This window comes from Sander vitreus, chromosome 10 (genome assembly GCF_031162955.1).
Source record: "Sander vitreus isolate 19-12246 chromosome 10, sanVit1, whole genome shotgun sequence".
Classification (NCBI taxonomy): domain Eukaryota; kingdom Metazoa; phylum Chordata; class Actinopteri; order Perciformes; family Percidae; genus Sander; species Sander vitreus.
The window spans coordinates 9,438,679-9,582,857 of record NC_135864.1 but is presented as its reverse complement, the minus strand read 5'-3'; the positions used below and the strand labels follow the sequence as shown (position 1 = coordinate 9,582,857).

Sequence of the window (144,179 nt, the reverse complement as noted above, 5' to 3'; positions counted from 1 at the left end):
GTAAAATAGCTCACAAACTTAATAAATAAGTAACCAACTGTAACACAAATTGCATTGCATTTGCTGCATTTATTATTTTACATATTTAGCATTGGTGAAAAAAATTAATATTTTTTCAACATGGCTGAATGATCCTTGCTTATTCCGACTAAACTGTCCAGTAAATGGATAAATGGATATTTTCTATGTAGTTTGTAGGGGTGTCACGTTTGAAAAAAAATCGATCAAAATGAGCTTTCAGTTTTAATTATTGTAATCAGTAATTCAAAATCAGAGTAAGTAGGCTTACCTGAGATGACGGAGAAACAACAGAACTGGGAAATCCACCTGCTTTCCTGAATTCACTGGTGTGACATTTTGCCTTTCCTGTGAGTTCTGTAAACCAAAGACAAATGGTATAGGACTTAATAGTGTATCAGGTGCCCCTTTCGTTAACTCATGGTGCATTCATGTGCTTCTCATCATTGTGATATTAATGAGTGTTTTTGAATCGATAACTGAATTGAATTGTGAACTTAAAATCGAAAGTCAACTCGAATCGTAGATTTGGAGAATCGTGATGCCCTTAATATTTTGTCATTTATTCAGAATGTTTTTAGTTCCATTCAGCTTTATTCAGTTTAAAAAATAAAGTTATCTGGAAAATAAAAAAAAAAATGAAAACATAATGCACCTGGATCTTAGCTCCCATTTCTGTAATTTGGCTTTTGACTTTGTTGGCATTAGATCCTACCTTTTCATATATTCATGTAGCTCTGAAGTTATGTGGACACAGACTTTACTTCACTGTTAAGCGCTGGGGAAAACACCCAGTGAGAGACAGTGAAGGAGAAAGATGAATCTGCAGAAAAATGCATGGAAATCATGTTTAATATTTTTGCTAATAACACACAATAATTGCTTTAAGGTAATCATGTAAAGAGCTATAATTCATATTCATAATCATGCTAATTATTCAGTTACTATTCCATAGTTAGTTGCAGAGTCTACCTCTGAGGATGTGATATAACATGATCAAAATGGTGTGCTTTGACATTTTCTTCTTTTTCAGTTATAATTAGCAAACATTATTTAGATAATTTGACATATGAGAATATTCAGCTTTCATGCTTTTGTCTACCTGCACATTAGTTTGAATTTGCTCTCTACTGCTGTAATTTAACACAGCCCTAAAATATTTTGGGATGTTTGTTTTTTTGTTACTAATGTTTATATATGTAAATATATTTGTAAAACATTACAGCAGTTCACATACAAAAGCTTCTGCTCCGAGTCTAAATTTCTTGGGACGCCACTGTTGACTTCCCCATTTAGTATTCATTTATCTGATGCTCCCTTCATTTGAATACTAGGTGCCAAGTGCAGTTCCTCTGTTCATGAATAACTCATGCTTTACCCAGGGGTTTTTGTCTAATCTTAGACATTTAAGGGGAACACAGAGATACAAATGGAATATGTGGATTCAGTCTAATTCAAATGAGCAAGCCTCATTCCTTTATCTCGACAGTTTCAAAGCTAAATTAAATTTACAGCTTGTAACCACAACTAGTTTTCTTTAACACAGGACTGAAAACAGAACCAACCAGTTCATTATTTGTCCTTAAATCACTGGACACTGTGGAGTTGCATTCCCCTTTGATTTCAGCCAGATTTCAAACCATACAGTACTTTATTATTAACTTAACGTTTTTAGACAGGTAATCCATCACTCTCAAATCTCTCAAAGTGTCCTTTAATGAAAAAAACTAATATTTTGCTTTTTCTTGCATCTACATCAGCATGCAAACTTTGTCAAAAAATTTAAGGTGACAAAGTGTTCACTGAGATAGAGTACCTAGCTTAGAAAAATGTGGGTGTTTGGAAGTTCATTTTCATACTGTTTATGAATTGAAACCAATGGTTTCCCAGAAGTTATCAATATCAACCTTTGATTCGGACAATAGTCAGCAAAAATTATGCTTATTTTTTATTTGTAGTAAAAGAACTACAAATAGGCAATGCCAACAGTATGATCCTTTAGACTGCTACATCATAGCATTTACAAGCCACTGTAACGGAAAACTACTGTACTAATGGTTTCTGCTCTTGCTGACTGTAAGGTGCTGTCACCATCTCCTTAGTCTCATATTGCCAGACCTTCCTCCACAGCGCTGCGGAGGAGGGTCTGGCTAGTCCACACAGCCTTCCGGGATGGGAGAAAAACATGCTCCACTTTATTTCTTTAAACCAATCACAATCGTCTCGGGATGCGCTAAGCGCCGGATGGAGCCACGGTGCCGCTGCAAAATAGCCTCGGGAAGGAACTTGTTTTGGTAAAAACGTGTGTACGTTCAAAGGTTTAGAAATCTCAGATTGGACAGATAGTCTAGCTAGCTGTCTGGATTTACCCTGCAGAGATCTGAGAAGCAGTTAACCACAGTCCTCATAAATCAACCGGAGTTTAAAATGCCAACACACAGAAAGCGGAAGGTGACAGACATCCGGCCGAAATGAGGGACATACGGCAGAATTTCCAGCGGCACCGGACCAATCTCGGAAATAAAACGTTGTCAATATAGACTACCATCTCCTCTATACAGGCAGTGGTCTCCCTTTGTCTGCATCCATCTGGGCCTCTTCTTGCTTCATCTCACAGGTTAAGCAGCGAAATCCATGAATCCAACACACATCTGAGGCGTCCTGTGGCTGTGGCTTGGCTGCAAGTCTTCCAAACGGGTGCAGCTGTCCTGGCAGGATGCCTGAAGTTAAGCTCTGATCTGACGACACAAGAGGCCTTTCTCTCTGCAGTTGGTTCCTTTAGCTTCTGCTCACACGACATGACACAGTGCTGCTCATTGTCCATGAGGAAATTCAGTCTGAAAAGGTCAGAAGTTGTTTGGTATATAGAAACAGTAGAGCGCATGTCAAACATAATAGTCTGCAACAGTTAAAGGGACACAGACGAGTTAGCATCCGTGCACTTGTTGTATAGTCATCTTTGCATCATATAAAAAAGCAATCATTTCCAAAATGCAGACAAAAACTACATTTTCAAACTGTTTTCTATTCTATTATTAATAAAGTAACACAAAATACTAGCTCCACATGCACAATTCTGCACGTTTCCAAAGTTTTCATTGATTGAAGTCAGATGTGACGAGAGATATAGAACACAGTAATTTACTAAATTGTTTTCTTACACACTTTGCACTTTTATATATATATATATATTGCATTGCATATATATATATATATATATATCATATATATATATATATATATATATATATTGCATATATATATATATATGTATATATATAATATAATCTTCTCACAGTCTCATCACAATGGGGGTGTAAAAATATAATTTTGAATGCAAACAGAGTGTGTTCAGATGTTGCACCAGCACATTTTAATCTGTGACATACCTGGATGTGATCTTCATTATGTGGATAAATCTAATCGTTAAACTAGTTTCATGTATTTGTTCGGCAACCTCTTTTGACTTGTTCTTTTCTAGAAAATGAGCGCATTACTAGCAGGAGGATGAAAATCATTAAAACCTTTTCACAGACCTTCAGCTTATTTACAGAATACATTTCGCACAAATCTGTCACAGATTCTTCCTCTAATTCATACTATGTGAACTTGCTCATTACAGATCACCAGAAGCTCTCTTTTGCAGATGATATAGTTACACTTCCCTGCTTTAAAAGAATGTCTGTTATGGAGACGTATTACGTCTCGCGCACGCACAGAACATACTCTCAAGTCGGTGTCGCTTCGGTGTGTTCCGAGGCACTTTTTTGACCAACTCGGGGAGGCAGTCAGTCCGACTGCCTTTTCTGCTGACGGTCGGCCGTCGGGTTGGTGTGTACGAGCCTTAATACGACAGAAAGAAATGTTTTATGAAATCAGAATTTTCCAAAAAATGTTAAAAAGAGAAGTTACACCAGAAGTGACACTAATAAAAGCATACCAATGGTCCAGCACAAACTGCATAAAAAAAATAAAAAAGTGGGATAGAAAAGCAGCAGGTATCCTGCAATAACAAAGATTACTAACTACTAACAGACACTATCAATTGAAGTTGATCCTGACAATCCTGTGTAAATTGAATTGAATTGAATTGAATTAAAATTACTTTCATAATCCCCGACCACAGGTCTTTGTCAAACAACTGCTTCAACAGTGACCACAAAACACTTACAGGCAATTATAAAAAACTAAAAAACTAAAATTAAAACACAAAATACCTCCAAACCTGGAGTTTGCACCCTTGCACCCCCAATGTGTTGCATTATACTGCAGTCAGGAAAAAAGGGAAATACTACTCATTTGTGTTTCTTGAAGTGACATTTACATTGCCAGTTATGTATAATCCCCATGGCCATTTAAACGTCTTTAAATGCATCGCTGACAATGAGAAAATAGTCCATCTTTTCTCTTTTCCTGAAAAAAATTCTGCAGATCCATGGCTTTTTACTTTGCAGTAAATCCTTCTTAAAACAGATGCCCTGAAACACACAAACACAGAAACACACATTTGCTGTGTTGAATAAATACCCTCTTCAGATAAATACTTAGTGGCTTGGATGCAGGTGCAGATTATATAGGGCTCAGGTTAAACCTCGAAACATCCTGGCAGACGTTCTGCATCTTTAAAATAGCATGTTCCCATAAATTCTTGGACCAAACCACTTTAATAAAATGTGAGGGGGAACTCATTTTAAAGCCATCTGATCTCATAATTCATCCTCTAATGAATGAATTGCTCCATCCTGATAAAAACCCATAGATGAGATCAGTTGGTTTTACACTGCAGCATGCGTAACTTGACACGGATGAATTTAACTGCTCCTCATGAATCACTTTACCGTGCACCGATCTTGTTGAATATTACAATGGACTGCTCTGCCTGGATGCTCAGCACTCCCACAGATTGGAAGCATACACAATTGTGCTATTAAACATCAAGGCCTTTGCATTTAGTTAGTTAGAGGAGGACAGCCATCTAAATATTTAATATAGAGCTATAAATTAACTACAGCACCCAATTTGAAGAGGACAAGCCGAGTGCATAATGCTTTGGACAAAACTGCTGTACAGATACAGTTTTTAGTACTGAACTGGTTGAGAATTGTTGCACATTGTTGAGTTTGTTTCAGAGCTTTAGAACAGTAACATCCTGGTGCTGCAAGTTTCTATCTCACTTATCTTCTCTTCTCAAAGAAAAAAAAAAAAGGCACAGGCTGCATGCAGAGTGGCACCGGTGCGGAGAAAGCCTATTCGACACGGCATCACGTTTTCTAAACTGGAAGGGCTCCTTGGAGGAAAAATGTTTGGTCAGACCTGGGAAACTTTTCTTCGTGAAAACAGGATTTTCACTGACTAAAAGAAAATGTAATAAAAAGTATTACTTTTGTCACAGTTTTTTTTTTTTTTTTAAACTGATTATAATATTCTTTTCCTTTTTTATAAAGTGTTTTATTGGTTGGTTTTAACCTGTATAATCATCAGACCGCTCATTCTTGTTGCCCTGTTGGACCTATTTTTGAGCGAATGAGAAGCTGTTCACTGTGATCACCAGTACAAGATGGAAATGCTGATTTTGCTCTGCTGTTCCAGGTTGACCGACTACACGTGTGTGAGTCTCGTCTCAGCATTTGAGCTGTCATCACAGCTTGGCATCAGCTGCTAAGAAAACAAATGTATTCATAACTTTGTGAAAGTCCATGATTTTCTTAATGCTGGCACAAATAATGAATGAGATACTTTGAATTTCAAAGTGGTCGTATGAAATGTTGTGAGCACAATGTTTTTAAATGCAAATAAATGTGTGTGGAAAAAACGAGAGCGAAACATGCTCTTCCACCACAAATGATTAGGAGAAAAATAGAACCAGTCATCGCTTTGACACTGAAATGGCACAGTGGAAAATGTAAGTGTGGAGGTACAAGGGGCATGTGAAGAGACATTTACTTTGAACTATAGCAGCGGAGGTTAAATGTCAGTGTGTGATTAGCTCTGTCACCTCACATCCAGCAGGTTTCATGTTCTCTGTGTGGGCTTCCTCCCTCAGTCTTAAGACATACAAGTTGAGTGAAATGGAGACACACAAATTGCCTGTGGGTGTGAAATGTGTTTGTCTGTCGCTGTGTGTTACCCCTGATGATAGAGTGGTGACACGTCTGCGGTCTGACTTTCATTCAATGCATCATGAAATAGACGTTTTAGAAAATGGATGGATAGATTGGGGGTTAAATTTGAACTCTTAACAATGTGACGTCAATTTTACAAAGTGTTTATTGAATCACAGTGGTGGAAAGTAACTAAATACATTTACTCAAGTACTGCACCGATTTTACACATCAAAGTTTGTCTAAAGGTATTGGGGAAATACCAAAAAAATATGTGAAAAAGTCTTTTGTGGTTCTAGAGAGATTGCCTGGCCAAATGGTCAGCGGTCGAGTTGCATTTTGGGTCCTCCAAACCGTACATCACACATGTCGTTTGTTCCTACACTCTAATGGCCCTGACACACCAACCTGATTTTCGGCCGTCGGACAGTCTGGCGAGGTCAGTGACTCAAGTCTGTTCGGTGTATTCTGTGCCGCCGTCAGCTGGAGGAGCCGTCGGCCTTCATGTTGGCCGACCTGACTTGCTGGGTCGGAAGGCGGGCAGTCGGACTCAATGACCAATCTGATTGGTGGAGTGCTAACCCGGAAATGACGAGCGGGATGAGCCTGACAAACGCCTCTCAAAATCTGACGAATATCTTTTAAACTGACCTTTGTCGATCTGAAATGAAGACAGATTCAGCAACTGTATGGCCTATTTCTCGCTTAAAATGTTTTCAGAAACACATTTCGGTTAACGATCTTCGTAAAATATGAGAACGTGTTCCGGGAGCAGCCAGACCCACGTGACACGTTCGTCCAATCAGCTGCCGGTTTTCATTTTTTGGGCGACAATACAGATTAGCGCCACCTGCTGTTATGGAGACGTATTAAGTCTCGCGCAGGCACAGAGCGTACTCTCAAGTCGGTGTCGCTTCAGTGTGTTCCGAGGCACTTTTTTGACCAACTCAGGGAGGCAGTCAGTCCAACTGCCTTTTCTGACGGTCGGCCGTCGGGTTGGTGTTTTACGAGCCTTAATACGACAGAAAGAAATGTTTTATAAATTAGCATTTTCATCCTCATAAATGAATGTAACAATCACGGTTTTAAACACGTTGTTAAAATTATGAAACGGTCGCAGTTTGGTTAGGTTTAGGAACAAAAACTACTTGGTTATGTTTAGGAAACAAAAGTACTTAGTTAAAATATCGTGGTTTGGGTTAAAATCAGTACATTTGTTACATTACTTCACTTGCGTAGGTAGCCTACATGGCTGAGAACCTGACATAGTTTGTTTCCTACATTAAGTTAAGATGACTTCCAGTCTACTTTTATTTTCAAACTGGACAAGAACACCATGTCTCTTGAGTGAAAGTCTTGTGTTTGTAACGGAGGATTTCTAGATTATTGTACTCGTACTTAAGTAACAAACTGAATGCTGCTTATTTAATTAAACTACATTTGTCCAGCCAAAACAAAAACTGAACCAACAATATTTAAATTAGGTTTCATAGTATGTAGATGAATGTGTGTTTTATAAGACCAAATGTGTCACAGCAGTGAAACCTAAAGCTCTGTTTCTCTGTGTATTAGTTGCACACTGCAATTTCTGATTAAAATAATTGGCAATTAAAGGGATTTTGATTCAAAATTGTTTGGGGACAAGCCAAGCATTTGAACCAACTTCAAGAGAGCACTTAACAACATATTATAGTTATTATAGTTATAGTGCAAATCCGGTGCTGCAATACTGACCATGCAAAAACAATTCAAGGCAGCAGGGACTAAAGACAATGAAGGGCACCTTCGCCTCTTAATTCTCTAAGTTAAGAATTAAAGTTGTAGGGTTTTATTGATATGCTACCTAACAGATGGTTTTTTTTACAGAAAAATAAAACGAATGTTAGAAGTGCATTTGGTTAATGGCAGGCAGGTGGGGCAGATTGTTTTCACAAGACTTATTGTTATTGTTTTACATTTAATCTGACTTTTACCCACACACCCAAGAGTGTTTCCTGCTGGAAGAAGAAACTGATCACTGCAGTTTACAGTTGGTATGGTCTCCTGTAAGATTTACTGTTCAGAAAATGCTTCTGTTAATAGGAAGTGAGCAGAAAAATGAGAAAACTCAAATGAGCTGCTGATTATGCATCACTAAGTAAACAGAACAATAGACAGTTAAACTGCTGTGCACAGTGCTTGCGTTGCAAAAAAAAGAGTAATTTCAAATTCAGATTGTATTATGGATACATGAGATTGTATTACTGTATTATGGACTTTTCTATCACCATTTTTTATAATCAAGATACGTTCCAAGATTGTCTTTATATTTTCAAAAATGTAAACTGAAAATGAAGACCAGCAACTGCACCATGATGATCATCTAGTAGTCTATAGTTGTAGTTTGTAGCTCTGGTTCTAGTAGTACCAATTATGCTATCAGTCTCAATATAATAATGGTAGTTCAGTAATCTTTGTATATGTGTGTAATCTCCAATGAAACAGTCTATTAACAAATGCACATATATTTTTTATCTTGACCATTCAACAGTCCAACATTTGTAAATGTAAATTATCTCTGAAAAACCTTTTTTAAACACAGTCAAATGTCATCAAATGCAAAACATGAAGGATCAAATTCAGGTGTGTATTGTTCAAGATTTTGCTTTTGTTACAAGACCTGTGTCTGCTGCAAAATTTATAGTCAAAAGAGGTGGATATTCAAATTTAGGTTTTGTGACAAATGAGTTCAAGTGGCTGAAACGAGTACCAAAAAGGTGACAACAACTGACAACAAAATGAATTTTGGGTGGATTCTCACTTATCTTTGTGTCTGCCAGGACAGTTCGGTTTGCTCCTTTATGTCAGGCAAGCAAAAGTAATCAAAGGAGAGTATACATGAAAGAAAGGTGTTGTGACTATATCATTTATATGGAATAATTTGACCAGAGGGTTATGATAAAAAGGGCTCGACGCACATCATGTACCAAAAAGAAAGAAAAGCATGAGGACGTGGCCCTTGTCTTCACTTTTGTTTGCTTTATCCTCCTCTACCAGCGTGACAAATCCATCGCTGAGAGAAGAGAGTTGATGCTGTCAGAGACCTTGAAAACTAGGCAACAGTCCTGGCAGTATGACGAGCCGTGAAGCAAGCTGTGCTGCTTGGTTCAGCTCACAATGCAGTAACCACTGGCCCTGACGCATCAACAAATGAAGACAGATTGCTTATGATGACACAAGTCGAGTTTAATTCGCTATTTTGCCAAAAGGGGTAAGGGCTGAGGGAGAGAGAGGATTCGTGAGCGTTGGAAGTGAACTCAATATATAACAAAGCCCAGAGGTGTGGCTTTGATCTTCTCTTGCTGAGAGTTGTGACATTCCCTGTTCCAGTGTATCTGAACTCAGGTGGCTCCTTCACACACAATAGCACAGGGAAATAACTTCATCTCACAGACTAAATAAGGAGCTCTTGAAGTCCCTCTAGAATCTGGAAAAGCAAGAAGATGAAACAACCAGATGAAATTGGATTATTCTTCCCTGATGTTGTATTCATTTTACATAAAAAAAAAAGAAAGGAAAAAGAGTTGTGTGCTGCTGACTGAGACCTGCGTGCATTGTAAATCTCTTATCTCTCTCTCAGCACAGGTGAGGTCAGCTCGTTTTCGGTGCAATCAATTCAAAATGTTAGCAGAAATTCTGGTTTATTTTCCACAGTTGGAACATTCAGTTTCATATATTTGTCAGCGGGTTGGATATATGTCAGGCTGGGGTTCCTGTCACCCTGCAAACTACACAACTACTACTTCCTGCAGAGCATGCTTTTGTCAACTAGCCTGATTCCTGATCTATAGTAGCCTCACTACATGTTTCACAAGACCAATAGCTCTCAGCAAGTAACTCATTTTTACATTTACATTTTCCATCATTTTAACTCTTCTGTAATCTTCATATTCTGTGAGCACCTCATGTCCTTCGGGTCAAAAATGACCTGGCCTAGCTTTTCCATGATGATAAATCATCTTCATTGAATTTTAAATACATCTATTTTGTATGAAGATACAGTCAGTCACACATCAACAACATGTGTTTTTTATCATCCATATAGACGGTGTTTGAGTGCTACAGGAGCCTCAAAGCCTGCACTACCAGGCTCAGTTTCTTCCCCCAAGCTGGCACCCATCTGAACCTGGCCACCTGCTAAACTTTACTTAGATCCCTCTCCTCTGCCCCTTTCTCCTCCTGTTACTGCACTTAACTATGCCATTTGCACAATCGCTTTAATATATACTACGTCAACGTCTACAATATAATTCATAATAATTCTAAGCCTGTAAATAATGTTGATGTTAATAAAATGTCTTTTAATCTACTGTGTATGTGCACTGTTTGTTGGAGTATCGAGACTACGACCTACATTTCGTTACATATGTGACTGCACATTGTCTCAGTGAACTGAACTACGGTGAAACCATAGTCTCCAGCTCAACCATTGTGCTCCTATGCTTCTGGATGATTGCTCGCCTGTCACTCAGAGGACCCTGTTGCTAGTCTAAGGGAAGGCTTGTCTTCTCTGTTCTGGCCCCACAGTGGTTGAATGAACTCCACATTGAAGTCAGAACAGCAGAGTCACTGCCGTTCTACTGCTGCAGGCTGAAAACCCATCTTTTCAGAAACAACACCTACACACTTTTCTTGCACTTAGTAACATCTTACTTCCTTAAAAACTGTGAGACAAATTCTAGCTCTTGTTCCTTTCATTGTAACAGCATATCCTAAACAAATGCAATGTAATTTGATTGCCAATGGCAAAGTGAAATGAGGACTCCTTTAACTCCTTATTATAAAAGGTTTAAAATACTCCTATATATGTTAACCATTACATTTGTGTGCAAAATGACACTAATATAGAGAAATGATAACAGAAGTGAGTTTGCTGACACAATCAATTGTAAAGAGGTAGATCTTTAATTATGTTGTGGCAGACTCTACTAATGATATCACAATACCAGATCCACTTTAGCAGTTATAAGTTATAGCAGTAAGCCGTGATTTCAAATATCCCAAGGCATATTGAATGTAAGGGATGAGAAAAGTGCTAAAAGGAAGGATAACCGGATTGCAGCCGATCATGAAGGCCATATAATGTGTGGGAGGGGGATGGAGTGCAAAGAGAAGCTGTTGATGACATATGTGTTAATTTAAGGTTGTGATGTCTTGGAGATCTCTGTTTGGTTTAACTGTGTGCTGTGTTGCTAATGATCAATACCTGAAGGGAGCACAGTAGGGAGTGGGAACTTGAATGGACAGTCTATGTGACAGAGAGCGAGCAAAAGGGTTTAGGAAGGGGAATACATGTAATGCAGAGGACAAAATTGCCAGGATATGGAGGAGGAAGATATACTTCATGCTAAGATTGTGTTGCCAACGTCTCCATCTGCTGATACTTGGACATATAGAAAGTGGCTTAGACTGAGGTGTGTTCAAACTGAATGCAAAGTGCCTTGTGTTATTACAGTATGGCTGTGTTTATTTTTCCCAAAACCTAATGGTACTGCATGTGTAGATGTTAGCTGTAGCTAGCTAGCTACCTGTGCAGTGTATCATTCATAAATTGGCCTCATAAGGTGTCGGTATAACCAAAAACGTTTTGCCTAAGTTGCAGCATTTGAAACTCACACGGATGCGTCTTTGCCTTAATTTGCGCCACCAAGATCAAATACATGCATAACTATTATATTTTATAATCTAAACTTTTCTTATTATTTTCTTCATGAGTTTTGCTCAAACAAATGTTCCAAATTGATTTCGCACACCCTCTTAATTGGACAAATTTGTCGTAAATTGCTCGTTGGAATGAATGCCACTTGTTATTACTGCCTAGATTATTACTATCAATTACGCTCCAAACATTTCCGTCACAAAAGTTTCACACAAGAGTAAGAAAAGAAGAACTTTACACCGCAAATCTTGAATTCCTGCAGACAATACTTGTCATAACTAAAGTCATAATTGTACATTTACCAACAATGTGTCATTAGACCTGCTCCAAACAAATGAAGAGAGAATGGTTTGACATGCCGTTAAATGCTAAAAAACGTGTCCTACATGTGAAGTTGATGATTCATTTTAGATGCCGCCCCCCACTCGCTGATTTCAATTTACTCGGTCTGGTGTTCCTGAGAATACAAAATATCAGCTTATGTGATATCATGAAACATTAAACATGGGCTTTTTAAGGCCACTTTTAAATTACTTTGATTCCACAGAGAGTGTCTGTCTGACTCCATGTTCTAATTAAATCACTGTGCAGGTATTCAGTGCATGATATGCCTCTCAGCTGGAGCAAATGCACCATAAGAACTAAAGCAAGACCAATTATTTATACTGTACCTTCCTGTGGAAAACCTCAGTAGAAAAAATTCTTATGTGACATTTAAGTATTATGAGGATGAATGTGAGGGATTGTTTCTGGAGGGCTGAACCTCGAAAGACGCACTTCAGCACGCCTGCCCACACATACGATCTCAGCTGCTCTGCTTCAGCCGTGACTTTTTATTCACATTGTTTAATAAATCATCAAAATATACTGCTTGTGACAAAATGCTTAATATAAAATTCATACTTGGGGATGATGGTGCCACTTCAACAGAATAAGCAGAATAAATAATTATTTTATTTCACCTAGAGGAAATATTGCTTCCACTTCTGGAGGGGAGGAATGTAAAACTTTCTGTCTCTTTGCTCCAATTTATGGGTCCATTCGTCATTAAACAATTACATAGACAAAAAATTCAATTTCCCTCCTCTCATTTCTTCTTTCATGACCGTGTTTCCCAGAAAGGGCAAAAACATAATTACAGAATGCAGCAACACGCTAACAAAGAAATATCGACTGTTGGCTCACAGGAGAACAGTGAAGGGGTTTTTGTTGCTAATGATGTTTTCTCCTCCATTATCCTGGAGATGTTTTTGACTGCTGGCTTGCAGTGTGAGAGAGGTTTATATTTGAAAAGAAGGTAACAACTTTTTTTCCAATCCCATAAATCTATCTTTGTTTTGTGAACAAAGACAAAAGAAGCTGTCTTAACTTGCAGATCAACAAAGATGTGATGTGCAGGAGGCACAAAGCGCGTGTGGATGCCTTTTAACATGTGCCAAAGAATCAGAGCATTGTGTTGTTATCTTTCACCAAAAGCCTTTTTTCATTTTATGTTAATGAATGTTTGAATGTGTGTAGAAGATGCATAGCAGCCAGTGTTGGGCAAGTTACTTTTAAAAAGTAATTAGTTACAGTTACTAGTTACTTCTTCCAAAAAGTAACTAAATTAGTAACTAGTTACTTCAGAAAGTAACTATTGCATTACTTTCAAGTACATTTTTAAATGCTCAAATGTGACCCCACCTCCACCCCTCTTTAACGGAACTCAAAATACATGTGCATGTTCATTATTATTAACAGAAACAATTTACACAAATCTAAACTATTGTAATGTTGCTGTGGGACAAAGTGAGACTAGCCTCCAATCAAATGCCATGTATGTAGATATTATGTTTATATAGTGGATCGATACAAATAACTAGGCCTGTCAAACGATTACATTTTCTTAATCGTGATTAATCGGTGAATTTCTATAGTTAATCACAATTAATCGCATGTTTTATCACATTATTACAATTCTATTATTTTGCATTTCAGAACTGTTTTTAAGTACATATTAACAATGTAAAGCAATTCTTACCAGTGTATCTTGATTGAGAATCAAATGAATGCAAAGAAAGTGACTTAATATTAATTATATATTTAATGTAGTCACACATTTGAATTTAGAGTCAATATTAGGGTTGGGTATTGTTTGGTTTGGATACCGGTGCTAGAGCGGTACGTTTAAAATGGTACCGGTGCCTTAACGGTGCCTGAACGGTGCCTGAACCGATACTTTTTAAGAAAGTAAAAAAAACAGAAGGGTACGAAACAGTTGGCAACATTAAAGAATGGCTTGTTTATTGCTAAGGCCATATCGTCAAAATTAAATGCTTAATAATAATGTAATCACTATAACAATAACTTATTTCACTAGTAAATAGCTGTTGAATTACAAAAACAACCACCAGATGGGAAAACGGCATTTAACAACAACTTTGAATGCACCACGAAGCTGTAAATTACCAGTTTCATTGAATGCACCGTCTGTGTTTTTCCAACAACGGCAGCTGCAGACTGCTACATCCCAGTGTCGGAATCCTCTACAGTGAAATACAGTCAAACTTTACACCATTTAGCGTTAGCTGTCAGCATTTTAACCGTGTTTGATCCAACTACTAGCTAGCGGTAGGCTAATGTTAGCTGCTGTCGAGTATAGTGTTAACTAGCGTCATGTGCAGCGATGTTTCTGTTGCCTGTAACGTCTGTTTCAGAGCATCAGAGAGAAGTGCAGGCATATCAGTGGCACCAGAATGACGCACCGAAATCCGCGTTGCCCGTGAAGTCCCGTTTTGCTGCTGCAGGATGTGTTACGAGGAAGTACAGCAAAATAGTAGCCTGTTAGGCACGACGCAAAGCCGAGTGAAGTGAAAATAAATTAATAAATGGCGGCATGCAATTAATACGATTAAAAAAAATTAATGCATTATGCTCGGCCCTTAATCGCATCGCGATTAACGCGTTAATGCTGACAGCCTTACAAATAACACAATAGATGTTTTGGAAATTTTTATATTTATTGCCCCTCAAAAGGCCACAACTGGGCAAAATTAAATTAAAATTAAAATTAAATTATGCTTGTTAAGCACTATACCAAAAATAAATTACACTCTTTGTAGTGCAAACGGATCGGTTCTTTATGGAGGCATTTGCCAGTTCATTACAAAATAGTAGTTCATTGTGTGCCTGCAGCCAGTGGGACATACTGTAGGAGAACATTTGCACACATTTGAGAAAACACGGTACAGATAGTTATTTAAAGTTTGAGTAAGTTTGAATTACTTGACACCGACGTGGATAGGCACTTTTGCCCAGGGCATAATGTGCATTTCACGATGAATGTGCAATTCTTTAATTTCTTGGAGGGAAAAGTAATGGCTATACTTCCATTTAGAGAAGGCTACTTTTGGATTATTTGGGCTCGCCATACCTGTCTCTCGTTGACTGACTCGCTTGTGTTCGTTGTGTGTCCGACTATGCGTTCTTTCGAACACCTGCCCAACACTACCTCTGATTGGCTTGCCTCAATCGTCAGCATTTATGCACTTGTCTAGTGCACTGTCCACTAACTAAAAAGAGATCTAGTTGGTCTGATGAAAAAAACAGCTTCAATTATAGTGACACGCCGCATTTTTTGGCAGTAATGGTAACAACGTTGTTAAGATGGGAAGAGTAATCAATTAGATTACTCGTTACTGAAAAAAGTAACGCCGTTAGTAACGCCGTTATTTATAACGTTGTTATTCCCATCACTGATAGCAGCACATGCATGTCTTCCAGTTTTGCAGCCAGCCACAATTTTTGGACGTTGGGTTGGAACTAAAGCCGGCTCACATGGGAGCTCATTTAGCAGACCAGCCTGTCACCGGGGAGCGTATGAAAGCTAAACCTAATGAAAGCACACACAGCCAAAACCTGCCGGCTAACATCTGCCCCAGTCTTTTAGCTCAAACCGGCTCCACTCACTCATCAAAGCAAAACCACACAGCTCCCATTTTTCTCACTTGAGTCGCAGGTCTACATGATCTTTTATGTGCTGCATGGGCTCAGTGGCCTGTAGGGCTTAGGAATCTATCAAAAATGTGGTGTGTAATTCAAAACTAAAGGGATCTCAGTGAGCAAATGTGGATTTTTATTTTACATTCCTGGGAGTTGTTTGCAGACATTACACAGATTACAGATATACATAAGCCATCCTCATCTAAAGCTTTTATATGAGCTTATTCATTGATTCACAGCCATCTACCATGTTCATGTGATTTTGTGTGTATGTTTGTGTGTGTGTGGGGGGGGGGGGGGTTGCACTTTGTTTGTTTTGTATCCTTACAGCATCTTAAAAGATTTATTTAGAGGTACTGAAGAAAGCTTCTCTATTCACAAGACTACTACTACTACTACTGCTACTACTGCTGCTTTAAGTCTATGGTTCACTCAATCCATTTACCACATTAGTTCAGAGTCAAATATCTAAAAACTAATTGGATGTACTGCGATGACATTTTTAGGTCGGACTGGCACAATATGTGGTACAGACATTTATCAAGTCCCACCAGCAGTTTTGTATTGTTGTTACCTCATAAAATAACTCCCCAACAACTGGATGGATTGGCATAACATTTTGGACAGACATTTATGTTTCCCTCAGGATGAACTATAAACTCATCAGGTCAATATTTTAATTTGTTCTATAGTTTGTTTTATCCCCAAATACCTGCAAAACTAGTAGCATTCTCATCAACCTCAGCTATGCTTGTCTTGTCTGCAGACACTGAACCCCAAGTTGCTCCCCGGATGCTGTATGTGGCTGTCCGCTGCTCCTAATGCTTAGGATGGGTTAATTGCAGGGATAGAATTACACTACATCGTACTGTACAATTGTATGTGACGAATAATAGTTTCTTCTTCTGTAACTTAGGGACCGTTCGGTATTTATGGAATGGACCACCGGAGGAAAATAGGGGAGGGTCGTGTCTTTTTATTCTTTGCTGAGGGGAGGGTCATCCAACATTTTTCAGTCCAGAGGGGGTCACCCAACTTTTGTATTCATGAAACAGCAACATTTCAAAGTGGCTTGTTTGGTGCATATTTTTCCATGTAGCTCCATGTAGCTCTCTCAGTCTCTGCCCTCCTTCGCTACCAGATGGGTCTGACCCATGAGTTTGCTGTGGGGCAGGGCATAGACATATGGGGCAGGGGGAGCTGCCCCCCTGGTGGCTGAAACGGATAATTGCATTGTTTAAAAAATTAGTGGAATAATTCTGGCGTGATCAGATATTTTATAAATATCTTAAATAACACAAAACAACTAAATAGTGGTAGGTAATACATCATATTTCATATACTGCTTTAGTAAAAAAAAATATTATCTGGCTGACGATGGGAGCAGCAGGACGCAAAAAACCGAAAATGACTGTTATACTATGTCTGGACATCTTACCGTGCCAAGGTTGCAATAAAGGTTTCCTAAATGCCACATTTGATGTCAGCTTACTAATTGATTGCAGGTTTTGTGTAGATTTGGACTTTTATACGTTTATTCCACTTCGTTTAAACGGCGAAGTGGAGAAAGCCCAGTGACGAGTCCATAGCAACCAGTTTGTGTGAATGTTACCCAGAGTGCCTTGCTGAATGGTCTCAATATTTTATTGTTTTATTTCATGTGAATACTAGTTTACTAGAGGAGTAACTTAGTATTTGAAGTAATGCAGTAATGCAGGAATTGTGCATTTAGTTTCCATGCTTATTTTGTTTCCACAACGTTAGTGAGTAAATCTACTGAAATGGCCACCACACCATAACAGTGGAGTGTGATGCATCAGATCAGAATGCAGAGGTTTAGTCTTGTATGTATTCAAATAAAAAATACAATGGAAATCATATATATTATGATAATGATATATATTTGCCAAAAACCAGTATAGCACATATTGATAAATTGTTGAGGGAGGGTCATGCCTTTTTTCCAAATCATTTTGGAGGGTCATAGAAATTTTTTTACTGGCGAGGGGAGGGTCATGTCTTTTTTGGATAAAGGTCCCAAAACTCCTCCGGTGGCCCCTTAAATAAATAACGAGCAGTCATTTAGTGATTTAGCAAACGTTAGCATGTTAACACTCTGAACTAAGATAGTTAGCATAGTTTAATCAACATAGTAAAACATCAAAGTTGGCATGTTGGCGCTGTCATAAGAACTAGTGCAGTGCCCGTTGAAAATGTGCCTGTTTGGAACGGGCCGATTGCTTGGCCTGTGGTATTGCTGCTTGTAGAATTCATCAAAACCAAATTCTACCCCAAAATTACTTACAGAAGGACCCCAAACCACTTCATATGCAAGTCCCCAGTATACCCTACTACTAATTTACTGATTTACCTGACAGAGAACGTTCAAAATGTAAAATGTAATCACAAAATATCACAATGAAAATGTGGAGTAATGTGGTCGGCCCAAAAAATTATCTTTAAAAAAAGAAAATATGGAGTAATCAGACATTAGCCTCATGGACTCATGGCAGTGCGCTACCCACTTGACCCGTTATGAGAGCTAAACGGCACATACTGTATCTGCGTTAATCAACCACCAGAACCGGACTGTGTGTGTGTGTGTGTGCGCACAGAGAGAGAGAGAGAGAGAGAGACGATGTTGTCTTGTGTCGTATGATCGTTAACAAATTTAACATTTCAGCAGAGGTGTTAATTTCCATACAGGTTTAGTGGCTTGACGGTTAACAGTGAAGAAGGGGATTTGATTCGCGGGGGTATTTTGGCGACGGTAATGTTATTAGTTAGCAGTAGACTTAATTAACCCGGGTTAAGTCTGATGAATAGTGTTGTGTCTGCCCGGTTCAGCTCGGAGATTTTCTCACATTGCACAGCGCTGTGAAGGAATAATCTGAAGCGCCTTTTTTTCGACAACCTTATTCCATACAACATTCGCGATGAGGTGTATTTCACATTTTAGCAGCCAAAGCTCTGCTGCTTTCTTCAACCCTGTCTGTTTCTGGTCCTACGCTCTGCTCAGTCAGAGAGGGGGAGTGGCCAGCGGCTAGGGCAACAGCCAATGTGTGCTTCTTTTACCAATATATATTTAATGATATCTTTTGCATTTCTAATATCAACAACGTCAAACTTGACACTGCACTTACTCGTGCCCGTAGCAAGACAACTGTCAAGTTTGAAATCCATCGGACTAACGGTTCGAGAGACATGCGCATAACACACAGACAGACAGACGTTCCTGCAATTTATAGATAGATGTTAGCATGCTGACGTTAGCAATTAGCTCAAAGCCCTGCAGACTCAAATTACAGCCTCACAATGGCTACTGTATCTTAGTTCTCTTCATCTTAGTTGAATTTCATACTTACAGTATATTGTCATGTATGATTTTTGTGGCATTTAGTTTAAAAACAAAAACAAAATCACAACATACTATACTAGTGGTTCCCAAACTGGGGAGCTTTGCCCCTACTGTTCAGAAAATGTTGAAACATTGTAACTTTGATGACTTACCACAAAGCTAGTCTCGCATTTGTCAAGGCACAATCCACCTATTGGTTTGCCAGGCTGAGGTGGGTGTGGCTTGCCTGCGTCACAGCAGCTTTTTTACAAAAGCGGAACTTAAAGAACAGACCTTTTTCCCCATCAAGTTGTGTTAATGTTATTTGTCCGCATCTTAACTGTCTACAAATGAACTGTCACGGGAGCATTGAGGCTGATCAGCGCCGGACTAAGGGCTGAGCTGGTTCGAAAGCCGGAGCGAAGAGGCAGCAGAGCCAAGCGGCAGCGGAGCCAAGGGGCAGGTTGGTTTTACATCTACTCGCACATGTGCGACCTTCAAATTTGACATTTTTTATTTCATGTTGAAAAACGAGGAGGGAGCGAGTCTGCCAGAGTTGGCCAATGTGTGTGAGAGTTGGAGGGTCCGTGAGTGATTAGTAAACTGCGTGGGTAACGTCATCGACACTCGTGTGTCACGCTTTCGTGGAGTCACACCTCAGTCAGAAGAGGCCGTGGCGAAAAAAGAACACACTTTCTGAGAGGAATGTATGAGGGAGTTAACATGGCTTAGATTTAGCAAAAACATCTACTGCACTAGGCCGAGGCAACTGGCACCACACAGTTTAACTAACTACAAGGGTTGGCCGTCAGAGTCTTCCAGTGTCCCACAGGGGGATGTGCTCTGCGGGCCGCCTGCACATGATGTAAAACCGCGAGGCAGGGCACAGAGCACAGAGGCAAAGTGCAGCAGAGGTATACGTCATCACTATTTCTTGCTTTGGTGGCGCCTTGAAAGGTCAACGGTAACGAGTGTGTAGCTCTGTAGATTCAAATGCACGGCAGCCAAACTTTGGAAGACCCTAGACAGGTAACGATAATATCAAGTATTCCCAGAGTTGTGGTTATGCCTGCGGTGACACATTGCCAGACCTATTTCCACAGTGTGTCAGCTCTGGAGTAAGGTCTTGCTACATCACACATACATTCTGGGAAAGAAAAAAAAACACTCTGGGTTGTTTGCATTTCTTTTAACCAGTCACAATAGTATTGGGTGGTGCTAAGCTCCGGACGCAGCATCGGTGCCTCTGCAAAGTAGTCTCGGGAAGGAACTTGTTTTGGTGGAACATTTGCACAAAGAGCGGTGAGCTCTGGAATGGCTAATTCCCACAATAAAAAATGCCACATAAAATATAATTTGTTTTTGTTTACATCATACAGTAATTTTAGCTATTTAAATAAGCTGGATACATGGTTAAATGTAATTTGCTCTTACCAGTGTATCGCAATATGTACTTTGTCCACAGCAATTCCCACCAATCAGTCACCGTTGGCATTTGCAGCATGGCTCTCCATCTATCGTTGCCGCCGAATATTTCTTGTGATCTGTATATAATGGAGAACTGGCCAGCAGCATTTCTTTCTTTCGTGTCTTTATCTTGCCCTGCGTAATAAGCTTTTTCTATAACTGGTGTGCAAACATGCTAGGACGTCCCTGTTAGATAGTAAATGCCATAAACATGTTCTTTGTGACTCTTTACAACCATTTGCCAAAAGAACCAAGCAGGCCTGCATTATTGCACAATCCATATTTTTGTCAAAACTTGCCATTCCCAGCATTTAGCTTGGTAGCTTGGAGAGTGTTGTTGTTGTTGTTTCCTGTAACAAATGGATTTTGAGAACGATAACACAGATAGCAGAAGGGGAGGGGCAAAGCCTGACATCTGTGGCAATGTGGCAATGTATCCTGGCAATGTACTGTTGTGCCAGACTACCACAAAGCTAACATAAAATGAGATTGATCATTCAATCAGTCAATCAATCTTATGTGTGGGGCCTGGCAAAAGAAAGTTTGGAAACCACTGATACATACTTTAATTTGAAATACATAGGAACATTATGTTGCAAAAATGCTTTGAGCATCTATGTTGATGTTTTGGTGGTCACTTCAGTCACAATGGCTTCTTCTATGAAGGCAGAAGAAAACGAAAGTAGCTATTAGTGGTTATTAAAGGAATTTACAAAAGCTTTGAAGTAATTGTAATTACTGAAGTGTAAATTATGTATTCCATTGATTTATGGTGATATGTCTTTTTCTGTGCAGCTTGAGCCAATAATTGTTCTATTTCAGTGAATACTGCATTAGTCACTTTAGGCTGGAGACTCTCATCTGTTTTGCAAAATTATCCTCACTAATTAGTCTGAAAATAAAGAGTAGACAGATCAGTCAATAACTGATAAGAGGGGGACAAACAGCCACACAGTGCTAACAGCTTTAAACATGCAATCCAAAAGCACCAGTCCAATCAAAATGCAATCAATTAGTATAAAGAGGTCTGCATAACAAAAAGATTATTCTGAATAGCACCATGGAAACGAAATTCACACAAACTAAAAAAATCCTACAGCTTTTGTACACACTTTGTACCCAGAATAATATCAGTCTATTCCAGCTGTCAGATTTCTTTTGAAACATAACTAGGATACTATAAAAGTGTGTTGGCGTTGGTGATGTAAAATGTTACTGCAAATGATTGTCTTGTTGTTGATCTTTGGTAAGTGTGCATGTAAACACAATCAGTTTGTTTTCCTATAAAGAAAAGTTTTTCAAATCATTAAAGATGAAAGGCTGCGATTTAAACAGAATCTATACAGTGCAGAATATTTCTTTTAGTGCTATTTGGGAAATATAATGTACCCTTTTTATATGAGTGCAACCAAAGACCTCATTACACAAGAAATGAGTTACTTTTTAGGGGCCTCATTTGTAGGAGAAATGCCCAGTCTTTCTCACAACACATTTTTCATGTAATTTGACGAAATGAACGCTCTGGACGTGGGCAGCGCTGACCTACAAAGTTAACCTTGTTTCTTTTGTATTTTTGGAGGAGATATAACATTTGGTGCTCTGAGTCTCTGAAGCAGCCCAGGGGACTGCAGGCTCAGAAACCAAATATACTCTGTGGCTCTTAATGAGACTGCACAAATGAGGGACAGCACAAGAGATGCATGCTTTGGAAAGAAAATGTGAAAAAGAAGCCAATAATTTCTGATGTATCATACACTTAGATTCAGTTGTTAACAAAAATCAATTACTGTGTATTATCACTACAGTCATTTAGCAAGTATTTCTTAATGCATGTATAACACCATATCTTTGGATCATAATTCGTTAATCAGCAGTTGATGCAGAGAAGTTAAAATACATTTCAACTTAGTGGGTGCACAATTCCCCCTGCATCACTAATTCAATACCAGAAACAGGGATGCAGGTAATGAAGGTGTGTATCAGCAGGAGGCCAAGATTATGCATATTTAAAAAAATATTCTTATGTGGTAATTGCTCAGAGAAAATTTCCATAAACCTCAGAGAATTATGCTTTATCCTTATTTCTGTAAAATAAAAAGAACACAGCAGAAGAAGTGCTTCTTCTCACTGTATCATCAGGATTTTAGCAAAAGTTAAATAATCAAAAGCTAAATATTGTTTAATTTTGGGGTCCAGTTTCTATAAACATGTATCTCTTTTGTACACACTGAAAATGAGTTGCAAGAAATACAATGCCAATTTATTACAAAATTCCACTGTTGAAGCATGTGGTCAGAACCTGATGAATTTGAAAGAGAATGAATGTACACTAAAGACCAGTGATTGTATTCTATCACCTCATTTTGTACCTTATTTGGTCCTTTTCAAAGCAAGTTTAAAACAAATGTCAACAGCCTTATGCATATATACATCACCTGTTCCGAATCTTCAATCAGTGACAACATCATCAACAAGTCACTGTGCAGCCATCTTCCTTTTGAAATGCAACATTGCCATGACCAGCACCTAGTATTGGTGTGCATTCACCACACAACTCATGCTGTTTCGGAAACTGGTCAAAAGTTTTCTTGATTGTTTCACACACTACTTTAAAAAGCACAACGTTTTATGTATAAGTAACTGAATTAGAAAAATTCTAAATGACATGTAAACACCATTTTTATTTACAGTCAATTTATAATGTATTATTTTTTAGAGAAAACTGTAATGTAATTATGAGTAATACACTGAATACGATGGCACAAATTCAACAATTAATAGCATAAAAAATATTCGGACTTGTACTGATGTTTGCACTATAGTCAGAACACATCAGTGTGTGAGGTCATAACTGATTAAAGCATACATCAAAACAATTTCTTGGTTCTTGGGTAACATTTTTTCTTTCAAGAAATTGTACAAAGCATAATATGAAGTTTAACTGGAGCTTATGTATGACAACTAGGCTCAGTACATTTATGGTAACTGAAGTGAAATGCAATGGAAGATATATTTGTAATTTAACTGTGATTTCAATATATTTATACAGTACAACAGTAAATGTTTGATAATTTACTATGCACGTTATGTACTGTCATGGGATTGTCCAAATTATTAACTCATAATATTAGTAATACTTTTTTTTTTATTAACAAATTACTGTTATCAAAGTAATTAAAACACGTATTACAGCTGTGTATCACTAGACCATGTTAGCATCCTTTGAGATATTGGTATTTGTAAGTATGGTATATGAATGTAACAAAATAGCTAGTATTTTTAAATAAACTTTCATGTTGTACCAAATAGTGGACATGTCACTTTTGATGTGAGTGTTTTTGTAAACCTAAAGATTAAGTTTCATGAATAAAGTGCAAATTCCTTATGTCATTGTTGCAATGTTACTAGCATAAATTTGTTTTCGCAATACTTAAAAGAAGACTGTAATGTCTATCAGTAAGGCTGAAGAGAACATTATTTCATTGTGTATTAGCCATTTAGTCAGACTCATTGGTACAAATACATCTTCATTTATTTCACATACATTTTTTTTTAAAACTTTTACTTTGAAGTGTTCACAATCTAAATGATTCAACAACAAAATGAGGAACTACCACAACAAAGTCCAAATTTTCTACTGGGGAAAATTATGCAAATGTCACTTTAGTAAAATTGACACATGTATTTTGCCAACCAGCAAAGGTACAGTTAAAGTAATAAAAAAAGACAAAAATAGGACAAAAAGGTGGTTCATGTAGGTACTTTGACCAACACTGGATCATCGATATGATGATCCAAGTGTTTGGTTAGATCCTGAACAGTGTTTGAGAACTGATTTGCAAAATGCTCAACCTTTTTTATAAATAGTCTTTTTTCTTCTTTTTTTCATTGATAAATAATATATATATTTTTAATATCTAGGAGTCAATTGGGGGAGCAGGGACAGATAATTACCCATAGAAGCCCTTCCTGAATCCATGGGAACTTCAAAAGTCTGAAGAATGTTCTTGCTTAACATATGTGGTATGTCAATTTTGGCTAATGCATCCCATGGATATTGCTATGAATACATAATTTAGCATTAGGTACACATATGCAAAGTATTGAACATAGGAAATGATGGTCTGTTTCATTGATTTGTTCAGTGAATAAGCATGGCGCAAGACTAAACAAAGTAGGTTAATAGCTTAGATACAAATTTGTAATGTACATGGTTCAGCCAAGTCCGTAGATACAACCCAAAACTGAAGCGTTCTTTTTTATGGGCATATAAATTTCAAAAAGCTGATAAATGACACCTATTTCCTTCAGATCCCCATAGCGGCAACAGTTTTCACTCCTCATCCACGTTGAAGAGGATGTCCTACTATGCCTCTCAGTATTTTAAACAGTATCCAAGCATTATGTCAAGATCCACGATTTCAGGTACTTCTCATCTTGTTACAATGCCCCAAATGGATTCACTACCACTCTCCCGGCAGCAGTGGGAAGTTCAGTAGTCTGATTTTCAAAAAAATACATTGTACTTTAGGCATTTCCACAATCCAGAATCTTTAATCTATAAAAGAAGTCACATCATTTTCATGTTAAAACGACGAGGACCAGCTTGTCCCTCTGCCGAGTCAACGTTAGTGCCGTTAGACTTTGACCGAGGCACATATTCAACGTCTATGTTGTTTTTATGTTTTCCTTTACCTCTGCTCCAAACGAAAAGGAGCAGGAAACAAAACAAGACCACTCCCAGGAATGTGAAACAACCCATAGCAGTTGACACTAAAATAGTCTTTAGGTCTAAACCGAGGGTCACACCGGCCGTCCCGTTGGCAGTGGTATTGCTGGGATCTGTGTAGTACTGGGTCCTGTTAGCATACAGTGATCCCAGACTTTTAACCGCCAATGAAGTCATCAGGGTGTCATTCCCAGCACTGTTGGAGGCAAGGCAAAGGTACACTCCGCTGTCTTGCACCTCTGCTGACTTGATCTCAAGTGTGCCATTGTTGTGGAGGGTAACTCTACCATGGCTCCTACTTGTCAGAACTCGTCGACGTGGGGACAACCAGGACACAATGGGCCTTGGTGTCCCCTCAGCACTGCAGCGCAACATCGCCTGCTGGCCCTCATCCACAGTGATTGTTTGGGTTTTATTCTCACGGATTTTTGGCTTAGTACATGTCACGTAATAAGACAGGAGAGTCTCCTTAAACTCCTTAAAAGGCCTGCCACGAATACCTTCAGGTGTGCTGCACTCCGGCTGTGAATCTCCAAAGAAGATGGAGTGCCTTTTCTGTAGGATCCACATGAGACGACAGTCGCACACCAAGGGGTTGTTGTCAATCAGAAGAACCTCTAGAGCCTCGGGAGACTGAAAAACACCCTTCTCCAGTGTATCCAGTCGGTTATGAGAGACATTGAGGACTTTCAGTCCCCGCAGGCCCTGAAAGGCATATGGTTCAATGGTGGTGAGTTGAGCTCCAACCAGATGGAGCTCTTGAAGCCGAACCAGTTCCATCAGCATCCCCCCTTCAATGTGCCTAATGCGGTTGAAAGACAGGTTCAGGTGTGTCAGGTAGGGAAGATGCTTCAGGGCTTGGTAAGGGAAGGAGGACAAGTTGGTGTTGGTTATGAATAAAGCGGTCAGGTTGAGGCCATGCAGGGTATTGGCTGGCACATGGTCTAGTGAAGGCCAAAAATCAATTTCTAAAAGCCGCAGCCGGAACAGCTTTTTGAATGAGTAAGGATGTAAAGTGCTGATGCTGAGGTATCTTAGATGGAGGCTGACCAGGTTATGCAGGTGGGAAAGGGACTCAGTGGGTACAACTGTAAGGTTGCACCTTTCTAAGGTTAGCATCTCCAGGCTTAAAAGTCCACTGAATGCACGGTGAGAAATGTAAACCAGATCATTGTCACCCACTTCCAAAAACTTTAGATTGTGCAAGTCCTGGAACATGTAATCCAGTAGAATGACGATTTTGTTGTCACTTATATCCAGTCGGGTAAGATTTGTCAAGCCTGTGAAGACACCCAGAGGAATGAGCTTTATACGATTGCTCTTGAGACTAAGTGAGTGCATGGTAAAAAGGGCGTTAAAAGCTCCAGGCTCAACATAACTAATAATATTTCCACTTAGGTCAAGTTCCTCAAGCCCAGGAAAGGCAAAAAAGTCATCAGGGTTGATCATTGTCAGCTTGTTCTTACTCAGATCCAGGATCCTTGTCTCGGTCGGGATGCCATCCGGGATGCTGGGCATGCGCTTGCGGTGACAGACAACCGCCTTGGTCTGCGCTGAACACTCGCAGCGTGAGGGACATCCCAGGGTGGAACCCACAAAGACAGCCACGAGGGCCAGTCCCAGGAATGGTGGCCAACATGAGATGACCGTGTGCAGCATGACTTTGCTCATACAGTCGACCATTCTGTCACGGTTCTGCAAGAAAAGAGGTAGAGAACAAAGAGAGAGAGAAATACATTAGTCACTCAGGATGGACCTTGTCGTGGCTGTGAATTAATTAATATTACAAATAATATGGCAGAACAGGTTTAGAGAAAAATAGCTCAGGTGCCTTTACTAGTATTGTATAGAATGACAACAGATTTGATGGACCTCGCCGCACACAAATGTCACATTGCTACAATCCTCTTCCCATCTAGTTTCTTATTCAAATACAGATAAGTTGAAGTCTAAATTTTGGTTGGCGATCTCTTAGGGTTTTAATAAAGAACTACCTTCTCTCGCTTTTTCCACCATCAGTTGAATCTGTCAGCTGTCTCTGTTTTCCTCTTACTAATGTGATACTGATCAATGCACAACAGTGCTGGTTACAATGTTTCCCTGGTGAGCATAGGTACTTATAGGTACCACAAAATCAAATTAACTGTTAAAGAAATAAAAAGTGCAGCTTCAGTGTCACTTCAGATAGTGTTTCTCTAAATCTAAGCCAGAAAAACGTATAAGGGTTTTTCACACATATTCTCCGTCTCTGTTTGATAATGTTAAAAAATGTACTGCACCCTAGTTCCAAGAAACAATTCCAAACATACTAAAGTGGCAGAATAAAAGAAATCAATTATGAAAAAAAATGCTTGCCAGTTTATACTGTTCATGGAGAAGCGTGATCAAACTCAATCAACAAATACACAAAAGCTACATAAGTTGGAGGGCATCATTCAATGTTAGAAGAATATTATGATTATTATAATATTATGATTTTGATTATAAGCATTAACACAAAGGTTGAAAAAGCTATTAAGCAGAGGTCTCGAATCTAAATATTTTTTAAATCCGATTTAGAAACGGATTCAAACAATGTGCAAGCAAATGGTATGGTATAATGGTAATAAATCAATTATTCTGGAAATTGTACCATAACCATTCAAATAAATCTAAGAAAGAGTCAGTTTGATAGATATTCCAACTCATAAGTTATTTAAAAATGAGAAAAAAGTAATTATTTTAGTCCATTGTCATGCCAATGTTTTACTCTTGATCCATTTCAATATGCATGTCATAAAAAATAAATAAAAAGAAAACATTTTTGTGTTTGTGCAGGGCTGCTACAGTACAAGCTCAAGCAAACACTATTACACAGCAAAAAGTAATAAAAATTGAATTCTTTCCCTTTTCCACTTTCTGTACTTTTGTGGTAAAAAAGATTGCGATTGACCCACCACATTTTAAGTGATCTTGTTAAAATTAGATGAGACATATCTAGCTTTTGTGTACATGTACCCATACCTGTACACATATCTTTTTTAACGGCACAGAACTCATTCTTAAAAAAGGAAGATGTGTTCGCAGTTTTGCCCGACCGGATACGGCAAAAGTTGAATCTATCAACCTTCTTCGTTGCTCTGCCTGGTTGTAGCGCTATCCTATTGCGTGCAGAGAGAATTTAAAAGACAACCGTTTATCCTGCCCCTTGGATTGAGCCCCGTCAATGGTGAGTTCCCAGACCCAACATCTTGATGTGGGTCTGGCTTGTCAGGCTACTATAACGCCATATTTGGGGCAAAATATTATTATTTCATCAATCATCAGGTTTTTAGGTTGCAAGGATTGCAAACCATCCCCACCTCATTTGGTGTGTCATCAGTTGTGCTAAATTTAAACCAAGAAAGGAATAATCTGAATTTTTCCCCAGGCTTAAACAGACTATGGTGCAAAGATAATATGATGGCATACCCATCTAAAGAGAAACATTACTGAATGTGAACCTAAGAAAATAATTAAAATGGCCAAAATGAGGACCAAAATGAAATACATAAGATTGAGTGTTTACTTGTCTGCACCAAGTGACACAAATCAAGTGCAACAAAAAACAGACATATAACAATTCCAATTCCAAATTCAAAACACTGCTTTTCTACCAAAATACATCTCAACATTTATGTTCTATGGTATTTAGATGGGGATGCACTGCTTTTCAGTATTAATGTGTGTCATTGGCCAAAGGCCTAAAATATTGATGTGTTCTCATGGCATCTGTGCAGCAAATGTTGGCAGTTGCTGATATTTATTGATTATTCATTTTGTTATGTATTTACTTTCCCTTTCCTCCAGTTTTCTACTGTATGAAGCTTATTGCTAGTTCGTGGGCACCATATGGCTGGCTCTGCATTGCTGCTGACTTGTAAAACATTGCCAAATGTGCACTGGCCTGTCTAACAGCTTTCTAATGCAGTTTATTGTTAATGCAAAGCTAAATTCTCACTCCCTGCTTTAAAAGCAGTACCTTTCAACAACTAAGAAAACACATCTGTTATTGCCATTTTTCATTTTGTGAACCAATATTGGAAAATGTGCTTTTCTATTTTTATTTTCAAAGATTGCTGCATTAGGGCTAGGTCAATGTGTTTAAGGTCTGACTAAATAGTGTCTTCATACATATATAGATAGATAGATGTACTCTATTCCACGCACGCACACACACACACACACACACACACACACACACACACACACACACACACACACACACACACACACACACCTCTGTATAGGATATTTCTTGTGTCCCCTCCAACGTAATAACCACCTTACACACAGACAGACAGACAGACACACACACACACACACACACACACACACACACACACACACACACACACACACCTCTGTATAGGATATTTCTTGTGTCCCCTCCAACGTAATAACCACCTTACACACAGACAGACAGACAGACACACACACACACACACACACACACACACACACACACACACACACACACACACACACACACACACACACACACACACACACACACACTGCAGCACCATGTGATTCAATGGTTTACTAAGAAGGTGTCTAATCAGTATAATGATTGGTGTCTTTGTAACAGTCTGTAATCCGAGTATAGTGAGCCTGTGATGTGACCCCCTCATCTGGGCACTGCTGAATGAGGGAACCATAATGCAAGTGCATCATCAGTAGCACCAGCTGAAGTGACTCCTGTGCAGGAGCAAATGTTGCACATAAGTAGGCAGCTGCCCTGGGCCAACTTCTGCAAATACATCTCAACTATCTGCTCATGTGCAGTGGATTTATGTGTGTGCATGTATACATTTCACTGCTGGATACACTGCTTATTGTTCAATTTTCTTATAATATCCCTGATAATTTGATTGTGTTTGTCGTGTGCTGTTTTTTCACAGATTCGTAGTGTGCTGCTTGTGTCCTTGACAAAAAACAGGATGGTACATTTTGTAACCTACAGTATTCAATAGTTGTAGAAGAAAAAGAGAAGTTTCTATAGCAGAAACACTTTTGATTTTACCATGTTTTTTCGGCCTTGAAGGATAAATCCTTTTAGCAGTGTAGCTTGCATTTCTGTAAACATCTCTGATTAATATGGATTAACTGGCACAATGTAGACAATGTGACATCAAGGTTAAAGTAGTTAAAGTGGTTTTTGTGGTAGCAGAAAGAACATATTCTACTGCCTAAGACAACATTTTGTTCATTAATGTTCACCAATCAGATAGAAGAAGTAAAGACAACCAGTATCTCCACAAAAAAGATCTCAGGAGACCATAATATATTGCAGCCAGAAATAAATTGAAAAATCTCTCAAACAAGTCAGCTAATAATAACTTTACACAGTCATATGCAAGAGTTTCTGAACTTTGTCAGAAATAGCTCCTCGAATACAATGAATATCACAATGTTGACCTTAGGGGTAAATTGTTCTTTAATTGTTTTTAATTATTTATTAATTACGTTTCCATTGTATCTCAATATTCTGGAAACTTCCAGTGACCAGTGAAATCCTGCAATGCATTGTGAGATAAGACTGCACAGTGAAGGTGTATCTGTAATGTGGCCCCTGACCCACGTTAGTGCAGGGTTGGATCCTGAGAGGGGGAGGATAATAGCTAATGGTGTCTGACTCAGCATAAATCAGTGAACAGCCATTTCGCAGGGGTGCTTAGGTCGCCTGCACAATGCCATCATCCCAATCATATGTACAGTACACAAGTGGCCCAATATGAATCTCAAACTTACCTAATACTCCAGACTATTAAATTAGGATTTGCTCCTCCACAATGGCAAAGATCTGAAAACATATTTGTCTTAGCTCATTTTTAATACGCATACAGTTTTCTATTCCCATCACAAACTCATTTCCATATGAATCGCTGAAAGCATGCAGGGCTCTTCCATCCCATGATGCCGCTCTTTACTTTCTAACACAGCCCGAGGCTAACTAGTAAGAGGATGAGTAGGAATGATGTCTGTCTTTCGTGGCAAACCATTGCCCTGCATGCACTAGTTAGTCATGATTTCACTCATAAAAAATGCTTATATTACTTCATCTTGAGCCTCACTCCTATAAACTGTGTATTCCAAACTACACTAATTGCAGGTATATTTTCTCCATCTTTTGTCAGAATAATGTTTAAGAATAAACAAAGCTTTGTGTAGCTCTGACCTCTGCACTCTTGACTACAAGGGATTTATGAGACAGAAATCTAGAGGTGAGAGTGAAGCTATTATATACAGGAGATTGCAATCGCTCCCCAGACTGGCGACTGATATCTTCCCCGGGGAAGTCTCTGTATCTTTCTTTTTCGCACAACTGCACTATGACTCTTTCATTTTGCTCACTTTTTCATTTGTTCTGTGTCTATCTCCTCTAATTGATAGGTACCATTTTGGGTCACACATTCCTTAGATCATCGTTATTAAAAAATGTGTTTTGCTTATTGTTACGTTACTTGGATGTTTGTGCTTCACTGTGCAGAATGATGACGTATGTGCAGTGTTAAGGGCAGAGTTTCCACATCGGAAAATATATTATTACACAAATTTGTTTAAAGGTGGGCATTTAGACAGAGTAGGATCGACAGTACGCGCAAGGTGGTGAGAATAGCATGTGACACACAAGTGGATGTGATATTTAAAGGTTAAGTCAGTAACATTTTCATTTAAAGGGGTGATAGGATGCAAAACCGATTTTACCTTGTCATAGTTGAATAATGACAGTTTAGTGGGTAACTAGGACATACATAGAACCTCATTGACACCTCTTTCCTCTGCAAATCTCACAATTTGAAACTGCCTCTGAAAACGAGCAAATCTCAACGAGCCGCCGATTTGACGTCAACTCAGCGGCTCCTCCTCATTTGGCTCTAGTCTCTATCTTTGTCACGCCCAAACATTTACATAGGCTACGCCACTGATCTGAGATCAGCTTAGTCTTCTGAATAGGTCGTGCAGATCTCAGAAATAGTATACATTGTTCATCTGCTATTTTACCACTAAATTCACTTCTGAGACTTTTTTTATGCGAGAAATCAACTATGTAGAGGTCAAATATGGCCAAATATGGGCGAAAATTGATGGCTAATTGTAAATTTTGTCCGACTGTGTGTCGGAGTTCAGCGGCCGGTGCTGCCTGTGTTGCTGCCTCGCCGCCCGGCCTGCCTTCCTTCACAGACCCCGGCCTGCTGGGAGGTAGATGGAGCTCCGTCACGGCTGGCAGCCCACGGCACTCCATCTCCGCGCAAAGTCACCGTTTTTTGGGTTAATGGACTACCAAACGCCGCTGCCCTGACAGAGCTCCAGGGCCTGCAGCGCCCCTCTTCCTGCTAAATGGCCGGTGTGTGTGAGTGAGAGTGCGATCTGTACACATAGGATTGAAGGGACAGTCGCAGCTAACGAAACCCCTAATGTTCACAAAAATTCATTAAATTGAAATCGGACACCATAATACGTGTTCAAGATCGATATTGTTATTTGAAAACACAAAAACAACACTAAAACGTTATGACAATGCAGTCCACAAACAATGATGTTATGCTGAAAAGTCCTGCAATCATGAAACAGTATACGGTAATTATTTTAAAAGAAAAGCCTGACATTTAATTAATTAATTGATTTTCTTTTATGGGAAAAATCAACAATAAAGATCTCAAGTTTGAGTTCACATCCTGCTGCATTCTTTTGCTTTGCTACATGTTTACTGTATACATGCATTCATGAACACAGAATAACAGCAATGCAATTGAATATACAGCCGTGGTCCTAAGTGTACTTTTTCCTGTAAGCTCCACTGAGTTACAGTAGCAAGAAACATGGTCCTTTTAATTGGAGCTAATTGAATCGAGCAATCATGGGTCAGTTTGCTCATCAGTGTCTCTCCCCCTGCTGGGTGGAGTGGACACCCGCTATCCATGTTTGATTTAAAATTATTTACCAACTAATTAGCACAACAGCTCCAATATGAAGTGAATATAATTCAGCAAAATTAAAAATGAAATCCCTCAATGGTACACCTCACTGTACAGGAGGTCGGCTTGGTAGACTGCAATGTGATCTTGGCAACGGAGGGTTTACTCTGACTTAATATAATCTGATGCACACATATTGAGTGTGTATTGTAACCACAGTTTACATGCATATTACTTGTTGGTACTCTAAGTACTTCTTAAAAATCATGTGTTTTGAATTTATTTGAATGCTGTAAGAGCATAAAACCTGTGTTAAAGGATTATATAAACTGTCAGTTCAAGTGAAAATGTGAAATCCAAAGTTGGCATTATACAGTTTTTCTGCACTGCCATTAACACTGTTGGTTACTGGTCGACTTTGTAACTACTACATTCTGTTTTCACTTAGGCCCTGTTTACACGATGACGCTCGCGGGTGAAAACGAAAAAATATTTTATCGGATGTGCCTTTCGTTTATACGGCGACGGCGTTTTTGGGGTTTAAAAACGCAAAAAAGTGGAACCACCCTTCAGAGTGGAAATCTTAAAAACGATCCACTGTCGCGTTACCGTCTAAAGGGTAAAAACGCGAAAGTCTGAAGACATCAGAGTGGAGAGAGACGAGAAAAAGGCGTCCAGGTAGTCTGTTGTTACGGAGTAGGCTACAGAAATTATAGGCTCCTGTTATCTAAAAGATTTTCAATGTAATGGCTCAATATTTAAATGATTTTGACAATGTGGATAAGGTTGTTATAGTTCTATGACCATATGTAGGCTATTCATTTGAGCCAGAGTAGGCTACAACGTTGCGGATGAAGAGAAAGAGAGAAAGCGAGTGCCAGCGGGCAGAGGAGGGTCTACTTCAGCCTCCTCCTCAGCTTGTCTTTCTAGACAAGCTTTTGTTGTTCGCTTCGACATGTTTTGGTTTCGCGCTACTAAGGAGAGAAGTAGAAGGAAGGTTCTACGTGGTGGTACGGCCTTGGTGGTGTTGTGTGGCAGTGCCACCTAGCCGCCTGGCGTGCATACTACATTGACTTTCACACACTTTTGCGTCACAATATGCACGCAGATTTCCCCTACAAAAAACTCTCGTGTAAACGCGGAATAAAAAGTGAGAATGCAACGCCACTTTTGCGTTTTCTCTTTAGATCGTTTCCGTCTAAACATAGCCTAAGTCTCTTAAGCCATAATCCTGAGAAACTATTGGTTGTAAACATTTTGCTTTGGCTTTCATCTGAAGGGTAAGTTTGCACACCCTGAAAGCTCACAAAGCACTTCTTATTTTGCCGAAGTAGTTTGAGGATTTAGATAACAACTTGGCCTCTGTGCAATCAACTAATAAAAAGCCACTTGTGAAATTGGCCTGCCTATATCTCCTCTGGAAAGGTTTTCAGACTGTGTTTGATGTGGCCCCCAGGCACTGATCATTGCACATAATGTGATTCCTCTTCACACAGAAAAACCTCCCTGCGTTTAGGGTGGATGGTGGGAGACAGTTGCTTTTTTTACCAGGCAATTATCAACACCCCCTAAAAAGGATAATCAAAGCGTCAAATTTTGATATTTTGACTTGGAAGATGGCTCTGGAGGATGAGCCATTTCAAAAGGCAGGAACAGGAGGAAAATAAACTCTTAGAGCTTGAGCAAAGCCGCAGAGGAACAGGGGCTGTGTGAGGAATAAAGCAATAATGAAAGCAACATTATGTGTAATCGTGTAGGGAGAGAATGTGCTACATAATGGGTGCAGCAGTTATACAGCAAGCTCTCCATACATTAGCATCTGACATGGCTGTCCTCCTGTCAATGGGTCCAACTAATTGTAATGTTATTGGATGTAATAAGGAATGACTAAGAAAGGCAACTCTTTCAGAAAGTGCCAAAAAGGAAGGTTAATAAAAAACCTACATACACACAACATTCCTAAAATCGATTGGAGAAAAATAAAACATTTCATCACATATGCACAGACTTCTGTATTTTAAGTGTAAACACTAGACAGTATATAATCACTTATTATTTAAGCTTTTGCGGTCAAGATATGGTTAATTCTTGCTTTCTGAAAACAGCAGAGGATATGCAAAATGATGTCTTAATTTCCCAGATAACTACAAAATAACAGTACATCCTCATAAGGGTCATTGTAAGGGAAAGTTATTAAATCATCATTTTATTTTAATGAGGCTTATATCTTATAATGATGCTACCCTGAAGGAAATATGTTATTAACTTGCAGGTTAGTTCACCGTCAGAGTGTGCAATTAACCCACATTTTCTAAAGAGCATCGGCGAGTAATCAGATGGGATCATAATGAGAGGGAATAGAGTGCGATGCATTTGCCTTATCCATTATTTAAAGGATCTTTGTAAAGGGCAGCGAGGGTTTAAGGTGAGCCTGCCAAGATGCAAAATAACACTGTTGTTCTTGGATAAACCACTGTCAATCTGACTTCTCATGCAACAGAATGCCTCATCAGGATGTGACCTGGATACAATTACACAACTCAGCCTCCATCAATTTTAGAGCAGTATATACTGTATACTTATAATAGCTGTAGCTGTAGAATAAGAAACACAAAAGAACAACAGTAGTACCCTTGGTGATTCTTCAAAAACACAGATCGCTACCCTAGAATAATAAGGTTCTATCTGACATTTTTGTCAAAATTGAGTTATTTACATATTCTTACTCTGGTATAACTTGTGAACATTATTTAAAATAAAATTAATTTTGGGCATTTTATTCAGAAAACAAAAAAGGTTCTATCTACAAAGTTACACTCAGACTTGGAGTTATAAGGTTTTATCTGTGGTCCAATCATCTTTTGGAATATTTACAGAAGGACCAATCAAATACTGTTTCTTTTTGGTGCCAGGTTGTCTAGCGCTAGTTAACGTTAGCTAGCGTTAGCTAACATTAGCTAGCATTACCTAACATGACCTAAGTCTAAAAGTTGTCCTCAGCAAAATCCAAACGCTATAATGCAACTACAAGTGGAAATTCAGTCATATCCCATCATTTCCTTGCCAAACGTCATATCCAACTTGATTTGCATCATATTCTAAGACTAGTTACTGCTAGCTAACGCTAGCTAACATTAGCTAACATTAGCTATTTTTAAAAGTTGTCTTCGACTTCAGCAGAATCCAAAAGCATGAGATAGAAATTACTTCAACATAATCCCATTGTTGGTTTGGGCTTGTCTCAAAATGATGGCTAAATTATATGTAGGCTACTAAATTAACATTAGCACACTATCAATAGCCTGGTAACATAGCCTATTTGGTAGTGATTATCTCCTTATTGCAAGTAACAGCATCTCAAATGAGCTCCATTTTAATTAACCAGTCTTGGGTTTGAAATACCTTGTTCATAAGCAAAACATCAGTTTTATCTGAATGAGTATTGCTATATGAAATGTTGTATGACGCGTTTTACATTTAAATTGTTTAAAAATGATTTGATAAACCTTTAAAATAAAGACTGATTCTAAATATTCATTCAGCTCGTTTTGCTTTTCTACTGAAAAGACTGATAAACTGAAGGACCTGACACGCATCAGACCATGCATTTTTAAAATCATTTGTTTACATTTAACTTACTGTTATCTTGAATAAGAACGATGAAAGGAAAAATGATGCACTGGAAAAATATTGTGTTGCACAGTAAGTGCATGAATGCATGAAGATTTAACTTATTAACCAATAAAAAGACACTTTTTATTATATAAATTGAACAGTCCAACAGTATGTATAAGTAAATTGTTAAAATTCTTTGATAATCATTGTTCCTTTTTCTGTTTTTGAAGATAGAACCTTATAATTCCAAGGCGGCTGTTAGTTTTTAGAACTAAAAGGTTCTATCTACAATTGACCTGTTTCAAAAACCCTAATTTACAATTCATGTAGAATTTTGGTATCTCAGATGAAGAATACATTCATGGTGTATGTAACTCTGGTGCTATAAAGAAATGTGCTCCATTTGTCAGTTTTGCTATTTGCAATGCTAAAACTTTAAACCTCAATATCTCAAAACTGATCTGAACGCAGATAGAACCTTATTATTCTGAGGTAGCGAGAGATGGCAGTGAAAAATCAAATTAGTAGTTGTTCCGTTTTCATAAATTGCATCCAGTGTGGCACGCACACGCACACACATACACATACACACACACACACACACACACACACACACACACACACACACACACACACACACTGCAAAAGCAACATGATCATAGTCACATGATTGAGGGTTTTGGGACCTAGAGCCCTTAACAGTGAGGATCAACAGCCTTAGGGGCAATAATAGGCATCTGTGCACAAATTGCCCTTCTGCATGGCTTGCAGAACGAAGTCAAGGCTCAATTAATCCGTGCTAATTAGAGATAAACTTGGTAGATTGAGTCAGTTGCTCTTTTCTGTGTCTGATAACCTCTTGGTTTGGGAAAGAGTCAAAACAGACGAATAAAACAGTCAGATCTTGATTCATCCCACAAGAAAAGCCTCTGAGAGAAGAGAGTTAATCCTATGTTTAATAGCTATTAAAAACTCTGAACTCTGGAGACAAGAAGGAGCTTGTAAAAAAAGGTAACAAAATTGGTAATTAAATGTATGAGGACAAAAACACAACAGTGACTATATGAGAGGACTTTATAAGGTCTGGGAAATTTGTCATTTAATTACATTTACAAAATGATGAAAAGTGAAAAAGAAAAAAATCAACCAATTTCTCAGTTCATTAGAGAGCAATGTGTTACAGTACGTATTAAGAGTTTTATTTCGGTATATTTTTCTAAGTTAAAATGACACCCACTCTCCACTACTATTATACTCATACAATATAAACATTATATTGATACTGAGGTGATGTTACTGACTTTTTATTATTTATTATTATTATTTTTCCTTCACTATGACTGGGACAGATACTAGATGTCACATTAACAAGGGCAAATAGTCTATATAGGCGTGAATGGCCGGCCCAAAGGATATACCGTTTAACTGATCCCATGTTACATTTTGTTTATTTTTTCTTGGTATATGCCAAATATCTGTTTTTTACGGTGGCCGACAGGGGCAAACAAAGGCAAAAGCACACAAACCCAGAAAACAAATACAACAAAAAAATGCAGCATCCAGATTACACAACGGAAGTTCTCCAGACCTCTAGAGGGAACAGCTAGTGGAACAGCTTGATTTTCGACCCCATGGGGAGAGAGCGCTCTGCCTTTCTATTAGAGTCGGGTATGGCTGCAGCCTGGAGAACTCCATAGACTGTATATGAAATTCATATTATTATTATTAATAACATAATATATTAATAATATACAGTCTATGCTCTCGTCTCATGCCCTCCCGGCTGGTGCCGTCCCCAAGCTTTGGCTTTTCAAAATAAAAGCTTGCGTCTGGTCCGCTATGTGTTTGTACTTTGGTGTGTTGGATGTTTGTGAACTAAACAGTACGGCAATCATGCTAATGAATACAATAACTTTTTCAGCAGATGTCTCAGTTACAAAGCAGTTTTGTGTTTATATGTGCGAACGGGATTTATTCAGTTTGATAAATCCCACAGTAAATTGGCTGGTTTACTAAACAGGGAGGGACTATAAATCCTGTCTGCTTTTTGTATTTCAAGAGCAAATTGCTCCACAATATGAATACAGATTGATCACTTATTTTGATGGTAACCGTTGTTGTATAATCACAATATTACACTTGAGGAGGCCTATACTTCAGTAATGCGCCTTTCAGACCTCGAAATTAAACTCTCTCATGTAATATGGCTTAAACAAACGTCAACGTTAAACGCTGATGCAGTTTTAAATGTTTTATTACCACGAGTTTACAGACGTCTCTGCTGATTGAGTATCACCTGTGACCTGAGCCGAGACACACCCACCAAACGAGAGAAAACATATCTCAAACACAGACTTAATATTTACAGTCTATGCAGTCTCTCTTTCTCTCTCTCTCTCTCTCTCTCTCCCCGTGGGGTCGAAGATCAAGCTGTTCCACTAGCTGTTCCCTCTACAGGTCTGGAGAACTTCCGTTGTGTAATCTGGATGCTGCGTTTTTTTGTTGCATTCGTTTTCTGGGTTTGTGTGCTTTTCTTTTTGCATCGTTTCATATTTGCAGTGCGTTTATGTATTTGGTTGTGTTGTGTGTATTTGCAGTGCGTTTATGTATTTGGTTGTGTTGTGTGTATTTGCAGTGCGTTTATGTATTTGGTTGTGGTGTCTGTATTTGCAGTGCGTTTATGTATTTGGTTGTGTTGTGTGCATTTGCACGCATTTGCATGTGTTGTCAAATTAATGAAGTTGTTTTTCTTTTTGCATCGCTTCTTTTTTCGGGTTTTGTGTGCTTTTCTTTTTGCATCGTTTTTTATTTGCAGTGCGTTTATGGATGTGGTTGTGTTGTGTGTATTTGCAGCGCGTTTGCTGAATGCTGCACATGTGTTGTCAAATTAATGAAGTTGTTTTCTTAATTTGCTTGTGTTTTGTCTATTTGGGTGTGTTTTCTTAAGTTGCAGGGCGTTTGCCCCTGTTGGCCACCGTAGATTTTACATAAAAAAACACTAAACATTACAATATTAGTGATGATGAATCATAAATGTACCCCAATATGATGATTGATTTGGGGTGACTAGTTACTCCTTGCCTATCAAATAAAAATGGAAAGAACTATTAGCTCATGGGTAGCTAGCAGAGAAATATTATAGTCAGAGGTGATTTGATTTAAACCCCTTCTGTCACAATAGATAGCCCACAAATTCTGTTTCACTTGAAAATAAGTCCCGTCAAGGAAACTTAAGACGCGGTAACTGAAATTTTCAGTAACTTTAATAACCAAATTTAATCACTATAGCTATCAGTACAGGCCAAAAAAAACCAGCGTTGAACCGGCTCTGTAAGCTGTGCTGATGTAGTAAAATTCTAATTTACAATAATTTATTTATATCATATAGATTCCCCTATATACCTCAGACCTTTCTACATAGCCACCTCCATCATCCGTAAATTGACATGCAGCTGATAAACATCTCTGTTGTTTTAAAAACCAAGATCTTAATAATATTCCACTTCAGTACGGACAGACAATTCCCCACACTCATTAATCATGGCACTACCCAGCGGTATTCTTGTAGATGATGAAAACAGATCTTTTACCATCAGCACCCAGACCACCACTTAGACTGATAATGTATACTACATACATGCTATGTAACATATATTCTGTTACACAGACACTAAATATAACATGTAGTTCAGTAGGCTACTCTATCTACAAAAATCAATAACTTCATCGGAAACCATAATTCCAGTCATTCCAGCATTATGCAGGAATTGATATGGATGAGTGCAAGTATGTTATTGATTAGTTATAGTGACAAATTAAGCTACTAGGACAGCACTCCAATTTGATAGTTTATTGCCACACAACGGACATTTCAGCACACCCAGAGGAAGGGCGCTGCACGAAACGTCCATTGCGTGGCAATAAACTATCACATCGGAGTGCTGTCCTAGTAGCTGTATTCATGATTATTCACTTTTAGGATCCAGCACCCAGCCTTCAAAGCTTTCTAAGTATATACGAGAGTTGAGCGCGTCCAGTCGTATTTTTTTATTAGTTCTAATAACAAAACACCAATGATTGGGACTTAACTATAATAAGATATATGATGGTACAATGTACAACTAACACACAGTGTGATTCAGGTTTGACATTTTTCATTTCACATTTCAGGCAATGCTACAGTGATGTGAAAGTCAGTGATGCCTAGAGGGATTTTCTTTTTTCCACCTGCTGCCTCCACAGAGAGATTAGCACACAACAGCACCCCTAAAGTTGCAAGGGATGCTGTGTTTTGCTAATGGGTACAACCAGCAGTGTGTGTACACATATGCCAACAAAGAGACTTGAACCTAGGCACTGAAGGTGTTAAAGACCTGCTCCCTAAATCATGGCAGACTGCTGCCAGTAACAGGTAAAAAAAAGATAAGTCAGACAGGAACTGAAGAACATAGCTCTTTTAGTGTCCTTCCCTTAATCTTCTATTTCCTTGAATGACTTCATCATAACCTTGAATAACCAGCACCGATATCTTATAATTTTACTGACCTAGACTGTATTCATATTCAGCCTCATGTCTAAAGAGCATTTTAAAAAGGGTAAGCAGAACCTCGGGTAAATTTCTTCATTCTCTGCCTTTGAACCGAAAAAAACCTTGTGAGATAAATTGTGTGGACTGATTAAAATGCATCTGCAGCAACCGTTGACACAATGTGTGGGCTCCTGAGAGCCCTTGTGAATTTGCTTCTTGTCCCCCCACCCCTCTACGTCTGGAGCGCCTACATCAGGTCTGAGTGGTACTATGACTCAACCACAGGGACAGTTAAAGGTGGTTGGCAAACCCTTTACCCCTCCACCCACACAGCTCATGCTGGCCTATATTCACATCTAAACATTTCCATAAAAACTAAATATACCATATAGCATATACAGGCTAAGACAAATACCAGAGTGCCTCATGGTAAAAATACGAGGCAACCATATCAACAATCAGCCATAATAAAGGAAGACATGTACTGCTGACTGCATGAATGCCTGTAGCAAAAATTCAGAAAACAACTATTACTGCAGCATGATGAAAGCATCATCCTATTGCCAAAAGTGCATCAGCTTAGACTAAGTACTGTGCTGAGAGGATGCTTTTCAGTTTACATGAAACACTGCAAGCATCTCATTGTCATACGGAAACAAAAATGGGTCCATATTCACTTAGTGCATGATACTGTAACATTTTGCACAAGGTTTAAGAATGTATGTGTTGTCATTTGTGTATCATTCTGCACACACTATCTTCAGCACACCCATGAGAAACCATTAGGGAAGAATTGCATGCCTAACATAACAATGTGGATACAATTTTAAACATATTTGCTTTTGTAAGTTACAGAAATTATTCACGACGTTGGCTAAAAGGAACACATGCAGCTCCAACATACCCATGATGTCCCAACAGTGTTTCATTATACTCGGCAGCAAATCTTGTACAAAAATCTGCACGACATCTCTCCATCTGAATCAAAATGGATTCACCACTTCTTGTTCTCATTCTCATTCTCATGTGCTATTATGTTCTGCGCGTGTGGTGCTTGGTCCCTCTGTGTCTCCCTTTTTGTCGTCCCCTCTCTCCCTCCTCTTTGATTTTCTCTCTCTCCACCCAATCAAGAGATCTGGCCTCTGAACTTGCAGCTCAATGCCATTAAACTCCTTTCAATTCTGCACCTTTTCACGCCTCGGAAAAGACAATGTAGCCTTACATACACATAATACCAGCCCTTGATATCTGCTTGTATATATTATTCTCTCTCTTATAGTCTCAGTCATCTTCTGATGCAAGGTGTACGGTGAGAGAAAACAAGAATATTGGGGCTTTAAAGATGTGTATGATTATTTCACTTTACACTGGCATTTCAAACACAGTCAGGGAAAAGGTGTATTGGAATCAGTGAACACTTTTTTATGCCCTAGATTACCCCTTAGCGGTGATTGTAAAAAGCTGCACTAAAGAGGAAGTGAGCTAACAGTTAATAACAGGAAGTGGTGTTTGTTTGTATTTTTGTGTTCTTTTTCGCAGTTTTCAAATTATATATTTTCCTTCATAAAATCCTGCCAAACACAACAACCTGCCTGTTTCTTGGAGAATGTTCTACTAGAGAAATACTCTAGTTTTAATCCTTTTACCATCTTCACATTCTCTGCTCTATGTTCTTAGTTTAATGTGTGTATTTCTATGTTTGCACCATAGAGTAGCACTTTTAATTTCATTGTAGGTACTTACAATGACATAAGTCAATTCTGATTTTGAATGCAATGCTGGAGAATATAATGTTAAGCTAGCTGTATAGCTGAAGAATACTTTGCCTGCAACAACTTTTAGTGAGGACAGCATAAAAGGTACTGATGTATTAACTGACTCCAATGGATCTATTGTATGTATTACACTCATCAATTTTTTTATAAAAACAAACAAAAAACACCATCAGCAAAGGTTCAAAGGATTGATGGTGTTTCTGGTGTTGGTATTGAAAATCCATGCATATCAATCTTTAACCATCAAATGGATTTTAGTACAGCTTATTCATATATGTTTGCACTTAATGTTTTGCTTTATCTCCATATTGTAGTTTTATTATGAAATTATAAAAGGGATTTCTGTCTAAATGAAATAAAATCCATCTTGAAAGAGTTTTTTTTGGTATGTTCTTTGTTTTTGTTTTTTTCCCACATCCTGCACGTTGTACATTGATTTTACTTTGACTTAGTTTTAAATCTTGAAATCAGTCTTGCATTTATATGTTTATAACTACTTTAGCCACCTATCAGTCCTTCCAGAAAAATGCAGTTTTTTTGTGATTGTTGCGGGCAAAAATCCTTGATTATGCGGCACGTTTTCTTAAAAAATGTGATGGAATATGCGGGATATTTATAAACTTTTATGCGATGAAATTGCAGGAACTTGCAAAAATTGCGATTACATCATGGCTTCATCATTGCAGCTTTTCGATGATGTTCACGTCGCATAATTACGTCACTTCATAACGTTCCCATGGCAACGGGAAAATGGCTGCTCTTATGTGACGTAAACGCAACATTTTTCAACTTTCTGCTAAAATATATGGGATTATGAAATCATGCAAGCCCCGCATATTTTGCGTGGAAATCAGCATTTTTCTGGAGGAACTGACCTATACAGTGTACTGTAGGCATAAAAACTACAAACATAATCCAATCTGCTAACTTTACATGTACATTTTACAGTATTAAAACATAGTAGATAGTGAAGGACAATGCAGATGTTTAGATGTCTTTATTTGCATCTGCAGATAGAAAACTCGGCTACCACTGCTGATACGCAGCTTTGAATCAGGTGAAAAAAGGCAAATGCAAACATGATAGGTGTACGATGAGGTTTCACAGTGTCAATGTTGTTACAGTAATGTTGATGTTATTGCTGCAGGTTGCACTACATTGCATACCATTGCTGCTTATACAAATTAAAGCATGCAACATTGGTTTTCCAATGGAAATGCAACATTGCTACTGATTCAAGTAAAACGCTGCACATACATACTTGAGGCATACAGCACTGCCCGAGGAGCTCACAGTGTGATCACTACCCAGGGGTATTCACACAGAAGGGCTAATCTTACTGCAGTTATGGCTGAAGACAGAGGATTTACAAAAGGTTAATGAACTCTCAGGGGACAAATCAAAGCAAACATTTGAGTGATTTGACTGTTTTTATAGTTGGCTCTTATCAGCCATCCAGTATGGCTCTCCCATGGGATTATAGTCCATGCAAGGATCACAAAGTCTTATTGGACATTGATCAGGTCACACGATTCAGTTGTGGTATAGCAACAGCAACAAAATAAAATAAAAGATACAGCAGGTGGTAAAAGATAATGTCCAAAAGGACCGTCCTGCTGATTCTTGTCTGGAATGCCTCAGTCAATACTGCATTTATGGTGCTCCATGCTGTTAACGTTCATTTCAAAGACTGTGGGACATTTTTTCCTAAAGCTCACAACATGTTTAGAAGATCAGTGAAATTGTTTGCCATAATATTTGCCATATATTTATAAAGAAACCTGAATAGGAGACAAGTGTTCAAGCTATAAATGGTGGAACATATTGCCGGTTGGCTATTCTTTTTCAGAAATAATGACAGTATTTACAGTGTAGTATGTGTTAGTATATTAAAAATGACATAGTAATTCAGAGAAGGTAAGATGATCATACATTCATATCCATTCTCATATATAATTAAAAATGGTCATGGAATTTTGTTTTGTTTGTCCACTATTACATTGTGACTAGAGCCTGACTGATAATTTGATAACATAATTTCAGAGGGGAAAATCCTGCTACAATTTTTAACATTTGTTTTATCTACAAAGGAAAATATGTTTATTTTTATAAATAAAAAGGACTAAAAAGATTATCCGCCAATATATGGTAATCCCTTATTTGTTTTTCAATATCTGCATTGGCATCAAACACAAAAATACAGTTGCGGTTAAGCTAGTTGGGACTTAATGTGAGACATAATGAATCAATAAATAATACATTTACTGATGATGTAATCAACCAAATAAAAGTTTTGTTGCATTTCCTTTTAATGCTGAGGCAGGAATTTTCACAGGAGGAAGAAAATGGGTTTCCGTACGAGCTGTCAATGTTAATATAAACCCAAACAATCAGAACAATCCTTATTCATGAGATGCTACCATGTTCAGATTTTCTCTTGATTCACATGTTAATGTATCTGTACAAGCTGCATTGCAGAAGTGACATATATTCTGTTGTACATATGATTACATCTAAGTACACTCAATGAATGACGGTTTATTTTGTCCAAGCACTGATGTAAGTTTAATGTTTTACCTTCAAGACACAAGAAACACTATCTATACAGTATATAGTTGATATATACTGTATTCACATTTTATACATTGATTAATCCATAAGGAGAGTCTTGGGTTGTCTCCCTCACACACCTCTCATTCGGAATAATGTGGGAAAGGTAAGTAGTGGGAGTAAAATCAAAAGAAAACTATAGGGATCTTTGAATTTGTAAACCGATCTGTCAGAGCTGCTTGTCAAAGGCAATAGCCACAGGCTGCGTTCAGTCAAACGTGCATGAGCAGGATTGCGTCTGCATTGCCAGTGGGTGCGCAGGTAATGTCACTGCTTAAACTATGTTGACTTGTGAAAACAGTACAAAACAATGTAGCTAGAATTTAATCAAAATAAACATGTTCAAGTTTAATTAAAATGCTTTCTCCGTTACAGACTGCCTCCAGTACAAACACTGGAATATGATTACCAGACACAGTTCAAGCAACTTTGGACATATTTAAATTGAAGAAGTTTGTAAAAGCGCAATACTGTAAAAACTAAAAGAAAACTAAAAAATCTGAGCTGTATTAAATTACTTTTGTTTAAAAGTATCGAAGCTCAAGTTTGATACAAAGGGGCTTTCTCAGGTGGCTGTCATATTTATGGTAAACTGAAACCCATTTCCTGCTCCATTGGCTCCCTTGGGTGTTGGGTGAATGAGGCAGGGAAGCACCCTCAGTACTAATCACTGAACCACACTCAATCCCTGTAGGATCTCATACAGTGTTTTTGCAGTGATAAACTAAAAGATGAAATCTGAGGCATAATTGCAAGTCAGCTGTAAAGAAAAGAAAAGCTGATTGTATTAAGATGTCACTGATAATAATAGAAAGTAATAATCCCAGTGGCAGCATGAATTATCTTCAACTTTTAAGCACAACTGGTGCTTCTGAGATAACAATACTGATGTGTAACAAAAACATCTTACCCAAACCTGTTACATATACCCGTTATATGTAAATGTACACAGTTAATGTTACAGCTATTACCACTTTTGCGATTATGTTTATAGCATATTAAATAAACCGTCCAAAATTGCCTCCACCTTCTCTCACTTCTTTCTTTTTTCCATTCTTTTTTTTAAAGACATTTCCGCCTTTAATGATAGGACAGCTCAGACATGAAAGGGGAGAGAGAGAGAAAGGGGGAAGACATGAAGGAAACCCTCACAGGTCAGACTCGGACCCTGGACCTTCTGAGGAATAAACCTCAATATATGTGTGCCTGCTCTACCAACTGAGCTAACTGGCCACACCTTTTTTCTATTCATTATTCTGTTTTTTGTGTCTCCTTCAAGTTTCTTTCTTAGTGAAGGAAGGACAGTGAGAAAGCATGGTGATCCACCATGGGACTCTGTAGCTCACTACACAGCAGCAGTTTAGCTAACAATTAGCCCTGGGTGTTCAAGCATTAGGAATGGAGTGGGGCGGAAGGCTAATATTTTAAAAGTAGGTCTACCAAGCCAATGTGTTCTAGGTAGCTACAGTCATAGCTACCTCATATTGCCACACCTCCAATTATCAATTAGTTAGTTAATTGGTTAAAATTCAGAGACATAACTTGAACACTATACGGTGAGAATAAACCGTTATCATCATTTAATTCAAGGTCATCCAGACCAGTATTCAGTTTCAGATACATAGAACAATCTACAACTACAGTATCAGACAAAACTTCTATTTTGTCATTGATGGAAAGTCTATAGTTTGTTTACTACAGTTGTCTCTTATTTCCTTTTGCCACTGTGCCCTAGAAACAGTGACGGCCCCATGCGGCATCATTACCATAGAAGCAGCAGGCGGGAATTTGAGGAAATTTGCATTTTGTAACACATATTTCACCTCCATGGCTTGGAGGGGGATGGGGGGACAATAATTTCTGAGACAGGTTGCTTTTACATGACAATCTAATCTGCAGAGCAGCAAGAGAACTTGGTATTTTACAAGTATACTTTGTTTGGTCTGTAAAACAGAACAACAAAGTACACTTCTTTCTCCATTTGCTATTGAATTCTTTACGTACCAACATTTCTTCTATTGAAGGAGCTAGCACGATAAATTAAAAGTATGAAATATAGCCCGAGCCAATTTAACAGCATTAGAAAATTGAAAATGGTTGGTTATTCAAGCTGAAGTATGCCATGTTAAATATCATTGGACCTGTTTTAAAAAAAACTAGTGGCAGCTTCATTTCTCAAAAATGATATGAGGGGAGCTCTTTGGTGACCGGCCCAGTGTAGCTGCAATGTTTGTAAATCCAGCAGAATCTGATAAGCCGTCACCCTAGGTATTTACAAGAGCTCATTCAATCAATTGTAAACGGTATAAAATGTCAGCTTCACTGTAAACACAGTTTTATTCATTTTCAGGGATAAAGGTTGACATTTTTGTATTTTGCACTCAGTGGCACTGGCCTAACTAAAAGTGCAGTTAGAATCTCCATATTATGTGAACGTGAGTGTTTTATTTTATTACATATCGGATGAAAGATTGGAGACTAAGGCAAGATTCAAAACTGCTTGACGGAGATAGTACTCAAGTTTTCTTAATAATTATTTTGACAGCTAAATAAACATTTATATTTTTTATGTTAAGTAGTAACATTTAATCACTTAAAGCAATCAATCAGCATGAAGAGGCAAGGAGCACGCTAATGGTAAGATGTAACAAATAGAGATAGGTTAATAAATCAGCAATATATTGTTAATTGCAGATATATTGTTATTGGTCCATATGTCTGTCGATAAGTAGGAACATGCAGTACAGAAAATTCCAAACTAGGTTTAAGGTCACCACCAGAAAGCATGTACAAGTTTATTTTTCAACTACAAAAAGTCCCGCTTAGTACATGTCTTGGTCTAATACTAATAAAAAATATGTTATTTGTTTTGTAAAAGAAAACAAAGAAACAATTGGCCGATATATCCAGGGTGCGATTTTCCAGGGGGGGATGTGTGGGATTCTATTTTATTTGAATGCTAAAAAAACAATAATAAATGTCACTAAAAACCACTGTTACTAAAAAGAGAGAACCATTTTACATTTATCTAACAGCAGAGAAGTTGAGATGATTTGTGGATTTTTCTTTCGACTTCTCCCAACCACTCTTCACATTAAAAGTTTGTTGCAACCTGGAGACCTGGGGGCGGGTTTCATCAATGGGTCTGTTTGCTGAAGATAAGCCCCGAATGAAACTCTACTGCAGACAGACCCCTTTGCAAAGAAATCATTAACATGGCCATTTCTCATGGCACTTCACCAATTTCTCCCATCGTTTTCAGCATCCTGAACACTGACAGTGTCTACTTAACTTAATGACTTTCTTGACTGCTTCCAGGTTAAGTGATTGGGAAGTGTATAATCTTTTAAGAGGGCTGAAAGGTAACGCTTAGAGGAGGAAACGGCTAACAATGTTTTATTATGAAAACAGATTAAATTAATCTTTGGATTAATCAGTTGCTCTATGGACTGCCTCGCAGAAATCTTATTATACTTCTCGAACAACACTGCAGCATGCAGCAAACTGCTGTCCACACTGCATTCCTTAAACCACTGCCACATATTATATTTGTTTTACCAGAATTCTACAGTAATTCATGTTTGTATGTCATTTACTATGTTTGTGGTTAAGAAATGTTTAAAAAAAAAACATTTATGTCAAGTACTTAGATGCATTAGAAACTGAAGGACACAGTATTTGAGGTAAACTGCTGCCTGAGTTCTGAGCTTATCTGCCATGGCAGCTGTTTTATAAAAGCAGCCACACCTGTCTGCTGACAATATCAGTGTCTCCCATGCACACGCTCTTTATTTACTTTATCGTTTATTAGCATACCATTGAAAGATTCAAACTGATTCTGAAGTAACAGAGACACAGACCAGATTTACACTGGAGATATTCTGCTAACTTCTTACACTTACACAAACTTCAGTCATTGACCTATGAACAAATTCAGCAAGCCTCCAAACAGCTCAGGAATATGTCACTGACCAAACATGGTGATGGATTTGGCATCTCTTTGTACTGCAATTTTAGAGCCAAGTGGCAAGGGCAAATGTTCCTGATATGAAGAATGAAGTTTTCTCTCTCTGTCTGTGGCCATATCGCTGGCAAAAAACAGTGCCAAAAATATTTACAAATTCAGTATCAGTCACGTTTTTTAGCAGCCTGTATCTTAGCTTTTTTTGGTCAAATCTCCAATTATTTCATTTTAAATGTACTGCACATACGCTAAAATTATAAAATATAAAAGTAGGGAGTAGGCAGTGTAAGTGACTGTTTTTTCTTTTATTTGAAGACGGCCCAGATCTTAATCACTCTAGGCACCAATCAGGTCTTATTAAGAGAGCAAAGCAGGTGGCCTGAACCTAAAGTTAGCTTGGCCCAGTCTTGATAATGCAAGCAGCAGCAATAACAACAGTAACAATACAATAACAGAACACATCATATTAAAACAATAGTTTACTGTCAATGGAATGAGGCAGTAAAATTGCGAAGAAGTCGTAGATATAACAGCCATAATAAAATAGTCAGTCCACTGGTGCAGCGACAGACAACCCGTTCTCACTCCGAACTCATAAAATACGGACGTTTGGAAAGTGGCTGTCAGCGACGAAAAAAGCGCCCTTCAGCGTGTTTGCATAACGTACTGGGGAGAACAGCAGCTACATGGGGTTTGAAGATGACGTAACACTAAGAGCGACTACGGTAGCGAGTAGTATGTAAGGCCAGAATTCCGCGTAGGGAGGTTGGTTGGGGTGGTGGATGGGTCAAACACAGGACTTTCACCCAGGAGACCGGGGATCGTCTAAAGGAGACTTTTAGCGTCAATAACAACGACAAAGGCACCTGACCAAGCGTCCGTATTTTACGAGATGGGAGTGAGAATCTGTTGCGACAGAACACCATCCATCCATCCATCCATCTTCATCCGCTTATCCGGGGTCGGGTCGTGGGGGTAGCAGCTCCAGCAGGGGACCCCAAACTTCCCTTTCCCGGGCCACATTAACCAGCTCTGACTGGGGGATCCCGAGGCGTTCCCACGCCAGGTTAGAGATATAATCCCTCCACCTAGTCCTGGGTCTCCCCCGAGGCCTCCTCCCAGCTGGACGTGCCTGGAACACCTCCCTAGGGAGGCGCCCAGGGGGCATCCTTACCAGATGCCCGAACCACCTCAACTGGCTCCTTTCGACGCAAAGGAGCAGCGGCTCTACTCCGAGCTCCTCACGGATAACTGAGCTTCTCACCCTATCTCTAAGGGAGACGCCAGCTACCCTCCTGAGGAAACCCATTTTGGCCGCTTGTACGCTGGATGTTGTTCTTTCGGTCATGACCCAGCCTTCATGACCATAGGTGAGGGTAGGATCAAAAACTGACCGGTAGATTGAGAGCTTTGCCTTCTGGCTCAGCTCTCTTTTTCGTCACAACGGTGCGATAAATTGAATGTAATACCGCACCTGCTGTGCCGATTCTCCGACCAATCTCCCGCTCCATTGTCCCCTCACTCGCGAACAAGACCCCAAGGTACTTGAACTCCTTCACTTGGGGTAAGGACTCATTCCCTACCTGGAGAAGGCACTCCATCGGTTTCCTGCTGAGAACCATGGCCTCCGATTTAGAGGTGCTGATCCTCATCCCAGCCGCTTCACACTCGGCTGCGAACCCGATCCAGTGAGTGCTGAAGGTCACAGGCCGATGATGCCATCAGGACCACATCATCTGCAAAAAGCAGCGATGAGATCCCCAGCCCACCGAACTGCAACCCCTCTCCACCCCGACTACGCCTCGATATCCTGTCCATAAATACTACAAACAGGATTGGTGACAAGCGCAGCCCTGGCGGAGGCCAACTCTCACCTGAAACGAGTCCGACTTACTGCCGAGAACCCGAACACAGCTCTCGCTTTGGTCGTACAGAGATTGGATGGCCCTGAGAAGGGACCCCCTCACCCTGTACTCCCGCAGCACCTCCCACAGTATCTCCCGGGGCACCCGGTCATACGCCTTCTCCAGATCCACAAAACACATGTAGACTGGTTGGGCATACTCCCAGGCTCCCTCCAGGATCCTTGCGAGAGTAAAGATCTGGTCCGTTGTTCCACGACCAGGACGGAATCCACATTGTTCCTCTTCAACCTGAGATTCGACTATCGACCGAACCCTCCTTTCCAGCACCTTGGAGTAGACTTTACCGGGGAGGCTGAGAAGTGTGATACCCCTGTAATTGGCACACACCCTCTGGTCCCCCCTTTTTTAAAAAGGGGAACCACCACCCCGGTCTGCCACTCCTTAGGCACCGTCCCAGACTTCCACGCAATGTTGAAGAGGCGTGTCAACCAAGACAACCCCTCCACACCCAGAGCTTTAAGCATTTCTGGACGGATCTCATCAACTCCTGGGGCTTTGCCACTGTGGAGTTGTTTAACTACCTCAGCAACCTCCACCAGGGAAATTGATGCCAATCCCCCCTCATCCTCCAGTTCTGCCTCTACCATAGAGGGCATATTAGTCGGATTTAGGAGTTCCTCAAAGTGCTCCTTCCACCGCCCTATTACCTCCTCAGTTGAGGTCAACAGCGTCCCATCCTTACTGTACACAGCTTGGATGGTTCTCCGCTTCCCCCTCCTGAGGTGGCGAACGGTTTTCCAGAAGTACCATGGTGCCGACCGAAAGTCCTTCTCCATGTCTTCTCCGAACTTCTCCCACACACGCTGCTTTGCCTCTTTCACGGCAGAGACTGCAGCCCTTCGGGCCCTTTGGGCCCTTCGGTACCTTGCAACTGCCTCCGGAGTCGTCTGGGATAACATATCCCGGAAAGACTCCTTCTTCAGTCGGACGGCTTCCCTGACCACCGGTGTCCACCACGGTGTTCGCGGGTTACCGCCCCTTGAGGCACCTAAGACCCTAAGACCACAGCTCCTCACCGCAGCTTCAGCAATGGAAACTTTGAACATTGTCCACTCCGGTTCAATGCCCCCAGCCTCCACAGGGATGCACGAAAAGCTCCGCCGGAGGTGTGAGTTGAAAGTCTGTCGGACAGGGGCCTCCTCCAGACGTTCCCAATTTACCAGCACTACCCGTTTGGGCTTACCAGGTCTGTCCAGAGTCTTCCCCCACCCTCTGACCCAACTCACCACCAGATGGTGATCGGTTGACAGCTCCGCCCCTCTCTTCACCCGAGTGTCCAAAACATATGGCCTCAGATCAGATGAAACGATTATAAAATCGATCATTGACCTTTGGCCTAGGGTGCTCTGGTACCAAGTACACTTATGAGCATCCCTATGTTCGAACATGGTGTTCGTTATAGACAATCCATGACTAGCACAGAAGTCCAACAACAAACAACCACTCTGGTTTAGATCAGGGAGGCCGTTCCTCCCAATCACGCCTCTCCATGTGTCTCCATTATTACCCACATGCGCGTTGAAGTCCCCCCCAGCAGAACTATGGAGTCCCCGACTGGAGCCCCCATGCAGGACTCCACTCAAGGTCTCCAAGAAGGCCGAATACTCTGAACTCTTGTTTGGTGCATATGCACAAACAACAGTCAGAGTTTTCCCCCCCACAACCCGCAGGCGTAGGGAGGCGACCCTCTCGTCCACCGGGTTAAACTCCAACGTAGCGGCGCTCAGCCGGGGGCTTGTGAGTATCCCCACACCCGCCCGGCGCCTCACACCCTGGGCAACTCCGGAGAAGAAAAGAGTCCAACCCCTATCCAGGAGTATGGTTCCAGAACCAAGACTGTGCGTAGAGGTAAGCCCCACCAGATCTAACCGGTAGCGCTCCACCTCCCGCACAAGTTCCGGCTCCTTCCCCCACAGAGAGGTGACATTCCACGTCCCCAGAGCCAGCCTCTGCTGCCCGGGTCTGGTCCGTCGAGGCCCCTGACCTTCACTGCCACCCATGTGGCAGCGCACACGACCCCAGCGGTTCCTCCCACAGGTGGTGGGCCCATGGGATGGAGGGATGTCCGCCACGTAGCTTTTTCGGGCTGTGCCCGACCGGGCTCCGTGGCAAACCCGGCCACCAGACGCTCGCTGACGAGCCCTCCATCTGGGCCTGGCTCCAGACGGGGGCCCCGGGCTTCCTCCGGGCAGGGTCACTTCATCCCTTCCTCGATTTTTCATAGGATTTTTGAATCATTCTTTGTCTGGCCCCTCACCTGAGACCACTTTGCCTTGGGAGACCCTACCAGGAGCACAAAGCTCCAGACAACACAGCCCTCAGGTTCATAGGGACACACAAACCTCTCCACCACGATAAGGCGATGGTTCCCGGAGAAGACAGAACACCAACTTGCAAGTAATGAGCCAAAATCTAGTAAAAAACACTTTTCAGGCCAAGATTTAAATGAACGGAGACCATGCTAGCAGAGGTAATACTAAAGGAAAATACTGTTGTGTCACTAGTACAGCAAAAGCTTGGTCACTATTTGTTTTTAACCTAGATTGTGGAGCAGCCACATGACCTAAAATAGCAGAGCTGAGAGAAAATTAAGGAGTTAAAAAGGTCACTAATGAAACTATGGAGCACCCTTAATGTGAATATTAAAATAACTCACGATAACTGTCCAGCAGTTAAAAAAGCCAGAATTGGGGCAGTGTAGAAAAAATTGTTCGAAGACTGGGCTCCCAAAATTTCACCAGTTTGAGGCTGACAAACAATTGGTGTTGTATGTTTAAAATGCAACAGGGGGGGGAACACATGATGACTCTATGCTAGAGGGCACTACTGTGGCCTAATTATGGTCCAGATGGTCTGAATAGGTAGGACTTCCAACAATTAATTACTGAATGTTCATGTGCTACACATGGCCAGTATCCCTCCAAAAGGGTGAGCAAACATATCCTCAGATCAGAAATGAAATAATTAAGATTGATTGTTTTTGTCTATAAAATTATGCTTTATAAAGAGAATATTGTTTATACATGTCAGGTATACGTTGATGTTTACATCTTAAAGTGGACATATTATGCTTTTCGTATTTTCTGTCACATCTACATAGGGGTGTCACGATTCTCCAAATCCTCGATTCGATTACATTTTCGATTCTAAGGTCAAGGTTCGATTCGATTCTCGATTTTTACATATATCTTTTTTAAAGCACAGGTTGCTATGCCATTTTTAGACTAGACTTTTATGCAATATAATATCTGACCTTTGTTCGCAATGTACCACATTACATTGTCAAATTTAAAACATTTATTAACAACATAATGTAACAATAACATATCTTCAGTCAATTGGAAACTTGACAATTTGTCAATAAAGTAAAAAGAAAAAAAAAGTTTACCGACAATCCTGAGGGCAGACGCTTCGCACCACACGGAGTTTGGTGTTTGAAGCCCCCAACGTCGTCTTCCAGGCAGCGCTGCCTGGAAGGCACTAGGATTAGGCAATGGTTATGGTTGAAGACGACGGTTGCAGCGCTGCCTTGAAGGCTTAGTTGGGGGCTTAAAACACCATGCAGGCTGAAATTCAATCGTGCGGTTTTGTTGGGATAAGCAGAAAGAATATCCGCTAGCTGCTAGGCTAATGTGCAATGGTAAACACACAGAATATGGTACATGCACATAGCAGAGCTTGCAAACTATGGCTTTTTTGTTGACAACGCGAATACTTCCACACTTTCACACACTTCAGTGAAAGAGGAGGGGGCATAAGTTCTGTCGATGGGTCTCCAGCATCTGCAGTTGACATGGTATCTTTTGACTGGCTCTAGCTAAGTTACAGGAGGTTGACTGACTCACAGCACTTCAACACGTGTGTTTTCTCCGCTTGACAAGCCGACCGGATGTGACATGGGGGCGTGGCAGTATCGACGATTCCATTTTTTTATTCGAAATTCAAGATTGTGACTTAATTTCGGTCGATTTCAATTTAAAATCGAAATTGTGACACCCTTACATCTACAATGTTATAATGTCGGATTTTCATGTTAAACATGGCCAAAACTTCCAATAATGAGGTAAACATATTTTAGAGAAAGCCCCATGAGCTAAAACGTTCAGATTTCCAACTGTTCTGAACGCTCCGGTTTGAACAGTTTAATCTAATCTCGGCTAAGTGTTACGCAACTCTAAGCCGGCAGGACTGGAGTGTTGTTTTTACTGCGCTACTGCGGTGGTGTTAACATTGTCACATCTAGCTACATGCTAATGGCAGTACAATGTCATCTTGGCTGCCAGTGTTGTTAAATTCGCCCCAATTCTGAGTCAAACCTAAACATTCCCGGTGATGTAGTATTTGGTTAAAAAGCCTTTATCTGTGATTTTTGACTGTAGAAAGTGCTGCTATTCTATTAGTGTCCATTGCTAACTATAGTACCTACATGCTAATGGCAGGAAAAGTTGTCATCTTGGCTGCCAATTTGTTAAATTCTCCCCAATTTCAGTTTGGTTCAGAAGCCTTTATCTTCGATTTTTTACGGTAGAACGTGCTGCCTCATTCCATTACAGCCTAGTGCTAAATATTAAGTAGCTGTATGCTAACATGAGATAGCTGTAATGTTGCCGGCCAATGCTGGTCATTTCTCCCCAATTTCAGGGTCAAATTACTGCTGGGACTGTTCATTTGGGTAGTATTTGGTTTAGAAGCCTTTATTGTTGATTTTTCATGGTACAAAGCCCTGCTATATACTCTGTTCCAGTAGCTCCAGCTTTAACTAGTGATACAACAGCGAAGCTGAGGCGGAGCTCAGATTCCAGGAACACTCTGGCCAAGCAGACTGGGCTTTGATGGGAGGGGGGCTTAAAGAGACCTCATACAGAGCATCTCATACAGAGGGTGAATACAGGTGCAGCAGTCATGGGCAGTAGGAGAAAAATAAAGTATTTCTTTTAACATTAAAGCATATAAACATGTTCTAGTACAAAATATAGAATACAAGTAAAACCCTGAAAATGCTATATAATAGTTGCCCTTTAACACACAGCTTTACTGCCTCTGTTACATTTGATGTTGTTGGCAAAACACATCCTCTCTAGGGAAACTCCCTGACACTTTATGACCTTGTTCTTAGAAACCATGTGTCTACCTTATCTCCACTCTGTCACAGATGTTTCTGTGATGACAAAAACCTCAAAAAACATACAACACATCTCTTCACTTGATCATGACCACACTGTACCAAATTCAATATGCACAAGGATACAACTAATTGGGCTCCAATGTTTATGGGACTTAAGTGTTACAGCCAAGAAAATTAGTTTCTGTGCCTTCGGGTTATATTTTTAAGGAGATGGTTGTGGTTTAGATCGGGAGTAACTTTGAATTTCTGGCACTCGATTTGCAAAAACAAGGTGGTTCACGAGAGGACAAACGTCATTTGACCAGTCAGGACAGACGTCTGACTGGTCAAATGTGTTGGGGAAAATCCTCAGTGTGCCCCTAAAAATGGTACCAAAACCTGACTCCAATTATTCTTCCCCGCGTATTCTTAAATTGGTTTTACACCGATCCCACACAAGAGTCAATGAGACGATAGTACTAATTCGAATGAGTACATATTAAATGTTTCAAATGACAGGAAGTTTTATCCTTAACTTCACATTGAGTTGACAACTTTCTTTCCCAGCAATATGAAGATGATAGGTGGGTTTGTCTTGGCCACCGTTTTTTCCCCGTGTGACAATTAATTTGATATATATCATGTATGACAAAGCCCATGGCCCACTTAAAGGATCCAGAATATCCAAAGGGTCTTGTGAAGACACTTCAAACCTATCTTCTTTCGACAGATACAGTACGCTCTGTTCTGCTTTAATAAGAGAAAAGGGCTGTCTGTTTCTTCCCCATACATAAGTCTATATTTGATAGCATGTCTCAAGTTGGAGGATGTGGGTTGCACAGAGAGAAATTTGTTGGATTTTTAAAGAGGAGAGTGTCAAAACAGCACAACAAGGCACAATCATGGAGCTTGTGTGATCACAAAGTCTGAAATGCCAGATAGGACAACCATGTGTAAATGTAACAAAGGGGAAACATACAGTAACGGGATTATACTGTTCGGTGGTGAGGGCAACTTGCTTTGATGTGGTACATTTTGTGCAGGGGGCATTTTAGAGTTATGGTAATGACTCATCAGAAGTACAAAGAACTGTTAAGCACAGTGTCTCCTGTTGTTGTAGACCAATGGGAGAAGTGGACATTTGGCTTACAGTAGAGGTTATTTTGTTTCCTCAACAAAACTGCTTTCAAAGGGATGCATTCAATGTCCATCCAATTAATATTGTGTTTATTTGGAAATGCCATCCATAGCGGTAAAAAAAATGTGACATGATCACTGGAGGCTGAAAGGGGGCAATCAAGTTGTGTCATGCCAAGTGCAGTAGGAATACATATTAAAATGACTCTAATGCCTAACAACACATATCAGCAGTCACAATATCAGGTAACCCCTCTATGTGAATATGGATCATTTTCACATAGAGGGGAAACCAATTATTTAAGTTGCATGTAACATTAGTAAAGATTGACCTGTTAAAAAGAAAAGAAAATATTGTGACTGTGGCTTCAGATGTTGAATGCGATACTTTAAAAGAGCGGTTATCACAGATTATGGTAAATGTGAGCTGGGTGTGTATTGCTTTTAGAAACTCTAAAACCACGAATTAACTGCAGGCTCAGACATTTTTTTCTTGCATTAATGCATATGAAAGCAATTACGTATGTGAACAAAACTAAGGAGTCCTGATGTCTAATGCATAACAGCTTGCTCACACCCCATGGCCTTCACTTTTGTGTTTCCACAGTGATGCTGTGATAATTCACTTTCTCTGTGAGAGCTCCCTTTTTGCTCAGTCACTCAAACAAAAGTCTTGACTGGACTCATCAAATTCTCAAGGTGCAGCCGAAAGCAATTACAGAGCCTTTGGGCGGAAGAGCTATAGCCAAGGCCTCTTTCTTACTCTGCCCCTAATAAAGGCTCGCCTTACAAACAAGATAAATCATGCTCCTTTTTTCCTTAAGCCTCAGCACTTTGGTGAAACCTCTCAGACAAGCATTGTATGCTCATTACATGAACACATCACTGCTGAAAACAAAAACGGCTCAGATTTCCACACCATTCTAGCAGAAAGAAGATTAAACCTAAAGTACAGCTCTACTGGAAGTACCATGCAGGCTCTTTGTATTTTTCGGAGCTTTTAATACTTAGAGTTTCAAAAAGCACGTAGCTCCTACCTGAATCTCCAGATCTGTCATTTATGATGTTTTTTTTTTTTAACTCTTTTTGTGTGGAAGGGAAATAGTAAAAGGTGTTATTCTGACACATGATAGTAACAGAGGAATTGGAGGTTACAAGGTATGTGTTCATGTTATAATTGGGAATTCATGTAGAGATGCATTCATCGCTCACTGTGCCATTCTCCCCTGCTGCAGCATCCTATTACTCATCTGCTCATGTGGAGCAGATGAGTAATTGGATAATGGGCTGGGTAGTATACACAAAAGTTCTGTTGTAAAATGGATGCAGCGCAGTAAGGCGACGAAATAATACGCAGGCTGTTCTGATTTTCCACAAAGGGCATCTGGCAGCATGACGTTTCTGGTAAGTTTGGTGGCTCTGGCGCTGATTTTATGGGATGACATGGATTTACTCCCATCTGTGTAAGAGTCAAAAATAATAATTTATCTGAAGGCAGACACAGCATCAGCATGGCACACATAAGATATTTCAGGCAGCAGGGGGAGATTCCACTTTAAGTATTACAGATTATGAAAGCTATATACAGTACATATTTTTTACATTATATAAAACAAAAAAATAAAATATGGAACTATACAACCCCTATCTAAATTAGGCTACAGAATGTTTATAGCGCCTGACTGAATTCAGACACGTGTAAACTATAACATTTCAAAATAAATTAAAGAGCATTACACAGAAATAAATGACGACTCCGTCTTCCTCTCCTTTTCCCCTTTCCAGATTATCAATTCACAAATTAATCCATTTAGGGTATTGTGCTGATGAATAATGCTGCAATATAAATATCAAATGAAAATACAGTGATTATATAAATTAACCTTAATGATCCTGACAGATTAGAAAGACATACATTTAATAATATCATTTTTAATTCAGATCTAAAGTAAAGGTGTCTTACCGCAATGATTCAGAGAGTATGCTACTGATACTGCTATGCTGCAGAAAAAGCAAACCAGGCCAAAAGACAGTCCCTTAGAAAGCAGAATCCACATCCTTATCCTGTGTGTTTGTCTCTACCTCAGAAAAGAAATCTCTCCAGCGTATCACAGCTGCAGGAAACTACAGCACAAACGACTGGCTGGACATTCTTTATGCACGGAGCAAAAATTAGTTTTTGTTATTTTTTGCTTTCTCTCATTTACAAGGCAAAATCGGTTCAACTTTGTGAACACTATGTAATACGAGCCGGACACAGACAAAGAAGATTCAATAGGTCTGTTTGTCTGCTAATGCAATTGGAGGCTGCTAGCTAGTTACCTAGTCTGGTTAATTAACCCCCTGAGAACTAGAGAGAGCAGAGGCTGCGATCTCCATAGGCCTACTGGGCTCAATCAAGACCACAAACTGAACATTGTATATGGCATAAAAGTGTTGTAGTAAACACATTCTCTTCCCTCTGCCAAACCCTGGGGAGCTCCTAATCAAACCACAATACACATGTGATGGTGCCTCCACACAGAATGAAGATGAGAAGAATGGGGAGAAAAGAAAATAAAGTGTATGAACCCACGGGCCCGTGGCCTTTTATCTGATCTCCTTTGTGACATTTTAGCTCTGCTGCTCTCTGTGGAGACTGTTTTGCCAAATGATGGTAAGCAATCACCATATATTGCTGGGAATTATGCTTTGTCTTTGATTATGCGCTTACCTTGTATGGTTGTAAGTGAGTTAGCATAATGCAGTTAGAGTAATTACATTGATCTATGTTATGTCACACAACACAGAATGTGATCATTAGCAATCTGTTGTAATGAAACTGTTCTCCCATTCAATCTAATGTTATAGACGTTATGAGAGATATCTGTCCAAACAGCATTTTCTGCTCACGTGATAACCGTGGATGTTCCTGTTTAACACGAATGGAAGATGGAACTTTCATGAGAGCTGGGCCATTCTAATTATTTTTTTTTTGCTTTAAAAAGTGTTAAAAGTGTAGTAAAAATTAAAATTACACGAACACCAGTAAGAAAATAAACAGCTTGTCTTTATTCCCGAAACGTTATGTTTTTAAAGACTCATTCTTTTACTGCACCTATGGGGAAAGATTAATTATTCAGGAAAAAGGTAAGACTCAAAGTAATGATTGTGTGTTCATTAAAAGACATCTTGATGGCGTCTTGCTTCTCTATCTGCTTCAATAAGCATTTTGTGGTGAGATATAACATAGCAGGAGGTGGGATAATTCAAAGGTGGTTAAGGACGGCAGGTTTTTCTCCATGTTTAAGTACAACTCCTGTACTGGTACGTAGGGAGGAGAGCACAAAAAATACCCAGAGAGGTACATTTGTTTAGTAACTGGTGGTAAACTTAAAAAGAACTGCCAGTTGGAGGAAGACAGCAAAGGTTCCAATCATATCAACAGGACAGAACATTTATCATCCATCTAGGCTTTCTTGTAAATTCCCCAAATTATCCAGGACACAGCCGGAAAATAAATAATTAAAAGCCTATTTTCTGATGTGAGGTTCCTGAATGATAAATGATGAGGCTTGGATGGCGAACACAGGGAGCAGAGTTCCCAAGTCCTTCAACACTTTGTGGAGGGAGGTAAAGAATAGGGTGCAGGGGTGCATACATGGGTTTCCCGTATAAACCCGTTAATAAACTTCTACATTTTATTACACCATGGTTACAATGAGTTTCTGATTGACACCTAAAACGTAGCTCCGGTCAAAAGTTTCATAACCTGTCTAAAATTAGTGCACTAGGTAACCATAGCAACAGCACTATTGTGTCAATTATTTTTTCTTTAAAATAAAATCACTATGGAAAGCATTTTTAGTTGTTTAATGATTACATTACAGCAATCATAATGTGTCCTGGATCTTTTTTTGCTCCAAGGATTTGGTTAGGTTTACCGTAATTGGGGTTAAAATGACTACGTCCTTAAGGTTAGGGGAAGGTGAGGCATTTGTCGTGATGATTAAAATAATAAACACTAGAAGGCTTTGTCAGTTGAACATAAACATTTGTAGTTTTTGGGCATTTGCTGAAACGGCGATGCTGTAGTATTTCTTGGGGCTTTCTTGGAAAACATATCTACATCCAGGGGTTAGATGTGGCATAGTATCAAATCTAATGCCAGGCACTCAAGTGGAAACATGTTTTAACCTCTGAGAGATATTTACACTACATAGAGGTTAAAGTATCCACTTGAGTCCCTGGCTTTGTATTTTATATTTCTATACAACATATTTTTGTGCCCTTTAATATTTTTTTTAATTTCTTTACAACTTCCTAATCCTGTATATTTGTTGCATTTCCAAAGTTAAGTCCTAATGCACCTAACCTTAAAATGAAAACGTACACAGTCCTTTTATAAGATGACAATCCCACAAAGGAAATTTTTAATTGAATTTAAAATGTCTTTCTTTTTAAAATAAAACTGATTCGTCTCTGATTTGTATTTGTATATTTTTTCTTGTAAGACATGAACATGTACAAGCTTTAAAAATAAATGTCCCTCCTGGGACAATGAAATACTATCTATGTATCTATTTATGCACTACAGTATAATACTAATAAGACATTATCTGAATGCGTCAGCAGACTGTTTATCAGACCATCCCATGCTTTATATGTGATAGTTCTCATATCAGATTTTAGATTAGTCACCTCTTATTTCTAGGGCAGCTATGTCTGGTTTTTTTTATCTCTCAGGCGCTGTCCCAGAAATTACCCGCCTTTCTCACATCTATAAAAAACAGATAGCAGCAGAACTATCTAAAGTTCAGGTTGTTATTTAGATTCCTTGTGGAGACCTGGGAAATCTGCCCTGTAGATTATATGTAGCTATAAAGTGACCACAGATGCGTCAGCAGAGGGGTTTGTGGATTTTTTCTTTGCTTAGGCAAGTGTTTTGCATTTTCTTTTGTATTTGAAATCCTCATATTCATCTTCTGTGTTGATTGTAAAAAGCAATAACAATCACACCAACAGTATGTGAAATAACTTGTGTGATTATGTGGAGATGTAGAGTCATTTCATGGCACCAATATTAATTTCATCAATGTTAACTGATCGCTTGACTAACAAAAACATTGCATTAAAATAGGAAGCAGAACATTATATGGACAACAAAACAAGGAGGAAAATGATTTATATATAATATTTTTAAGTATACACATATATATATATATATATATATATATATATAAACAATCACAAGAAATACCTGAAGAATAAATTATGAAAATATAAATACTTGGCAAATACCAGGCTAAAAAAAGTACATTTTGACTCCCAGAAGACGTGGGAGTCTGTCTGCCCAACAACCATTTTCATTACTTTCAAAGTGCAACATTAAACAATTTTCTTATTTCACCTATGGAGCTTCATCAGCTAACGTTAGAAGAATTAAAACAGATTTGTCATATTCTGTAAAGCTAGTCACAGTTGAAAATCCAAATAATTAAGTTATTATTCAGTGATAATTTAGCAAGAAGCCACGCCAAAAAATAACCTCCTAACACCCTCATCTGGTCCAAGTCATGCCATAAATAAGTACTCCTGTCAGCACCCAAAGAAAACTGATGAAAGCATTTGTGACAAAGCAAAAGGATTGTCCTTTAAAGCTATAGTGTGCGTAGTTTCTGTCTCCCCCACGAGGAATTCTAAGTAATGACAGCAAAACTGTTGGTGCAGCCACATGATACAAGTCGTCCGTGATTGCGCACCACCCCAACCCCTCCTCTACGCAGTTGCTAGTAGCCAAGGAGGACACGGAGGATTAAAAAAAACATGATGGACTCTTCAGAAGAGGTAATTATCTTCACTTGATTTTCTGCGCGCGAAAGTCGCCAGACGACACCAGTTTCTGAACACAGCCATACAGAGAAATACGGAGAGTTTTGTGGAGGTGACACTCTTAATTAGCTTTGTATCAACTCAATTGGCAATATCTTTCATTGAATGTCAAACGGGCGTTCATTAATATAAAAAAGTTATGCTCTAAAGCTTTATAGACTAGTCGAAATATCCAGTGGAGATGGAAAAAAGTACAGTTTCGTCCAGTGCCTTGGAAAGGGCTGTCCAAATTTTTTTAATTACGTTGCTGCCAGCTCATGTTCTGTGGAGGTACTCAAAATAATCCAGACAATTCCAAGGATTTGAGTGTTTGCTTTAGAAATAAAATGATTTCTAGTTGGGGAAAGTTTGCAAAGAATAGACCATCAGATGCATTAGACCCCAGAGGCAGTTAAGGAAAAGCATGTCTTCATCTCCATTATGAGCAACATTGACAGACCATGAGATGTCAATATTGCTTTGATATACAGTATTGGCTTATGCAAGCACACACAGACAGACACACACACACACACACACACACACACACACACACACACACACACACACACACAAAAGCTGGCATATGAGAGTTTAGGCTCAGTCTTTAGCCCCCTCCTATTCTCACTTTACTGTGGCTTAGCTATTGTGTCTCACACAGTCTGGTTCAAACTGACATTTCCAGGTGGATGTTTCCCACAATGTTTCAGAATTACTTTCTCCCTCCCTGTGAAAACCCCTGAAGGATGAAACTACAGAAACACCTTTCCTTTCTGCAAAGACCTTTGTCGGAGCTTTGACAACCAACTGTCCTATAGGATGGTAGCCACTGTTCTAGCCTGGAAATTTGTTCACTCGAGTCACACAGTTGTAATTGGATCTCATTAGAGAGTAGCTCCTAGTTATTGCTATTGTCATCTCCAAGCTAGACCACTGTGAGTCTTTCATTATTGGCCTCAATGTTTTTTGAACTCTTTGGCATCATAAGCACTGATGCAACCATTGAAAATGTGCTCTACATCGCTAGATCTGTGAAGCATAATTGTAATGTAAGGAGTCCAAAATGAGAAAAGTGCATTTCTGCATGGGCACACACACACCTCACTTTTTTATTGTGTATCCAGACTTTGCACTTTTAAACACTTTCCAGCACTCTAAACTTTGAGTTGTGAATACCAGTTCTCTTTCTTCCTGACAGCTTTGGGATCATAACATATTGTAATGTAAACTCAGATAAAATGAGGCTCAATTTGCCTGTCTTAGAGGCCCTTCTGAATGTGATTCCATCAGCTGTGGCAGAGAACACTGTGCCATATTCACTCCTAGAGATGAGATTAGGTTTGCACTGAAAGATGTACTCATTCACGCGCGACCTTTCTCAATATGTCACTGCGACATGAGGGAAACTGAAAAACGTTGGAACATTAAGGAGTTTTGTTGTTAAAGTTCACCCCGAAAGCTTTCTTATTACTTTACAGTGCTGAGAGAATTCGAAAGTAAGGTGTGGGGTGTTTTTCCCTATTGAGGGATAACTGAAAAAAAGACTCTATAAATGGATAAATGCCCAGATAGCCAAAAAATATTTGGTAATAGTTCCCATTAAGGACAGTTTGAACTTCTGTGTGAATTGAGAGGAGGGAGTTTTTGTCTTCCACAGAGTAAGCCACATACTGTATATGCAAAGGCACAGTCTCCTAAACTAGTTTGCCAACTGTCAGATCAATATTATCCATTTTAGGTACATAAAGGTATGAGCTAAATGCTTAAAATAAAAATGCAATATGAAATGTAAAGAGGTCAGACCTGATTGTGATTGACTGTAAACTATAGATTGTAGTTCACACTCTACAATCATATTATGATCTATCGTAAAGCACTCCCAACATACATTTGACTGAGATGTCAATTCCTTGTTCATATTTGCATTAGGCAGCTGTAAATGTATAATTTTTTTTAATCAATATAATCAAGAAGTTACTTAGGATGGAAGCTGAGCTGCAGTAGGTGCTCTTCGAAGCAACTGTCAGAGCTGTATAGCCTATTGCATGTTTGCTACTGCTGTATGATGTAATACAGTATGTTCAGCAGTAAGTGGCATGATAAATAAAAAATACTTGTAAATATCTGAGTTTTATAAGCTGTATTGGTACACAGAACGTTTTGTTTCAAAGGAAAAAGAAATCTACCATTTAAAAAAAAACGACAGTAGGATTGACAATATGATGTAATGTAAATGCTGGATTATATATATTTGTGTTTTTGTGTGTTACATGTATGTGTAGAATGAGTAATTATTTACACATAATCAGGGAATCATAACATTCATACTGCAAACATGATATATCTATTAAAAATGAATTCAGTTATCCATACTAGTGGGTACTGTTCTTTCTCATTAAATCTGCAAGTCTGTTTTAAGTTTTTTATGATTGATTGTGGAAGCAGAACAAAACAACAAAATATTACCAACTGGGATAACAACATTTTATAAAAACATCATGTTCAGGTGCTGTTAGCACTCCGTGGCATTTATGTGATTAGTAGACGTTGAAATTATCAGCTCTGCCCACCGTCTGAAAGCCGTGCCCTGCCTTAAAGATCTTTGCCATTCAATTTAACGGCATGTTGCCCCCGTCCTCCTTAACTATTTTCCTGTGCCGTTCCGAGGCATTGCATCACTTCTGCTTTCTCATTGGACAGGATACTCCACAGTCCTAGCTGTACATGGGTGACCATTACACCCCCCTCATCCAACTCTGCCGCATCACTTAGCTCAGATTTAATTAACTCCAACTAGCCTTACTCCTGGAGTGATGGCTGCAGATGCCTGCCCAATGGGGGTTTCTGATCAAAAGGTGGACAGGAATACAAACTAGGACTTCAAGCTGAAGGAAAACAAGATCGTGATGCCACGGCTTGTGAAATGCATGGAAAGCAACAGTACAATTGTGTTCTGTGCTATGGGCCAAGGCTTTTCCCTCCACAACCCAACCCTTTATTATACTGGTATCCCTAACCTCCCTCCCCTTCGCTCCCTTTCTGATTTTTCACTCCTGTACTTAATTAGGCCCTACAGTTAAACAATGCTCTCTGCTATCGAGGGTCTTACTTTACCAGCATTAAGAATGAGGGAGAGGAGAGAGGGGGAAATTCATATTCAAGAAAAAAACTATGCTGACACACCATAATTCACACCTGGATCTGTGGCTCCAATTGTGAGTGGAAACCAGCTTAGACACACATACTGGGGCTGATAACACATATAATATGTTCTTTGTGATTCGGCATAGCGGAGATGTCCGATGCTTTATTTAAAGATACGTGAGAGTGACATCTCCATTTCAAATGACTCCATTCGTCTGTTCTGCCCTACGTTTTTCCTGGATACCAAGTGATCCATGAGGACTCCTCCACAACAGTGTCAGCAGCGCCTGACAAATGTGCAAGCCCTGCAAAATGCTTGTAGAAGCAAAAACATATCTGGACCATTTATCTTCTTGCTCGAAAATTTATCAGAATATGAAAGCATATCAACCACATCCATTTTGTTTGGAATCAAATCTGACAATAACAGGCAGACATTGGGCAGATGATGATGGCGAAATGTAGAAGTAAACAGAAAATAGCAATTTCACACTAAAAGTATTTCATGTTTAATATCCGGTTGGTTTCCTTCCAGCTATTCACATTTCAGTTGTGAAGAAGCAATTTTGACGTTTGATGTGCCTTGAAATAACTGTGGTCAGAAATACATCACTGACTAATATTTTGCCCTATGGATCTCCTCTAGTTAGACCTCATATTTATGAAGCTGTTTCCAGTCTTTGTGCTAGGCTAAGCTGGCTGGCTGCTGGCTGTAGCTTCATATTTACCATACAATCTTTTCACCTAAGAAAGCGAATAAACTTATTTCCCAAAATGTCGAACTATTTCGTTGAGAGCTGACACTTATTTCACCAGGTTTTGAGATTTCTGCCTTACAACTTTTTGGCTCATACACTGTTTTACACATGGGTTAAAGTGGGATCTGGCAGGTGGGGGAACCCTGAGATCTGCATTGCATGGACTCATAGTGGTGCGCTGCTGAGAATGAATAGTGGAAACACTGGAATGGATATTTGGCGTTATTTTAAACGAACAGGAAACACTGATGTATGAAACTGCCAATTAGATTAGTTTACCTGTTAATCGAAGGTGCCGGAATGGATCGTTCCGCCCCCCTTAAACCTTGGTTTTACAACAAAAACCTGTCCAGACCAAGGTTATTATAGTTTTGCATTTTTCATTAGTTTTTATTTTTTATTTCCTTTTGACTTTTTGTTTTCAAATCCATTTTAGTTTTAATTAGTTGTTAAAGCGGGTTTCCTAGTTTAGTTTATTTTTTGAAAATGCTTAGTTTTAGTCTTAGTTTTAGTCTTTTTTTGTAATATGGGTTATTTGTCAGGGGATTCAAAAAGGTCAGAAAAAGTATTGTGTAATAATAACTCAACAAAAACATCATACAATTTTAGAAATATGTATTCACAATGTATTCAACAATAACACCAGTACATAAAATGTAGCCTACATATGGTCAGAAATATGTAAACAGTCTACACAAGACGCCACAGTAAGTGCAAAATGTGTAAGTGACGTGTTCCAGGAAAAAATACTAAATAGCCAACAGACTAAAGAAGACATTCATGAACAGGTGTTTTGAACTTTGGATCGAGTAAAATGGCGAACTTTTTGAAGTCAATCGACTCACACAGTTGTGTAGACATCCCAGTATCAATCCACACATTAACCCACGCTTCCTCCCGCTTTTGGTGTTCCTGCGTATTTACTAACCACCGGCTATCGGGTCGCCGGTGAAAGCCCTCCTATAGTGTTCTCTGTCTTGCGGTTGTCTCCGTCATACTGCCTGGTCCTGTATCCACACATCCATGCCCGTAACGTTACCGGGGTTAGCTTCTGTTTCGGGGAAAGAGGGCTTTGCTTTCTCCTTTACCTTGTTAAGGTAAGCTAGGTTAGCCTCCTAGCTTGTGTGCGCTTCTCAAATGTACTTTCAAATTCGTTTCCCTGTAGTAAATTTGGTGTATTTTACCACCTTCCACAGTCAAAATCAAATAGGTGCCACTTTCTTCCAACTTTCGGTACCGCTATGATGCAGGCGAGGGGCACGGACTATGTTGTGTTCAATTTGACATGGAATGTCGGAATTTCTGGGTTCCCAGTCGGAAACTATACATGTCTACCGGAAATGTCATGGTCGGAAAGCTATAACGTTATTTGCTCTATGAAAGACATCGACAAAGACGAAAACTAAGGACATTTACTCGATAATTTAATTTAATTTTAGTTAGTTTTGCAAACAGACATTACAATTTTAGTTTAGTTATCGTTTTTTTGTAATGCCTCATTTTTATTTTTATTTCAGAACGACAGTGTTTTTTCCCACCTAGTTTTCGTTATTTCGTTCGTTTTCGTTAACGATTATAACCTTGGTCCAGACACACCACTTGTTCAAACATGTCCAGTTATAAATTTCGTTGCTTGCAAACAGAACTCAAAATAAGTACAATGGAGATTTTAGAACAGGGACAAAATTCATAATTATGCTCTTTTGTGACCGACTAATTTACTCAATAAATCGTAACTTTAACTAGTGTGTGCATGTAGCAATTACAATGAATGTGTGCGGGTAGCAGTTACCTGACTTGTTTCATTATTTCACAGTTCTGCACATTACGTTCAATCTCACTTTGGCACCAACTGTGGTACCTCTATTGCTCTTAACACAGAGCTGATTCCTGAATGACAAAAGTAACAGGATTCCTAACAGAGCTGTTCCAACATTTACTGCCACTGCACTGTACAGAGTCAATGGCACATTTTCACTCTGTCTGCTCTCTGTGAGCAGCTTGGAGCCTTGCTGAGCACATTAATCCTCTGGGATAGGGCCCTTTAGAATCATTTATTCACAGTTGGGGGTAAAGCGCAGAGGAGTCAAAGGTCAGTACTTGGCCATTCATATCACCATAACCCTGGGGCTTTTCCATCAATGTACAATCTCCATCTGGGTAAGACACCACAAAGGTTGAGCCACATATTGTTGGGAGTGGTACTTTCTGCAATTTTCTGGTCACTGGTACATCAAAAAAATGCTGTCACAGTTGGATAAGCATATGCCATCTGGTGCATATTTTCATCTAAAGTTGCTTACAGTAACATGAGTGGACAGACTGGCATTGGTGGTCATTTATGCAATTTAACCTTTCTATCAAAGCTTAATTGAGCTCTTGCATCGAGTTGTCATATAAAGGTATGGCAAAGTTAATAGATAGCGCCAATATATACTCGGAATAACTGTAGTGATCGATACACATAACTGGAAGACATTTAAAGGGATACTTCACCGATTTAGCATTAAGCTTTGTATCAGTAGAAACACTGTGGTATTTTTGAATGACCATGCTTCCCTCCCTCATGTCTCCCTGAGACGAGAGATCTCTGTATTGTGGGTCTGGAAAAAATCTTCCGATGACGGAAAACGACGATTTTTGCGCCATCGGAAGATTTTTTGCCCAGAGGCAATGGACTACAGCCAGTAGTAGGAGCTACTTCTGCATGTTTTCAGCCCGCCCATAGGGGATTGGACTGTCGTCTTTACCCAAAGCTTGCCGAAGCAAGACGAGCGTTAGCCATCTTGAAGCTTCGCTAAACAGGCATCTCAGCAGAACACTTTTACAACAATTATGTGCATTCAAACTACCGCACATGTGTACCACCGGGATACATTGGTACAGATCGGAGAATATGCAGGAAACTTTATTACAAATGGAATACTTGGAATACACACTATGCAAGCTTCGTCTGCTACGGAGACCAGCACCTCAGCCTGTGGTCTGGCTCTATGCCACTAGCCGGTAAGGTGACATCCTCAGTGGTGAAACGCGGAATGAGGGCTGGACGGGGCTGGACTATGAGCTAGCTAGGTGGAAAGCTAACGCTAGCCGGCCACCTGTTCCATCAATCCTGCTTGCAAGTGTCCGCTTGGACTACATCCAACTTCAACGAAACTCCCAACGCAAGTTCAGAGACTGCTGTCTTTTTGTTGTTGTGGAAACATGGCTGAACAACAGTGTACCGGACTATCCAGCTACCAGGCTGGCTGCTCTGTCGCCGGGTAAGACTAGTGGAGGTGGGCTGTGTTAACACAGATTGGTGCTTGTATCCAACTAACTGCTAACTGCTGGTGGAGTTTGTGACTGTTAAATGCCGACCATTCTACATTCCACGCAAATTTACGGCTGTGTTTATACTCGGTGTTTACAGCCCACCAAGCGCTAATGCTAGTATGCGTTAGCTGAACTTTACGGAGCCTATAATGCGCGTGCACTAAATGTAGCCTGTTTCGTATGTTGTTTTTATATTTTGTCGTTTTTATATATTTTAAACGTGTAACACCACTTGAGCCACGGTGAAACGTTGTTTTGTGTATATGGTTGAAATAACAATAAAACACACTTGAGTTGAGTTGACTGTCTCACTGTCTGTCTGTCTGTAAACGGTAGGCGTGGCTTGGGAGTAGACTCTAAAGCAGTGAAGCAAGTGCATTCTGGGATTTGGTGTCTTTCATCCACATAAGCCAAAAACACATTTTCTGGCTTTTCTCGGCCTAGAAGCCACCAATTTCTAAAAAAAATTTCACATTTCTACTACATAAGTGACCCAATTTAAAGATATATTCATCTTTCCAACGGTGAAATATCCCTTTAAGGAGGAAAAAAAATTATTATTATTAGTATATTTTAAAATGACTCAAACAGCATGTGCGTGAGCCATTAAAGGAAACATCAATAGCCTTCAGCATAAGCAGAAATTCCATAGACATGCAATCATGTTTCTTCTGCGGGTCAAGCACTCTAGTACACAATAACTCTAAGGCTAAACACTCATTGGGTATTCATTGTCAGGAAGCTGCCCATTCATAAACAGTGAAACAATAACAGTATGACACAGTGGCTGAATATTTAAATAGCCCGAAAAAACAGTTCACATGATTTTACATAATTACCATCCATGGATGTCTATTCAACACAGAAACAAATAACTGGTCTTGGCAGAACATCAGGGAAATGAAATGTTGAGCTGTTTTTGTAAAGACTTGATTTTTAGTGGCATAAATTCAGTTGTATAACCATGGTCTAATTAATGCATATACTAATGTACTGCATCTTTTCCCACTACAGTTTGTACAGTTCGTAAAGTTAGTGATGTTGTGTTCTTCAAATCATTTATAGATACAAATATTGCTATTTTAACTGAAGGTAGTTCATGATGTTACTTTGTGCCAACCGCTGCACACTGATCCAAAGTTCTATCTCTGTACAACTCCTTGTACTGATATGTCCTGATGGAGAGACTGATAAGAGGGAAGAGAATTTGGCACACTGCTTTGAGGACCTAGTTAGGCTTCCTGCCATTCTGTGGATTCACATGTAAATAACTTTCAATCATAGTTGAGATACACTCCTCTACACTCGTGTCAAAAGCAGCATCAGTGGTGCTGCTTCGGGAATATCTTTTCACCCAACTTTGTGGGGCATCATCCATTGGCAGTTCTGTCACCATCCGTTTGTGCTTTCATTATAACAATTCATCTTCACTTACTCAGTAATTTGCCATTCGTGATCGCCTATGGGGCCATAAAGCAGAAGCAATGATGGAAATAGACAATAATAACTATGGCTAAGATTCTATCTTGGTCCACAGCATTGTGCACTGAGGCACATAAAAGGATATGTTTATCTTAAAGCAATTCTGACTAAAACTGTGCCACAAAAAGAGTGAATGATTCTTATGGTGATAGGTTTGAAATCATTCCTATTGAATGCACATAATTACAGAGCAATTTGCTTCATGTTTTTTCTAACATTTCCTTTAAAAGTTTCTTTAATGAAGGTTTGCTTTAGTCAAGGGATAAAATAAAAAAAAATCAGAGAGGCATTGTCACAATTGACTAACTTATCCCATCAGGACAACCACACATTTTATATTCCTGCAAGAAAGGTAATGGCATGAAAAAAGGAAAGAAAAAGAAGACCAGAGAAGTGCCGCAGGTGCTTTTCCCACATACATTACAAAGTGTGTAGCTGATTGAAAACAAGCTACAAGTTACTCTTGAAGAGGATGCATGGTCGTTTCACCAAACATCAGAGCCAAAGAAACCTGAACTATAACAAACTATTTTTACCACCTGATTCAACAGAGACATAGTCAGAGAGGAGGAAGAAACTATAGGACAGTTGAAAGGTCCTTTAGTCAACACACATATGTGATGTTATATAAAATAAAATGCAGCCAGTTTTCCATGTAAAAAAAAAAACACACACACTGCATTTATTGTACTTAAGAGTAACTGTAAAGTTTAAGTGGTTGTAGTTCTTAAGTGCCATCATTAGCCCTATATTCCCCATGTTTGACCTTGAGATACAACATGAAAAGGTCTCTCTGGAGGTGTAATGCACTTGAATTGTGCCCTAAAGTTTTGAACTAATGCTTTATAGAACACTCCATCACATTCTCGTAGAGGTCAGACCTCTGGAGAATGCAGACTTTCTCAGACAAGTTTTTTTTCAGGTGTAAACGCAGCCACGTCTCTGTCATTGCATTACACCTCAGGCAACATGCACACTCTCTCTTCATCTGAGTGCAGTAGAAACCTTAAGTGCCAGAGGACTATTTGGAAACCTTAAAAGCACCAATGCCTGCCTTTGTCTCTGTATCTCTTGCTTTCCCCCTTTTATATAATCACAGAAACCTCATCCCTCTGCTCAAAGGAAAAACAAAGCAAACGGAAAAGCAGGAATTGTTTTAACTCAATCCGAATTGCTTGCACAAACGCTTCAGTTGAGTATGAGCCTTTCTGTATCATAAAGAATCAAAGGCTGATATTTCTAACACAGTTATTACCACAGTGTAACTGAAAGGTGGGTGTGGGTAAGCAAAGATGAATGTACTCATTCAGCACTCCGCTACACCATTCAAATCAGTGGAAGTGTCCTCGTATGTGGAGCTGCTCTTGAAGGGTATGCTTGTCTGCGTTCTGAGGCTACGCACTGAAAGAACAGGCAGCCAGCAGACAATCACAGAGGAGCTGAGTGCATCCATTAAGGCTGTCAGTTAGCAAGGGCCTTGATTAATTGCACACTGCATAGTGGCAAATTAAGGCAGGTTTCAAGCCCACCCCCCCAAATAATTAGGTAAGAATAGATTGCCAATGAGAGCAGGGGGAATACTGGAAGTCTGGCTTCATTCATTCTGCCTTACATGTAATATAAGGTCTCATACTGTGTAAGCAAGGGCAATAATCATGTGTGTGTATGTGTTGAGAATATTGGCATGCGTGACTGTAGCTTGTGTTAGTGGAAATAATGATGGTGCTGATGGTGCATGCATGTATGTCCACCCTCTATGGCTTTTGCTTGTAAGCTTGTATGTGCATAGTGTAAGGTATGTGCATAGAATGTGTATGACTTACTGCGGTAGACTTTGATTGCTTGTGTGTTTTTGCTACAGTAAGTATGAAAAAAGCAATGCAAATCACAGGTGACAGTTTTTTCATGCACCCGCAGCAAACACTGCGTGTGCTGGGTCTTAACCAGCGGCTATTTTTATGTAACATTACTGCAGCTGTGGTTACACCTGTCATTTCAATGTGATTATTATCATCTGATCATGCTGGGATGCATTAAGTGACAGGTCTAAATGCTGCCATAGAGGATTTTAAATCCAATGAGCCAAGCCATGCTCTGAATTCCACTAACACTGGATTCTGTGGAAAGGTTAACACAATTTAAGCACAATCGAGACGTTGTTGTTGCTGCATCAGCAAAACCGCACCCCACGGTCAGTCCCAACACTCTGGAACAATTCCCCAGTGGTGACACAATGCCACCAGCTATGGCTTCAGAGACACACTCTTCTCTCAGAATAGTGTTACTAAAAAACAGTGGTTCTTTCAACCCTGACACTGATGGGGTCCAAAATAATCATTTATGCCTAACACCTTACCCAAACACTACACATTTCTGCTGCATTGTCAGTCCTCTGTGTCCTGTCTATCTAATGGAACATATGTGCATCCGTTTTAATCAATCAAGCTGTGCTCCACACACCCCTCTAACTAATTACGCTTCACTCGCATGTATGCATGTAACTCCAATCCAAATCATCTTTGTAGGCTTCAAAACGACACTATTTTGCTTACATGCTGAAGTACATTGTGTTTTGGGCTGTGAACATTTACCAAACACTTCTGAATGCACAAAAGTACTGTTGCTGAACCGATGTAAGGTACACGCTGGCGACTACAGCTACTGCTGTTGTGCTGCTGTCTTGGAGACAAGGTGTAACAGTTGCTGAATAACACAGTGTCCATAGGATGTTTTCTTTGGTTCACGTGTTTGCACAAAAAGCTCTATTGCGAATACACTAGGTAGACAGGCCCAAAAAAATCATCTCAGATCCAACTCATATTCTCTATGAGAATCAGCTCCTCCCCTCAGAAAGACAGCACAAGGTTTCCCTAAGCAGGCTTCACTGTTTCAAACATTTCTTTGTCCTCCTGTCCATTAAAGCCCTTAACTCCACCAAGCCTATAATATGTGTATGCCGTAGCTGTCCTTCTTGCTGTTGATCACTGTTTATGTATTGTATTATGTGTGTACTTTTTCTGATGTAGATGGGCATGTGAAATTGATGGATGTTTTTACTGTTGTTTTTTGCTGTGATTTTATACTGTAGACACTGTGATGTCCAAGGCAAATTTCCCATTGTCACAATAAAGTCTATTTTGTCAGACAGACAACTACACACTGTATAATTATGCTTGTGTGGCTTGACTAACTGTAAACATGCATCTCTAGAAAACCTCATTATGCCCCATTGGTCTGTTTTTTTTTTTTTTTAAATCAGTGCTTAACAGCATAACGTAGATAAAAACACACAACGTGATGGAAAAGAAGGCTGAGTATTGTATAGATGTATAAAACATCCAGCATGCATTGAGACTGCTGCGGTAAACAGACAACACTGCTGAAAATCTACAGTGTAAGGACTGGTCAAAGGCCTTAACATACAGCAAAATAGCCCCAGAGAAGATGAGTTCTTTTATGTGTTGTGATCCTGTAGGGAAGGGCACTGAGCCTTCTCTCAGTCGGTAGAGGGGAAGGGGCTTAATCTTTAGGCAGTCCACTGTGTGGAGTCCATCTCCCTCTAACAGGAAATTTCTTAAACTTTAATCACAGGTGGGTTTTGTCAGTTAGAGCAATACAAAAGAAAGAAAAACAGAGCAAATAGGTGCATAAAAAGAATGAGTGTATATTCTTCTAGAGAATAGCAGGAAAGAAGGGCCATGGTATTCTGTAAGAAAAAGGTTGCGTATTGTAACTAGTTTTACAGTATGAGAATGGATGGACTTACTATGGGCCGCTACTGATGAGAAAAAATAATCATAATAATAATAAAAATAATAATAATTTGTCTTCAAAAAGTTATTTTATGCATGCAGCCACAAACATTTGAAGGCTGAAGGCTGGTACCAGAAATTGAGCCTGAGCTACAGAATATAATGTTATCACTGACCACCAAGCTAAAAGAGAATGAAAACTAAGAGAGAGAGAAAGAGAGAAAACTAAAAAAGCACCAGGGAGAAAAACAAGACGATGAGGGAAACAAACAAGAGAAAGAATCAGACTTGCACACTAGACCTGTGGGTGAAACTGATGCAAAACAACAAAAAGTCTGGAAAAGTGGAATACAAGCAGCGACCGGGTCGGAGGCAACTAAAGCAGCAGGAGGAAGCATAGCAGCAGAAGGTGCAGCAACTATGGCTTCAGAGGATGCTCAACAATACGACTTCCAATACACTGGAGTTGTTTCTCAGGTTTCACCTACACCAGTTGACAGATGAGTCAGGAAGGCACTTCTTACTTTGAAATACTGCACGGGGAACATGCCAATTTAAAAAAAAAGTTAATTTAGAAAATATGCATGCATAATTCCTAAAATAATTATACACTATAATATTTAATGCATTTAGTGATTCTAAACATTTGAAATGTAGCATTTAAGTGTTTTTCAGTTACAATATTGTTTAGTAAATCAGACACTGATGGGGCAGCACTGTATTGTGCCTCTTTATATAACGTACATTATTGAAAAAAGTTTGTGAACCACTGCTGTAGCAGATACAGCTGACAAAGTAGTTATCATTGCCCAGCAGCTAGTCTTAGTTCAGTGGTTGTTCAGATACAGGGGCAAAGGGGCAGAGTTTGGATCAACCATCGCCAGTGCCCTCCACTGTCCTCTTTAGACTCCATAGGGGAAATTTTTAAAAAATCTGCTCTGACATGGCCCAGTGGTGATCAGATCGGGTCAGATTCTGACAGAGTCTTGGGACAAAGGAACTCATAGCGCTAATAGTTGTCTGTTTGGATGAAGTGCTCAGGAGAAGTGGATCCTTTTATAGGACTAACCCGCTATAGTGTTGCAGAGCTAATTCTGATTAGCTAATCATGCCCATATGACATTTTAGTGTGAAAAGATGCAAAGAGGATGGATCTAGCAATGCTGCATTAAAGGGTAAAGTCTGTTGATTTCCCCAGCGCTTAAACACAGGGTTTAGCACTAATATCATAATCTCTTCAGCAAAGTCCTTAGACTGGTCAAGATCTGTCTGTATCACGGAAAAACCTGGACTTGATGTTGAGCAGGTTCACTTATCCTGCCGTCATGCATTCTCACAGTCACTTTGCACTCAACATCAAATGTGCTTGGGTCTATGTGCCAGGGCCTGAATCATTTACTTCAAATGCACATAATACCTGTATGAAAAATGCTTCTTTGGGCTGCACAAATGTGAACATGTAAGAGATGTTCAGAGGTGTTTGTATATTATTATATTGTATATTTGTATATGTACTGATTTTGAGTATATAGTTTACATTATTTTGTTCACCGTTTCAAACCCACCTCCCGACAGGAGTTGGATCAACCAATCAGGTCACCGTGACTCGTTGAGATTTAGGAGGTGTGTGCGCCTGCTCAGCTGTGAGCCTTAAAAAGGTACAATATGTAACATGTATGCATTAAAATGTCTAAAAACGACCATACCTATGTTATATATTTTTAGTTAGTTCTTACACTATCCCATATGTTTCCACCAAATTTCAAACCCAGAGAAATCTGTTATTTTATTTTTGACATGGGAGGTTTCCTCGCTTGCCACTTTACAACACAGTAATACAGACAATAGAGACCTTATTTATTTCAATATCGATCCAGCTTAACGTTACTACAATGTGCTGGTTGACAAGTAGCTAACGTTAATGCTAGCTAATGCTTGGTGGGTAACATTATAAGGTTACATCATCGTTCATCACGCTCATAAAGTTATCTTTGGTATGATTGTTTTGACCACAGATAACCGCACTGGGCTAACCCACGAATAAGTTCACCAGTAACGTTAATGTTAGCTGTATAGATAGATGACTTATCTAATGCTAATTTAGCTAGCCCCGGTCTGTCTGCCTCACTCCCACAGCGCAGAGAGACTTCAGTCGGGATGACAGCTGACAACAGCCCCGGTGTTGCACCGAAAGCTGTGACCCATCAGAAACTGTGATCGCAGAGGGCGCTGCTGCACATCCTCTGCCCGTGCGTGGTTTCTCCGTGATGACTCCAAATAAGAAAACACGTGTCCAGATTAGTGTGAAGGGATGAAAACCACCCACAAGTTTAACTCCTTTATTAAGCAGTTACAGTGGGGTCACGTATTCTGACAACTTACCCAATGTGCATGGTCCATGAAATATTTAGTTCTTTCTTTTCTTTCCTGTAGAATATGATTATTTTAATGTAGGTCTAGTGTAGGTTTTAGGTAGGTTATTACAAATGTAACTCGTGCATGCAGTCACAAAGAAGAAAAACGTAATTATGTTGGAGAAACTGCAGCTATTTTATTAGAATGACATGAATAAATGTTACAAAACGTAACGTGAATAAACTTGAATGGGTATATTCGTCCGTGAACAGATGTATTCTAACCGGCGATGGTGTTTAACAATAAAAACTGCAACAAACTACAACTCCCATAAGTCCACGCAACTTCCCAACGTCATCAAAAGTCTGTGTTTACCATCCATTGTTTTGATTGAGAGACGTCTAGTGGCGGAAAGTTACATATTGTACGTTTAAGGCCTGTACACACTGGGGACTTTTTTTCGTGTTTATTCGCACAAGCTGCAGCATTTATTTGTACTTAACCTGCATACTCAAGCTGCTGTACATTCACTTGATATCTTCACTGCTAAACTTTAACTCTCCTCTGCTCCGATCTCTCTCTTTCTTGTCCGCTCAGACCGCATCTACTGTCACGTTCTCTCACTCGCATCACCAGCATCCTAAACCACCCGGATAATACACATAACTACAATATTGGTGATTTTTATAACTCAAAGTTTCCTCTCCTATTTAATATTTTGTTTCTGTTTTTCATAGATTATCGATAACTGCAGTATTTATATCACATGATTCAGTGACTCAATGTGATTAAATTAGCAATGACCATAAAAGAGACTTTGAATAAACTTGACATACAGTAAAATGAGATTCCTGCTAAATCATATGTTCGTGTTTGGTAAGTTCATGTTTGTGTTTGGATACACAAACAGTAAAAACGAGGTCTGACAAATATGGAGGTTTGCCCCACAGCAAGGACAAGACAAATAGAGATTGTTCGCAACACAGCTGGGGAGAATATTTTACAGCAGAGAGACCTGGCTTTGTATGAAATACTCAGTACAGTGACAACCCTTTAAAACGTACTTAAAAGAGTCGGAACTGCCACACGTCAAGAGTTATTGAATTGGGTCTGTGTCACTCTCCCATGTCTCTTTCACTTTCTCATAAAGCAACAAGCTATTTACTACACAGCCAGAGTGTAAACATCGTCAACAGATCTCGGCATGTGTCTTTCAAACACTGATCAAATGGGTTTTGAGATGTGGATTCCCTAGGAAGTGTACATTGCTTTTTTGTTATCCAATTTGAGCAGTGGGTGTAATACACCTCAGCATAAAATTGGAATTATCACTATCACCGGGAAAAAAATAAGAAACCTCATATTGTGCAATATATAGTGTTTGGAGGAGAGTAGGCTGAAAGTGATGTAGTGTGACAAAACAAATACAGAAGATATGCCACAAGGGAGCACTATAATAAAATAACTGCTGAGAAGAGGGGGAGAATATAGTTTAGCTTGAGCATAACATGGTTGTGTGTGAGCGCGTTTTCGTGCTTCCATGGGTGAGCCGAGTGTGTGGAATTGCATGTGTTGTGTGTCGCTTACTGGGCCTGAACCAATGAAGATGCAGCTTGAATTCTTGTTACTCGATCAAAGTCCCTGGAGTAATCTCTCATAAGAACAGAGCACGGACAGGCAGGGGGATGCCTATTTCATTCTGGAGTGTATTAAATCCCTACACTCACAAACCAGTGTACCTCAGCTTGACAGTGTCATTTTGTAGGGGATGTGGATACTACAAGAAAAAAAAAAAGTATTCATAAGGCTGGTGTTGACACTAAACCAAGATTGGAATGAAGAATAAAGGATGGCAACACACCTCAGTGATTGGCCAGTAAAGGAACTCCCCTGTGTCCGAGCAGATATGTCTCTCCTTCTCATCATGGCGGTGCAATTTTGTCCCAGTTATAGCTCCTCCATCTTCTTCCCAGCTACTCCTTATTTCAGCATTTCAATTTCCTCCCTTTGCAAGCACTGAGTGCTAACCTACTTCAGACCTTCTCTCAGACGAGAGAGAAGCCGAAAAGACGAGAGGGAGCAGAGACAAGAAACTGCTGGGCTCTCAGTTCAGTCCTGATTCCGGTTTCCCCAAGGCGTGAGAATGCAGATTCAAAGAGAAAAATATGCCCAAAGATGATGTTGTGGTTAAGATCCTTGCCTCGTGAACTACATAAACCCATGTTGGTAAAAGACTACTGAAAACACTTCCTCTCATGTGTCTCTTCTATTTTAAGGCACTCTCAGCTAAATCTAAATTTAAATAAGATTAAAACAGTTTAGGGAGCAGCTGGACAACTCTATACTGAATAGAAATAACCTGTATATTCCATCTATTTGCTACAATGCTGCTGCAATGATACCCATGTATGCCCAAAAGAAATCTGAATCGTCATTAATCATTAATTTCTGGACTATCAATTGAATTTCTCCGAAAAGATAAGGGAGTCCAACCCCCTTTTGCACATAATCAAATCAATTAAAACTAATCTGCTGTCAATTTAATTGAGTTTGTTGACATCTGCAATCTACCTTTTCTGTCATCTGCAATGGCACTGTGGTGTCAGAAGATAATGCCAGCCACAGAGGAAATATCCCTCCTGAAGGCTCAGAGGATAAGGAAAGTTTTCTTTTCTCTTTGTATCCCTAAGCGTTAGTGTGCACATTCATAATTTTCATTCATCTCCCATTCCACAATTTGCTTGTCACTGTCACTATAATCCCTGCCTTCCCTCCTTTCTTAGTTTCATCTTTCATAGTTCTCATTCCTGCACCGCCCTCCACACTATCTTTGCGTCATTCTCTCTCCATTTCCATTTTTTCTCTGAACGTTTGCAATGCCTTATCTCTTTCACCGGCCAAATACCTTCTCTTCCACTTCGACACCCAGGAAAATCTCTTTTTCACTGTTGCCTGATGGCAATGTAACATTTATCCACTTCTGAGACGTCTACCCCCTGAGGTCCCCCTGGAATTGTCCTTCAGGGGCTTCTGCACAAGCTCTTTGTACTGCCTTATGTGTCTCCTAAATGACAACAAGTAACTTAAGAATGAAGGCAAATTTAGAAAGAAAGATACAATCTAAAACTAATCTGAGTGTGTAATACCAATGAGGACTGAACCTGATGTGCAGGCCTAAATTGAACATAACAACTTGAACCTTTCTGTTCACTTGCCAGGGACTACTGAGAGTTTTAATGTATAACGGTGATATGTCTTCATTTATGTTGCCAAGACACCAGTAAATCACTGTGTTAATAAAACCCTTGGTGAAATGTCATTTAACTTCAGGTGTCCGACTACAGTTATAAATGAAATCTGACCTTAATATGAGGAATATAGACACATTGAGCTACTGAACTACTGTCAAATGTACAACAACATAGACTTAAACACCTCAGTTAAATTCAAAATATATGCAAACATGATTTAACAATGGACTAAAAATAATAGACAAACTCCATGTTTTTCTCTTAAACGTTGACCCTCACTTTGTTTTCACTTTATCAAAGTTAATTGGAACATTTGTTTGCCAAATAATGTCCTGTTCAGCATTATGCCAACCAAGCTAGCTACTGCTGGTAATTTAATTTAAAAGGTAAAGTTTGCTAATTTTCTGTACTGCCGTCCATGCAGATGAATGGCGGCAGTACCTGAGGTCCTCCTTTACCCGCCGGTATATCTCTACTGGATGACTCACTTTGTTTTTGTTTTGAAAATCAGCAACTTTCCCCCTTTAGCTCAGAGCAGTGCCATTGCAACCGTAAACAACACTGGCTCGGCCGCATCATCCTCCCCAGCTCAAACCTCCTGTCAAAAATTGTCACAGCTGGTAGCAAAAAACCAAGATGGCGATGCCTTTATTGCCAAACTCGAGGCTTCAAAACAGCAGTCCACAAACCAATGGGTGACATCATGGATGCTACGTCCACTATTTTTACAGTCTATGGATTTAACAAACAAACACTCATTCATTAAGCATAATCTGCATGGCTGTGTGTGCACTCTTGTTGTGCACTATTGCTATATGAGAAACACAATAAAAGGTGTCAGCCAGCACCTTGCATTGTGGACTGAACTCCCTCTGGATCCAACCCCCTAGCTTCCATCACTTCATAAGTGTGATGCATGAGACAGGAGGAAGTAAGATGGAGGCCACTTCTCCGCATTCACAAAACCATTTGGGACCATGAATGTCCTCATACCTGCTGCCACAGCCTCTATGTGGTGCCCTAAGTGAAGGTACTCTCCCCCTTTCCTGAAAGTGGGACATTGCTTTTCCCCAGAGAAAGCAAGCTTCCTGCAAGTGCCTGCTTCTTATCCTGAGCTGTGGTGTCTCTCAAAGTTCGCCCGACATTTAAAGGATTTGGGCCTTCGACTATCAAAGGGTGGCAAAGCTGGGACTGTGGGAGAGCTGTGGCTTCAGCCCTGATTGTAATCTAGCCTGGGGCAGTATGGGTCAGCCTCCCAGATTAGGCCTGCTTTGGGGAGACATTGTTTCAGATAAACCCACAGAAATTCAGGTATAGTCCTAACAAGTCCTTCAAGCAGTTTCTTGGCCTAGATAGACAGCTATGGGGCAAGGGTCTGCATTCATTACCGGCTAACAGATGCTTTTCAATAGTATTATGCTCACTGTGGGTGTAAGCATCGATGTCAAAATTGTAAACTTGATCTCCTTCCCTTATTTCTGTCTTAAGCTTATTTCCACAATTTGAAAATAAATACATTACATATAGATTACAGGCAATTTTAGCTGCTTTTATTTCATTGAGTACAGTATGTGCAGTCTATTTCTTAAGAATTTTTTATTAAGAGCAATCCAAAATTGTAGAGAATGCTCCTGTGGTGCCCTGAAGGATCATAAGGTAGTATGAGAGGACATTTCAAGATAAGAAAGAAAAGGCACAACGGTTATGTCATCTATACATGAAAAGCCTGGTCTCAACCATGGCTTACAGAACAACATGAGCACAACTCCAACATCCGCCTTTCTCTTTAGAACATACTGGAACACGCTGCAGCCTCCCAGATCAAAACTGAGTGGAATCCTAATGACCTGTCTGAGCTGTAGTGTGAATCCCACTGAAACTACACTACAGCAATCGTAGTTACAAGTGAGTCATTCCTTTCCTGAAACTCTGAGCTCCTCTCTAGCTTCATCCTTTTGGAATCTAGTTCCGTTCCACATCATCAAACAGATTCATATAGCATTATATTGAGGAAGTGCATGTGTGTGTTGGATTTCCCATGCAAACTGACAAGAATATTGCCTCCGTATCATTCATCTTTTATGGGTTCAAGCATGCCAAGATGGTAAAATCACTATTATTGACATTATTAAAATCAAACAGCATTCTTTTAACACACACATCCCTGTCCATTATTTAGTAACAGCGCACCAGAGTTGTTAGGGATCTAAACACTGACTGTGGCTGCACTTGGAACAAATACATCAGTATCCATGGCAACAGCAGACCAAGTTGTTCCATCGATCCTGCCAAACAGCGGTGAGCCAGAGAAGAAGCACGAAGGATGAAGTTCTTTCATTAAGGTTTAACTAAAATGCCATTGACATTCAACACACAGCCCATGATTACACACTGCTGTTGTGGGGGAAAACGGCTTAATTACTTCTGTCACTTTTTCTACACACAGTATAAGAAACACATTCAGGAATGTAATGGTAAGGAGAGATAATTTCTGTCAATACAAAATAAATCAAAAGCAGTGGGTAATTATGGGACTCTAAGCATTTGATTTTCCCTATTTAATTTGTTTGAAAAACGTATATCTAATGGGAATCATTTATATTTTTCTTTAAATGAATTAGAACCTCACCAAAAGTTATTTCTCTGCTAACTCAAAAAATATTCAAGAGAAAGGCATTTCAAGGAGTAGGGGTGTCTCAAAGTTTTTCTGTCAAATTTTTGTGGTGTGCAGAACTGCTTCCTCTTTGCCGAAAGCAATTGGAATGGATAAAAAGGAGTGGATGAATAACTACTGTAGGTACACAGAGCAGCATAAATAATAAGAAAACAGCACAAGAGAACAAAATGAGAGAGAATAATACCAAGGCCTCTGAGAAAATAATAAAAAATACAACAAATATATATTAGTGTTAGACAACAAAGACTTCATCATTCCTAGTTAATTTATGCCATAACACCACAGGGGAAATGCATCGTTTTGGCATCACAAAATAGATGCAGAATGACAACAGATGCCAGCAGGTTCCCATTATCACTTTGTGAGTTAACACTTAATTTAACAGTATACAAGAAATACAATGGTTTTGTCGGTGGTGCCACTTTCAGCACAGTTCACAGATGAAGTTCTGGTTAAAAGTTAATTAACCATTCTCATGGGAGTTGACTCCAAGTTGGATGTTGTTGATGGACTGCTGATGGACCACACCCCTTTAAAGATGAACGCATAACGAGTTTTTCAAGGGATAGAATCTAAAACACAATTTAGAAATAAACACTACAACAATTTTTTTTTTAGCTGCGGCCAACAACTCTATAGCTTGCACTGTTAGTTGTTCGACAAACATTTCTCCACTCTTTGGTGGCCACATAAATTTGGTATGGAGGTCAAATGTTTGTGAGGTTGTGTGTGTCTATGTGTGTGTGTGTGTGTGTGTGTGTGTGTGTGTGTGTGTGTGTGTGTGTGTGTGTGTGTTTGTGAGAATGCATGAACGTATGGATGTATGCACGTAGGTGGTCGCAGCTATTGCAAATTTGCGCTTGTTTAGGTTAAAGCCTTGAAAAAAATAATCTAATGATTTAAAGGCTTCCTACTGTATGGCAGTGGAGGATCAGTTGTGCTTTCCTCAAAAAGCTCTGACCAGCAGGGAGCGCATATATCATAAGGATTTACTCTCAACTCTTAAAAATATAGATGCTGGGGATCACATTTCACAGTGTGATAGGATCCCCAGCCCGGCAGGGCCAGTCAGGCAGCCAGCTACCAATGTGGAGAGAGGGAAGTGAGTGGATAGGGTGAAAAATGACATCCGTATACCTGTTCTCACCCATACATCATTCAGAGGGCAGTTTTTCGATGGAGTGTGAAAATTGAGAATGGAGACATTGGGTGAAGGCGGTGTGAAGGTGTGCATGTGGGTTGGTGGATTGGTGAGGTTCTGCACTGTGCCTCTTGTGAAGAGCTGGGAGGTTGCACAAGCCCCTGTGCTAATATTCCTTCTATCAGGATGAGACTACATTACTATTCGTTATTGGCAGCATTGAATTGAATATCTCAGCTACTTTTCATGGAACTCCAAGCCAGGCGTCATGGCACAGAACATCACCTTCAAAGGTCATGAAGATAAGCCGGAGTAATTATTTTGTGGGTTTACCGGTGATAAGCACCTTGCATGTGACTCAAGAAGCAAATTCAATCAAACCAATCATAGACAATACTATAACAATAACAACAATTAATTAGAAAGTATTTTATATATGTATGATGTGGCAGCAATCATTCACTGTGTGCAGGCCCTGCATCTTAATAAGGAGGAACAGTACTGGGGCCAATTGAATAAACACATAGGAAACAAATAAAACAAATAGTTTAGTGAAAAATCAGCAGTCAATCAGTCCCTCGGTACTACCTCTCATCATCACATTTATCTACCCGCTTTACCTCACAACGCCCTGCACTTTTTTGCATTAAAATACTATTACTTATTTTAATTCAGACATTAGTCTATGGTCATTCTTAAAATATATATTTTCTCACTAAATGACTAAATGCTTCTATTTATGTCCTTAACAAATCATTTCCCCCTGATGTGGGATGACTATGAGAAAAACAATAATAATGAAATGATAGCAAGTGCTTTGCCCTCTATTATCACTTGTAAAACATCTTCGCCAAAACCTAATAAAATACAGTGCAAAGTCACGTTGTTGAATATTAAAACAAATGATTTAGCTTGGATTGACTGTGTGATCAGAGAAGAAGAGTAGGCTGCAGTTATTTCCAGCTAACCAGCACTAGCTCGACTGAGGAAACGCCTTTAATAAAGAGCCTCCTGTGGCCTGAGAGCGAGAACACGACAGAGCTTTAATTACACAGGCAACACTGGAGAACAAGGTAAAAGGCGTGTAAATGAAATACTAATAAGGTTCCAATTTGAGTCCTTCGGCTTTGCCATCCTCTAAAATGATCTCAAGGACTTCAGTTCCTTCCGTGGCTAGTCTCTGTTATTGCTAATTACCATCACTCACATGACAGAAGGGAGTTTAGAAACCATTATTTCTGGGGAATAAATCCTTTGTGTGTTGTCCTTTGATGGAGGACACCCAGGCCGGTTTACTGGATGTCAGAATTGAGGGACAGGGAAAAACGCTAAATCCCTAAAACTCCTAAAGAGAGAATGAGTTCAGTGTCTGCCACACATTTTGCCTCGTCCATTCTGTCATTTAGTCTAGTTTAGGTTCTCAAGAGGGATAATGTCTATGGTAGTCTTAGTAATGTTCTAATTTAGCTACTTTGGACAGCTGCAGTAGTTAGTTGGAAAGTTCAGTCAAGTAACCACGTCCATTTTCCTTACAACTAAAGAAAGTACTGGAGTTGAGTTAGTGTTCTTAGGTCTTCAGAGTTGTCAGGTAACTGTTAATCTCCGGTTAAGATCTTCAAGGAATGTAATTTCTACTATGGGCATCCTGCTGGACGAAACAGCCATTTCACAAGACTATGTGCCACACTGAACCCCAAACTGATAACATAAGTCAAAAGGAAACTCTTCAAGTGTTGGCGGGCAGCATGAAGAGGAAAAGCAGACAGGGATGGGAGATATTCTTAAAGACATTTGAAGATACAGCAATTTCTCTGAGGCAATCATTTGATGTTCTCATTCCGTGATGGCTGAGTGTCACTACTTTTGCGCTCCCATCACTCAAGTGCATCCAGCACTCCAAAAAATTGATTGTTGGAGGATATGGTTGGAACAGTGCACACATACAAAATTACACATCTAGCCTGGGATAAAACCATTTCTTTCAGCACTCAAAGCAGTACATGACTCAAACTCTGCCTAAAGAAAATAGATTTCTTGTTTGATGGTTTTAGTATTAGATCAACACTGAAAATACAGTAAGTCTATATTATCACCACTTGATAAAGTTGGAATCAATAACCAGTGACTAGATTTCACATTGAACACAGAAAAACACACTTATTTTCTGAGACAATTTTCCAAGACTTTTCTGCATTGATTTTTTTTCCACCTCTAATTTCAGGTATAGAATAAATCACCATCATGTCACGCTAACACAACAATCAACTCAACTGCTATTGTTAAATAGCAGTTGATTTAAATTGCAGAGATATGTGAAATTGGCAAACTTATTTTTGTGGTCAGCAGTCGGCAGTGAGATGTTGCTGTCAAGCTGTCATTTTCTATAGTCTGTGGCCCAAGAGGTAGGCTAAATTAGGTTTCCAACTGGACTGCAGTGAACATTATGTTATTAATGAGATATGAATGCATCAAACATGCTTAGATGAATGAGATACACTTTGGAATAACACCATAAATAACTTGCCTCTGTTTTCTCAGCGCCATTAAATTGCATGTAAATGATGCAGAGGTTTCCTACCTAGAAGTTATTATATAATATTATAAATATATGTATATATAGTAAACAACCATTGTTATTTGTTTTATAGAAACAGATTAGTTCAGCAGATTATTGGCCCCTATAATCAATGCAGGCAGCACTGTAGGTTTTCCTGATCTCACATGAAACATTGAAAGCATCACTGTACTGAAATGACTGAAGGTCAGTAGAGGTTTAGTGTTAATGAACATCTTTCAATTATTACCATAGTCCTACCACAGAATTGTTTTAAATAGATTAATTCCCCCAAAACATCACATGAAAATGGTGTTTGCAATCAGACTCAAACAGCAAATCCAGAACCAGTGCAAGCTCTAACAATTGCTGAATGTCACGGTCAATGCACGTCATAATATTAAAATATTCTACTGATTTTCTGTCTAAACTAAAGGACTAAACCCTAAATATTTGTAGCACTGTGTATCAGTCTGAAAGAAATATGTACTGCAGTAAGATGTATCATGTAGTAAAAGACCCTTTCTTAAGTGCAGTCTGTCTGACAGGGTCTGTTTCAAGACATTACATTGTCCAGTTCATTCAAACTACAGTTCTGCTACCCGATCTGGCAAACTTTCATAATGTAATGTAATGGACAATTCCGCTTCCAACCTGTAGGGGGACCTGAAGCGGGAAAAGTTCTCTAGTGTTCCTTTAACATTACTTGTGTTTCTTCTCCCCATCCAATAAAATGGCAAGTTCAGCGTCTTCATATGATTGCATCCCAAGTGGTAGACAGGTGTTTCATTTTGAAGTCTAAATCTTACTTTCTTTTGCAAATCTTCTAACTTTGACTTGGTCTTGGAGTTATGTTATGACCTGAGATATCTCAGGATTTAGAAGACCCAAAAGGCTTTCATTAAAACCCCCAGTAAACCCATCCTTCTATGACTCTTTCTTTCTTTCCTCCTCTACATCTTGCTCCTTTTAGGCAGTCACTAAGACTATTTAAGACGTTTGTAGTGCTTGCACAGCAGTGGTCGATAATAACTATGATGATAATTCTGATAATGATGATTCTGGCCAATCTTGCATTACCCACAGCTGATGGCATGAAATGTGATTATCATTTGCCATTTTTTAAATGGCACTGCCAGTACAGCTGTCTGTGTTATCATTCGTACTGTAGAGTGTTGGAAGGCTTTATCATCCTTCTGTATTTTATTAAAGTTACAAAAAAATCTGGCACATTTTCTTTGTCAGACTCATGGTGGTATTTGGGGAAGAATATTTCTTCCTGGACAGTTTTCACCAGATAGAAAATGCCACCTAACAAATGGCTCCATATATCAAAGGGTACACTTTGTATTATTTACTTATGCATTTGACTGCAGCTCACCCAAATATCATCCATCAAATTAATGACTAGCTGAGGGTCTTCCCTGCTTAATTAGACTGACTAAATATTCAGCCCTAATTGATGGAATAAACAGCCATTAACACCCAAGTCTTTAGAAGGAAATATAATCGACAACGGCCAATAATTAGGAATTAAAATATAATGCTGATTTTTGATGCCTTTGCTTGTATTTTTAAAGGCCAACAGTTAAGAAAATATCTACATTGCTGTTATAATTTCTATCTAACAACCGTTTTTTTTCCTGACTGTTGCATTCAGGAACCAATAAGATGAAAAATCCTTATTTCTAAAAAAACATCTTAAGGATATGCTAATTGTAAAATCCATCCTATGAACATGCTTAAACTTGCTAGGTGTTTCCATTAAGAATTGTAGCTTTAGCAACTCTTAGTTAGTATTGTGGATAATCAAGTCTCTACTGTTCATCCTGTTAAAACTTTTAGCTAGTTGTTGTATCACCACATGTGAATAAAAGTGGTCTTTAATGAGTGGAGATGTTTAAATTCTAACCACACATACTAAGAAAGGTAGAAGTATCGTAGTTACAGTAGATGTAGCGTATGCCATATATAAAATCTTTCACTAAGCTGAACGTTTGGGATAAACTCATTTATTTTAGATGCTAGTATCTATTACCATTTCATGCAACGTGAAATGCAAATAGTTTTGAGAAAATGCTTGAATTGGATCTGAAATTATGCTTGTGATGTGTTAAATGACTTCTTTAATGGAACTGTTTTTTTTTCTTCCAGTGTAGGACTCTGGCCAGGATGGGGGTTGTAAAACTCGCCAGACAAAGTCAAATAAAGCACCTTTCTTTCCCTAACAGCTTACACAAGGCCTTTTTGTTCAGAGACACACTATCTTTATTGTGCTTGCTTTCTCTTCTTAAATCATTGCTGAACCATTAGACACTTAAGACAAGCCTCTGTTGTTTTGAGGAATGGAAATGAACAGGGAAAGCATTGTGGATTATTGAAGCGATGCTCCCTAAATTGTTTGTCAAGCCAGAGGGTGTTTTGTTGGTTTGCTCTCTAAAGCAATTATCTTGTACTCTCCCAGCATGATATCCACACAACACTTGGCTGCATGCTATTGGACTCACTGGATTTAAACATCTACAACATCTACTTTAGGCTGGAGTGGAGGAAGAGTCTTCTGTATGTTCAGGATGTTCCCATGTGAACAGCATTAAACACAAGGCTATTTGACCAAAGAACAACAACAACCCTATCTAATCAAACTAAACTGACAGCCCAATAGTATGGTCAGTTTTGCTTTGTGAAATAGCAGATGCCATATACTAACACTGAAACCGACACATTAAAAAAAAGTTACATGTTGTTATCTGCCAGCATGTGCAATGAAATTCCACACCATATTTGTGCTGTAGACTACAGCTTATGTGCAGTCTTATCTTGCAAACCCATTTTAACTCTGAGAGGTCTTTAGAAATTGCATGAGAACTGCTACTGCATCCTAAATGTAGCATTTACGGTTTTTTCTCTCTCTTTCCTAGAGAGTTGGGAAGGAAGAGATGGGCATCCGCCTAGTTTGCATTCTGCACAGGCTGTATGATTCAGGGCCTGTCAGGCAAGAGCTCTTCTCATCTGAGGTGCCTTTGAGAGCTTGGGAGAAAGAGATGCATGTGAGGAGTTCTGAAGGAGGGTGAACTTCACACTCGCCTAATCTCTACTCTGGATCTGTCTGTCGTTCAGCGGAAGCACCAGCAAGCAGACCTGGCGCTAATTCAATCACTGATTCTTGATTGGCAGGGGAGCGTGCTGTAGTCCTGGGGAAGCGAGAAAAAAAGTCCCTTTTGCCCTGAAATAAAGACAGAGGGGAGAAAAGCTGTCTCCCTTTAGGCTAAACCAGACCAGTGAGTGCCATCTATTCGAGCCATAACTCAAAAGATCAAATGAGGCTAAAGGAAGAGCAAGACTGCAATACTTGCCAAAGTATCAAGAATGAAAAATAATTTACATAAAACTAAACTAAGTGTTATGCCCTCTAAATATAACTGCAGTCTTTACACTTCTCTTCTTTATCTTTAGTGTGTCCTCCATCTTTAGTGAATGTTACACAGCTAAATGCTAAGGTTTATTTTGCACGTTTTCCCAATTTAATCATGAAAAACCAACCCGGCCTCTAGAAATTATGTTTAAATACAACTGATTTCCTTTGCCAAATATGTTTTGAGGAACTCTTGATTGCTGCATGGATTATGTTTGTTGGCAACATTTTTTCAGTCAAGACATGCTACAATAGGCATACAATGTTTTCTAGATATATTTTGTGATTTTAATCTTGCAAATATGTTAATTCAAAAAAGGTTTCCACATTATGTTGAAAAGAAAGCAGCATTACATTTTGCGTCAAAATGTTTTTGCTGTTCCAAATAAGTAGAATGTAAATCCAATTTTTTCAGGAGGTTTGGAAAAAACTAAATGGGAATGGTTGAAGTACAGTAAAGTTACATGTGACCAGTTTACAAAAGATTGTACACATGTCATGTCAAACTGTGACACAAACTGTGAAAAACATTCTAGAGAGAATTGGGAGAGAATAAGTTTCTGCAAGGGAAGAGAATTGCCTTTTAAGTATGCTTTTAAGTTACTTGCTAAGGCAGCATGCTTTCAGCATTCATTATGGATGTTCTTCTCCTTTAAAGTCTTGCCTAACTAAGTTTCCAGTATAATAAAAAGATAATGATAATGACATAGAATAGATATTTCATTACCTTCCATATTTTGCACACAGTGTATATTCTCACTCATTTAATCATACGAATATGATGGTTACAACAGGTAACTATACATATATTTATTTGCCATTAGTGTATTTTATCATAATAAAACACAATATAAACACAAAGAAGAATCACTGATTCAAAATTCCGAAACTGCCCCTCATGCCTAACCAGGTGGGATAAATACAAACATTAGGGTATTAAATGGAAGCACATCCTTTAAATACTACAGACAATGAATTAAGCCAAATGGTTATCTCTTGCTCCGCTATTAAATTTGAATGACGTTTCTCCAGAGAGTGACAATATTATGAGAGGAATAATTCCATCTGTATGAATAATTAAAAATAAAGTTCTCAAACTTTTTTTTTCTCTCTTTCCGTTCTTTAATCTGACTTAAATCTGAATTATAAATCAGAGAGGCTGTCACACTGCTCATACGCATAATATGCTGTCTTCATCATTTGTCTGAAATACTTAATTAGGCTGATTGGTTAGAAACCATTTTCATATACTACCACTGAATGTGTTAGGAGGCACATCATGCACTAAGGTGAAATGTAGGTCTGACGGTAAGGAAGATGTGTCTGAGGTTTGTACATCTTTGCACAGCATGCTGTCTCATCACAACTAAAAAAGTGATAGGTTCATACTTGTATTTTGTGTTTGTAGTAGAACATGTTTACATGCTTTAATGTTCAGAAAACACTTTATTTTTCTCATACTGCCCATGGCTGCTGCACCTGTATTCACCCTCTGTCTGAGACGCTCTGTTGGAGCGCCTGTCTCTTTAAGCCCCCTTCCTGAAAAAGCCCTCTCTGCTCTGATTAGTCAGCAGTCCGCATCTCGGTCCGTGTAACGCTTATCAGTTCAATTTTCTAAGCACAAACGGACATTTGGAAAAACAGAAAATGGGTTCAAATATCCAATTTTTTATCAAAAATTTTTAAAATTACAAAATTGTGTCTGGGCTCCAATTATTCAATACTACAATGATATTCTCTCCCTCATTCCACCTAGTTACCAACGATTGGTTAGCTATTCTCGTGGGTGTGTCTGGGTGTGTTTAGGCAGTCATTCAAGAAGACTCGCGGCAGTCATGTCGACTCTGAATGATTACGAGAATATAATTCCAAATCTTGTTGAGAAGAGGGGAGATGAATGTTCGGATGGTGAATGAATGAACAACACACAGCACAGCAACACGATCTCTTTTTCTTTTGAGTCTGACCATCACAGCGCCACCTTTCCCTTTTCTTTTTTGGCTTTCCACCATTAGACATTATTGAAATAAGAGGCTGTTGCGGCCCGCCGCGTTGAGTAAAGGCTGCACAGTTTGACCAGCGCGGGCAGCGGATGGTGTTGCTAAGAACTTTCAATGTAGGCTATAACTTGTATCAGACCGGGCAGAACCGGAAAACAATACCGGCCCACCGGGAAAAGTCCCGACTCTCCCGATTACCACTCCGCCTCCGAGTGGTCCTGTGTATGGGCGGAGGATGACACTTTAAATAGCCTATAGACACTAGGCGATCTTGATTCAAGTATGTGCTGGATATTGACAAGCGTTTCAACTCTCGGTGAACGTTTTTGTATATTCGACTTCCAACACGTCATCCATTCTCATTCTGTCTTTAGGTCTTGCTGCTGTGCTCAAGTTGGTGGCGGGGCGGAGCGGAGCTAGGCAGAAAGAGGGAGAGAATATCATTGCAGTATTGAATAATTGGAGCCCAGACGCAATTTTGTAATTTTCTACATTTCTGATCCTCTGAATAAAAACAGAAAATTGGAAAGACAGGTTAAAGATCCAATTTTTTTATTTGTCAAGGTGGAAAAAAATAAAAAAATTGGATATTTGAACCCATTTTTCTGTTTTTCCAAATGTCCGTTTGTGCTTAGAAAATTGAACTGATAAGCGGTCCAATTGAACTGATAAGCGTTACACGGACCAATCTCATTTCTGTTGTTGTTATCTCCGTACAGTCGGTCAGTGTCCGGCTTCAACGGCAGGACTTTGTACCGTGAAAAACACAAATAAAGGCTTATAAACCAAATATGACACAAACGGACATTTCAAAACGTTTCAAGCGGCAATGTGACCCGGGCCCCGTTTCAAGAAGGAGGTTTAACAAACTCTGAGTCTAACCCTGATGTCTGAGTTGATTTACCCTGAGATGGAAAACTCTGAGTTTTCGGTTTCAGAACAGCTGATATGAGTTGGTTCAATCAACTCAGAGAAGGTTCACGCGCGTGCACCACCAAAATAAAAAGGCAGCATGAACGGAGCCATGACACTACGATTCACCATGGTAACCACAAACAAACGGGTCGGCGGAAATACTCATGCGCACAAACAGCGAGTTAAAAAAACAACACAGCGGCTGCTGCAAAAGAGAGATAATTTGCGTGGGAGAAAAGTGCTGCTAGAGTAAATATTCCAATATGGTGTATCATATTTAATCATAAGTATAGCCTAATATTACTGGTGAAATGGTATTGAACCTATAATCTATTTCATTTAGGTGCAATACTGCAGGCGAAATACAGCTCTACATCAACGGGATTGTCGACACAAGGAAATGCCATGTTTTTAGAAAAAAAACGTTTTATAGTCTGCCTAACACGGTTAATAAACCAACATAATTTTTTTTATGATGCCAATAACAAACTGCGGTAAAATGCGCCTGATACAGATTGAATGAATGAATGAGGAAATTAAAGAGTGCCGTGTCAGAGGGAGGAGACTAAAGGTGCTTTTCCATTACATGGTACCTGCTCGACTCGCCTCGATTCTACTCGCCTTTTTTGGTTTTCCATTACGAAAAAAAGTACCTGGTACCTGCTAACAGGTACTTTTTTTAGTACCACCTCCATCCAGGTTCCAAGCGAGCTGAGCTGATACCAAAAGGTGACGTGAAAGCGACACGGGGGTGTCCTGAACAAACCTGCCATTTTTAAATAGTTCAGCCAGGTGTATTTTTTTTTTTGCTGCCTCCAGCTTCATTTGAAACAAAATGTGTCTTCTCTCTGTGGCAACAACACATCTTCGACGTTCTGTGTGTGTGTTGCGTTAGGTCACGGCAGTTTACTGCGGCGCCACTTGTTTTACAGTTCTGCGGAGGCTCCAGGCAGAGCTTTCGCCATAGCCTACGTACACACACATGCCGGCTCGACGAAGTATAAACATCAGGCCACTTACATAGGCTACGGCGAAAGCTCTGCGTGGAGCCTCCGCAGAACTGTAAAACAAGCTCAAGTGGCCTGATGTTTATAGTTGTGCGCTGGTGTGTGTGTCGAGCCGGCATATAAGACGACCAGCCACGCTGAGGCGGTACTAAAATCTGCAATGGAAAGCAGACGCACAGTGTGTCGAGTCGAGTCGAGTTGAGTAGAGTCGAGGCGAGTCGAGCAGGTACCATGTAATGGAAAAACACCATAAGAGAAACTCAAGGTTTCTTGAAGAAAACCTGCTCCCGACTAGGTTAGGTTCACAGGCTCAGTTACCATAGTAACTGACTCTGAGGTGAAGTTACCTCTCTTTCTGAAACAGAAAACCCAGAGTTTCCCTCATCTCAGGGTTAACAAACTCACTAAACCTGCTTTCTGAAATGGGGCCCCGAAGTTGGGGAGAAATTAATAACATTGGCAGCCAAGATTACAGGTTTCCCTGGCGTTAGCACGCAGCGACTCTAGTAAGCAGTGCACAGTAATAGTAGCTAAATAGCATCACTTTCTTACGTTAAAAGATAAGGCTTCTGAAACAAATAGGCCTACTACCAAACCGGACATGTTTCAACAGTAATGTGACCCTAAATTAGGGAGAAATTAACTACATTGGTAGCGAAGATTACATCTTTCACTGCCGTTAGCATGTAGCTACATGCGACAATGTTAACATTGCAGTAGCTTAAAAAATTAAATCAATCGTAGAAGGCCGAGCCGAGACTAGAAAAAACTGTTCAGAACGGTGGGAAATCTAAATGTTTTAGCTCACAGGGATTTCTCTGAAATACGTTTACCTCATTAGTTGAAGCTCTGGCCACATTAAACATGGAAATCCAACATTATAACATTACAGAAATGACAGAAAATATGGAAAAGCATAATAGTTCACCTTAAAGTTTAAGAGTACATATTGCACATTATAGGCCTACAGCAGCAAAATCTTATGCCGTTGGTTACCAGTGCTCAACTTATTTTCTATATTCCACAAATTCAACACATGAGGATTCTATGAATGTCATACATCCTAGCCAAACAAATACACCGTGATATTTTTTGGAACTACATATCTGATCATATTGCTGAGCGTGAGTGCTGTGTGAAGGCAGTTATGTCTTATCTGACACCAAAGATCCATATCCAGAAAAAAATGTTATATGGTTCAACTGAAATGTATGATGAATTTTAACATCACCAGAATATGTAACCTATTTTACAGAAGTCAAGGTAGATGTGCAACTTTTTTTTTCACTACTTACATTGTAAGATGATGGAAATTCAATGAAGATCTACTTTTCTGGGGTCTTATATATTATTGTTCCCAAGACGACAACAATGCTACTGGGTACAGAACATTCTGTCTGTGAGGGACTCACTTCCTCGCGGTGCCTTCAAACACATTATCTGTGCTCTTGATACAGTAGACTGCAATAAGCTCAACATCCTGGGCCACCAATTGGAAATATAAAACAGTTTATAGTGAAATAAACAGGTCATTTTCAGTACAAAGCATATGCTTCTCTGTCAAGTAAATGATAAGTAATAAACACAGAATATTCTACTCTCTACTAAAAGTACATGGTTGACTGAATGGGAGCAATAGAGATAGGCCGAGCTTTTCTAGTGGCGAACAGCTAAATGAGAAACAGAGTACAACCGAAAGGGTCAGATAGGAAGTGAATGAATGAAAGTGGAGCTGCTCGTGCCAATAATTGTCCTGTGCCTTTGGGGACGACTGAATGGTCATTCGAAACAGTTGCCCTATCAGTGATGCAGAGTGTCACCTGGCCCATAATAGGTTCCAGGATTGGTGATAAAACAAGCATCAATACCCTGGGACTCTTAAATGGCCAGGCCTTTGATCTGAAGAGAGGAAGACTGATGAAGCTTCATGTCGATGGAAGCTAGGCATGTCATATTTTTTGACATAAACACGAGTTGCAATTAAATCATTTTTTATGGGTGCGCTGATAGAGTCAAGCCAGAGTAATTTATCTGCTGGATCCTACTAGTATTTTAATTTTCTCTTCATACTAAAGTTTTTATGTTTTGTGGCAATTAATTGGGTTTCTACAAAGCATTTGACCTAAGGCCGTGATTTATTGAGGGGCACTGACTTAGATTTTAGGGTGCTACATGTATTTTTGTGAGATAGCAGCTTGTGGAACATAAATCTAAATACTGGACACAACCATTAAGACCAATAGAAGCTGTTTTTTAGAAAAAGACCACATTTGTTTCAGTCCTGTTAAACTGCAGAATCCAAGTCTTCTTGTGACAAACTAATGCTGGACACTAATCATTGAACACTATGTCCAGTCCTCCTGTAATCCACCACTCACCAGCTATTACAGCCCACATCACCTACTTCACGTTAACAAGCTACAACAAAGCTGTTACTAAGACTGTATCAGCAACATTCAACAGTGATGGTGCTTCAGGTTACTGCAAAAAAGCCTATCCTGTGAGCACTTTCACTTCTACGATGAGGAAGGTTGCACTACTCGCCTGGCTCACTCAAACCGACATGAGAGTACACCCTGATCAGTATTCTCCAATGAGACTCCTTTGCAGAACACAGCTTGCTGTCTTCTACTTAAACAAGCTGAGCTAAAGACACCAGGTGGACACTGAACACTGAGCTGCAGAAACCAGAGTCCACTGTGCACTATAGTATGTAAAGTCTGGTTCCCCTTACACACAAAATAGCTAATGGCTTTGTGAGAAATCACTCCCATGTGTTGCATACAGAGATTTAAAAAGAAAAAAGAAAATATTTACTGCCATACTTTTTTTTTAGCTTTTTCTGTTTATATAGAATAAAATATACAGGAACAGCCTGTTTCTTCTGTTTGGAAGCAAATACCCAGAAGAAACGAATCCATGAAATGTTAGATTCTCAAATATGTACTCAACTACTCGATGTATGCAGAATGCATTGCCAGTGTTGCATAATGCATTGCACTTGCCGAGTTTAAGACATGCAAATCACCCCAAGTTGATGGAATCCACTCAAGTTGATGGGAACCTTCCACAGGCATGCTATGAAATATTTGTTATTTTTCAAGCGTTATTGATGTAGCGAAAGTAAAAGACACAGAGAGAGAGAGAGAGATACAGGTAGGGGGAGAGAGAGGCAAGGACAAAGGAGGAGGGGCGGAAATGAGAGAAGGAAATAAGTATAAAGTTTTCCTTGTAGAATACAACACCAGCTGTTACTGACTTTCTTTCCCACTGTTATTAAACAAGGGATGAAAGATGTTGTATACCGCCATGTGTACACTTTGACAAATGAGCTCAAAGAAGCCATTTTGCAGGGTAATATATCCCATTCAAGCAGGGTACCATTCTGATGTATTTTTTTGTAACAGACACCCAGTCACACAAAATTAAAAATCAATAATCCTCTCTGAGCACTGGTTGTCTTTTAAAGCCCCCAAACTCTAAAGGCAGTTTTGAACACTGTCGTCCCTGTTGTGATATACTGGACTGAAAGCAATTTGTGAGTGCTTTAATAGGGAGGAAGTGACTGTATTACAGAGCTATTATGCCTCAGTTTAACATAGGGTGTCAGGTATTTTTGGGCAACACTATACACCATTTTGAATCTCCTATTCCAAATCAATTAAAAGCAAAATAATCTGCTCTTTTAAGATGCAGATTAATTTGGCTCAGTCAAAACAAGTGTATAAACTCTATTTTTTGCCTAAATTACCACTACCTCAAAACCATAACAACTTCTCTTCAGTGCTTGTTGTGACATATACAGTATACTGTAAATCAATGTGTCATTGCCTTCCATAGTTCCACTGATCTTCTTATGTTAGAAACTATCAGGCATCTTTATCGACCGGAGGCCATAATCCATCATAGGATATTTGGCATAGTCTGCTTTCTGCAGGGAGTGCAGACACTCACTTGTTATTTCAGTCAATAACTTTTATTAGGTAGTGAGCTTTAAGTTGTATTTGTATCAATATTTGTGGAAAAACATTATACGGTACATTGTTTAGGAATCAATAGCTTTAAACCTTTATCCTGAGCCAGATTACTCACATTACTGAGACTGACCTGTATTGTTACCAGTAACTGAGTGGACAGTGATAGTATTATGTAAAAAATGATTATTTTGTATCCAAGAAAACAAAACAAAAACAATGCTTAAGGGCTTAAGTATAATGAAAAAATAAAAGGCAGAAAATGAACCGCATATTCCCCAGCAACCCCTGAAAAGAGAAATGATGAGTTGACAGTAGTTTGACAATTCAGCGAGAATCCCCAAGATGTTTCACTTTTCGATTTCCCACTAACTGGACAATTGGGGAAGGATGACAGGGTGCGACAGACATCACTTTTAATTTAGACAGTTCCTTCCTTTAAACCTCGGCCCCAGCTCCCCCTAGACCCTTACCCTCTCGGAGCAAAAGGTTCAAACAACTGAATCGATAGCAATTTAGGGCAACACTCTTGTCACTTCCTTCGTCTTCTTCTTCTTCTTCTTCATCTTCTCCTCCCACCACCCGGACTGCATCCTGGGAGACAATTTGCTGTGTGACATTGCTCTGATAGGACAACAAAGAATGCCCAGGACAAATGGCTCTTTGGAGAGAATTGATGGGATTCTGATGAGACAGGTCCGCTGATAAACATGTTCCATACCACCAAGTCTAAAAGGATGGCAGGTTATTTTCTGTACTCACATGCATTGCTTTTAAAGGTGGCAGTAAAATATATATATACAGTATTTATTTTCTAACTGTACAGTGGAAATATGCCCCCAATTATAATGATGAATGCTAAAATCCAAACCCACGCATTTGTTATTTATGGATATCCTGAACCAAAGCTATATAATAAATGGCATGCAGTAAATGTTATGAAATTGATAAAAAAAAATAAAGGTGAATTACCAACTTTACATATCCAAACCATTAAAGATGTATTTGATTTATCCAGCTATTACAGTAGTGGTCGTGCCCAATATACACCATATAAAGTTTAATTATAATAATGTATAAACCATTACAGAGAGGTGAAACTGCAGCCAATTGACAGACATTTCCCATTTGTAATGGAAGTAAATGCGGCTACACATTCAGCCGAAATAAGCACAACCTGTGGTTAGACTTTTAAAATCAAGCAAAATCAAAAAATGTATAGTTATTACTGTTCTTCCTAGCGGTTATTACGCTTTTGTAGGCAACATTTTTTTTGTGTTTTTTATAAGAAAAGTTTCTGCTATCTCTTTTTCTCTTCTCTCTCTAACATATTTTCCACACCCTCCTTCATCCGCCCAATGTAGTCCGAGCTTAAAAAACCCCAAATATCTTTCATTCATACAATTGAAATGCCAGCGTGTCGAACCACCAAGTCAAACCAATTCAACTTTCTTTCTGCAGTAGGCTGGTGGATGCTGATATCTAAATAGCATTGCTGAACCTGCCATTCTGTCGTACAGAGCAGAAATTGCATGGCACACCTCCTAATCCATCACTACCATTATCTTCGGAGTGTCCTGTGAGAATTAGCTGAGAAGCCATCATTCACCTGCTGTCTGTCCACCATTACCACAATCTACACTCCAAGGGGGATCCTGTACTAACTCCTCTACCATCTTTATGGGCCTTCATTTTATAGAGACTGTATAGTATTTAAGGTAATATTAGAGCTTTTTCTAAATATAATAAATATCGTTTTTCCTCCTCAAGTATTTATTCTGATTTGTAGAGCTGAATACAGGCCTGGCACATCTATCACTATTGATTAATGGATCAGGTTATTATTATAACAGCTCAATAAATCATAGCTCAATGACTGGAAAACTGAGACAGGCTGCATGGTATGCATATCATATTGTATGACATCTTGACAGCAGCAGCAGAGATAGCTAAAACAAAAAGAAGCAAACTTGTATCGCAGCCGTTTGATAAATTTCCTGTGACACTGATGCCCCATGTGATGGCTCACCATCTAACAAGTTTTGGCATATGGGCTGCAGAACATAGTATTACCATTAGCACATACATTTTCATTAAAACAGTGTTTAATAAATCAGGACACATGCATGGATTCATTTATTTTATTTCAATGCATAACAAGTTTAGGTAGTCTATCAGAGTGAAACAAATTTGTTTCTGCTCTTCTGTTCTATTATTATGTTAACTATTTATGTTATTTAGTTTAAAAACAACAGCCATAAATGGATTAACTCTATAAACTCTTGGTTTTCTAGGTGTTTACTGAACTAGAGGCTCTGCACGCTGCAGATGTTATAAAAGTGTGGCTCCAGTGTCTGTTGAAAGCCAATTTAAAGATACTACCCTCTTGAAAAAGAACATTTGTCTACAAATTCGGAGCTGCTATGTCTGAACAGCCTTAAAGGTCAGCCAAATGATCTAAGCTGTCACTTTGGGTTTTTACCACCTCGGATGAGATTACATCTGTTGAGTGTCTTGTCCCTTTGGTATCATTTGGTTTAAAGCATCAGACAGTAAAGGTTGGTATTAATGAGGATGCTGTTTGAAGTTTACTGTGATTACATTACCTGACTGCTGAATCCTTAACTTTGTAGACCTGCAACTGTCATGGGAGCAATAATATAAGTAATAATGTAATAGTAATAGAATATTAATAGTGTATACTTTGTATACCTGTAACTGTCATGGGGGCAATACTATAAGTAATAATGTAATAGTAATAGAATATTAATAGTAATATAATAATAATAGTGATAGTGATAAAAGTAACACAATATACACACTTCTTTCTTGTTCTGTCTTGATTATACACAGCTTTCGGGAATTGCTCCAACCTCTCCAACGTCTGTGATAACACAGCATAACATAAATCCTTTCAGCACAATATATCTAAAACACAGAGTAAAATAACATTGAACATGTGTAAGATGGGGTCTCTGTAGGATTATTTTTGAACTACAAATATGAGGATCCATTCTAAAGTGCATTAAAAGAAGAGGAAGCTGGAGAAGAAAAGGGCAATCAAATATTGAAGACTCTCTTGGGCAGTGGCACGCAACAGCCCTGTTAACCTGACCCAACTTCTTGGCTGTCGCCAAATGCAGCTCCACAGCACTAAAATATTAACCACCTGCAATCTTTATCACACAGGGGTACTGAGAAGCCTTGGCGGGGCCTCACAATTGATCCACATCTGATGGAAAGCCATCCAAACATGTGGGCATTCCTTGCTATACATACATTTAGTTCATATACTATAGTGCATTTTAAATATGGCATAAAACATATGTGGCATACTTAAAATGCATACGCACTAGATGTATTTTTGGTTACATTCCCAAATATATCATAACTCATCGGCATAATCTAATTGATATACATACATTACTGATTGGGTTGTTCACCATATTAACTGTGCATCATTTGATACTTGCGGCATGATTTTAAGCACGGATTAAATTGCATCACAGTGCATCTATAGGTGCATACAAACATAGCGTGCAAAGTCAATCTGTTGCAGATACAAACTTAGAGCATTTTTGCATGTGGATTTTAAATTACACTGCACAATCAAACTAAATTCTTATATATTTGTTTGATTCAACAAAAGGGATTTAGAGTATTATGTAAAGCTTAAATGATAGGAAGAGTGTCAAGTAGTTTTGGAGAACATTTGTTTGTAATACATATACAAAGAAGGAGCATAAAAGTGACATAAATAGTGTTAACAGTGGTACATATATTTAAAGGATTTATGAATGTTTTAAATATGTCAATATGCAAGCCTCTCCATTTGCCCAGTTTCCCCCCTTTCCTAAAATCATTATAAAAAAAGAAAGAACAAACATTATGCTGAAGTTTGCGAAGCAGCAAATTCCAATGTGTGCTGTAGAGAAATAAAGGAAATAAAGATTGGTTACACATCAGCTTTCCCCTTTGGCTGAAACAGTGCGCCTCTACCGAACAGAGGTTAAGCTTAATAACAACTAAGAGTGATTATGGTCTCTGTGGAGTCTCTTAACTAATATTATCTTAACTTTGTCATATCATGATACATGTTAAACACTATCTATGTCGATAATGTACCTCACTGTGTTAAAAAAAAGAGGACATTAATCAGTTAACCTACTAACTATAAGTGAAATTGAACTTACTTGGAAAAATGCTACCGAAGTAAATTTCAAACTGAGCAATTCATCTTTAACATATTATCTTCAGAATGTCAGTAGTCTATTGGGATTTTTTTTAATGACTTTAATGAGATAAATGAATGTTTTGCAGAAAATGTCAGGATATTGAAATTGTAAAATGCTGGACAAAAAGCAATATGCTTCGGTACGAGTATTTCAACACTACAGTTAATACTGTAGTAATTCTGGGTTAATGAAGCACTGCCTCTCTGTCTGCCTTACTCTGCTCATGCTTCAGTAACAAGGCTCTGGGCTAAACAGATGATGAAGTTGTTGTTGTTGTCATCTGATCCTTGCACTGCTTTCATGGAAAATGGAAATGAAATTATTGTCGACCTTTTACGCATATGGCCATTAAAGACATTTTCACTCGGAATCCTCCTTGTCAGCTGCAGTAAAATCTCGCATTGCCAGACCTTCTTTCACAGCGCTGTGGAGGAGGGTCTGGCTAGTTCACATAGAATGGGAGAAAAACTCTGGGCTCTGGTTTATTGGCATGTCTTCAAACCAATCACAATCATCTTGCACGAAGTCCCGGTGCCGCTGCAAAATAGCCTCGAGAAGGAACTTGTTTTGGTGGAACATGTGTACGTTCAAAGGTTGTTTTAGTCGTGCAACAGAAAACTCTAGCTAGCTGTCTAGCTAGCTGTCTGGATTTAACCTGCAGAGATCTGAGGAGCAGTTAACCATAGTCCTCATTAATCGACCAGAGTTTAAAATTCCAACACAAACAAAGCGGAAGGTAACGGACATCCGGCTATAAAGAGTGACATCCGGCGGAATTTCGGTGGCAACGGACCAATCACGGAAGTAGAACGTCATGGATATAGACTAGCTGCAGTGCAACTGTATGTATATCTGTGTGTAAAAAAACAACAAGCATTGATGTATTGTCGGTATATTTTCTAAAATAATGCAAATGACTATGAATGAATAAAATACATCTTAAACAGAAGCAGGATCATTTGTCATTTGGGTGATAGTTTACTTAACACTGATGACTTTACTTTATCTTGGGACAGGAAATTATTGTGTAGCCTCAAGTTGATTTAATGGAGAGGAAAATGTCAAGATGAGAACATGAAGAAGACTTCCTCTGCAGCATTTTTTTTTAAAACTTGCCCTGAGCAAGCCTGACAAGATGAAACCAGACTGGACTCCGAACAACAAGGTCTCCTGTTAGGGGACTGCTCTGTGACTCATCCTCTGCAGCTTTAACAAGCCGTCTGCAAAGGGCCTGTCTTTGTTCAAAGCAAGGCATTATCTACTGTCTTTATCTGTCCATTTCTATATATGTCTCTCACCCATGCTCACTTGCATGTTTGAACTGCAGATATAAATAAACAATACAGATACACATGAAATACACATACACATAAACAGTACTGTTGACTAGTCATATTCCCTGTCTCTCTCGCACTGTATCCTTTATGTATGTGTCATTTTTCAGCCTCTTCCTTTTTTTCTTGCCACTGTCTATAGTATAGCATTGTAACATTTTTGTTCCACACTATCTACTTGTACAACAACAACAAAAAAGAAATCTACATAAAGCTTTTTGCAAACTATTTTATCTTTTGTCAGCGAATGTTGCATAAAACAAAATGACGAATGCTCACTGTGATATCGGTGCAATTGACTGGAAATGAATGTTTTTCTTAAAGCTTACTAATTGTTGCAATTTCGATATGAATACTGAGTTAAAAATGCCTTATGTAATGGTGGGAGAGCTTAATTTGCTTTGTTGCTAGCTTGGTGTTACTTGGCGTCTCACTGTGGCATGGCCAACAACCCTAGTCAGCCACAGTCACTGGTAATCTGTTAGGGTTTTACGCTTCCATTTTGGCTGGACAGAAACATTATTACAGTTTGCATTCATAGCTGGTCCATGTGGATGCCTGATAATCTTGTAAACAATGCACTCAATCCTGCCGAATACACAAAGATAAACAACAAGCGGTCGCAATGACACAGCACGAGGTCAAGTCTGGCATCTTTCCTCATATTCCATTTTCTTTTTTCTCCCGCGTGAATATAGTTAGAGACACTGAGATGTGGTGCCAAAAGCCTTCATTTTCAGGGGAAAGGGTTTTCACTTGACAGTGCCAAAAAGCCTTTCCCCCAGAATTCATTATCTTGTCCTCTTTGTCACAAGGAGCAAAAAGCCACATTTGTGAGTATTGTTTAATCTCTGACCAGAGGTCAGGTTTTACTAACAGGTCAGTCATACAAGAGGGAATGAGTGCACTTTACATTTATGCAAAGGAGATGGAGTAATTATCGACTATACAAGTTTGTAATGGTTCCCTGTGCAGCTGCCAGAGAGAGATTGTCAAGCAACTGGCGAACATTGATTATTTTCCAATAAATCAATGTTTAATAACAGAGTGATGAGGGTCAGAATTTAATCAACTGCATTGCATAAGAAACAGCAGCAGCCGGGATAAATTGATGTTTCCTTCAAAACAACTTAGCAGGTTAATTTATCTCAAGCTGTTTGGTATCTGCTTTTAAAAAAAGTTCTCATTTCATCAACAGCATGTATAGACGTTGAAATGCAGACTTGAATTGCTCATTACTGCTTACGTTTTCAGGTTCAGTGAGAATCTGTCCCTCTAACAGAAAATACAAACAAAAAATTAGGATAATACATAATAACCATGGTCACTATACTGAAGATGTGTGTGAAGATAAGGAAAGTTCTGCTGCTTCTGTTCAGAAACTGCCTACTCACTTCCATGAAATGTCTGTTACCAATGAAACCCAATTCTTCCACTTTGATGTGGATCACTTTAGACTTTGCTGAATCATGTCATGCACCTTAAATGTTACATGTGAGGCTAGTGGCTTACTTAGACAATGAGAATCTGTTTAGGAACAAATAATTATTCCTGAATCAATGGAGCAGGACTTGAAACGTGTTGGTGTTTTATCCCTCCCCTTTCCTTACCTCCAATGTAATAGGATTTCTCTTTGCAATAAATGGAAATGTCTGGCTTGGAACATTCCCCTGCACTTTACAACCCGTTTCCCCACACATCAATGTACGCCATGGCTTGGGCTGTCACAGGGGTAATGAATAGCAGCAATGAATAGCAGGAGAAGTAAGATAAATAAAATAAAATATTGCTTTGGCACCGGCTTCGTTCAAACTACTTTAACTGGCACACACGTCTTTCTGCTGTCAGCAAAATATCTGAGTGAGAGCAGGTAGGCCGAATTATCAAGACATTAATCATCAGGTTGGATGTTAAAGCATGTTGGAGCCCCTCAATCTCCATTCAGCCCTGCTGGCCTGTGAGAATTCCTTGGATACTTCTCTGCTTATCTTAAAATACCATTTCTATTTGTTTAGTTATTACTTTCATCCAGTGCAATTGCTTGTAACCCCCTCTTGCATTCAATTAAATGCAATTCCAGCAAAATCACATTGCCATATCATCAACATTATCTTTATTATGTCCAAGGCCCATAAAAACACGCTTCACCAGCTAGAATGTTTCATGGAGTGCTCACATGTGAAATGAATGCATCTCAGAGTCTTTGTTGCATCATTGCTTTTCTTAACGAGCTTTATAAGTATAAAAAAAGCAGTTCTGTTATTATAAAAATACTGCAATTACTATTTAAAATATTGTAACTCGTTAAAAAAGTTACACCATCTGATGTGAGCGTACCTTGTAGTACAATGTTGCAGGAAGCAGATTTGATTAGTGAAGTGTGATATGAAAAGAAGGTTGACGCATGGCCAGTGTTTAACTGAGGTAAGCCCACAAGACCTCCAGGGGCTTATCTCATAAACCTAAATTACTGGTAAATTTGCTTAGTAAGCCTCCTTAAATGTGAAGCGTAGACCGAAGTTAAAAGAGCTATGCTGGGTTCATGTCAGTGAACTTTTCCAGCTAACACAGAATGAATTCCTTTAGGGTTCTAGACCCAAAAAGCTGCTCAGGGGTGTATTGTTCTTTGAATGAAAGCTGGATTGATCTGCATTATAATGAATCACTCTCACATGAATTCATATGAGAATACTATGCAGTATCCGACCAAGAAATAGTAATTTGGACCATCACAAATATGGCATCCCTCCAACACACCAGACAAGTATTTCCAGGTGCAAAGACATCATGTAGAATTGTGTCTCTATGGTTAGTTAGCACAGTTGTCAAACAATAAGAAGGTCCTGGGTTTGAGCCAGTGTAGTGCCTGGTGAAATTAGTTATTCTGCATATGCTAGTAGGGGTGGATGGAAACATGTATTCACATAAAAATTGCGATTCCCACATGATTGACAGGAATTCAATCAGATGTTCTGGTTTCCTCCCACACCGAAAACAAACTAATTGCTAAGTATTTCTCTCCATTAGATACAAAGTGTAGAGCTGGTAGTGTAGTTAGTTTTAGTAGCACAGAATGTATGTAACTGTCCTAAGCAAATTAAATCTAACCAATTTAGATTTATTATGATAGAGAACCACTGAGTAAAGCAGCATGAGTCTGTGTAACAATGATTTTCCATTCAAAGCAGATTTTCAGTTTGAATAATTTTGATTATGGAGCTTAAACATCTCTTCCTCTTTAAGAAACAAGACGTACTTGACTACATGAAACAACTGTCTAACTGCTTAGCAAATGTTAATGTTCTGACCATCAAAATGCATGCAGATTTACAGATTATGAGACATAGTGATTTCATAGTATGTAAAGTTTCTTACAGCTTTAAAACCCTCAAGATGCATAGCGTACATCTGTGAGCTGATAAGCAGCCAGAACAAAAAACACTGATCTGGACAAGATGTTTCATGACAGGCACTTATTTGCTCACAGTGATGCAGTGATGTGTGATGGGTGCTTTCTTGGACTTTGAACTTATTCAAGCTTGCAAATTACATGTAATCTTCATGCTTAATCAGATCATTTATCACTTGCAATGAAGTAGGTGGGTAAGAAAAGGAAAAAGTCGGACAGGTGCAAAAGCTAACAAGTTAATGATAGTTAAACAATGTGGGGAAAATGACACTCTTGCTAAAGTTAAAGTCAAACAAGGGTAAGCCTGCTGCTTTATAAACACATTTTAGCCAGTGAGTCACCTTAAAACATTGCCAATGCAATGCCAACACATTTGCATGGTGTTTGACCCAAGCACAGTTTGAGCAACCTAAGCACACCAGCAGGGAAACAGGGAATTCTTGGCAGCCTTTGAGCATAGAAAAACCCAACTCTGCACACAATGGCTTAGGCACGGGCCCAGGCTTGCAGTTCCTCCCCAGAGGTGCACAGAACTTTTAATCTAATTAAAACAAGACTGGGAAAGACAACTTGAAAGATAAGGGTGCCATAGAGAGTCGTCTGCCTGGCACCCCCGCCATCCATCCTTCTCAGTAGTGACTAAAGCTAGTTATTAAGACCTTGAGGGCGACAAGGGTGCAGCCAGGAATGGTTTAAGTAACAGTATTTAATAGAAGCTTGGTTTGACAGCTGCAGTCTTGACAAGACTGACAACTAGGGTTGGGTATTGTTTGGGTTTTTTCCGATACCGGTGCTAAAACGATACTTTTAAAACGGTGCCGGTGCCTGAACCGGTGCCTGGACCAAAATATATATATTTATAATGAATATAATATAAAAAAGGAGCACAAAACGACAGTTGGCGACATTAAAGCTGTGGACTGTTACGTCCCGGTGTTGGAATCCTCTACAGGGAAATACAGTCACACTTTACATCTCTTAACGTAAGCCATCAGCATTTTAACCATTGTGTTTAATCCAGCTACTAGCTAACGGTAACGCAGCGTCCCGTGCAGCAATGCTTCTGAAAAAAAAAAAGAACGTTACTACCGTTTACGTCGGAACCGGTGCCCTATTGGCACCGCGTTTCCGTCCCCCCCCTACTGACAACACAATCCCAACAGCAGGACTGACAAAAACAGGCAGGAACAATTCATCTCTTTGGGTTTTACTTTTTCATGATGGAGTAGTATGGACACCTAAACAACCAGAACTGCAAAGACAATACAGAAGTCACCTGTCCTCTTAATACATTCCTGGGGCATGTACACTTGGTAGGTAAATTGGGAGTCTGTGCTCATTATGTATTCCCTTAAGAGCTTTGCTTTATTCTGGATTAATCTGCGTCCACTTGAATATGTTTGGCGGGTGCGGTGAATGGTGTGGAGTATATGGACATATAGGAAAGTCAGAGAGAGGATTTACCTATATGGTCTTCCATTACCTCCTGAACCCATATCTGTAAAAAAAAAAAATCACTGGTGTCATCAGTTTTTCTTGTGGGTCAGAACATCTTTTTATTTGAGTTATTTATGCCTGATAAGCCAACCAGGTCCAAAATGAATCTTAAAAGTTTGTGATAGACTGTTTTTATATGCTGGATATAAAAAAATGTGTTTCTGCTAGTGAAAAGATGTATGTGTAGATATTACACTCTTAAAACCCCCATGATTCCAATCACTATAGTGCCTCCATGACTAAACAAGAAAAGGACAAAAAGTACTACAAAGCAATTTGTAAAGTAGATGTTGTAGGCTCAACATTGGTGAAGCCGTTAAGAGTTAATCACAGTGTATGGACTTTAAGCTAATATAAGAAGGCAATGCACTGTAATTAGTTATGGGCTGTCAGGTAGTGTTTCTGGACTACACCACAGCTAAAAAGTTAGGTTGCATCTTACTGACACATGGCATATAGGCATGACCGTGGTTAACTGTCTTAATTAAGTCAGCAATGCTTGGATGAATGCATTAGGAGAAATACCACAAGTATTAGAAGGTATGGTTTTAATAGTTTGTTGATTCTGATCAGTTAATTGGCAGTGACAGATTCGTTGAGTGTTGCTGTACTTTTGAAGTTAAATAATAATAATAATTTGAAGTTTTAATCAAAGTAAATTGATGGCTACTTCAAACTGCTCCATGGACTTTCAAATTCATTTAACTTTCGCTGGATCACATGTACTGTAAAACCAAGTATTTTTCCCATCACATTTATACGTTGTATTTAAAGGGGTGATACAATGATTCTATGGGGTATTTCACACTGTTCCTTAAGGTCTCCTAATAGGGTAGGCTATGTAAGATTGGTTTGGCTGAATATTGCTCAAATGCTATTTTATGGGTCCTTATCTACCCTGTGAATTTGGCTCTATTTGGAACAAGAGCTTTTCTTCCAAATATGGTATGCTCATGAATATTTAGATGAGCTGCGCGCTGATTGGTTTGAGCAAACCACATACACATCCATTGTAGACTAGACAGCAGGTCTCATATTTCAGACACTGCAAAGTTATACATTGTTTGTCTACTATTTCGTTATTAAATTCACTTCTGAGACTTTTTCATGCGATAAATCAACTATATAAAGCTCAAATATGGGCCGTTTTACGAAAATTGATGGCTAATTGCAAATTTGGTAAAACGTGTCGGACGTCAGGAGCTCCACAGTCTGACGAAAAAGCGGCAAACTCCATACCCAGTGAAAGTCACCGTTTCCCGGTTACTGGACGACCGGGGCTCGTATATTTACAGTTTGAATTTCGTCACGTCACTTATAAAACAGCTACCTCAAGGTCTTATAAAGCTAACAATGGTTTCCAATTTCGATTTAATGCATTTTTGTGAACATGAGGGGTCTCCTTAGGAGGAGCTGCTAGCTAGGCTATGTGTCCCATTTAATCCTATGGGAAAAGATCGTTGCTACACTTTCGGCATAACTTTCGTATATTTACAGTTTGAATTTCGTCACGCCACTTATATAACAGCTACCCCAAGGTCTTATAAAGCTAACAATGGTGTCCGATTTCAATTTAATGCATTGTTGTGAACATTAGGAGTTTCGTTAGCTAGCTAGCTAGCTGCTACTGTCCCTTCAGTCCTAGCTATGTGTACAGATCACGGCTAGTTAGTTTCAATTTCGGCATAACTAGTATATTTACAGTTTGAATTTCATCACGCCACTTATATAACATCTACCCCAAGGTCTTATAAAGCTAACAATGGTGTCCGATTTGAATTTAATGCATTTTTGTGAACATTAGGGGTTTCGTTTCAGAGGTCTAAGAGGAGTCTAGCTAGCTCTCATTGATAGAGCTCCATCCAGCCCCAGGCTTTATTAATGAGACTTGCGGACAAGAGGCGTTTATTTCCCCGATCGTTTGTTTAAATAACTCAACACACATATTAATTATAAGATTAACTGGAACCTGTGGTAAGAGATTGCTGGCGTAACAAGCTTGCTGACCGCGCTCTCACTCACACACACCGGCCTTTTAGCAGGAAGAGGGGAGCTGCAGGCCCCGGAGCTCTGTCAGGGCAGCGACGTTTGGTAGTCCATTAATCCAAAAAACGGTGACTTTGCGCATGTATGGAGTACCGTGGGCTGCCAGCCGTGACGGAGCTCCATCTACCTCCCAGCAGGCCGGGGTCTGTGAAGGAAGGTGGGCTGGGCGGCGAGGCAGCAACACAGGCAGCACCGGCAGCTGAACTCCCGACACACAGTCGGACAAAATTTACAATTAGCCATCAATTTTCGTAAAACAGCCCATATTTGACCTCTACATAGTTGATTTCTCGCAAAAAAATTCTCAGAAGTGAATTTAGTAATTAAATAGCGGACCTCTGGAGATCTGCATGACCTAGCTAGATTCAGAAGACTAAGCTGACCTCAGGTCAGTGGTGTAGCCTATGCAAATGTTGGGGCATGACAAAGACCAGGGGTTGGGATGTTGACGTCAACTTCCAGCTTTGTTGAGATTCACCCGTTTTCAGCAGCAGTTTCAAAATATGAGATTTTCATAGTAAAGGGGTATCAATTTGAGCTTCTATCTATGTCCTATTTACCCACCGAACTGTCGTTATTCAACTATGACAAGGTAAAATCGGTTTTGCATTCTATCACCCCTTTAAAAATAGTAATAAAATGGCATACTGTCAAAAAAAAGCTTGATGGAGTTTAAAGCCCCCAACCTTGACTTCAAGCCAGCGCTGCGACCGTCGACTTCAGGCACCTAACCTTAACCATAACCATTGCCTAATCTTAGTGCCTTTCAGGCAGTGCTGCCTGGAAGGCGACATTGGGGGCTTAAAACACCAAACGCCCAAAAAAGATAATTTGGATATGACACACTATGGCTCAGAGACAGTACTTACAATGTCCAACAATAGTTGGCAATACAGTACAAATTCTGTAGACAGAAACTCAGCAATCGTTGTCTTCCTACACTCTAAGATAGTTCTAAGCTGTGAGTGGCTTTAATGTGTTGCTTGCCAGGAGGGTCATGCACATCAGGTAATTATTCCTTTACAGTATGTGGGAATAATTAGTAATCTTCATTGTGCAGCTGTAGGGATGTTTGCTGTCCCATCAAACAACCCTCCTGTTTTCTGACACATCTCATTATCGTACCCCTATATGTTTGTGAAAGCAATGGTGACAACAGCTCATATAGTACGGCATACAAACACAGTATGGATGAATATAAATAAGCTCTACGGTCACTTTCTGAAATGTCTTTAATCGTAATGTGTCGGCCATTACTATTTGATTACAATGCACTTGTTTTACTACAGTCAAGCACTCACAATGTATTCCTCAATATAAAATAAGTATGTATAAAAGCAATTAGGGTGTATCTTAAATGCATTCATCCAAGCATTGCAAACTTAATTAAGAAGGCTACCCACAGCTATGCCTATATACGCCACATGCCAGTAAAATGCCACAAATTTCACCTTTTAGCTGTGGCTCAGACCAGAAACAGTGACTATCATCCCATAAATACGAATATTGTATTACCCTCTCGTGTTCATTTTCCATGCACTGTGATTAACTCTTAATCGCCTTCTCTCCAACATTTAACATCATGTACATGGACTCAAAGCAGGGGAGTTTATTTGTCCTTTGACACCTCTCCTGCCATTTGCAGTGTCTTAATTATGATGACGCACTGGTGATGATGTTCATTTGTTTGGAAATAAGAGAATAAGCATGGAACATCCTTCTAAGTTCCATGGCTTTTCATTTGTGCCACCATTAGCTATAACATCCCAACTGCAGTCAATTACTGTGCTGTTTGCAAGTTACATAGTGACCTTATCCAAGCTGACAAATGGCCAATTTCTTCACACCCCTCTGCATCCCAGCATGCTTTGCCTTCTCTTATTTACTGCCTAGTTTTTAAATGCTACATTTGTTCCTGTTTATTCCCAAAGAGGCTTATTTTGATAAATTTTTCTTTTTCATTAAGGGTACTGGCTGACTGACTATTTTTTATATCGATTTCATTACCCTTCACTGCCTGTCTGTCCATCCGCCCGCCTGTCTATCTATCCATCTATCCATCTATTATAAAAACAAACATAAAAATTGGTGTATGCCTTTCAGAGTAAGAGATAATATATGTTTTTTTTTTGTGATTTGAGTGGACAGCCTCTTTGCATATAAATGGAAAGTGACTCATAAACATAATATCTGTAAATTCAGCAGGCAAACTAAATATAGTTTAGGATGAGTGCACTATATGATTTTTATGGTAGAGTAAACCATAATCACCTGTACCAACAAACTGATAATGGGCTCGCCCTGGCAGTGTTCCTAGTCCATCTCCTTGGGGTAATGACCCCTTAGAGCCACTGAACTTGCTGTGTATGCTTATGCTACACTGCTTGGAGTTTAACTGTCCTTTCCGGCCCACACGAGAGGTCAGTTTCACCTTCAGTCAGGCGTTAAAATGAAGTCCACTCCCTCACTGAGCCCCATCACTCTAGACCATTCCGACTCCCAATTGAACACATAAAATGTAGTCTTATGAGGTACCTGCATCATATATTTTCCTGTAAATGGCTGAGGACAAAGTCCATCGAAAAAGGAAGAGGACTTGTGATGTAAAACAGGGTGGCAAAAGAAAGAGGTTATTTCCCTTGTTTTAAATATTGTCTTATTTACCCAGGTTATGTAGGTACGGTGCAGTATTTGTAAGCAGTTGAGAACCCTCAGAACCTGCAGAGATCGAAGTGTGTGTAGGCTCATTTCACCACAATGTATTCATCAATTCTGTCTTTATTGTAGTTCAAAGATCAATCTCTTTGCATAACCTTCCCAGGTTATACATACACATGGATATGCATTTCATCAGAGGGATCAGAGCACAGGGTCAGCCAGAGTGCTATGCTCCTGGAGCAGTTGTGGGGGGGGGGGGTTCAGTCACTTGCTCAAGGGCACTTAGTGGTGGATGATGGCATCATAGATGCAATGTCCTCCAGTTGCAAACTGCACCCTTCTGTCCAGGGGCGATTCTAGGATCTGACCTTTGGGGGGGCTCAGCCCCTAATGAAAAGTTGATGGCAGTTAAGCTAGGGGAGTCCGGGGGCAGGCCCCCGTAAGATTTCTTTTTTTTTAAACCCTTAAATCATGACTTCTTGTGAGTTTTGGGGAAATAAATAGACATATTGAGATGTGCAATTATGACAAACTATCAACAGATTCAAGGCATCTGCTGTGAAAAAAATATGGCAACTACAAAGCATGATTATTGCAGCACACATACCCAGGGGCGTCGGACTGGGGGGAAAATGGGGACTGAGTACCCAGGGCCCTCATGTGAGGAGGGCCCAAAAATATGCTAGAATTAATAGCTGTGGATGCAGGGAGGGGCCCATAGAAAATGCCTTTCTACAGGGCCCAGCAGTTTTAGCTACGCCACTGCACATACAGTACCTTGAACTGGTAAAATAAGCCTTAACATATTTTTAGACAGGATTATTCATGTTTTTCAACTTTTTCATTTACATCATCGATAGAAACTGATATGGTTATACAGCTAAATGATGAATAATCTAATCTAATAATGCCTCTGAACCAGATGGGGAAAATCCAACATCTCTTTTTCTTAAGAGCCTAGTCTTCCATGAAATGCATATGTAAATATAATGTGAATGGAATATTTTAAGTGTTTTAAATGTTTTTCCCTCCGTCATATCACTGACAATCACATGCAAAACATTTTGTAATCAACTAGGAAATAATCAAATAAAAGAGAAAACAAAAAACACAGTAGTCCTATTACATATATATATATATATATATATATATATATACATATATATGTATATATATATACATATATATGTGTCTTATAGGCTACCTAGCCATTTTCTCACCTTGTTCATCTTGCTCTCTCTGCCCTTCTCCCTCTCTATTCTCCTCACTCCTTTGTGCTGACAACCAGAAGGCAAATGTAATCAACTAATCAACAGAAAATGCATCGTGTAGGCTACCAAAGGTTATACATTCACCTATTTAACATATGTGAATATGGGGTTGCTGTTCAGTGCAGTGGGATAGTGTTAAAGGCTTATCTTATACTTTCTCACCTGAACCTGGCTGTTTTCTTTAAAAAAAAGAAACGTATATCCATCTATGGGGAAACAGACTGTGAGTCAGGGTTTGTTCTTCCAGTGTTTCAGTTCTGATATGAAAGAGTCTGATGATCCGTCAGGTCGAATTATTTATTTTTCATTTGCATTGACAGTTAAAAATAAGAAAGTGTCCGGTAGGGAGGTAGCGGTGCTCAAGCCGTTACGGCAGGCTATTAATAGCACACTTTAAAAACTCGTTATAGGCTAATCCTAAGCTACATTTGCCTACAGTTAGCAATTTTGTCTAACGTTGCACAACAAAATTGGACTCCGTGGTGAATAAGCTAGGCTAATTCAGATATAATTGCCATCGTTGTGATCATGGAATCACAGATTGGTTCCACAAATACTACACTTGTAGCCTACTTAACGTGTTCATTCGATTAGATTTAATTTTCACTCCATTAGCCATACCTTTTCAGTGGCTTAAAGTAGCCATACTCTGACGACCGAATTCCCCAAAGTTATCTGCGCAGACTGAAGAGTAGGCTGAGGCGCCCTCGTTGAGGGAATCGCAGATAGGCTGTTGACTTTAGGCTACAACTGAGCTGAGCCTGTCGTCATTTATCCTATTTCATCGCTAAAATCAGGTTTGCAGAAGTAATATTGTTTGAGCACTAAACGATTTCACAAAATCACAATGATAAGGACTTTATTTTTCAGGGGTGCTGAGATGATTTTTAGGGGTGCTTCAGCACCCCTAAAAATAGCCTAGCGCCACCTATGCTTCTGTCACTGATAAGGATCAAGCCAGCTACCCTTAGGTTACTGGTTGACTGGTTGGTTCGTGAAACTGTAATATAAATGTATGCTCTAAAGCGTTCTATCTACTACTGCAGCCCATTGACTGTGGAAAAACTGTGGTATCTGTTACATCACCCAAAGGAAATGTTTTAAAGGATTGGAGCTGAAATGAGTATTGGATTAATCATTTAGACAATCTAAAGAATATTTATTGGCTACAATTTTAATAATTGTGTATGTAATTATTGAAGCAAAATGCCAAACATGAATTGTTCCAGCTCCTTAAATGTGAGAGTTTGCTGCTTTACCTTTCCTTTTTCTTCCTTTCTTACGAAATAGCCTTACTTTTATTTTACTGATTGATACAAATTTTGAGCCTGCAAATGTAAAACTATTAAGAAGAAAGACAGCTTGAATGAAGCAGAGGTGGGAGGAACAAACAACTAGCAGGGCTGAGTGTGACAGGCTGAGGCAACTAGAAGGCATGGCCGAAATTATATTTATCTCAAAGCTTCACAGTAATATATGGCTTATATAAGTTAGGTGTGGTTGGTGCAGCTGATCATCTTGTGAAAAGCATCCAAGGACACAAATTGTGATGATGTGATGGTGGCAATATGGTGAAAGGTAGAAACTACCTGCTATTATTAAAGGCTCTTTTCAGTAATGCTCCCATTTAAAAACCCAGTCACATACATTCTCATCTAGGATGTTTGGTATCCAGTACAACTACAGTTTTTTTTTTCTGTGGGATACTGAGCAGTTCCAGTGAAGCAGAGGCCCTTAAGTGCCTTCTCTCACCTTGTTGTGTGTGTGTGTGTGTGTGTGTGTGTGTGTGTGTGTGTGTGTGTGTGTGTGTGTGTGTGTGTGTGTGTGTGTGTGTGTGTGTGTGTGTGTGTGTGTGTGTGTGATTCTTGGACAGGGGCCATAGGATATGTGAGACTGAAGGTTGATGGTCCAGTGCTCCTGCCCAGGAAACAGCCTCCCTCTCAATCACCTTATTCAAAGTGCTGTAAGCTTGTTAGGTGCAGTATTGCTCCTCTCAGTCTAATTTCCTGCATGACATAGTCTTGTTTGTTTCATTTCCTTTGCTCCATTGGTCATCAGCATTTCCAGCCAGCCACAGTGTACTGTATTCACCAGTGCAGGGCTTCTTTATACAAGAGTTACAATGGGAATATATTTTGCTGGTAAAAAAAAAACCCTAACATGTATATTCTTATAAAACTATCCTATTAAAAAATAACATGCCCATGTTTTCCGAGGTGCTGATGTAAATGTAAATTGTCAGCATTATATATGCTGACCATGCATGGCAACTTCAATCTGCATCATTGCTTCACTTTTCCATCTTAACACATGCTCTGCTCTGATGATTGTGTTTGACTATAGGTGTTCTGGGGTCAACAATTGCGTAACACAGACTGAATGTTGTGATACGCTTATGATCTTCTTTGTTTCATTCAGCCCATTTTGCCACACAAACTATTTAACTGAATGATGACAGCTAATTGGCAGTGTTGGGATGAATGGACTAACTAATATCACAATGTTATGACTATGTCATGTTACATTTGGGCCTGTAAGCTTTAAAAAGGCTTGGCCCCAAACAGCATTTCTTTCTCTTCTTGAGCATAATAATATGTGGCCACCATAATATGTAGTCAGTAACTTTTAAATGTGACTGCTTTTATGCAAACAATTGTTTTACTAGCAGAATTTGTTTACAGTGTGTTATGAAAAACAAAGCACTCCAGATTCTCCTATCACCGAAAGCCAGTACTCCATACAGATTTTATTTTTTTAAACTAACCCCAAGTATGTAGCCAGTACCCTTGCTATTTGAAGTTGAATTGCCCTCTCAGTAACTGTATCTGTACATAGCCAGATCCCTTAATGCTATTGATCTCTATCCCCACTCCTTTTTAACTGTGTTGTGAAAAAATGTACCATGAAATATTTATTTTCCCTGCATTTCCACTTCTTTCCACTTTCCTCAAATACAAGCTATCTTTCCCAGTCACACCTGCTCATGATGCTAGAGGATTTATGTAGGGAGAAAGGGAGAAAAACAGAGTGTATATGTGTACATGCCACCTTTAGTGACATTTTAAAATACACAAAGCTGATTGGGGTTGGCTTTCCTCATTTAGAATTCTCTACATTCCTAACCTAATTCAAGACAGTAACCACATGGTTACTGTCTTGAATTAGGTTAGGAATGTAGAGGTAATGTTTAAATTTAGGATACCCAAGAATATAAACAAAATATCCTTTCACTGTAGCTTAAAGGGATATTTCACCGTTGGAAAGATGAATATATCTTTAAATTGGGTCACTTATGTAGTAGAAACTCTGAACTCGCGTTGGGAGTTTCGTTGAAGTTGGATGTAGTCCACTTTGTTGTCTAATGAGCGGACACTGCAAGCAGGATTGATGGAACAGGTGGCCGGCTAGCGTTAGCTTTCCACCAGCACACTCGTTCAACGTTCCCCGCTGATGATGTCCCTTTACCGGCCAGAGGCTTCGAGCAACACCGCTGGTCTCTATAGCAGACGGGCGAAGCTCGCGTAGTGTGTCGAGTGTTCCGTCTGTAATAAAGTGTCCTGCATATTCTCCGATCTGTACCAATGTATCCCGGTGGTACAGTAGTTTGAATGCACATAATTCTTGTTCTAAAATTTCATTCGGGATGAATAAATCTATCTATCTATCTATCTATCTATCTATCTATCTATCTATCTATCTATCTATCTATCTATCTATCTTTAAGTTTTCTGCTGAGAAGCCAGTAGCGAAGATTCAAAATGGCTGACTCTCGTTTTGCTTCAGAAATCTTCGGAGAAAGACAACAGTCCAACCCCCTATGGGCGGGTTGAAAACATGCGGAAGTAGCTCCTACTACTGGCTGTAGTCTATTGCCTCTGGGCAAAAAATCTTTTTTTCCAGACCCACAATACAGAGATCTCTCGTCTCAGGGGGACATGAGGGAGGGAAGCACGGCCATTCAAAAATACTACCGTGTTTCTGCTGATACAAAGCTTAATGGTAAATTGGTGAAGTATCCCTTTAAGTGTATGCATGTGTTTGTATACTATGAATGTATATGTGTGAAATATGTCAAGTGCAATGATTGTGTAATTCAGTAAGGGAGAATGGAAAAGGAGACAGGGGAACACATAAACTAACTGTCAACCAGACCAAAGTTACACTGACCCTATATTATATTATAGCTATATTTCAGCTGGCTATGCACTTAATACTCATATTCACATTTTATAGTTCTTATTTCTTTCTTTGTCCAAAACTCACAAACACTGCACAGACTCAACGTTTGCATGAAGCCCCATATACACACAGATCACGGCATCCATAAATAATAGAGCACACATAAATTAAACATTGAAGTTGAGTTTGCGATAGCCGCTCAGTTGGCGGACTAAGACGCCTCATTCTCCCCCTCCAAGACTTAATTAGAAGCCTTGCATTTCCTGTATGGAAAACAACAAACAAACACAAGGGGAGGAAAGCCACAGGGAGTGCAGCCTTTGATTTACCACAATGCACTCTGTTATTACAGTTTGCAATAATTGTGGGCTAAGTGAGAGTACAAAGCCTTGAACGGGAATATCTAATAAACACCTGCTTTCTGCCCTATTTTATTCACCTCTGGTATCTTCAAAGGTTAGTTCCCCGTGCCATTTCCCTACAAGCCTCCAGTTCCTTCATGCATATCAGTATCAGTTTGCATTTATAGAGGCACAAATTGACTGATAACCTTAGTCAGTGCCAACATGGAGGCCCAGTGGAGAGTTATTTGTGTGCAAACAATGTCCAAATACATAAATATCTGGAATGAAAAAGAAAAGTACTGGCTGTAATGTGGGTCTGTGTTCAGTGCTATAACATGGGCTGCAACTAATGATTATGTTACTTATGAATCTATTAGTGATTGACATTTGATGTGTCTATGTGGGTGTCCTAATGTGATGGTTTTTTTTATTTTTTTTATGTGTTGTGCTATGTAACATGAAAAGAAGATGTGTGGAAATGATTATCCCTATGGGATCATAAAGACTATTTATCTGTCTATATATATTTATCATTTGATCAGTTAATATATTAATTTATTTAATTTATCACATTAAATAATCTATAATCTTGAAGGACCAGTAAAATGATTATCAAAATTGTGAATTATTTTCTGATAGTAAACTAACAGATGATTCCAGTCTCGGGACTAGTTGTGCACATAAGTAAAAGTGAGGGGTCTGGTAAGTAGGCTATATGGATAAAATACTCTATCATCGTATATATCATTTTGTATTGCAAAATCTATATAAATTGTGATATTGTACATTTTCGAGAAAATCAATAGAAAATCTATTCCTAATTAAAATGGCCAGATGAGGATGTCTGTTTATGTCATGGCAAAATATCTGACAGTTCATACATTTATACTGTCTTGGGATGTACTTCAAATCATCCACACTGACTATAAATGGATAAATGCTGTTATGGTAAATTGACCAACACATTGACATATATATATATATATATAACATCTATTTTTTCACACTAAAATCAAGTTTTTTGTTACTATTTCACTCCAATGCACATGTTGATTCAAAAAGCCAGCTCAGGCTTAATTTGTGTAACAGTGTTTCCATAAGTGTGCTGAAAGCCCTCTGCTATTGAAGTTGTGCAGATGTAGCTGTGCTCAGACTTCTCCATGTGAAACATACGACTCCTAAACACAAAACAAATTGTGAAATACAGATTATATGCTGTGTAGATAAACAATTAGAGGTTTATGTTCTGCACACCACTTTCATGTTTGCCATGTGTAAAGTCTGGACAAGGAAAGAAGATTGTTTTGGACTTTATTTGCATAATTCATGTTCTTGCATTCAAAGACACAATGATCATTATAATATATAATATATCCATCCAATTACATTTTGCACATGTACAAATGTAATTTCCCCATTGGGGATCAATAAAGAGTATAAATGAATTAAATTAAATTAATTAATTTGTATCCTCTGCATTTAACCAATCCTAACTAAATAGGAGCAGTGGGCATCCATAGTCTGGCGCCAGGGGACCAACTCCAGTTCTAATGCCAGTAAAGGCCCTGCCCCGAACGAGGATTGAACCCAGTAGCAGCGCATACTTGCTGTGACTTGCACTCATTTTATATAATGTAATGACTCCTTTTAGTATGATGATACACTAAAACTACAAATCTGACTTTTTGCATAGCCTTTTGGTGCAGGACTCCAAGGACTGTGATCTTCCTGATACAACAAGATCCATCTAACCAGGACACAAAAGTACATGTCCTTTTGTTAGCTCGTTCTTAATTATGGCTTTGGTGATATTGAGAATGACATTTAAGATCCCTTCACGTCTGTGTTTTTGTGGAAGACCTGAATGAGGCCCATCTGGTCTAAGTAGGGCACCGGCGATGACAGTGCGTTAATATGTTCTCTCAGAGATGAGAGCTGCCGTGTTACAGAGATGATGATGACGCTCCCAGTCACGTTCACTCACTTAGCAAACCTTGTCTACTCTTGATCATTCTTGACAGAAACAAAAGGGGTGAATATTCTCTAATCAAGGCCAAAAATTCTGATCACTGCTGGCATTTCCCTAATCAGCCCATAATAGCATTTTGAGGACAGTGTCAGTGGATAATGGAAGGTTAGCCATACTAAACAATAAGAGATGATTAGTTTCTTTAAAAAATGGCAAATCCACCCTCTGAAAGATGTGACACCTGCTCTAAAAATACTGGTGGCACAACATTTATTGGCATTAGGTGATGAGAACTGAGAGAATACTGTAAAGCCTCACCATATTTAAGTCTGATGGGTATCTATTTTGTTAAGGGGAGATGAAATGCACATAGAGACAGAGCTTATCGTGTAAACTCTGAAAGCCACGCCCACCGCAGGGGAAAACAATCAGCGCCACAATATGCAACTAAGTGCTGAAACGCTAACAAAGTGCCTGTAGCTAGCTAAAAACATCAGATTTAAGCATGTCAAAGGATTATTTTAGCAACCTATGTCTACCAGAGAGGACAAGTTAACTGTTAGTAAGCTAATGTTAGCTATGTATTAGCAAGCTAAGGCACTTGCAAATGTAACGCTAGTTATTGTTAGTGTTAACTATTAACTCGTTGTTATTAAATATCAGTACTTTCGGGCCGTGGGTAGAGTAAGAGCACGGAGACTGCTTTGACTGTGTAACTTGGTCCACTTTAATGACACTCTTCAAGCGTAGGACAACTCAAGACTCAACAAAAGAAACGTGCTTCATCATCTCAACATCATATCCCTCCGTCAACATAACGGTTACTGAATTATAGGCAGAGTATAACATGTTAGATAGCTCCCTTGTTAACTCAAGGAACAGAATACACTATGAAGCTACAATTAATGGAAATATGTGACTTATTTCAGTAACCCTAAAAAGGTCTGTTAACTAAATAGTCACAAAATAAATCTCATCTTACACAAACATAATACTGCATAGCTCTCTGATTTATACACATTCCACTAGTTTCACACTGTGTACAAAATGCTTTAGCTTAACTTACAAATACGTATTTAGTTAGCCTAAAATTTGTCTATATCCACGACTTTCCACTTCCGGGATGTCCCTCTTTTCGGCCGAATGTCCGTCACCTTGCGCTTTCTTTGTGTTGGCATTTTAAACTCCGGTCGATTTATGAGGACTATGGTTAACTGCTCCTCAGATCTCTGCAGGGTAAATCCAGACAGCTAGCTAGACTATCTGTCCAATCTGAGTTTTCTGTTGCATGACTAAAACAACTTTTGAACATACACATGTTCCACCAAAACAAGTTCCTTCCCGAGGCTATTTTGCAGCGGCACCGTGGCTCCGTCCGGCGCTTAGCGCTGCCCATGACCACACACAGCAGCTTTTAGGCATTTTTCTGTTGTTTGCTAGCAGACGGAATTGACAAGAAGCCACCTTAACACAATACAAGTCAATGGAGAGTGGAAAGTTGTTTCCCTCTCTGGTGGGGGCAGCACTTAAATGTGTTCTGTCTCTATGAGAATGAACCCTAGCTTTACATTATACTGTATATACAAATTAGCAAGTTAAGAGAACTGCTGACATAGAAACCTGTCCTGTGGTATGTAATACAGTAGTCATGTTATTATATGTCAAAAATTTGAATCATAAAATACTAGGTAGAACTTAATATAATGCAGTTCCTCACAACAACAATACAGCATAATTTGGCAATTGACAGACTTGAAATGATGTTTGTAAAGAAGGGTTGAGAAAATAATGATGAATTAATAAACTTGGTGAAGATATGACTCTATTACCAAGAATAATGAGGCATGTGGGCAGCACAGCAATTATAATACACAAGATGAATGCTATGTGTTTTCCATTTCCATGAATGTCTTACTAAAATAAAAAATGCATCCACCAAGACCAAATGTCCACCTCATAATAAAATAGAAAAAAAGTTTAATATCTACTCAGACACAATAATTATAATTACTGACACTTCACAGGAATCACTATGAAATAAATCACTGGCAAATTCCAGCACATATACATTTCTCTTATTTCCTATATATCATCTCCCCCGTATGCTTTACTAAATTACATTCCTTCTAGAATCAAGAGGGTGCGTTTTCCTTTAAACTACAAGAAAGGAGACCCGTGAAAAAAAATGATATCCATGATAACTCGGGACTAGGTACAGTGCAGTGAATTGAGAATCCTTGCTGGTTTATCCCTGTATTCTATCTGCAGTGAGCAGGCTTTCCTCTCCAAACCGGTCTTCTTACTGTCTTCTCCCTTTAAAACAGCAGCCAGGCTTTTCATTATGTCTCAGTGTGCTGTCAGAGCCTACCTCTTTCAAAGAGATTATTTTTCCCTGTCATATCTCAAAGTGAGCAGCCAGATCTAATAATACCATATCGAATTGATGTTGGGGGGAAATGTAGCACTTCATTGGAGAAAAAACAACAAATAAAAAGAAACAAATCATGTCCTCTATCTGAAAATGTCAGCACTAGAATCTCTATACCCTCTGTATAAACACTGATATGTTTGCCGTAACCATAATTAAAAGCTCTGGCAGTGTTTTTTGTTCAGCTTCATAAGGAATAAAGTGTGGCAGGTGACAATTTTGAGAGCTGAGAGCGCATGTGGAAGAAACACACCGCAAAATGAACCTAGGGTTTAATAACATATGTGTACCGAGTCGACCGTTCTCTGGGATATGTTTTCGTGCTATCGAATGTGTCTCTAGCTTGAAAAACGCCAGCGCAAACCGGTGATTAGCTTATAACGCTAGCCTTCAGGGCAGAGGGTAAATCGCTATTTCTACACCACTGTAGCATATTTAGGGTCCCTACATGTAAACCGAAGCATTGAGAACTTCGTAAGTGTACAGTTTATTAAAAAGATAGATTATAAAGACTGTACCGTTCACTATACAGGCAGGCGCCATCTTGGGGAAAACAGTCATGACCAGTCGAACCACGAACGCCCTGCTTGAGCTATGTTACTGGTTACTGGTTGCACGGCGTTCGTCGTTCAACTGGTCATGACTGTTTTCCCAAGATGGCGCCTGCCTGTACAGTGAACGGTACAGTTACTACCGGTGATACAGCTAATCACCGGTTTGCGCTAGCTTCTTTCAAGCTAGAGACACATTTGATTAGCATGAAAACAAATCCCAGAGAACGGTCGACTCGGTACACATATGTTATTAACCCCTAGGTTCATTTTGCGCCGGAATTGTCCTTTAACCCATCAAGTCTGGGGTTGCAAAAGCTCACCTTAGTGATTCCGCAACTTGCCACAAGTCAGTTTATAGAGACGTTTATACAATGTAGCCAGCTAAAATGGTCACAGTTATTGGCAATGGCAACAATACACATGAAATGGCTATATTGGAACTATGTGTGTATATGCTATGTTGATTTGAATGGGAATGTCCATCCCAATCTCATTCCATTTCTATGGTTTAAACACGACACCTAACGAGGGATGGGTTCCTGCAAATTAATTTCATACAGTTTAATAAAGGTGATGTTATTAAGTAAGATTATTCAATACTAATCTGTCCATTAATTTTTCATTCAAGGTACTGTAACTGTAACCAGCCAAAGTGACACAGAGTCGGACACAGTTGCCCGTTTTCGAAAAATGCCCACTGCTTCAAGTCCTTATTATGCTGTCATGAAACAGGGTTTTAACTACAGTTTCAATACTTAAAAAGGAAAAGACAATAGTAGTCCAAGAATCAATATTTGCTTCATTTGATAATTAAAAAAAGAATTAATATGTAATTACAACCTCTGGTTTTATCTTGTGGTATTGACTGCCATGGAAACGTAGCCCCCTTGATGCAACCTGCTGAAACTTCCACACAGTGGCTGATAATTTAACTACACTCCCTTCTGAGTTTAGTTTTCCCCCTTTCTTTTGAATTGATTAGAGATTTTACTGTTTACAAGGCAATTGGATTTAACAAGACTTTAGTACAAACAACAGCAGCTGGATGATCAGCCTGTGCACCCAGACGTATGTGAAGTTGAGAACAAACACATCAAACTTTGCCTTAATAAAGCCCTCTTTGAAGGAACACAACATCTTGATTTAGATGCAAAACACAATCCCATGCTCGGCTGGCTCCTCCCATGAGGGGCCAGGAGATTAAGATTTAATGGTGATACTGAAGGAACGACACTATCTGTCTGCACCTCTGTTGCTTTTCTATCTCTTTCTCTCCTCCAAACATAGATGCAGACACACTTGCCTACACAGTCATGCGTAGACTCACGTTTGAGCACACAGACATACACACAAGTATGTGTGCACTCCTGACAGATGCCTGCACACACATGCACACACTTTTTACACACTTAAATAAATTTAGATAATCACACATGTAATCTCAAATCTTACATAAGCTTGGTTACTTGTGTAACCGGTAGGTTAAGTACATTGTCACGTGAGACATCACGTGAGACACACGGAAATAAATGCCCGTCCGGTAAGCTCAGACTTTCCCTTTGTCTGCTGTTGTTGCTGCCTGGTGTGCCTTGTGTGTTGTTCTGTGGTCCAAGATTTACGCTCTGTGGTTTGCGGGTTCGCTGGAGGAGACAGCCAAGGTACTTCTGCTTTGTTTGTCACTCTTACTGTGTGTTTTTGCCATGCCAGGACAGACATTGACCTTTGTTTTTTTCTGTCCGTGCAGGGCGCAGCGCCGCTGCTGTTTTGCCTAGTCTGAGTTTTACACTTACTTATTTAGCTTACCTGTTTTATTAATTTTAACGTATCTGTATGTTCTTTACGAGCGGGTTTTATGTTTGTATTGAGGGGAGTATGTAATCAGAATAATTTCGTTTGGCTATTGTGTATTAGGTTTAGTAACTTTTAATCTGGCCTGAGATTTTAGAAACCTAGTGGTTGCTCGAGTTACTCGTAGAGGTGGTGACATATAACTGGCTCATTTTATTAGTAATATTGCATGGTTTTAGTGTGTGATTTGGGTTTATTTTGATATTTGCATGTTGTGTTTATTAGTAGTCCCTGTTTTTTTGTTATATGATCCACCCACGATAACCACTTCAACCACTTAAATAGTTTTCACTTTAAATAGTCTTTATCTGAATGAAATTATCCTCTCCTACTGTGTTTTGTATTTTTGGTTGTTTTGTTTTTGTTGCATTGGCTCTGTTTTAATTAATTTTTTTATATAGTTATGTTGAACTGAACATTGTTTCTTTTGGGTTTATAATAAATGATTTTGAGTTGCCCAAATCAACCTTGTCTCTGATTATTTATGTGGGCTTGCCTGTGTAGTGGGGGCCCCCCAGATTGGTGCCAACTGATATCAAAATTAAATTTTCAACTCTTTGGGTGAAAGTCCCAAGGTGGCGTTGTCGACTGTTACATTGCAAAATTTTGGGCTAAGCCCTCTATTGGGCCCGGTTACACTTGCAGATGAAGTCAACTGTAGTTTGACTTGAAATGAAAACTCTTGTCAAGATGATATTTTTTGTTGCATGATGCATGAATGCTGGAGTTGGCTTTAGAAAAGATGGATCTGCACTCAACATGCCTGGCAAAACAAACATGCCTGAAGGAAATGCACTGTTCTGTGCTGTTGAACAGTGTAATGCACAGTGCCAATGTCATCAAGACCATTTTAATTAGATCATATGTGACATATAAGACTGGCAACACTGCCTTCAATGCATTTAACAGCATCTATATCCGCAGTCAATATATACTGCCAAACTAAGTTACTGCATTAGATCACCAATTTAGTCTCTGTCTGGCAGCAACCAGACCATCTTTAGTGTTTACTGGCTTAAGGAGTGAGCTACATTGTTCTGTAGGTGTGCAGGAAAAACACATAGGATATTCAGTTGCAACCACCTTTGTAAATTGCATGTCCTAATGTTATCAGGGTTTAAAATGTATCTTTAATGGCTTCCTTCCTTCAACCACCATTCCTTATCCCTTGATATCTGAAGAGACATTAGGAACTGAATGTCATCCCAGAACTGAAAACTGAAATGAAAATAGCAGGTGATATCATGTTTTGTACAACCTACAATTTACCATATTCCATTGGCACAGATAATATAAGTGATGTTCCTTGGTTGAGAAATATCTCTGCCACACATAATCTTAAAATGCTAATACTATACAGTAAAACCGTGTGGTAAATGTGACTAAATGTCTGTTTAACTTAAAGGATAAATGTCAAACTCAATTATATGATACATGTAGTACATAATAATCACAGATTCCTTCAGAATGTATTATACAGTATACTGAAAGTAGCACATGAAGAGAAATACACAGCACTTGCTGTATTTTCAATCCATAATCTTAAATGATTTATGAATCATAGTTAGAAGCTGAGTTGATTGGAAATTTAAAGGATGATCCTGGTGCAAAGAAAAATCCAAGGTGATGAAGTGAACCCTTTCCCTCAGATGGCACACATCATGCTGTCTTGACCTGCTTGTCTTGGCTGTATTAATGAGGAGTCAAGGCTTTGATGTGTGTGTCAGCGGTCAGAGAGGCTGCAACAGGGGACACTGGCCAAACACTCAGTTCGTCTACACGCAGTTTAAAAAAACGATTATATTCGGGTTAAGGCAATACCCCGATTTCTCAAACGCCATGTAAACACCTTACTCCGGTTAAAATTGGAGTTCTCATAACACGATTAACAGAGGTAGAGAACTCCTTCAGTAACCGGGGGAATCCCTGCATGTATATACCTTTACACTATGATCGGTTAAAGCGTCTGTGCATGCTTCAACTGCCCCTCCCCACTCTGCTTGAGTGGTTTTTGAACCGGAAATAATCAGTCAGCGCTCCGAGTAGTTGTCGTTGCAATGACAACATACAACAAAACAGCGATGGCCGAATTAGCGGGCCATCGGCAGAAAGAGCCTGCGTTCCGTCTGTTTAACTCCCTGCGGCGGCAGCAGCAAACTCCGGTAGGCTAAACCGATTGTCCATCTCCGTGGCTGTCAACACTGTGTCTCAGCAAAAAAGTGGAGGGGCCGAGCAACCTGAGCAGCGGCCGCTGGCTAACGTTAATGTTAGTTAGCTAGCTAACAAAGTTGGCTTGCTAACTCCACCCGACACTGGTTACAGATAACGTTATAATCAGCCAAACAAGTTGTCAGTTGTCTGGCGTGAACACTATGTGTTCCTACACTGTGACAAGAATGTGTAAATGAAACATAAAGTTGTTAAATTTTACTAATTGAAATGCCGCTCGGTGTAATGTTGAGATAGGTCAACCAGAAGAAAAAGCCAGTTGTGCATTGGCAGAGCGCCACCTAATGTACTGGAGGTAGAGTTACCCCTGTCATTCTTCCCATTCCTCCCTGCTCATGGATACGGGGAGAACTGGCATAACCCGGTTATTCACTAACCCCGGTTACTGCTGTGCATGTAAACACACTGATTGCAACTTAGTGACACGGAGCATATTAAGCCAATTAAGCCAATGAAGCAGGAATACTTGAACAGGTTTAGTGTCACAAAGCTAAAGATGTAATCTGGATCAAATTCCCAACAAAGCCTTGTTGAATTCCATTGGCATACTGTTGTGTTTAAAAAAGGGTCCTTGGAGGACTGTAGTTATAGTTAGACTTTTCTCACTGTCTGCAATGACAACAAATGAAATATAAAAAAGTGTGTTGCACGAATAAGAAAATACAGAAATGGTTGGGTGAAAGCCACACACTCAAGTTCAAGATGGTTGCAGGTAGTGAGTAACACTGTGAGTGAACATAATCATATCACCCTGACCAAACAAAGACCACAGAGAGGGCTTTTTTTTAACAGTTATGTTATTTGTCCATTTCTCTCTACCATAAAGGCACCAGAACTGACACAAAAGTAAAGAAATCGGCCAAAATGAAAGCACAAGTCTGGAACAAAACAGCTAAGACACTGTAAATGTCTGCTTACCACTTTCAGAAGCAATCATCCCCTCAGCCATGGCCTATTCTTTTTTCTCTACTTTTGCTGTGGTCGTCCCTATTTTCGGTCTTTTATCTAGAAGAATGGGAGAGGAAAAAAGTAGAAATAAAAGAAAAATACGGGTAAGCTTAAAAGCCACAACGAGAATCAATACATAAAAATCACAATTTCAAACATCTTGAAAACACAATTCTTGAAAATTAGAAGCACATAGAAGAGACAAGGAATCAATAGCAGAAACAGTTATCAGCAAAAGCTTCGCTGTATGCTGAGTTTTCAAACCACATGAAGTAAATCACATGATATATATCTAATCTGTTTTATTTAAACTTAAGCAAGGCTTACAGTCTCAGTATTGTGCTGTGTCCATGGTAAGATTTCTTTTAGCAAAAGTTCCTGATCTTTTCTGAGTCTTAGCAAACAGTATGACCTACGCAATGCACACTGGCCCCTGCCTGCTACTCTTTCTACCATAATGAGTCCCCTTATCCAGACTGCAGGAGGAAACACAGAGGATGGTGATTATGCCAAAGGCGTGCCTGAGTTGGTAATGCGATGGTGAGAGAGAGAGAGAGAGAGAGAGAGAGAGAGAGAGAGAGAGAGAGAGAGAAAGAGGAGACAGTTATCTCCTCCAATTCCAAAGGCAGAGAGATAAAAAAACTTTCACTTAGGACACTCCTGTTAAAATTATTCTTGACACCCTGTGCTATAAGTATGCCATTAGGAGTTCAAGGAAATAGCTGTTCTGTTTTTTGATCATTTAGATCCCCTCGTTAAGCTTGAACCGAGTTCTTCACACAGGCCACAGAATATTGATGGGCTGTAAAAGGGGGATTTTGCTGAATTCATAATAATCTCCTTTGTGTCTGCCCTTGATATTACAGATGAGCCAAATGACACTACATATTGAAAAATGAATTAATATATGTTGATGTAGCTGTCCTAATAAACTTAATATGACAATATTAGACATAAATGATACACACTAAAAAGGAACTCAATCTTGGCACAAATTGTAAGCCATGCTAGCGTGGCCATATAGCGGTTAGCAATGTCAACTATTGGATGGATTGCCATGAAATGATGTACAGGCATTCACGGTCCCCAGAGTATGAATCCAAATGATTTTGATGACCCTCGGAATTTTAATTTGGCACAACCAGCAGGTCAAAGTGAATTATCTCAAAAACTACTAGATAGATGTCTAGGCGATGTATCCTCCTGACTTTGGAGATCCCCTGACTTTTCATCTGTAGCGCCATCATCAGGTCACAATGCTAGCTGACATTCGTATTTAGTTCAAAGCACCGCTGTGTCTAAGTAAAGTACAGCCTCACAGAGCCCACTAGCATGGCTGTAAATGCTTAAGTTTGTTTTATGGTTCTGTGGAGGCTCCACGCAGAGCTTTCGCCGTAGCCTACGTAAGTGGCCTGATGTTTATACTTGTGCGCTGGTGTGTGCGTCGAGCCGGCATGTGTGTGTGTGTGTGTGTGTGTGGCAAGTGGGTCATAGAGCGAGGGAAAAGTGAAAGAGTGACGGCGATTAGCTTCAGAGCGAGTACAGACTCTAGAGTCATATTTAGAGAAACAAAGTGTCTCCCCTGTGTTTTCTGACCAAGGTGGAAAATCTTTAGCAGGAAAAGTTAACCCTCTCCTTGATTTCATGTTGTTTATGGAGAAGGAGAACCAGAAAATGAGTGTGGGGAAATGCAATGCTACCGAGCCACGGCCGAGCGACATGCGTCACTGCGACGTGTAGTTACATTTTTCGAGAGGTGCACGTCAGGCTACGGCGTAGGGTCCGACGTAGACGCAGAGGGGTCTGCAGGGTACGCTGCCAATTCAACGCAGAAGCATAAAACGGCCTTTAGTCTTGTTACATTTTATAATTACCATCACTATCCCTTGTGTGAGGCCCATCTTTTCGAAACTAAGTACACTATGTACAGGATATCACTGTTTCAACATTGTATAGTGGTATGTCTCTATCATGACAAATACCTATTGACAAATACATAGTGTATTTATTGTGTTTAGAAAATAAAATGAATCGTAGTTCACATTGAAATACAGTATCATTGCATATAATGTGATTTAATAACCTTCATTGACAATCTGTCATACCCTGGCTTCAGAAAAACTGCCAGCAATTCCCCTGCCTGCCACAAGCTTGGCCTTGAATTGTAAGAATCCAATAGCTCACCATTTGCCACCTGGAATCAAGATGCACAGCAATCAAGGCAATAGTGTCTCTCCTTAATTATGTGATCATAAAGTGTCTTAATATGCAAGAGCACCTGGGTGCGGTTATAAACATCAGAGCTTCATCAGCATTTGTTCTTAACTACCACAGTCCAAACCCAGATAATTGGTACTTTATTTTGTAGTATAGTGAGGGACAGATTGGGAAGTGGTATGTTTTTTTCTCTCTTCCCATTTCACTGATCAGCTGAAAAAGAGACAAGATAAAAAAAAAGGGTTTTAATTAGCAGCAGGATTCGTGGAGCAAACATTTGCTCAAAACGTGGGTATCCTTGAAGATGAACACTGTTATAAAATTCTATTTCAGTTTTATAATTTTATGTTTAAAAATCATTATTTTTTCAATAGTTTCAGTAGTGTATGTAGGAGCATTTCACATATGTTTGTGAGAGGTAATTCTGAATAATGTCCCTGACGGCTCCTCATACAATAATGTTTTCCCTATACACACACACTTCTATTTAAAGTGATGCCTGTGTCCCTTGATGGTGACATTCAAAAGTAGACTTATTATCAAAATGATTGAATTATTTTAAACAGTTTTAGTAGTCAAAAACCATGGTCTTTGAATGGAAGTTTTATAATATGATTTTCAGCTCATTTGTTACAGCTGCGACTGCTTAGCTGCATGGGGAATCTGAAAAACACAGGACTTTCAGCTAAGAAAATCCATCTGAAAGTTTAATATCATTGCAAAAGAAAAGACTAAATGTAGATGTATACAATGTGACGTTTATTACATTTACTAAGATGTTTTTATTTGAATGCTTAGCCAAAAATGAGAGGAAAAAAAAAGAAAAAATCATCCTCCCAATCCAAATGTCTTTTCTTTTAACTAATGAAACACAGCTAATAAAGCAGAAGCATTTCCTTTGCACAGCTGGGCATAATTTATATGTTTCATATTTGATTGCTTGTAAATACACACCTGATTTATATTTCTTTACAGTGTAAAACTCAGTGGGCCCAATGACAAGAAAGCAATTAATCACATTATTATGCCAATTAAGAAGTTGGTCTGCTCCAGTGAAGGTATAAAAAAAGTGAGGGAATTGAAGATGCGAGAGTGAGGGCCTCCTGGAAGTTAATGTGAGCCAATTACATCCATCTCTCCCATTCGTCCCCATAGGGAAGGTTTCACATGTTGCCACTGACGTGCTTTATTTATGAAGATTTAAACCCATTGGCCTCTTATTATTTAACCTGTTTGTGTTGCTAATATGCATTCAGTGTTAAAGGACATGGATATTTATTATTGTCAAACATACAATTAATAAAAGTGGGTACTGTTTTTTTATTTTTTATTACAAAATCTGCAATAATCAGCTTACAATAAAGATAAGAACAGTCTAGGACAGAGATCTTCAACAGGGGGTCCGGGACCCCTATGGGGTCCTCAGAGTTGCTGCAGGGGGGCCACCAAATTATTGCACATTTTTTTGTAAATCTTTTTCAAAAATTAAAATGCCTTAACATCAATCCAACATATATTAAGCTTAGCTTTAGTTCATGCAGGACATCACATCAAGGTGGTCCTTTTAAATGTGACCTTTCCTCACTGGTCCCTGCTACACTGACGCTGCTTCACTCACTGCTGCTGCTGGCATTGTTTTGCCTCCACCATCCCAGCCCCCACCTTCCTAGTTCAGAGTCCTAACATGACTCAAAAGTTTTAAATGGTTTTCAATGTCTTTCTTTTGGCTCACTCTTTTTTAACCCAGGGGGGTTTCTGCATGGTGCTCCCTGTTTCAGCTTAGCATGCTGCTTGGCTGGTCCAGAGAGCATTGTCAAGAGCTGAGCCATCAGTGCCAAGCATAACCTGATTTCCATTTGTTGCAATAAATGGTTAAATCTATGACGAGAGTGTTCCTGACTGAATATTAGCAAATATAAATTGGCCTATTTGTGAAAAAAACACATTAATGATTTTGATGATGATGATTGGCTTACTGGCTTGTAGGTAAGGTAGTCACTAAGGTAGCCATCTACAGCTACAGGTAATCCTAAGGATTCACTGTTCCACATGTATGTTTAACGTTAAAGCATTATTCATAAAATCATGCCAACAATTATTATTTTAATAGCTTTTAATCTCATGCATTAAAAAGGAATGCATAAAGGCTTTAGGTCGCCCTACAAGTTATTGTAGGTCCAATTTAATATGCAACCTAATTTTATACACTATATGTAGTAGGGGGTCGCTGAGCCGTCTCTCTTTCAGTTAGAAGGTCCTTGGCTGAAAAAACATTGAAGACCCCATGTCTAGGAAATTATATGTGCATATGAAGTCTTAAATCTAATGACATGACAGAATCACTTGCAACTTTGACTTCAGCTTTCACTTAAAATGACCTGAGGTGTTCTTCAAACCCTTACTTGAAGAAAATCTTACATTAACAGTCATGTTTCTGTTTCTTGCTCTTGTGAGGAACAGAGCTGCTGTTTGCTATAGGAGGAAACTTTTTTTTTTTTTTTTACATCCACCATTCATGCCATCAGGGAGTGAGTAAAAAGATGGATTCTTGGAGTCTTGCTGTAAGCTAAGTAGGAGCCAAGTATCTTTGCTAACATGAAATCAATGAGACCTCCACACAGTCAATGTGAACAGGGGATCATTGCATCCATTTTTGGTAACCTAAATATTGTTTATGTCTACTTCTAGTCATCACTTATTGATGGAAGGTAGCCTGGCATAACTAATGTTTTACGATCTTTGAATGAGCACAAATTCAATCATACAAATTTATGAAACAACCTTTAATATAACCTTCTTTCACATGAAAAAGATTCTTAAAAAAAAAAAAAAAAAGTGCTGCTGTTTAGCTGCTATACAAATACCTATTCAATGAGAATAATGTTTTGGTACTTACAAAGCCCAACAAAAACATTAATCTTGAAAAACATATAGATTAAATGTAATTAAATGTAAACGTGATTAGAAAAGCAATAACATATATTAAAATAAGATAAAGATATTGAAATACAAACATAAATAGGGCTATCTTTCCTGTGTTTTTCATACAGAATAAAGCGTTCTTCTGTTTCCAGTAAGCACAAACTTACAAAACACCTAGGGCTGAACATGGGCCTCTTTACAAAACACAAATTGACCTCTTAGGAAAAGCCTCCCCATACAGTGGGCCTCCTCTTTCAAATATTAATGATAAAAAGAACAAGACTTATCATTGGTACCTAATACGCTACTTCTTAGTAGGATGCATGTTTTTCTTTATAAGGATAAGTATCTCTGCCTTGTTGCTGCTCAGTCTATTTCTCTTCTCATCCAAGATGTGAGATGCAGAGGTGCAACATCTGCACACTAAAAACAAACCACACTTCGGCTTTTGTTCACCGAAGCACCTTCATATGTGTTTTAATCTATTATTGTGCTTTGTTAAATTAGTAACGTTATGGTATATGACGACGCTGTAGCGGAAATGGTCATCATTTATTAACATTATGCTACCGTAGTTCCCCAGGGATTTGGGCTTTTATTTTTCTTATCTGTAAATTACTTGTTTGCTAACATTTGTTAAGGTCCTAAGGGTATGACTGTTGATGGCAATTGTTTAGATGTGCCAAATTGTAATTATATTATTGGTTGAACTGTTGAGCTAAAGCTATGCTAGCAGCAGCTGTCACTTGTTGCAATAGCAACTCCAAACATCCTGGGCTTTTGCTTTGTGAAATTGAACACGCTCTGTTTTCTGTTGATTAATGTTTTGTTTTTTATTAATGGTCATACATGTTCTATTGTCAATTTTATGTTAAATTAAGCAAAAAATGTGATGTTTTATGATAATAAAGAGGCATGGTTTACTTCATAGGCTGTGTACCTGCGTGTCTGGGTCACATAACTGTAGGCCTACTATAACAAAAGATGTATCCTGAGATTCATTGAAAACTTAATTTTTTTTATATGTAAATATATTGTTAATCGCAATTATTTATAGACAATTAATTGTACAGCAACAATTGGAATTGTTACAGCTCTAAACACAACAGTTAAAATTGATGCAACGCAACAGATAAACATTGGTCACTGCCATCTGTGAATGTCATCTTACTTGCCAACAGGCCGATGGCAGTCAACAAGGCAAATAAATCAGGGCATTTCCGAATCTTTATCTGGATTAAATATTTAATGGGCTTTTAAAGGCTGACTTTTTGTTATTTTCAGTCTTTATTCACCCATCGTTCATTGTGCCAAAAACAGTTAGTCCCCTCCCTTAAAGGGAATGGTACTCTCCAACGCATTTAAGAGTGAAAGCAAACGGTAACCCAAAAAGGCAATAACATCACATTATTTCACTATACCAATCCACAAACTGCAAAGAGACCTGCCTATAGGCTATTAACAGTTTCAATTATGCATTCGCTGAAACTTGTATATTTTGTGATTTATAAATGCTATTTTAACTAACATGGACTGGACTGCTCAAGAACTCTGATAGAGTTTTCAAGTCAATCAAGATGTTCAGTAAAAACAAACTGCCCTCTGGGTAAACCTCTTCACATCAATCTTTGATGGGAAGTTTCAAGGATTCGTGGGATTTTTACAGGCCTGTTATCTACCATCTGGCATCACAAATTGTAGCAATGTGTCAACACAAGCAGCAATTCAAGGTGCAACAAATCTAAGACATGATTTATATTTGCCCTAAAACAATCAAATCTTATAAAAGATTATGGGCATTCAAAAAAGTCAAATGAAGCAAAGACACCTTCAGACTGCAGTGATATCTGATGACCGACAGCCATAGAAATGGACTTACATAAGTCAAATGTAAAGATATTTGCTGAATTATGTCTCTTTTTTACATGCATTTTATGGTGTGTGTCATTGTGTTGAAAGGACTATTTCCAAGACTTTGTGGGTGAAATTATTAAAGCTATAGCTTTGGCCTCTTAGTGTGTGCTAGAGAGCTGCACTTCCAGACAAACAAAAGGCTCCACACTGAAGTAAATAATGAAATGTGTTACACAATCAATATAGTTTAAACTGTTAAAAATAACAACCAGGTTATAGCTTTCTGGATATTTGACATCAGCACATCACAGAGTCATCTGTATGCATACATGCATGTGTTCATGTTCCCAGAGGTATTGCATTTCATTTTCTTCCATGTAATTCCAATGTGTTGTAATGACACTGCAAGGGTGCATCTGCTTGATGTAACAGGCTATGTCCATGTATTTATTGCGCACACATAGATTGTATTTTGTGTCTGTGGCGTTCATTTCGACAGTGGGCTCCTTAAGGGCCTTTGCATCAAGTGGAACCATTTTGACTGGCCTTGGCTCCAGGGGCATCACAGTGACTCCTGAGAGGAAAAGAAAGATCAGAGCAGCTGCATTTGTAGTGAAGGAAACTACACCACCACATGCTCCCTATCCGTTCCTCTTAGCCGGCTCAGTGACCAATACCTCGCCTTAATGAGATGCGGCAACACACACAGACACATGTAGCATGTCTACCCTAATTATACTAGAAAGCTCTGCTGTCTCCTCCCGCACCCCCTGGTGGCATCATGCAATTCACTCCAAAGGGTTGTTTTTAAAAGAGTAAAAAGTCTTTCATGAACAATGGCAGTTATGAAGAAAAGATGCTAACAGCACCAGAGTGCACAGCAGAAACAGTGGTTTAGAAGCAGCATTTTGTGCTATAGGTTATGGTTATTTCCATGAATTTAAATTCCTGCTGCTTAACATAACATCCTTTAATACACATATACACTTTGTGTCTTTCTTTATCTGCATTTTATGGCATTTTGAGCATATGTGTTTTAAAGCTAGTTTATTGCTCAGACAGATATAACAAATATCCTTGTGCCCATTGCCCTCTAGGCTCGAAATTACTGCTCAGATGACTACAGTCTTGCTATATGCAGCTAATACACATAACCTATTTAAGTCTATGTTGATTCATATATAACTTTAACATATATCATAGACACCCTCATGTTATAATAGAGATGCAAGTGGAATAAAAAGGAAAAATATTTAGGCATTGGGGTTCTTGTTTGTGGGTTTGACTTTGCCTTCCCTTTACTTTTTAAGTATACAGGTAGGCTTATACAAGCTTAATTATTGTTGATTAGTTCCATGTTTAATTATTGTTGATTAAATTATAGATGCATACAAATAGTATTATAAGTATTATGGTAATTAAACACATTTACACCTAACGACACAATTAAGCTGTTAATAAAACTATGTGTGAAATGTCAATTAGATCTGCAATGTAGTATTGTTTTTCATTATTATGTCTTTGTCATGGATAAATTACTAAATTTGTAAAATGATTTGTAAAATGCTCTTTTGAAAGTAAGTCAAATTAAAGATGTGGTTTGCATATGTATTTTCCTTTTTCTTTTTCCATCCACAAAACATTAGTTTACTGCTTTACCAGAATTTGACACTGCACTGGCTTGCTTGTATTATTAATCAGAATCAGAATCAGAATCAGAAAGGGTTTTATTGCCAAGTACATTTTTTAACACATACAAGGAATTTGTTTTGGTGTTGTTGGTGCACGTCACACATTCTCTAGATGGAATATTAAACAATATAAGTATAGGTATAAACAACATAAGTATATGTACACAGTACGTATTAAATTAAAAATAAAGAATAAATAAAGATATAAATAAAAATAAAGAGCAAAGAGCATTACAGCAGAATGTACAGTAGTACTGACCTCTGTAGCATCCACTCGGTGGTCAGTAAGGTGGCCATTTTTCCCTTTATGTTACATAATGTGCTAGGTTTCATGTGGCATACTGTGCTGTACATTTAGTTATATAAGTGATTGCTGGTTAGTTACATCTTGGAAGGCTTGCTTTCTGTAGTCCCTCAGAAGCATTATTTAATAGTGTCAAAAGTCTAAAAGAAGCTGTATATATGTGCTTTGGGAAATGGCCAACTGCAATGTGAAGTACTCACAATGTGTCATGAACTGGATTACATATACAAAAACACAGGTATGTTTATTTAAATTTAGGTTAAAGCAGTGACAGCTCTTGTACAGACAAGTGATCAAATAGTTTTCATTTTGAAAGGCAGAAATGCTCCACAAGAGCATTTCCGCTGCAAAACACTAGCATCCAGTGTCATTTCATAAGTACTTCAAAGCAAACTATAAATAGACTGACAGGTACACAGCAGTCAAGGCACCTCCACCCCCCTTGGGGAAGCTCTCTACATTTTTTCCACCCTCAAGCTGCTGTACACCATTTCTACAATCTTCTACTGCTGAGCAATTGTCATCATGTGGGCTTCTTTTTCTCTTAAGATCACTGCAGTTATGAAATAAAGCATGCTTTTTTTAATCTCTCTTTCTTTCGCCCACTCACGGATGTACATTTTGGTGATAAAATGATGTAGGGCATGAATTAGTGTGGGATAAATATGGGCTTTTATGAAGTACCGATCATCATTTGACACTAGCCAACTGACAGTTTGGCAGGTGCAGCCAAAGTCCTCTCACTGCCTCCCCTTGAGCTATCCATAGTGGTGACTATGAAATATGGACAGCAGCAAATTGAGATTCATCAGGCATGCCTGCCTTGCTCACTGAAATCTATATTCAATTTTGGAGCATCTGTCATGGCAGTGGCAGGCTGAGGCATGCTGGGATTGAGAATCACATAAGTGTTCTGAAATTGTACATAGTGGAAAAAATCTCTCTGTCTTTCTCTTAGCGTATCTGGCTGCCAGTCTGCCTCTCTTTCTTTCTCTGTATCTGCAGGTAAATCCGCATACACTTCAGTATTTAGTACAATAATCAGTGCATTCTTATGTGTACTCGTCAGTTTTAAGAGACTGCCAGCACTGGGAGGATTCTGACATCATCTCTAAACCCCTGATAATGAAGCAGCTAGCACACTATGCTGACAATCTGTGGACACAATGTAAGCTCAAGTAGCTATACAGGCCAAGGGACACTTAAGGCTGATTGGTCTACAAATGCACTACATGTATCGATTATGCAGTATGTTAAGCGTAATCTTCATATCACATTTTCCCACGTTTTGTTTACTAGAAATGATGTAAAGAAACATTTCGTCTTTTTTTCTGACAAAAACAATCGAACAATCCAGACCAAGTATTTTCTAACACACATGACAGTGAGGATGCATGGACATGACAACAGAGAAGAAGAGAGCATGAAATCCTTGATCCTTGATGAACGGTGGGACTCAATTTTCCTTTTTCTTATGCTTGTAAGAGGTTATGATTAAAAGGAAGCAATTGGCTAATTATCTACTGTGGAAAGAAGCAGAAAGGTCAAGGTTTTATCTGCAGGCTTGGTTTCTGCTCTCTGTAGAGTGGGTCAAAGTGAGCTAAGAATTCTCATTACAGTCCATTAAACTTGTATTAAGATATACATCTGCAATAAATGAATAGCACTTTCATTTCAGCTGTTCCATTTATATTACTTTTTTACAATAAGGCCACACTTTAGTACAACAGACAAAGGATGATGTAACACACTACAGTAACACAATGCTCTTAAGAGTCAATATGTATGCTCTGTACCAAGACATATATTTGTGATAGAGATGCACCGATTACAATTTTCTAGGCCAATTCCAATTTTTCATTTAGTTTGACCTGCCGATAACGATTTTAGCTGATTGCGATTTCATTTTTTCTAACCACGTTACAGCACACACACATATTTATTTTCTATCTTTTCTTTAATAGAACATTTTACATTTTGCATAGAACATTTTTTGAACAGATAATCGATCGCTATAACATAGAACTATATAAATTACTCCTGGTGTGGGAAATTCACACACATATAAAGTGCAATGTTATGGAAGAACCATTTCCTTCTTTTCACATCCAATATCCAACAAAAAAATGTGATATATTTAGCAAACTAAACCGCCAATAAGCAGTGATTGTTAGAGTGCATGTCGGAGAATAGTACACACCACAAGCGGGCGTGCCACCCGGCGGAAAAGGTAGAGAAAGGAAAAAGAGACTCGCTATCCGTAGGATAACTAGCCAGCGGAGATTGCGTGTGTGCGTCCTTGAGAACTGTAAGTCGTATCACTTATGTTGTCAGTTCATTCGTAGCTGTTGATTTCGTTGTTTGTGTTCTTCACCTGCTAGCTAGGTTGCATGTGGCTGTTGATTCGATATAATGGCGATTGTTGAACGCCCTTGTTCACGTTTGTATTTTATGTGCATTATTTAGATGCTACAGTAGTTACACTGCATTAAGATAATGTAATTAATAGTGGGTTTATTGTTATTATTTGCTAGCCTAAATATAATTCCTATGCATTGTGTAGGTAGCCTTTACAATGTTATTTATTTACAGCATTTGACTGGCGTAAAATCGGCATATGTCAGAGTGACCGGCTGGTCGGCGGTCATGGCCGATCACATGAAAATCGGCCAATTCCGGTCACCATTCGGTCAATTGGTGCATCTCTAAATTGTGATAAACCTGTTTGCAATATAAATGAAACAAAACATACATAATGGCATGCACGCGATTTAAAATGATATAACATGCAGATTTATGTCAGGGTGTGGCAATTCATCGTGAGTAAGGCCCCCCTTCTGTTATTGTTTGAATGTGAAATGGCTTCCATCTTTAAGACTTGTCATCAGTCTGTCACTAGCCACATAGAATGCATAATGTCCCCAGTAAAGCTCTTTATTAGTTCATGGTGAACAATGAGCCATGTCAGCTGATAGAGGAAGACTCCCCTTCTCATTCCCAAACACAAGGAAGTGACAATCAATAGAAATGCTTCATTTGGTTAATGTGTACCGCTGAACACACCACAATAGAAATATATTGTTTTTTGCTTCCTGTAGTGTTAGCACATTTCCACCCACAAAAGTGCAACTCATTGTCTCCACAGGCTTATTATTTAGGCCAAGTCCAAGCCATTAGAAAAAATATGTATAAATGTTTCAATTTGCATATTTCATATTATGTATGCAAATGACAAGCATGTTCATACATGTCATAATTCAGTGCCCAAGCCTGCAGGTTTTACAGAGCTTTAATTGCAGTATGTCAAAGACAAGCAGGGCAATGGCAGATGCTACACTGATGTTTGTTTTTCTGCCATCAGCTTATTTTTAACAAATGACACAACTGCAAAGTATCGTTCTTATCAGTGTCAGGGAATGTCATGCCACATCCAATCTCAAAAAAACACCTTGCACTCTGTGTCACTCATCCCTCCATCAAAGCACCTACAGTACATGGTTGAAATATATGACCATAGAAAAACAGAAACACAGTGTTGTAAAAAATGTAGGAGGAGAGCAAGGCACTGGGGAGGAAAGTCATTCTGAAGACAGAATGTGAAAACTGTAATGAAAAACAATGTGAAATATAAAAAAAGATAATTTAATTTGTGATGTTAGTGTTCCATTGAGAATGTACTGTCTCTCCAGAATTCAATCCAAGATGTACAGACATATCTAACTGTCAGTGATGAAGACTACATTTTATAGTATATGTGTGTTTCTGTCTGTCACACGCATAACACAAAACCCATAATCCCCTTGTTGTTTATGGTGGCAGGTTGTACCCATGGTCATTTTAGAAATCACTGTGTGCTATCTGTCCATATTAAGATTATTTTAGCATCAATGTGTGGAAGATAATCCATCCTTCATTGATGGACTTTGAAGAGCTCAATCTCTTGACTGTTAGGCTTGTTAAGGCATGGGATAGGTCAGAGAATATGTCTGAAGCAATTATCCCTGGGGAAAGGGAAGATTGGTGCCTTTATGATTGAGCGGTCCAAGAACTGCAGTCCCTCTTTATGTATGCATGCAATGCGTCAAATTGAGCTGGAGGTATTTTTTGTTATAACTTATTTATTTTGTTAGTGACTTTGTGGGGCTACAATATTTACAAGCCACTATGTTGCATTGTGTGTTGATCTTTAAAATGATTTCCTACAGTGCTCAAGGCATTGCTCAAATTTGGCGGGTTCGAGTCCAACCTGCGGCCCTTTGCTACGTGTCATCCCCCATCTCTCTCCCACCTTTCCTGTCTATCCACTGTCACTCTGAAATAAAGGGAAAAGCCCCCCAAAAATAATTAGTAGTAATAATTATTAGTTTATTAAAAAAGCCAGAGCTTTAAGGGTCATGTTCAATAAAGCAATACTGTGCTATAGCACAAAACATAACATGCTATTTTTCAGATGGCAAAACTAACAATTTGATGACGAAAAGTGACCTCTAAGAAAGCTGATTCCAGTCGTTTAAGGGCTATTATTTTGCTCAAAGAAAAAACACTAGGTGAAGTATAATCTATTGAAAGACTCAGCCTACAACCTCTTCCACTGCTATACTATGGCAGTAAATGAAAGCAAAACATTATGCTGCTATCTCTTTACTGTTCTCCTCTTGCTCAAATGACTGCTCCGGGATCAGTGCAGTCCCTAAGCGGAAGGGAGCTAAAAAAGGTCACA

The 144,179-nt window shown here is 39.1% G+C and overlaps 1 protein-coding gene across 1 annotated transcript; it reads right to left on the bottom strand.

Annotated features, from left to right (window-relative positions):
- Nucleotides 1–24,157: 24,157 nt before the first annotated feature.
- Nucleotides 24,158–130,519, bottom strand: lingo2 (leucine rich repeat and Ig domain containing 2). The gene is made up of 2 exons (XM_078261332.1): nt 130,442–130,519; nt 24,158–27,026 (listed from the first exon to the last, which is right to left on the bottom strand). Exon 2 carries the CDS (start codon nt 27,012–27,014, stop codon nt 25,173–25,175), a length of 1,842 nt encoding a protein of 613 aa, XP_078117458.1. The 5' UTR covers nt 27,015–27,026; nt 130,442–130,519; the 3' UTR covers nt 24,158–25,172.
- Between the last annotated feature and the right edge of the window lie 13,660 nt (nt 130,520–144,179).

Coding starts and splice junctions, on each gene's coding strand:
- lingo2 (XM_078261332.1), bottom strand. CDS start 27,014: ATGGTCGACTGTATGAGCAAAGTCATGCTGCACACGGTCATCTCATGT.